At 40.9% G+C, this 141,691-nt stretch overlaps 13 protein-coding genes across 26 annotated transcripts in view; 7 read left to right on the forward strand and 6 right to left on the reverse strand.

The window, feature by feature from the left end:
• The window catches only part of LOC148896766 (uncharacterized), a 7,703-nt gene extending 7,539 nt beyond the window's left edge, over positions 1–164 (forward strand). For both annotated transcript variants that reach the window (XM_088999221.1, XM_088999220.1), the window contains one exon: positions 1–164. This exon is cut by the window's left edge and continues 1,002 nt beyond it. The gene's annotated coding sequence lies outside the window, so the exon portion shown is untranslated.
• A 200-nt stretch (positions 165–364) lies between these two features.
• On the forward strand, positions 365–10,360 carry aqp10a (aquaporin 10a). 6 transcript variants are annotated; one of them, XM_088998769.1, is made up of 7 exons: positions 365–752; positions 2,766–2,929; positions 3,360–3,499; positions 3,633–3,720; positions 5,600–5,718; positions 5,795–6,012; positions 9,909–10,360. In XM_088998769.1, exons 1-7 carry the CDS (start codon positions 700–702, stop codon positions 10,117–10,119), a joined length of 993 nt encoding a protein of 330 aa, XP_088854895.1. In that variant the 5' UTR covers positions 365–699; the 3' UTR covers positions 10,120–10,360. The 6 variants fall into 6 exon arrangements, with proteins under 6 accessions (XP_088854895.1, XP_088854896.1, XP_088854897.1 ...); XM_088998768.1 differs by having other exon boundaries at positions 374–752; positions 2,766–2,925; positions 3,360–3,486; positions 3,583–3,720; XM_088998770.1 differs by lacking the exon at positions 2,766–2,929 and having other exon boundaries at positions 367–752.
• An 8,176-nt stretch (positions 10,361–18,536) lies between these two features.
• On the forward strand, positions 18,537–37,951 carry atp8b2 (ATPase phospholipid transporting 8B2). The gene is made up of 27 exons (XM_088998866.1): positions 18,537–18,578; positions 18,811–18,924; positions 19,974–20,072; positions 20,182–20,243; positions 20,553–20,625; positions 20,844–20,914; positions 20,992–21,071; positions 21,151–21,309; positions 25,421–25,509; positions 25,610–25,806; positions 26,818–26,938; positions 27,079–27,166; positions 27,317–27,351; positions 27,442–27,601; positions 27,683–27,871; positions 27,963–28,078; positions 28,238–28,390; positions 29,332–29,443; positions 29,514–29,619; positions 29,690–29,879; positions 31,704–31,887; positions 32,934–33,157; positions 33,243–33,326; positions 33,401–33,646; positions 33,737–33,875; positions 35,055–35,185; positions 36,824–37,951. The coding sequence occupies exons 3-27, from the start codon at positions 20,061–20,063 to the stop codon at positions 37,307–37,309; spliced, it is 3,507 nt and encodes a 1,168-aa protein (XP_088854992.1). The 5' UTR covers positions 18,537–18,578; positions 18,811–18,924; positions 19,974–20,060; the 3' UTR covers positions 37,310–37,951.
• Positions 37,952–42,088: 4,137 nt separating this feature from the next.
• On the forward strand, positions 42,089–52,291 carry il6r (interleukin 6 receptor). Its single transcript, XM_088998110.1, is given in 11 exon segments — positions 42,089–42,265; positions 43,221–43,727; positions 46,116–46,239; positions 46,756–46,934; positions 47,037–47,206; positions 47,806–47,950; positions 50,689–50,747; positions 51,103–51,145; positions 51,336–51,441; positions 51,620–51,762; positions 51,765–52,291. Coding segments are annotated over 11 exon segments (1,662 nt in total). The 5' UTR covers positions 42,089–42,183; the 3' UTR covers positions 51,869–52,291.
• A 1,546-nt stretch (positions 52,292–53,837) lies between these two features.
• On the forward strand, positions 53,838–56,127 carry riiad1 (regulatory subunit of type II PKA R-subunit domain containing 1). The gene is made up of 4 exons (XM_088998118.1): positions 53,838–54,044; positions 54,115–54,191; positions 55,047–55,093; positions 55,457–56,127. The coding sequence occupies exons 1-4, from the start codon at positions 53,964–53,966 to the stop codon at positions 55,525–55,527; spliced, it is 276 nt and encodes a 91-aa protein (XP_088854244.1). The 5' UTR covers positions 53,838–53,963; the 3' UTR covers positions 55,528–56,127.
• An 864-nt stretch (positions 56,128–56,991) lies between these two features.
• Positions 56,992–69,372, reverse strand: znf687a (zinc finger protein 687a). 4 transcript variants are annotated; one of them, XM_088998107.1, is made up of 12 exons: positions 69,343–69,372; positions 66,861–68,458; positions 65,618–65,867; positions 64,152–64,318; positions 63,896–64,080; positions 61,647–61,823; positions 61,412–61,574; positions 61,119–61,340; positions 60,425–60,534; positions 59,436–59,529; positions 58,744–59,296; positions 56,992–58,350 (listed from the first exon to the last, which is right to left on the reverse strand). In XM_088998107.1, exons 2-12 carry the CDS (start codon positions 68,436–68,438, stop codon positions 58,286–58,288), a joined length of 3,564 nt encoding a protein of 1,187 aa, XP_088854233.1. In that variant the 5' UTR covers positions 68,439–68,458; positions 69,343–69,372; the 3' UTR covers positions 56,992–58,285. The 4 variants fall into 4 exon arrangements, with proteins under 4 accessions (XP_088854233.1, XP_088854232.1, XP_088854235.1 ...); XM_088998106.1 differs by having other exon boundaries at positions 59,436–59,538; XM_088998109.1 differs by having other exon boundaries at positions 56,992–59,296.
• Positions 69,373–70,400: 1,028 nt separating this feature from the next.
• LOC148896772 (26S proteasome non-ATPase regulatory subunit 4-like) lies at positions 70,401–75,178 on the reverse strand. The gene is made up of 10 exons (XM_088998462.1): positions 75,051–75,178; positions 74,294–74,434; positions 74,081–74,195; positions 73,736–73,822; positions 73,364–73,432; positions 73,070–73,285; positions 71,962–72,067; positions 71,402–71,539; positions 71,179–71,234; positions 70,401–71,099 (listed from the first exon to the last, which is right to left on the reverse strand). Exons 1-10 carry the CDS (start codon positions 75,119–75,121, stop codon positions 70,929–70,931), a joined length of 1,170 nt encoding a protein of 389 aa, XP_088854588.1. The 5' UTR covers positions 75,122–75,178; the 3' UTR covers positions 70,401–70,928.
• A 1,528-nt stretch (positions 75,179–76,706) lies between these two features.
• On the forward strand, positions 76,707–79,631 carry LOC148896773 (C-reactive protein-like). The gene is made up of 3 exons (XM_088998676.1): positions 76,707–76,764; positions 77,074–77,176; positions 79,013–79,631. The coding sequence occupies exons 1-3, from the start codon at positions 76,707–76,709 to the stop codon at positions 79,518–79,520; spliced, it is 669 nt and encodes a 222-aa protein (XP_088854802.1). The 3' UTR covers positions 79,521–79,631.
• Positions 79,632–81,773: 2,142 nt separating this feature from the next.
• On the forward strand, positions 81,774–85,105 carry LOC148896774 (C-reactive protein-like). Its single transcript, XM_088997970.1, has 4 exons — positions 81,774–81,855; positions 81,976–82,033; positions 83,671–83,773; positions 84,434–85,105. The coding sequence occupies exons 2-4, from the start codon at positions 81,976–81,978 to the stop codon at positions 84,948–84,950; spliced, it is 678 nt and encodes a 225-aa protein (XP_088854096.1). The 5' UTR covers positions 81,774–81,855; the 3' UTR covers positions 84,951–85,105.
• Positions 85,106–90,259: 5,154 nt separating this feature from the next.
• Positions 90,260–107,554, reverse strand: LOC148896775 (phosphatidylinositol 4-phosphate 5-kinase type-1 alpha-like). Of its 5 annotated transcripts, XR_016115207.1 has the most exons (18): positions 107,431–107,554; positions 103,338–103,372; positions 99,121–99,213; positions 98,872–99,002; positions 98,681–98,798; positions 98,403–98,555; positions 98,036–98,335; positions 95,717–95,946; positions 95,559–95,642; positions 95,435–95,483; positions 94,837–94,921; positions 94,556–94,726; positions 94,350–94,476; positions 94,110–94,172; positions 93,902–94,001; positions 92,548–92,747; positions 92,365–92,451; positions 90,260–92,249 (listed from the first exon to the last, which is right to left on the reverse strand). XR_016115207.1 is itself a non-coding variant. In XM_088997969.1 (16 exons), exons 1-15 carry the CDS (start codon positions 107,477–107,479, stop codon positions 93,943–93,945), a joined length of 1,734 nt encoding a protein of 577 aa, XP_088854095.1. In that variant the 5' UTR covers positions 107,480–107,554; the 3' UTR covers positions 90,260–92,747; positions 93,902–93,942. The 5 variants fall into 5 exon arrangements, 2 of the variants coding, with proteins under 2 accessions (XP_088854095.1, XP_088854094.1); XR_016115206.1 differs by having other exon boundaries at positions 90,260–92,451; XR_016115205.1 differs by having other exon boundaries at positions 92,365–92,747.
• A 3,736-nt stretch (positions 107,555–111,290) lies between these two features.
• Positions 111,291–113,023, reverse strand: LOC148896776 (uncharacterized). The gene is made up of 3 exons (XM_088998115.1): positions 112,811–113,023; positions 112,566–112,653; positions 111,291–111,841 (listed from the first exon to the last, which is right to left on the reverse strand). Exons 1-3 carry the CDS (start codon positions 112,873–112,875, stop codon positions 111,662–111,664), a joined length of 333 nt encoding a protein of 110 aa, XP_088854241.1. The 5' UTR covers positions 112,876–113,023; the 3' UTR covers positions 111,291–111,661.
• A 2,788-nt stretch (positions 113,024–115,811) lies between these two features.
• Positions 115,812–131,156, reverse strand: LOC148896777 (extracellular matrix protein 1-like). The gene is made up of 11 exons (XM_088998112.1): positions 130,932–131,156; positions 129,801–129,857; positions 129,440–129,508; positions 129,259–129,300; positions 129,133–129,165; positions 127,576–127,850; positions 124,497–124,702; positions 119,449–119,728; positions 117,381–117,577; positions 117,136–117,223; positions 115,812–116,364 (listed from the first exon to the last, which is right to left on the reverse strand). Exons 1-11 carry the CDS (start codon positions 131,002–131,004, stop codon positions 116,185–116,187), a joined length of 1,500 nt encoding a protein of 499 aa, XP_088854238.1. The 5' UTR covers positions 131,005–131,156; the 3' UTR covers positions 115,812–116,184.
• A 10,341-nt stretch (positions 131,157–141,497) lies between these two features.
• Positions 141,498–141,691, reverse strand: part of rorc (RAR-related orphan receptor C) — a 29,407-nt gene continuing 29,213 nt past the window's right edge. Inside the window, exon 13 of the mRNA XM_088998111.1 lies at positions 141,498–141,668. Coding sequence (XP_088854237.1) covers positions 141,498–141,668 — 171 coding nt within the window. The remainder of the gene's footprint in view (positions 141,669–141,691) is intronic.

A 141,691-nucleotide genomic window follows, 5' to 3' on the forward strand; every position in this document is an offset into this window, starting at 1 on the left:
TTTTGCTCTCTCTAGCTTGAGCTCAGAGTTCAACAGAACTGGACAAATGCTGTATATTCACTACCAGCAAGTCTGATTTGTTTATTTGTCGACTCGATTCCACACAAAATAAACACAACCAATTTCCACGAAACCCTGTGGAAACCTTTGCCCTTTCTGCCCTTAATAGCCTGAATGGCAACTTCAGAATTTTATTTATATATATATATATATATATATATATATATATATATATATATATATATATATATATATATATAATGTTCAGTAAAAAAATTATACATATTGGAAAACGGTCCAATGTTAAATACAACTGAACTACTAGGCCAGTTATTCTTTCATGAACCACGAGAGGGAGACTGATACAACTACCGCACTTTAAGAGTCACTGTCCTATATGCAATTAGCAATGCTGTTTTAAGTCATCACTGTCATCATAATGGATATAAAGGTAGTGGGGTCAGTCAGAGTGAAAGCAACATCTGTCCTCCTTTCTTCATGTTGATGCCATCAGTTACCAATAGTGTGAATGTGTGCGCTGTGACGAGCTGGTAAATGATTGTTCATGTTTGGATGAGCTGGGCTGAAAAAGGGAGGAAGAGGCCAGTTGGACAAGGAGATGCTGCTTGTGGAAGCAGCGCCTGCTGACGTCCAAGAACCTCGCAATCATGTTGAAGCGACGCGTCTTCCGGGTGAGGAATGCTCTCTTGCGAGAGTGCATGGCCGAGTTCTTGGGCACTTTTGTCTTGGTGGTGAGTAACTTGCTGCTGAGCTCATTTGGATTTAAAATTAACTGTCAAAGCTGCTATGATATTCCCAAATGTGTTGTTCCCTTGACAATGATGAATCGAGTCGAAATGTCGTGTATACAGTATTATTATATTCTTTCATTTTGAGACAAGCACTGAGATGACTCCAGAGCAATCACATTTCACAATTAATTAGTAAGTCCTTTGAGGCAACGTGATGTCATTATTTCTAAAAAGAAATTGCTTTATGACTACTATATGGATATCGTCGTCTTGTAAGTACAGTAATTCGGATTGCGTAATAATGAGAAGATATCGATACTTTCTTGCTACAATATTTTTATAACGGCTGTACATGTATTTTCTGGTGTGTAAGGCGCACCGGAGTATAAGGTGCACCCCCAATGTATGGTGCATTTTGTTTATTTTTTACATATACAGTGAGACCTCAACTTACAAACACCTGAACTTACAAACTTTTTGTCTTACAAACGTCAAATTTCTGAAAATTAAACCTTATAATAAGCACTATTGTCATAATACACACCCACCACGGCTGGCGGAGTGATCTTCGGCGGAAGCACACGACCGAACAGCACCAGAGGTTAAGTTACCAACAGTCCTAATGTAAATTTCTCCACTGTGAGACTAATAAAGGCATATCCAATCCAATCCAATCCGATGGAAGGTGACTCTCCTTCCATAAGCCATCAACGACCATCAAAAAGGTAAATAAAACGTTATTTTACAGCACAGTTTATTTCTTTAATTACAGTCCTCATGTAATGTGCCTCTCTTTCTAAACAGCAATTCCGTTTGACCTTCGACCTCCAACGCCATTCCATCAAGCCATCAATGACCATCACAAATGCAAAATAAAGTGACTTTATGATACAATGCAGTGTATTTATGTTGTGTGTAGTTTTAAGGCTTATTTAGTTGAAAAGTATATTTTATGGAAACCCGGGAATGGATTATTCCCATTTTAATGGTTTCCTATGGGATTTTTTTTTAGATACACACTTTTCGCCTTACACACTCTTTCTGGGAACCAATTAAGTTCGTAAGTTGAGGTCTCACTGTACATGTATTTTCTGGTGTATAAGGCGCACCGGAGTATAAGGTGCACCCCCAATGTATGGTGCATTTTGTTTATTTTTTACATATACAGTATAAGAACTATAAGGCGCACCTTCAATAAATCATACATGTTAAGCCCCACAATTTGGTCGGGCGACTCCCGATTTTGATCACAATACTGTACTCACTTTATAAAGCAACTATTGACACAAAACGGACAGTTCATTTGTAAGGTAAAACAAAAGAAAATGTAAACACATTTTTATACGATTGGACATATGAATAAACAATGAAAGCATTTTTTATGTTTTATTTACTTGTAATTAACACTTTTGTAACGCTCACATTATTTTAACACGCACCACAGAGTCGCGAGTATGAAAATCTCCCGATGTATGATTTCTGAAACTAAACGCGGTGCTACAGTAGAGGCTGGGGGTATGCACTACTTCTTCGATTGGGGGGGTGAAATGGAGTTGGTGGCTCCTGACAGTAGTTGCAAGACCTGTCTTGGCTCAATATTACTTAACATATAAGATGCAACTGTGTGTAAGGCGCAGGGTCATCTTTTGAAGAAAATTAAACATTTGGGGTGCGCCGTATGCACTGGAAAATCCGGTACTGGAATTGACAGCTGGGGCGGCGCTGCCGCTCGCGACACTTCAATTTCATTTCATTTCACGAGTCGCTGAAGCTTTACACTGTAAAGCTTTTAGGCGAAGGATGGTGGCAATGGTGGAGTAAATTACTCTCAGGGAAGTGACACACAGCGTGAGAGATGTATCAGGCTGAGATGAGTGTGCACATTTGACGCCACAAACGCACACCTCGTTCGTGTTTCTCAATGATCTCCTTCTCCTCGACGGTGATTTTATTTTTTGTGTCTTCTCCGGCTGAACACGAGCCTGTGGTGTTTTTTTTTCTGTCCCATAATAGTAAAATTATCTGCAAAAAGCTCCTCGGAGGCGATCGACATGTGAATTCAGAGAGAGGGGGCGTGAAAAGTAGCGCCGGCTGGAGCTCTGTTCGGTCGTGTGCTTCCGCCGAAGATCCGAAGATCACTCCGCCAGATCCGAAGAGCACTCCGCCAGCCGTGGTGGGTGTGTATCGCGAAAAGTAGTGCGTATTTCAAGGTTTAATTTTCATAAATTTGACGTTCGTAAGACGAAAAGTTCGTAAGATAAGGTGTTCGTAAGCTGAGGTCTCACTGTAACTAGCGATTACTTTACCTGCAGTTTTATTAAAAATACGTTGATATGATTTTTTGAAATGTTTTTGAAACAAATACTGTTTTTTTATAATAATGAACGTAAAAAAATGAACACAATACCCACTCCCTTTATAGAAACAATTAAATATTGGACTGTGCTCTGAAATTATGGCATGACCTCGAAAAGACGGATGTCATTTGATATGGTGACTTAATCTCCTATGGGCAGTTAGACTGAGTGACAGATTTTTATCTGCATTGTTTGTAGAACTGAGCTTCATCTTGTATATACTTTTTGTTTGCTTTTATGTGCCACCAAGCTTTTCGGCTGCTCAGCGGCCGCGCAGGTGAAGACCAGCAGGCAGACAAAAGGCCAGTTTTTATCCATCAACATGTCCTTCTCCGTGGGCGTAATGTCAGCCATGTACCTCACCAGAGGCATCACAGGTGCTCTACAAACGTTAGTCCTTTCTTTATATGAACATTTAAGACCCAGCATTAAAACTTCAATCTCTCTCCCGCTGTCACTTGTCGCTTCTGCAGGGGCCCATCTGAACCCGGCCGTAACGCTCAGTTTCTGTGTGTTGGGTCAGGTGCCGTGGAAAAGGATGCTTCCCTATTGGCTCTTTCAAGTTCTGGGAGCATATGTTGCATCGGCGGTTGTCTTCTTGGTCTACTTCGGTCTGTCCTTTTGCTCTTGTTCAATGTTTTTTTTTGTGTGTGTGTGGGGGGGGGGGGTGGATCTCTGATTTGCTTTAATGCATTAGTTGGAATTTAGTTGCAAAAAAGGTACAGGTTTGAGCAAAACTATTCCAAAATAATTTAAAGGACAACCGACACCATTTTTTTGTTAACTAACTGACATCAGGAAAACGTTAGATAGCATCTAAAATACCCAAAACACGCAGGCTGATATTTTTAGTCAAATGCAAAACACCAATAAAAATGAGTTAAAGTGTCCCAAAACTACTTCAAAATGACCCCGGAAATTGCGAGTTTCAGAAGGTCCCGCCCCCTTGTTCGTGACTTCACGCCAGGACATCTTGCCTTGCTCTAGAATCAAAACAATGGCTTCAGATTCGGAGAAGATGCTTTCTTGTTACTCATCCAGTTATGAATATGATTCAAATAGTTCTGAAGAGGAAAGCATAAATGTTTGCAATCGATTAAAGAAGTCCAATTCGAGCCGTCAGGCCTCCAATCTGGCGTCCCAGAAAATGCACAAGATGGCGCCTAAGCTCCGTTGGAAATTGGCTGATTTGTCTGCTGGGAATTTGTGTCAACTAGAATCAAATAGTAGTCTTGGTCCAACACACAACGATTCACCATCGCAATATTTGTTTTTTCCTTCTAATTTCGCCATCAACACAAAGTTTTCAGACCAAACAAAGTACCCAAAATTCATTGTGTGTCGCTTTCTTGGTTAGGGGCGTTCCAGACGTGACGTCATGTCAGGTATCGTCATCAACTCGAAAACAAGACTTCCTGAATATTCAGCGCGAGTCTTAAAACGTAAAATATAGCTATATGCCGTGGAATCTTTGTAAAATACGCTCAGTTGAATTCATTTGAAGCCATTTTACAAATTATGGACACAACTTGTCCGGAGGCGTCGGTTGTCCTGTAAGGTGACGGATAGTGTGTTATTTCTACTATATTTCAGCAACAAAATGCAACAATTAGAAGATAAAGATTCAGTAGCACAATAGTTGGAACGTTCACACAAGTTATGCAATAGCAAAGACCAAAGTATGAACACCTGATTGTCAGGATAATAAAATAATGTCTTTTTAAAAAGTCAAGATAAAGATAAAATCTAAACAAACTTTGAATCTTTAATTGTAAAACGGTTAGCTTTGTTTGCACAGAAGTATTATTGAAATATTTTTGTATTTGATATCAAAATAGCACTGAGACACAAATATGTCAAATCAATATGAGAGCAAAAATATTTGATCAATTTTGTCAGAGATGTTTGGTTGTGAACAAAGGCTTAAACACAGGAAGATTGTCTTTTACTGCCGGCAGGAGACGCAGCCATTCATGACCGACGCCCAACTTCTGCAGCCGTCTGCAAAGCTATTTATTGAAGTATACGCAAATTTACGTGACGCATTAGTAAAAAATAGTCTTCTTGATTTGAATACCACATCCCTGGACGTCCCAAGCACCAACATCCATAAACCAATAGAACGTATACATTTTAATAGGTTGTCCTTTCCATGAACTGATAGATTTGTAACCTGGCTAATGAGCTCTTCCTGTGAAGCAGTTTACCAAGTCGTAAATTAGTCCAAGGCCAGATCTCCTACATGAAGATGACAGTTTAACAGGCTGTGTCTGTTCACCTCAGATTGACCCCAGATCTTCTCTGTTTCTATTGTGGGCCTTGTGTTCGGCGGCATGAAAGCTTTAAATATGATAACCTCTTTTCTGTCTATTCTCTATCAAATTTAAATATTTATATCCGTAAACAATTACAATACTGTGCCTTTTACAAATGAGCAAGTTTTATTTTTCATGTTTCAACAAGGCAAATGTTTTTGTGTTGTTGCCTTAGATGCTATTATGGATTTTAGTGGCGGAATACTGACTGTGTATGGACCTAATGAGACAGCGTCCATATTTGCCACATATCCCTCCGAGTACGCCACCTTAAGCACAAGTTTCCTCGACCAGGTCAGTTTATAGCAATACTTTTCGACTGTATATTTATTCTAAGTATAATGATGTGACTGGTGTTTGTCATTATCAGGTGGTGGGCACCGCGATGCTCTTGTTATGCATTCTCGGTCTGGACGAGAAGAGGAACACCCCGGCACCTTCTGAGTTGATCCCGCCAATCGTGGCCATTGTCGTTTTGGGCATCTCCATGTCCATGTCTGGCAACTGCGGGGCGGCCATAAACCCTGCCCGCGATCTCGGACCTCGACTTCTTACACTGACTGCAGGGTGGGGCACGGAGGTCTTCACGTAAGTACACAAATCAGATTGGAAAAGATCACAGCCACTGTTAAGGAGTAAGGCCACATTTATGATTGCAGTTGTGGCATGCTCATGGTTCAAAGTCTGCTGAGCGCAGATTTGGAAAAACGTGCCATTGTCCGCACGTTTTGATTAGATCCGATTCGATTAGATTAGCCTTTATTAGTCTCACAGTTGAGAAATTCACATTTCACAGCCGCAAAGTTATGAAAGGAAGAAGAAGAAAACATCGGAGCTGCTGTACAGGTACCACTCAGGAAATTAGAATATTGTAAAAAAAATCATTTATTCAAGTAATTAAACCAAACTCATTCACTGCCAGACGATGTGCAAAAATGTGTCCACTCCAGTGCCAGGGTTTTTGTCATTGTCACTCAAATTCCGGGACCCACAGAATATTGAGTTTTGGGACTACATAAACATTCTATGCAGGGTAAGAAACCTTAGACTCTCTTCTTTCATCAGAAAAAAAAGAGTTCCTAAATTATTTTGGTCTGGAGTTGTATGAGCTTGAAATGAGAGCGGCTGTCCATGCTTATTGGTCCATAGTGCTTTAAAGGACAACCGACACCATTCAGAAAAACGTTTTATAGCATCTAAAATACCCAAAACATTCAGGCTGATATTTTTAGTAAAATGCAAAACACCAATAAAAATCACTTAAAGTGTGCTAACAAATTGAGCTGCGAATTGGGGATTTTCAGAAAGTCCCGGCACCAGTTCGTGACGTCACGCCAAGAATCAAAACAATGGCATTGAATGAGTTAAAAGGTATTATTTAGACTCATAACACTCATTGCAAGATATTTCAAGCTTTTATTTTTTTTTAATTGTGATTATTATGGCTTACAACTCTTGAAAACCACAAAATCAGGGTCTCCAAAAATTTTAATATCACATGAAATAAATAGAAAAAGGAGTTCAAAGAAATGAAATGTCGGCCAGCAGAAAGGTCTCATTTTTTTTTATTATTTATGTTTATTTCATGTGATATTTTTGAGACTCTAATTTTGAGCTTTTAATAAGCTGTAAGCAGTGATGTGCAGTCAGGGGAGGCAGGTGAGGCCGTGCCTCACCTGTCATCATGGAAATATCGAATGAAAAAATAAATTAAACAGTTATATTTATTTAACGATTCGTACTTTAAAGTTGTTTTCCACTTAACTTCACCATTTTTGGATTTCTTTTTCAAAATCGCTGAATTTTCACATTTACCGTTCAAATACTAAGTAGAGACGAGCGGTGAGGCACCAGCCGGCTTAGCCTCACCATGTATAGCGCAATGACTATGCTACCTGCGCTGGCATGCTCTGCAGTGAGACCGCATTGCTGTCACTCTGCATATCGCTATTAAAGTGTTCAAATGCTTTTAGTATATGAACTAAATGTCTCCAGCTGGTGTGTATCATGTACAGTCACTGTACATAATAAATAATGTACTACAATGTTTATTTTATTTTATTTTTATCAAAACTGTGTGCATTCGTGAGGCACACAGTCCTCCTGCCTCACGACAGGGGGCGCTGGTGATTACAGAGATACTTCTTGCGCCTCCTCGGCTGCAGAAAATTAGAATTAGTGAGAGCAAGCTACAGTAAACAGTTAGCAAGTTAAGTCCAACCATCCAGCCATTTTTTCGTGTTGCTTGGCCTTATTTTCAGAATGGAGGATTACATGGCTAAATTGAAAGAAATAGAGACACTTAAAGGACAGCCGACGTCCCCGGACAAGTTGTGTCCATAATTTGTAAAATGTCTTCAAATGACTTCTACTGAGCGTATTTTACAAAGATTCCACCGCATATAGCTATATTCTACGTTTTAAGACTCGTGCTGAATATTCCGGAAGTCTTGTTTTTGAGTTCGTGACGAGTCCGTACGTGACGTCACTAAAGGACCGCCCTTTACCATAAAAAAGACGCATTCTAGCAGTCCTTCCATCACGTCAATGTATTTTGCTGTACTTGTTTGGTCTGGTGACCTCGTGTTGCACCCAAAAGCCACCAAATGGCCAGAAGAGGGCACCCTCCATGAACCTCACCGCACGTCACTGGCTGTAAGCCATAATAATCAAAATTCTAACAAAAGCTTGAAATATCTTGCAATGCATGTTATGAGTCTAAATAATATATTCATTTTTAAGTTGAATTACTGAAATAAATGAACCTTTTCACAATATTCTAATTATTTGAGTCGTACCAGTATAAGCAGCAACTTTCGCGGCACCATCTTGAAGTAAAAAAATAATAATACGCAATAGAAAAGACACAAACAGAGAGAATAGTGAAAGAAGAAATAATTACTCGACAACATCGGGATCAAGGTAGCAAGCATCCGATTACGACAGTTGTGTCAACTGCAAACATTACCAAGTAGCCGCCCTTGTTACATAACTGAGTGTTATTGTTTGGGTGTAACGGATGTATTTTCCGCTGTATAAGGCGGACCCAAAAGCCTTGATTTTCTTCAAAAGATGATGCTGCGGCTTGTACGCCGGTGCGCCTTATATGTGAAGTCATATTAAGCCGTGACAGGTCTCGCAACTACTGTCACCAAGCCCCTTCCCTGTAGAAAAAGTAGTGCGTAACAGCCTCTATTGTAGCACCTTATAGTGTGGTATTCCTTATATTTGCAAAACTTTGATATGTTTAGTGATACCTCGGTTCACGAACCCCTTGACTTAGGAACTTTTTTGTTTATGAACGTTACATTTATGAAAAATTTACCTTGGCATACAAACTATTTTTCGGGATACACACGGAGCTGCCACAATGAGTAATGTGTCGTTCGCGAACAAGCCAGTTCTCCTAACAAGGAAATGGCAGCCGGCTTGTTTTGGTCCTCTATTCTCCGCCCCCAGTCTTCGGTTAAAGCCACGTGATTGGTCAAGAACGCAGCAGTGAGGGGGTGGGGCTTACAGACAGAGAGTGAGGCCATTCTCCCAAAAACAAAATGCCGTCTTCGGTTAAAGCCACGTGATTGGTCAAGAACGCAGCAGTGAGGGTGACGGGGGTGGGGGGTTAAACATTAAAGAGACAGGCAGACAACAGAGAGAGAGTGAGAAAACACACACGCACACGAAAACGACATGACAGAGCTTGAAACAAAAAAAAAAACAAAAGTGAAAAAAAAAAATGAAAAAATGGAGAGAAAACTTGTTTCAACTTTGATAGTTCAAAAGCAGAGTGTAGACTGGAAGGTTAAAATATCCCATCAATCAGCTCCACAAATAACCCGCACAAGGCATCTGTACACTTGATGCAAAAAGCTATCAACCCAGCTGAACAGAACACAATTGATGAGGAAAAAGGTAAAAATATCGCAGAGAAAGCACCTACAAGGTATCATTCCTCAAGATGGTGAAAGAAGGTTACGTTCCTCATCAAGTGTTTAAAGCTGAGGAAACCGGTCACTCCATTCCATCAAGCCATCAACGGACCAACACGAAGGTAAATAAAATGACTTTATTATACAGTAGTTTATTTCTTTAATTATAATACCATAGCACCTTTATTATACATAAAATAAGGTATATTTTGTGTAATTTTAAGGCTTAGAAAATTAGAAAGTAGAAAAGTATGTTTTATGGGGACCAGGGAACGGATTATTCTCATTTTAATGGTTTCCGATGGGAAATTAATTTTTGGGATACACACTTCTCGCCTTACACACTCTGTCTGGGAACCAATTAAGTTCATAAGCCAAGGTATCACTGTATTATATTTGGAAAACGTTTTTCATTCAGTGAATGTGCACCATATCGTCCGGTATGCCTTATATATGGAAAAAGTTTCAAAATACACCTTTCATTGGGGGTGCGCCTTATACTCCGGTGCGCCTTATACACTGGAAAATCCGGTTGTAATTGTCATGTTTGCTGTGCAGGTGTTACAACTACTGGTTCTGGGTGCCTTTGTTGGCCCCCCTTGTTGGAGGCGTTTCAGGTTCTTTAGTCTATTTAATCTTCATCCACTGGCACCTGCCCGACTCGGTTCCCCCGAAAGACACAGACACATGCTCCAATGCCGGCGACATCCATAAACAGGCCGCCAACACGGCGCTAATCGGGATTGAGTTAAAGACGACGTCATTCTGAGACGGTCTTCATAGACATTCTTATACGTATGTTGTTTCCGAGTTAGGGGGACATTTTGAGGATTTTTTTTTGTCTGTACAGTATTTTGTGCATGAATAAAGTGCGTTTCAACTTCATAGACAACATGGAGGAATCTTGTGTCATCATGTTGTTTATATTTTTTTAATTTGAATTTAAATAGTTGTATTTATTTGTATCTGTTTTTCTCAGCTGGACAATATTAAAATCTGTTCTTGTTTTAATGGAAGCTTCGAATGGACATTTATTGATTCACAGTGAATGATAATTCATCTTGTATTAACTCATTCACTGCCAGACGCTGTGTCCAGGGTGTTTGTCATTTTCACTGAAATTGCTCTCCTCACAGAATATTGAGTTTTAGCACTACATAAATATTCATCGCAGCGTAAGAAACCTCTCTTCTTTCATCAGAAAAAATGAGTTAATTCTTAAATTATATGGGGATGGAGTTATCTGAGCTTGAAATGGGGACGGCTGTACAAAATACAATACGCGCTTTAACAACAGCTGAAGATGGAACAAAGCGCCAACATGGACACAAGACAAATGCTGCCACCTTGTGGAAGGGAAAAACATTGCCAGAGGTCTGACCAGTGCTTTTTTGGCACCCCTCGCAAGAAAAACAAAAACCCAAACAAATTCGGAAATGCCGTTCCACGTCGCACTTTTCAATTCCCGAATAAATTCGGGAATGGCAGGGAATGATTTAATAATAGTTTTGAAAAAATAGAGTATACATGATTGTATGAAATTGTGAACTTGATTATTCTAAATATTTTAGATTTTTTTTAAATCCATTATAAAAGTATTTTATGTAATTAGATTTATCTAATAATCATAATAATTTATATTAATAGTAGTTATAAAAATAATTTCATTGAATAACACTAAAGGACAACCAACATCATTTTTTTTGTTTCCTAACTGACATCAGAAAAACGTTTTATCTAAAATACCCAAAACACTCAAGCTGATATTTTTAGTCAAATAAAAAAACACCAATAAAAATGACTTAAAGTGTCCAAAAACGACTTCAAAATGAAACCGGAAATGGCCAGTTGCAGAAGGTCCCGCCCCCTTGTTCGTTACGTCACGCCAAAGAAGTTCTTCCAGATCGATTCGAGCCGTCAGGACTCCAATATAGCGTCCCAGAAAATGCACAAGATGGCGCCCAAGCTCCGTTGGAAATGGGCTGATTTGTCTGCTGGGAATTTGTGTCAACTAGTATAAAATAGTAGTCTTGCTGCAACACACAACGATTCGCCATTGGGTTATTCATGTGTTTTCCTTCTAATTTCGCCATCAACACGGATCAACATGAAGTTTTCAGGCCAAACAAAGTACCCAAAATGCATTGTGTGTCGCTTTCTCTGTCAGGGGCGTTCCAGACGTAACGTCACGATAGGCATCGTCATCAACTCAAAAACAAGACTTCCTGAATATTCAGCGCGAGTCTTAAAACGTAAAATGTAGCCTATGCGGTGGAATCTTTATAAAATACGCTCAGTAGAAGTCATTTGAAGTGATTTTAAGAATTATGGACACAACTTGTCCGCAGGCGTCGGTTGTCCTTTAAATCAGTGGTCCCCAACCTTTTTTTTGCGCCACGGACCAATTTAATGTCAGACAATATTTTCACGGACCGGCGGATAAATACAACAAAATAAGAAGTTTGTTTTTTACTCATTTTGCTGGCTTGCGGTGGGCTAATTTCAGCGGTATGTATCACGTGACCTTGACAAGTGTTTTGACATGCGTCAAGAGTAAGTCATGGATGTAATCTGGTAATTTTTCATTTGTCATTTTATGTAAATTATTTATTCTTTCTGCGCGGCCCGGTACCAAATGACCCACGGACCGGTACCGGCCCGCGGCCAGGGGTTTGGGGACCTCTGCTTTCAATGATACATGATATCAACACAGAAGGAGCCCATGGAGTGGCGGGCACTGACTAGCCTGTGTGCTCATTGGAACATTGAATTCAGTTATTCTTTCACGGACCACGAGGACACCAGATGGACACATTAAAAAATCATCAGCGGTGTAAAAAAAAAAAAAGATAATAATCCCCCCCATCTCACATCTTTCTAAACGAAATTATATCACTGAACCGCTTTCATTTGTCACGTTGCGGTTGGCAACCAACGGGTGGCACTGTAGGGCCCGCCTGCAACTGCACAGGTGTTGGTCGTTTTAATCAGTGACAGTTAAAAGGACTTCCTGCACGTTCATTCAGTGTCGGGTCATTGTTTGAATCAACCTGTCAGGTTTTTTTTTTTTTCGTCTTGTCATGTTATAGTCATGGTTTTGTTTGCTACTTTGTTGTTTGAGATTTTGTTCGAGATTTTGTTCCTGCTAACTTTATTGAATAGTTTGTCAAATATACCCTCCCTCCTGCCTGCTTATTTGGGGTCCACCAACACCTCGCAAATCGTGACACCATTACGCTGATGGAACAACAGAGGGCGGTATTAAATGTGTCATTTCAAAAAGTGAAATAAAAAAACTCAAATCATATGTGGATAAACATGCACGAAGAATAAACAAAAATAAGTTTAGTCCAACCAAATTGAAGCAAAGCAACATCACGCATGGCTTTTTTCAAACAAGTAGGAACATGAAGAAGGATGCAGTTTCCCCCCACACCCTCTTCCCATTCTCCATTATCCTCATCCTCATCCGGCATCAACAACGACCAACCTCCTTGGTGAACCAAGACAGAGTGAGGAAACTCGTCGATGCCTCCGCTGGAAATATTTCACTCTTGCCAACTTTGAGGAGGTACGTTTGATTCAGGTACTCACATTTTCCCCTTCAGCCTTGAACTATTTTGCTTTTTATGTTGTGTGTTTGTGTGTGCGTGTGTGTGTGTGTGTGTGTGTGTGTGTGTGTGTGTGTGTGTGTGTGTGTGTGTGTGTGTGTGTGTGCGTGTGTGCGTGTGTGTGTGTGTGTGTGTGTGTGTGCGTGCGTGCGTGTGTGTGTGTGTGTGTGTGTGTGTGTGTGTGTGTGTGTGTGTGTGTGTGTGTGTGTGTGTGTGTGTGTGTGTGTGTGTGTGTGAGTGAGTGAGAGAGATTACTGCTGCATGATTTACTTATTAGTAATAATAATGAATAATTTGGTGGTTTGTTTTAATCACCATATTTTTTATTAATCTATTGTCATACAAATGACATTAAATTGGCACAATCATGTGACACATCAATGCAGATAATAGTAATACTAGTAATATTAATACTGTGCAGCCTTGAGTTAAAAGTGACCTGACTTTGTTTGATGTAGTTTGTCCAATTACATGCAAAAAAAAGTAAGATGTGAGCATTGTAAAGTGAAGACAAATTCCCAACAGTTGTGGATTTAAAACGGACGGAACGGATACGGATTGTTTTTCAGCATTTTTGCCATGACATTTATCATTCATGTTTGTTCAGCAGCACAAATATGCCAGCACTGTTTTTGATTTGGAAGGAATCTCTGTGCCATTTGATTGCTGGACAGCTCTGGGGTGAATGGCGACAAAGCCGTGTAAGGAATTAATCAGCCCGTTTCCACAGGCTGATTAATTCCTTACATGGAGCTTTGTCGCCCTCTTCTGCCTCTGGTCTTCGGTCCTACACGACGTTTTCAGACCAAAGTACAGCACGTGATGGAAGCACTGCTACAATGTGTCCTTTTTTTCGGTCTGGGGCGTCCCATCAGTGACGTAGGGTGAGGACTCGTCACCAACTCAAAAACAAGACCTCCGGAATATTCAGCGCGAGTCTTAAAACGTAAAATATAGCTATATGCGGTGGAATCTTTGTAAAATATGCTCAGTAGAAGTCATTTGAAGCCATTTTACAGATTATGGACACAACTTGTCCGGAGACGTCGGTTGTCCTTTAAGTTCTTTTTATTTCTTAGTTCTATCCTCTCTTGTATTCGTGAAGGAACTTCTGGTTTTTTTCCATGTCGCGAAAGTGAACAGAGAGGACATGGAGACAAACTGAGGAATGAAAAAGTGACATGGGGAAGAGGAGAAATTGGAGATGAAAATCTCTCTCTCTCTCTCTCTCTCTCTCTCTCTCTCTCTCTCTCTCTCTCTCTCTCTCTCTCTCTCTCTCTCTCTCTCTCTCTCTCCCTCTCTCCCTCAGCGGTATTGATTAAAGGCTCGTTTGCCACGTCATTAGTATATATTCGACAAGAAGAGCAGACAAAATGTCCTCCTGGGCTGTCCGGTGTCCTATTAGGGTTCTTCGGTTCTAGGTTTGAATCCCTGCAATGACCTTCCTTCCATGTTTTAAATGTTCTCCTCCTCCAACGTACTTGAGTCAAATGATCATCTCATCGCCAAGCTTTGTTTTTCTTTTGTAGACACTCTCATGGGCCATTGCAGAAGCAAGGAGGCAGCAGTGCGGAGATGTTTACAAAGAAACTTCCTCCAGGTAAGCCAGAGACAATCTATGTTGCTATATTCCATACCTCAATTTAATGCATTAATGAGAGGAAATGCTCTTAATTCTACTCTATCAAACTACCATTCTTTTTTTAGCTTAATAAGATGCACCCAAAATTGTTGCATTTTCTCAAAATTATGAGTCAATATTTTGATGACTTGGATGTATTATTTTAAAGTAGCAGAAGGCACCGTATAAATAAAATGGTGTTGTGTTGTATTGTATTCCCTTTGACATAGCTCCATCTAGTGGGTGCATAGTGTAACCGCAGCCGCTATTGTAGCTATGGTGCGCCTTCTAAATGATTGACAGGTAGATAACATTGAAGACTGTCTGTGTCTTTTGTGTTGTGTCATTATTTCTTATTTGGTTTTGTTGTTGTTGTTTTGACTTCAAGATGGGGCCACGAGAGTGGCTGCCTTTACAGAAGCTCCTGTATTTTGTTTCTCTACTTCTTTTCCTTTCCTTTCCTCTTACTCTCATCACTTTTCTGATGTGAAATGCAAATTTCTCCACTGCGAGACTAATAGAGGCGAATGCAATCCAATCCAAATCCAATAATGCGGTGCGTCCAATGTAGGAAAACAGTTTTAAAATAGGCCATTCATTGAAAATGTACTTTTTGTTTTTTTATGGCTTAAAGACATCCATTGCAACACAAAATTTCTTGTAATTACTGGAAATACTTTTCTAACTACCCTATTTTCCGGTGTATAAGGCACACTGGAGTATAAGGCGCACCTCCAATGAATGATGTATTTTCAAACTTTTTCCATATATAAGGTGCAACAGAGTATAAAGCACACCTTCAATGAATTAAAATGGTTTTCCAAATATATAATAACAATAATAATAATAATAATAATAATAATAATAATAATAATAATAATAATAATACTTTTTATTTGAAAGCGCTTTTTATCATACTCAAAGACACCTGAAGATAAGCATATATAATCGACATAAAAAAAAACATCTAAATGACGAAAAGGAAGCATGGGTAAAAGAGACAAAATGTTTTAAAAGCATTGGGGAACAGGTGAGTTTTATAAATATAATATATACATGTATAAAAGCTTTTCCAAATATAAGGCACACCACATTATAAGGCGCTACAGTAGAGACTGGGGTTACGCACCACTTCTTCTATAGGGGAAAATTGAGTCATTTGGTGGCTGCTGACAGTAGTTGCCAGACCTGTTGTGGCTCAATATTACTTTAACATATAAGGCGCACCTGCATGTGTAAGGTGCAGGTTCATCTTTTAGGTGCGCCTTATACACCGGAAAATGTGGTAAATGAATCTTAATTTTTAGTCGGATATCCAAACATCAAAATATCGAATATAACACTAAGCAAAAATAATTTAGGAGGTGCCATACGAGTTCCTCATGGTGCATCTCGGTGGCGCAAGGTTAAGCCATTGCTCAACTTGATCCCACCCCCTTCTCTGAGAGACCATCGGTTGCCTTGGTAATCTCCTTGCATAGGCGGACAATGTTGCAGCGACATCATGAACAGGCTGGAGTCAAGAAGTGACCCGATGATGATGGCTTTAGTCCGCTTTCTGTGCGATGTGTATGGCAGTGAGTATTCATGTCAGCGAGCGACCTTGCCTTTTGCCACTGCTGACTGATACGCTGATCAATCGGAGGGCGCCGGGTTTGCTTAGCTGTGACATCACTTGCCTCATCATCATCATCATTTTCATTTCTCAGCTTAAACACAAAATCAACAGCTAACATTTTGAACCCTTTCACGCACTTTGTAACCTGATTCCATGATACGCTTCCAATATAAAATTAATATTGAATACAAAGTCGTAATTCAAGGGATGAATGAGTGCTCTTTTGGAGTGGTTCACCTACACGTTTGTCTGACTGACTTCCTGAAATCGTTAGCATAGTTCACTTTTATTTTGGAGACCACTTCAGTAGTTTCACGAAACTATAAAAATGCCACTTGATTGCTATTCGGATGAAAATGTGTCATTCTCTGACATTTTAGGTATCGGGTCTTTCATCTTGAATATATACTCATAGACTCGTTTATGTCTCCCGAGTCCGCCGGCAGGTTTGTCTGTAATGGAACGTTATGGATTTCTACGCGTGTCTTTTCACATCGCAGTTGGCATCGGTGTTCCTAATGCCTTCGCTGCTGTCAGCTGCACAGTATTAAACACTTAATGGGGAGTTTGCTCAAGCATCACGTGGCTCTTTAACTAAGGTCATATACGAACAGCCATTTCCAAGTAAGTATATGCTATACGATCTGTCACATTTATTCATTCATTCATCAATCCATCCATCCACCCATCAACCTGTCATCACCGTCCATCCACCTGGTCATATAGTCAGCCAACCAGGTCTGCATCGAGCCACACATCTGTCAACTACCATCCATCCATTATTTTTTTTTCCACTTCATTCATTCATCCATCATTACTGTATGCCCATCATCCATCCATCCATTGTCCAGCCATCTATCACCAATCCATTTCACCCCATTGATACATCCATCCTTCCATCCTACCTCCTATCTGTCAGCTACCATCATCATTGCACCTTCATCATTATCAATCCTTTCTTCCACACATCCATCCATCCATCCAAAAGGAATTCATCCATCCATTGTCATCCATTCATCCACCCAACCAGACATTGTCATCCATCCACCCATGCATACATCCATGCAAAATGCAATCATCCATCCATTGTAATCCATCCATTTACCCATTCATCCATCCATCTATTCAGCCATCCATTCATCCACTCAACCAGCCATTGTTATCCATCCATCCATCCATCCATCCATCCATCCATCCATCCATCCATCCATCCATCCATCCATCCATCCATCCATCCAAAAGGCATTCATCCATCCATTGTCATCCATCCATCCATCCAAAATGCAATCATCCATCCATTGTTATCCATCCATACACCCATCCATCCATCCAAAATGCAATCATCCATCCATTTACCCATTCATCCATCCATCTATTTAGCCATCCATTCATCCACTCAACCAGCCATTGTTATCCATCCATCCACCCATTCGCCCAACCAGCCATTGTCATCCATCCACCCATTCACCCATCCAAGCATCCATCCCAAAGGCATTAATCCATCCATTGTCATCATCCATCCATTCATCCACCCAACCAGCCATTGTCATCCATTCACCCATCCATTCATCCAAAATGCAATCATCCATCCATTGTCATCCATCCATTCATCCATCCATCCATCTATTCACCCATCCAACCACACATCTGTCAAATAACATTAATTCCATCCATTCCTCCATCATCTACTCATCCATTTTTCCATCCATCCATGAACTCACCTCTCCATTCCACCATGCCACCCATTGCCCATCCATGTCTTCATCCATCCACTACATCCATCCACTCATCCAACAATCATCAATCCACAATTTGTCACTGTTGACACATCTAAATAATATTTCAGAACTGCTAAGACAAATCAATTCTTAGTTCCCTGGCGGGAAAATTACATCAGGTTATGAGTCAAGCCTGAATAGACGGCGAAAAACTGCAGTGGGTTGATTAACGTGTGCGCATGGGATTGCGAGTTTATCGCGTTAGTTGTGTCGACTGTTCCTGTGGCCTCCTCATTGGTTCTCATGTCGTCATCAGTCAAATCTGTGCTGAGAATTCTTTCCTATCCTCGGAGCAATACAGGCACAATACTTGCATCTCCGCTGCGCTCGGCAGAGTCATTTCAATTCAAAAGTGGTCTCATCAATATTTAAGGACGCTGATCTAAGCAATAAACATGTTATTCTATCTCAGCATCGTGAACATCACGGCACATTTTGGCTGAAATGCAAACAAATGTCCAGGATTATAAAATGTTCCTTTACTAAAACGGTTATGGTTGTTTGTCTACATGTGTTCTGCCAATTGTTTCTTTTCCCACAGAGGAGAAGAGAAGAGTCAGGGCCAATGACAGACAGTACAATGACAAGTTCCAATATGCTGTAAGATCTATCTCTCTCTCTCTCTCTCTCTCTCTCTCTCTCTCTCTCTCTCTCTCTCTCTCTCTCTCTCTCTCTCTCTCTCTCTCTCTCTCTCTCTCTCTCTCTCTCTCTCCCTCTGTTTCTCTCTCCCTCTCCCTTTCTCTCTCTCTCTCTTACTACTATGCAACATTATGCTATGCTATACGGAATTTTATCTGTATCTTTTCCATATGCCCTTTGAAAACACAACAAGAGTAACCGCATCACCACATCCAAGTACAACGTCCTCACCTTCCTGCCCATCAACCTGTTCGAGCAGTTCCAGGAAGTGGCCAACACCTACTTCCTCTTCCTGCTTATACTTCAGGTGAGCGGCAGTCAAGAAGGGGGGAGTGGGTCACATTTAAGACTAAACATCTGCTGATTGCTGCTCATTGCAAAAAAAAATGTGGATGTTTTCCCAGGCTACTACCATTAACGACATCATAGTATTTAATTACTCTCATATCCATGACTGAAATGCTCTCATACTCAATACTGAATTCTTTCAGTTTACAGATGAAAATGCACTAGTGCAATGTTAATGTAAATAAAAATAACATTAAATTTAAAAAAATCCTCATTTTACGTGACTGAACAACTACCCCACACATATGACAAAAACACCCTCACATTCTTGTGAAATTTCGTTTGTCTATGCATATTACTAAAACACATACTCTTAAAATGTTCTCACACATAACATATATGTGTATATATACATATAACAGATTGTTTTATTTGCTTTCCATTTACTTTTGAAATGCTCTCACATAAACTATGTAAATATACTACCGCGCAACTGAAACACTCCCAGGCAATTGAAATACCTTTACACACAAGATTTAAATACTCTCACCACATTTTCTCATTTTCACCACATAAAATGTCTGACAGCTAACTGTAATGCACACACACACACACACTTTTGAACTGATTTCACATATAGAAACACATAACTGTAATTTATTTTGATTTCACACACAACTGCAAAGCCGTCACACCACACTACCGGAACGCTCTCACACACATACACATGAATAAAATGCTAACACACGTTCCATTGATGTTTTTTTTCTCAAGTGACATACTCAAGTGAAACAAATGATTAAACAGGCACGACTTAAATGCTCTCATTCACAGTAGTGAACTGCTCTCATGCTACTGAATATTCCCAATCATACACAACTGAAGCACTGTCTCATAAATTAATGCCTTTTTTTTTTTTTGCTCAGACGCAATTGAAAACCTAGCTTTTTACACACATAACCCTCAAACAAACATTGTCACCACCATTTGAACGCTCTGTTCAAAGTTTGCCAACTTGCGGTTTCTTCATTCATTCTAACACAAAGGTGTCTGCTCTCTATGATCCAGTTGATCCCTGAGATCTCCTCCCTGTCGTGGTTCACCACCATCGTGCCTTTAACTCTGGTGCTGAGCATCACCGCCGTGAAGGACGCAATGGATGACTACGTGTGGACTACTCTTTCTTGCTTTATGTCATACTGAAAGACTTTTTGGGGGAAAACCCCGTTGGGGTGAAACGCTAACATTTGTCTTCTTCTTTGGTGTTGACTTTTAGTTTCGCCACAGGAGTGACAACCAAGTAAACAACCGCCAGTCTCGGGTACTCAGCCGTGGCTCGTAAGTTGTCAATATGGAGATTTTTTTGACATGTATAACCTACAATGGACACAGCAAACACATGCCATCATCTGAGTTGCTCAATTTTACTTCCCGTCTCGAAAAATGGCAGCTTTGAAAGTCTTAAATGTTTAATTTGTTGCTGTGTTTAAAATCATGGTGATGTGTAGAAGTAAATCATATAGTGCAGCATGAACAAGTCCAGACTTTGAGGAGCCCTTGTTTAGTCCTGTCAAAAACATATTAGCTGAAAGGTAATACACATTTCAACCCTTCTTTATTTTTAGTCATCCCATTTTGCTGTTTCAGACTTCAGAATGAAAGGTGGATGAATGTCCGAGTAGGTGACATCATCAAATTGGAGAACAATCAATTTGTGGCAGTAAGTAACGATATACAGTACATGTAATCTCATAAGATTCAAATGTCTATCTGTAGGTACTTTTTTGCAACATAAAAGGGACAAATTATTAGCATCTGTTCTCACTAATTCATTTAGTTCGATTGATACCTAGTTGAAAATGCAAATAAATACAATAAAATGAAAATGTAATTGATTGACATACTCTTTTGTATCTGTACAACCGCCTCTGTTGACAGGCTGACTTGCTCCTATTGTCCAGCAGTGAACCTCATGGTCTCTGTTACATCGAGACAGCCGAACTGGACGGGTCAGCGAGCACACTGCAACTTTTCAGTCAGCTCCGCATACAATAATTCATTTTATGAAGTCTCAAATATTTTCCAGAGAGACCAACATGAAGGTGCGGCAGTCTGTTTCTGTGACATCCGAACTGGGGGACCCCAACAACTTGGCGCAGTTCAATGGTCCGTTTTGAGATGAATTTTTAAGTATATATGTTTCCCTGTCCCCCTTCAAATATGAGGTTCATCTCTCTGTGTCAAGGTGAGGTGTTCTGTGAGCCCCCCAACAATAAACTGGATCGTTTTAGGGGAATATTGTACTGGCAGGAGAAAAAGTACATTTTGACCAACCAGAACATGCTTCTCCGAGGGTGTGTCGTCCGCAACACGGAGGTCTGCTACGGCTTGGTCATCTTTGCAGGTAGAAAAGTGTTGGTATGCGACGTACTCAATCTTTGTGTTCAGAGAACATTCAAAAGATAAATACAGAGTTCAAGCTTTACTATTGTGGTCCTACCCCCAACCATTTTATCACGGAAGTCTGCGTTTTTGTAGTGATATGATATGCATGACAAATGACATTTTGTGCAGTTATGCTTCATTAGTTATGCTACGTAATAATATAACAAGGCTACGTATGACTAAGTATTCAATAAGAATAAAATTGGTTAATCCCAGAAAACTATCTGAAATGCAAACTAGGTTTTGCTCATTCATGATGAACAACAAGCCTCCGGGCTAAAAAAACATGTTTTTTAATTAATGCAAAATCGCACTAGCACGAACCATCTATCGTATTTGCTAATGAACGAGCAGTTCCAATGTTTTTTGCACTCAAAGATTTAACTAAGCATAGTTAACTAACTAATGAGCTAAATAGTAATTTAAAGTCCTCACGTATGCATAAGAATACACTCAGTAGAATAGTTATTTAGCACTTTAGCGATTAAAAAATGCTAACTAATAAATGCCAAGCTAACGAGGTAACGGGTTGGTTTTGGACACTTTAAATAATAATACACTCAGTTGAATAGTTATTTTTCACTTTAGCGATAATAAACGCTAACTACTAAACGGCAAGATAACTAGGTAATGGGTTGGCTTGGGGCACTTTAATATTAAATCGGCAACTAAGTAACCACATGCTTAATCAGCATACCTGTCAACCTAGGCTAATAGCTGCCCTTATAAATGATTATGATTCCCGGATAAAATTTGTTGTCGTCACCTTACCGTGGTGGAGGGGTTTGTGTGTCCCAATGATCCTAGGAGCTAGGTTGTCTGGGGCTTTATGCCCCTGGCAGGGTTACCCATGGCAAACAGGAACTGGGTGAGGGACCAGACAAAGTACGACTCAGAAGACCCCATATGAAGAAAAACATAAATGGACTTGGTTTTGCCTTGCCGGGACGCGGGTCACCGGGGCCCCTCTCCGGAGCCAGGCATGGAGATGGGGCTCGTTGGCGAGTGCCTGGCGGCCGGGCCTACACCCTTGGGGCCCGGTCGGGCTCAGCCCGAAAAGGAAACGTGGGTCCCCCTTCTCAAGGGCTCATCACCCATGGGAGGGGCCAGAGGGGTCGGGTACATTGTGAGCTGGGCGGCAGCAAAAGGCGGGGACCCTGGCGGTCCGACCCTCGACTGCAGAAGCTAGCTCTTGGGACGTGGAACCTCTGTTACAGGTAAGGAGCCCGAGCTGGTGCACAAGGTCGAAAAGTTCCGACTAGACATAGTTGGGCTTGCCTCCACACACAGCCTGGGTTCCGGCACCAGCCCTCTCGAGAGGGGTTGGACTCTCTTACTTATTGACCCCGGCTCGCCGCCTGTACGTTGGGATTCACCCCGGTAGACGAAAGGGTTGCTTCCCTCTGCCTTCGGGTGGGGGGACGGGTTCTGACTGTTGTTCGTGCATATGCGCCAAACAGCAGTTCAGTGTACCCATCCTTTTTGGAGACCTTATGGGTGTGATGGAGAGCACTCTCCCCTGGGACTCCCTTGTTCTGCTGGGCAATTTCAATGCTCATGTGGGCAATGACAGTGAGACCTGGAGGGGCGTGATTGGGAGAAACGGCCCCCCCCCCCCCCCCCCCCCGATCAGAACAGGAGTGGTGTTTTGTTATTGGACTTCTGTGCTCGACATGGATTGTCTATAACAAACACTTTATTCAAACATAAGGGTATCCATATGTGCACGTGGCACCATGACACCTTTGGTCGCAGTTTGATGATTGACTTTATAGTTGTATCATCGGATTTGCGGCCTCATGTTTTGGACACTCGAGTGAAGAGAGGGGCGGAGCTGTCAACTGATCACCACCTGGTGGTGAGTAGGCTCCCTTGGTGGGGGAAGGTGCCAGTCCGACCTGGCAGATCCAAACGTGTTGTGAGGGTTTGTTGGGAACGTTTGGCGGAATCCCCTATCAGAAGGAGTTTCAACTCCCACCTCCGGCAGAACTTTACACATGTCCTGGGGTTGGTGGGGGACATTGAGTCCGAATGGACCATGGTCCGTACCTCCCTTGCTGAGGCGGCAAATCGGAGTTGTGGCCGTAAGGTGGTTGGACCCTGTCGTGGCGGCAACCCCCGTACTCGCTGGTGGACACCAGTAGTAAGGGATGCCGTAACGCTGAAGAAGGAGTCCTATCGGGCCTATATGGCCTGCAGGACCCCTGAAACAGCTGACAGGTATCGATTAGCCAAGCGGAATGCAGCCTCGGTGGTCGCCGAGGCAAAAATACGGGCATGGGAAGAGTTCGGTGAGGCCATGGAAGCCGACTTCCGGTCCGCTTCGGGGAAATTCTGGTCCACCATCCGGTGTCTCAGGAGGGGAAAGCAGTGCACCCCTAACACTGTGTACAGTGAGGATGTGGCGCTGCTGACCTTAACTCGAGACGTCATGAATCGGTGGGCAGAGTACTTCGAAGACCTCCTCAACTCCACCAACACGCCTTTCTTGGAGGAAGCAGTGTCTGGGGACTTCGAGGTGGGCTCTCCGATCTCTGTAGTTGAAGTCACCAAGGTGGTTAAAAAGCTCCTCGGTGCCAAGGCCCCGGGGGTGGATGAGATCCGACCGGAGTTCCTAAAGGCTCTGGATGTTGTGGGGCTGTCTTGGCTGACACGCCTCTGCAACATTGCGTAGTCATCGGGGAGAGTGCCTCTGGATTGGCGGTCCCCCTTTTTAAAAAGGGGAACCGGATGGTGTGTTCCAACTACAGAGGGATCACACTCCTCAGCCTCCCTGGAAAGGTCTATTCAGGGGTTCTAGAGGGGCGCGTCCGTCAGAAAGTCGAGCCTCAGATTGAGGAGGAACAGTGTGGTTTTCGTCCCGGCCGTGGAACAGTGGACCAGCTCTACACCCTTAGCAGGGTCCTCGAGGGTGCATGGGAATTCGCCCAACCAGTCTACATGTGCTTTGTGGACTAGGAGAAAGCGTTTGACCGTGTCCCTCGTGGAGTTCTGTGGAGGGTGCTTCGGGAGTACGGGGTACAGGAGCGCCTGACACGGGCCGTTCGGTCCCTATACGACCAATGTCAGCGTCTGGTTCGCATTGGCGGCAATAAGTTGGAATAGTTTCCAGTGAGGGTTGTGCTCCGCCGAGGCTGCCCTTTGTCACAGAGAGGTGCCACATCGAGGTGCCACATCGAGAGGAGCCAGATGAGGTGGCTCGGGCATCTGATTAGCTGGGTTGATAGCTTTTTGCATCAAGTATGCAGATGGCTCGTGCGGGTTATTTGTGGAGCCTGATTGATGGGATATTTTAACCTTGCAGTCTACACTCTGCCTTTGAACTATCAAAGTTGAAACAAGTCCAAATTTCACTGTTTTCCTCCATTTTGTCGCGCTCTCTCTGTCATCTGCCTGTCTCTTTAATGTTTAAACCACCTCCCCTTACTTCTACGTTCTTGACCAATCACGTGGCTTTACCCGAAGACTGGGGGCAGGGAATAGAGGACAAAAAAAAAGTCGGCTGCCATTTTCGTTTTGGAGAACAGCCTCACTCTCTCTCTGTCTGTTAACCCCCCACCCCCCTCCTCTCACTGCTACGTTCTTGACCAATGAGGTGGCTTTAACTGAAGACTGGGGGCGGGCAATAGAGGACAAAAATGAGTCGGCTGCCATTTTTCTTGTTAGGAGAACAGGCTCGTTCGCGAACGACACATCACTCATTGTGGCGCTCTGTGTGTATCCCAAAAAATAGTTTGTATGCCAAGGTTAAATTTTCATAAATTTAACATTCGTAAACTGAAAAGTTCCTAGGCCAAAGGTTTTGTAAACCGACGTATCACTGTAAAATATGGGCAAAACGTATAAATTGACAGGTGTGCTAACTAAACAGCTATTTCATTAGATAATAAATTGGTTATAGCTAAATAGCTTGCTAGTTAGCAAATTAAACAACTTTGTAGGGAGGATGGTGGTCATTATCTCTGTATTGAAATTATGTAGACCTGGTCTTCTCATAAGAATTTGTCATAAATTGTACAATACGATACTGATTTTTAGTTGCTCGTACAATATGTGTTTTTGCTTCCCAGGCCCAGACACCAAGCTAATGCAAAACAGCGGTCGCACCAAGTTCAAGCGGACCAGCATCGACCGTCTGATGAACACGTTGGTCCTCTGGGTGAGACACCTTCTCACTTTCATCGCGGGCAGCTATTTAAGGATATGATCTCAGTGGATTTAGTGTCATGTGTGAAGGAATTCATTTTTCTGCATGTCAGATCTTTGCTTTCCTGGTGTGCATGGGTCTCATTTTGGCTGTGGGCAATGCCGTTTGGGAGCGAGAGGTGGGCACGCTGTTTCAACAGTACCTACCTCTGGATCCTCCCATGGGTGGTTTCCTCTTCTCCGCTGTCCTCACTTTCTGGTCTTATGTGATCATCCTCAATACAGTGGTGCCCATCTCGCTGTATGTCAGGTGAATACAGGCCTACATGTAAGATAATGTCAATAATTTAACTCATTCACTGCCAGATGATGTGCAAAAATGTGTACACTCCAGTGCCAGGGTTTTTGTCATTTTGTCACAGAATATTGAATTTTAGGACTACATAAATATTCAATGCAGCGTAAGAAACCTTTGACTCTCTTCTTTCATCAGAAAAAAAAGAGTTAATTCCTAAGTTATATGGGTCTGGGCTCCAGTTATCTGAGCTTGAAATGGGGGCGGCTGTACAAAAGGCAAATTTTGCCCACTCGTGGGAGGGAAAAATATTGTCAGAGGTCTGACCAGCGCTTTATTGGCAACCCCGGCAAAAAAAAAAAAATCCCAAACAAATTCTGCAATGGCGCTCCACGTCATGCTTTTCAATTCCCAAATGAGTAAACATTTAAATAATAATGCTTAATTTTAAAATCAAAAAGTCATAATACTAAAGTAGGAAATTATATCAGCATTTTTCAAGAATCAAGTAAGAGTTTGACGAGGAGTAGCTCACGTACAAAAACAGAAAAAGACCATTTTGGGAGAATCAAATCATTACATTGAAAACATTGCAATTTCGCATGACTTAAGTTTTATTTTTTCATGCATAAAGTTTTCAAGAACACACAAAAACAATCAAAACAAGGGGTCTTCAAGTGTTCTCTCCATGACACGGATGTGTCTCCGCCATTTTGAGGCACTAATATTCCACAATCAAATGCAAAGAACTGAGCTACTTTGATAGGCCGTGATTGAAGTTGTTTGTGACCACACCCACAGTGGCGCAGCCCTCTTTTGCAGATGCCCCATTCACCATGCAGAAATCGATCATATTAGAAAAAAAATCTGTCAAGTATTAAGTGATTTTACTTAAAATATATTTTAAAAATAATGTAAACAAATTAAATTAATTACAAATTATTTTTTAAAGAAAGTAGAACGTTTACACGAGTCAAGCAAAATACAGTCAATCCGATTTGCATATTTTTAATGTGTGCATAACAGTGTAGAGGTGATCAGACTGGGCCACAGCTACTTCATCAACTGGGACCAGCTCATGTTCTGCTCCAAATGCAACACAGCGGCCGAGGCCCGCACCACCACACTGAGTGAGGAACTGGGGCAGGTGGGCTTCCACAGCAAAGCAAAATGTCGTACTAATGTAGAAGGAGACAATGTTTGACATTATTCTTTGATTGCTTTGGTGTTTGACCCAATTCACCTGCAATGTTTTAGTTGTTTTGAAAAAGAAATAATTTCATTCAGGTGGAGTACATCTTCAGTGACAAGACAGGGACACTCACGCAGAACATCATGAGCTTTAAAAAGTGTTCTATCAATGGACACAGTTATGGTGAGTTGTCGCAATTATGCAAAATGGATTCTATCAAATATGGTATATGACATTTTGCGGTCAAAATTGAACAGAACATTAAGCCAACAATTGTCCTTTGTACTATAATCTGAAAAAGAACGTTCTATCTGTGCGTTGTGTCACTTTTAGGGGAAGTAGCAAATCCATTGGGGCCACAGCCAAAGGTCTGTATCCCAAGCTAAAAATCTCCAGTACATAAAAAGTCCCGAAACGTAATAATGTACATCTGACTCTCATCTAATTTTCTCTTCCAGAGGCTGGACTTCAGTCCTTTCAATCTCCTAGCAGATCCAGACTTCTGTTTCTACGATGACACACTCCTGGAGTCAGTCAAAGTAGGAGATTCTCACACTCAAGAGTTTTTCCGTCTGCTGTCCCTCTGCCACACCGTCATGAGTGAGGAGAAGAGTGAAGGTGAGGAACAGGATAAAAACACGTTGAATCTGGCATCATTGATCCAGGACATTTTACCCTTTGAGTTTGTGTGTGTCCCAGGTGAGCTGGCCTACAAAGCCCAGTCTCCAGACGAGAGTGCTCTTGTGACAGCTGCAAGAAATTTTGGATTTGTGTTTCGCTCTCGAACACTGGGGACCATCACCACCACTGAGATGGGGCGAACCGTCACCTATACCCTCCTTGCCATCCTGGACTTTAACAACGCACGAAAGAGGATGTCTGTCATTGGTAGGATGGGTGGATGGATGGTCATGACATAGACATGCTGATCCCATACTGATGATCCTCACATGTTTTTGTTCGCGTGTTTGTTTGTCAGTCCGTAACCCCGAGGGCAGGATTCGTCTGTACTGCAAAGGTGCTGACACAGTGTTGTTGGAAAGGCTGCGCCCGTGTAAGCAGGACCTGATCAATATCACCTCAGACCACCTCAATGTGAGTCATCAACCTCTACGGGTAGACTCCAGCGTGTACCTGTGCTGCCATCTACAGTCACAATGGCAAAACTTGCTATGCAAACATAATTTTTCAAGTATCCATACCAGTTTGTTCCATATTTTACCTGATTTTTGGGGGGCTTGGGGTTGACCCCAGGAGTATGCTGCTGACGGGCTACGTACATTGGCTCTGGCCTACCGGGACCTGTCGGAGGAGCAATGGGAGATGTGGTCAGAGAGCCACCAATGTGCTGACAAAGAAGAAGAATTGTTGTCAGCTGCCTATGAGCAAATAGAACAAGACATGACGGTCAGTCCACTCGGTTTGACATTTATCCGATTTGAATCAAGGACGACTACACAGTGTTTGTCTCCTACATGGATACTTTCCAATTTTATTGAGCAACATAGTGAACCTTTCATTAACTCATTCACTGCCATTCACGAATTTATTCTGGAATTGAAAATATGACATAGAGCGCCATTCTTGAATTTGTTTGGGTTTTGGTTTTTCTTGTTTGAGTGCTGATAAAGCAATGGACATGGCCTCTGGCAATGTTTTTTTTCCCTTCCATAAGGGGTAACATTTCCTCTTTTCCCATGTCAGCACTTTGTTCTAGATTCAGCTGTTGTTAAAGTGCTATATAAAGCAATATGTATGTATGTACAGGTATTAAATTGTATTTTGGACAGCCGCCCTAATTTCAAGCTCATATAACTCCAGACCAATAAAATTTAGGAATTAACTCTGTTTTTAATTACAGAAGAGAGTCTAAGGTTTCTTACGCTGCATTGAATGTTTATGTAGTCCTAAAATTCAATATCCTGCAATTTGAGTGAAAATGACAAAAAACCTGGCACTGGAGCGGACACATTTTTGCACATCGTCTGGCAGTGAATGAGTTAATGTGGAGCATGTATGATGAATAATGGTTCACTCAGCCTCACTCAAGTTCTTTGGTAGGCCAGCTGTGGTGTAGTTTGCTCTTTGCCTCATTTATGCCTTGCTTTGCCACAGTTATGGCAGCAAACAGATGAGTTTATGCCGTAATTGCTCAAGGTACTAACTTCAACTTTGCACAAAAGTCAAAATGCCTCACTCCTGCAAGTAGACAGACACATTTTCATCTCTGTCACTTGACACCGCTCACTTTCACTCACGCAAATTGACAAATGGCAAAGCAATTGCCCCAACAGGCAACCAGGATTGGATAAAACTCAAAATGTGTATATCTGCATGTGTGTGTTTAGCTTCTGGGAGGTACAGCTATAGAGGACAAGCTGCAGGAAGGTGTCCCAGAGACCATCGCTCTCCTCTCCCTAGCCAACATCAAGACATGGATTGTTACAGGAGACAAGCAAGGTGAGACGAAAGCGATGTTGTCTGTCAAAGTTCCAGGATCCACTCAAGTTCCTGTTTTTACCGTACACAGAGACGGCTGTCAATATTGGCTACTCGTGTAAGATGCTGACAGATGATATGACTGAGATTTTTATCATCAGTGGACACAGCGTCCAGAGAGTGAAGCAGGAACTCAGGTCAGACTTTAGAATTTACATTTCTGACGTTCTATGACACAGAAAAGTCAATGTTTTCTTTCCTCAAAAGGAGAGCAAGGGAACAGATGATTGCATTGTCGCAAACGAAAGATGGCGACAGACAAGAGGTGGTCGAGGGATGTGGAGACGTCTGCTTCATGACGTCCAGAGAAGCAAGAAAGCAGTCACAATGTCCTCCTTTCAATCGCATGGACAATATCGCTGGAGATTTCGCCCTCGTCATCAATGGCCACAGCTTGGTAGGCAATTAAAAGCCATATCATTAGGTACACCGGTACACTCCATATCAATGGTGTCATACTCACTTTTTGTCGCGGGCTACATTTTCCTTACGAAACAAACATTTTCCAATACATAACTGTATATATATTACAGTATCTTGTAATATATTGTGTTCAATGTCATTTCCCCATATATGTATTTTAAATTCATGTATTATATATTGCAATATATAACAATGTATTAAATAATAATAATAATAATAATAATAATAATAATAATAATACATTTAATTTACAAGCGCCTTTCAAAACTCTCAGGGTCACTTTACAGTCACAGGATAAGTTTTGCAGTGGATGAGCAGCGGCAGCCACACGCGCCAGCGTTCACTCAACCCGGAAATAACTCAAATTGATAGAAAGCTAGCTAGCTAGCTAGCTAATACATAACTAATAATAATAATAATACATGTCATTTATAAGCGCCTTTCAAAACTCTCAATGTCACTTTACAGGATAAGTTAGATAGCTATCTAGCTATATAGCCGTTAGATAGCAAGCTAGCTATATAACCAATAGATAGATAGCCAGCTAGATAGCTAATAGATAGCAAATAAATCAATTCATGCGTGCTTGAAAACACGGATAAAAGATAAAAGCCACCTTTTTTTCTTCAAACAAAGCTGGTCTTGTAATATATTGTTATACAGTAAAGTCTCGTTATATCGATATTCAAGGGAGTCCGAAAAAATATCGATATAACCGGGACTATCGATATATCCGATCCTGCGCCGAACTGCATTAAACAAAAGCCGTCAAAAGAGGGCAGCCAAGCGCCATATAAGAAACGGAGCTGGCCATTAGCTCCCTTTTTTTTGGGTGAGAGATGTTCCCCCAATGTTGCCTCAAAATGGCACATATAATTCTTTAATGATTGTAAACATGTATGCTTTAATCTTCAGAACTACAGTGTATTTGAAACATATTCATAACTGGATGTGTAACAAGAAAGCATATTATCCGAATCTCAAGCCATTGTTTGGATTCACAAGCAATACAAGACGTCTTGGCGTGAAGTCATTTTTATTTGCATTTGAATAAAAAGTGACATCGTCTGTCCTTTAATACACAGTATGGAATGTTAATAATTTTCAAAATCATCGCGCTTCAGCAGACAAAACAAGAAACATTGTTGCAAAAAACGATTGCATTCATATACAGTACAGTGGGCATGTACATAACACAACAGGGAAACTGCAACGCTTACATCTATTTTTGTATTGTATTATGTATACAATTTAAAAAAGTCATCAATCTTCTTCTGCTTCCCATTTTTACCTTTTAACACAAACACTTCAATCTCGTCTGCTACACACGAGCTAGCGTCTGAAAATGAAAATGGCTCTGCTACACGGGTGCTGGGCACGTAACCAAGTCACCTGACCAAGTCGACCAATGGCGCGACTGATGGCGTGAAACGTGACAAAGTCACACGGCCAAGTCGACCAATAGCGCGACCGATGGCGGCTCATGTGACCAAGTCGACCAATGGCGCGACCGATGGCGGCTCACGTAACAAGACACGTGACCAAGTTGACCAATGGCGCGACGGATATATCGATATAAACAACAAAAATGGCCGGCGGGGGATGAAAAGGAGCACCGTAATAACCGGATTATCGTCATAACCGGGTATCGTACTAAACGGTACTAATTATACATAAAAAGACTAGAAATGTGCAAGGGAAATGAAAATAGTATCGTAATAAGCGGTACTATCGATATAACCGATATCGATATAACGAGACTTTAGTGTATATTGCTTCTCTCCTGTCACCCAACAAGGCCCATGCGCTGGAAGCTGACCTGGAGGAGGAGTTTATCACGACGGCGTGCGCATGCAAAGCGGTGATTTGTTGTCGCGTTACGCCGCTGCAAAAGGCTCAGGTGGTGGAACTGGTCAAGAAATACAAGAGAGCCGTCACCTTGGCCATTGGGGACGGAGCCAATGACGTGAGCATGATCAAGAGTAAGTAGGACGGAAGAGTGATAACAAGAAATCAGGGAACAAGAAGGAAAAGAGAAGTTTAGGTGCAGGCGTCCGTTTTTTGCCAACGGTGTGCTCAAAAGAAGCTCAGTAACGCTTATGTGTTTTTCGACCTGGCTGTTACGAAAAGCCACATTGTTTTGCAATGCATGTTGCGGTGTATCTTATGTCCTCATCGTACTGGAAACTTGTTTCTTTGACCATCTTAAAGCTCCCTTGACAAAACAATTCATGCTCCTTCAATGTTGAGATAAACTAGTAATCTGCTATGCTTTTTGTCTTGTGTTCTTGCACTCGATTTTGTTTTGGAAGTCTTACATCATTCTGTTTTGTTTTGTTTTGTGAGCATGTACACTGTGAACAAAGGCTCGAACACAGGAAGATTGTCTTTTACTGCCGGCAAGGGCTGCAATTTTCATGAAGCCACTTCTTGTGCACTTCTTCGAGCGACGCCCAACCTCTTCCAAACTATTTTTTCAGAGTATATGCAAATTTAAGTGATACATTAATAAAACACAGTCTTCTTGATTTGAATACCACACCCTTGGATGTCCCATGATACAAGCACCAACATCCATAAACCAACAGAAAGTACACATTTTAGTGGGTTGTCTTTCCATGAACTGATAGATTTGTAACCTGGCTAATGAGCTCTCCCTGTGACGCAGTTTACCAAATCCTAAATTCTGCCCAAGGCCAGATCTCATACCCGAGGATAACAGTATAACAGGCTGTGTCTGTTCACCTCAGATTGGCCCCACATTTTCTGTGCTTCCATTGCGGGCCTTGTGCTCGGATAACTAAGCATACAATAGCATGAAAATTTTAAATATGACAACTTCTATTCTGTCTATTCTCTATCAGTATGTAATCGTACTTGGCAGTAAATAAAGCATAAAATAATTTGACAGTCCATTCCATTGATAACGATTTAAAGTTGTGTTGTCTTAATGAACTGTGACAAGTGGCCTCTCTTAAAAACTGATGCAAGAAAAAAAATTAGGCTCATGCAAAATCTCTTCCTCCAGGTGCTCATATCGGCGTTGGTATCTCAGGACAAGAGGGCATCCAGGCCGTACTGGCCAGTGACTACTCCTTCTCCCAGTTTCGTTTCTTGCAGCGTCTTCTTCTAGTACATGGCCGTTGGTCCTACCTACGCATGTGCCGCTTTCTGTGCTATTTCTTCTACAAGAACTTTGCCTTCACCATGGTGCATTTTTGGTTCGGATTCTTCTGCGGGTTTTCCGCTCAGGTCAGAGCGGAAATATTATGTTTTGCAGACAAATTTGGACTTGTGGAACTAGAACAATCGTCGGGTATCCATCTATGTCTTACAGACGGTATATGATCAGTTCTTCATCACGCTCTACAACATTGTTTTCACTTCTCTGCCTGTACTCGCAATGGGCATATTTGACCAGGTATTAATACATTAACCCTTTCATGCACCCTGTAACCTGATGACATGCTAAGCGATCCCCTCTGTGTATTTTAGGACGTGCCTGATCAAATGAGTCTGGAGTATCCAAAGCTCTATGAACCCGGTCAATTCAATCTACTCTTCAATAAGAAAGAGTTCTTCATCTGCATCGCCCAGGGCATCTACACATCACTTGTTTTGTTTTTCGTCCCCTACGCCATCCTAGTCGACGCCTCGCAGAGCAACGGAGAGCCTCTCAACGACTACCAGACCTTTGCTGTTACCACGGCGACAGCACTGGTCATTGTGGTGAGTGTACAGGTAAGCCGATGGTGTGATTTCGAACACGTCATCATCAAGTGTGTTATAATCATCCTTGTCTTGTTTTTTTTTATTTTTGGGATTGTGTAGATCTCACTGGACACTGGCTTCTGGACCATTTTCAACCATGTGTTTGTGTGGGGCTCGTTAGGCTGCTACTTCTCCATCATGTTTGCTGTGCACAGTCAGACACTCTTCAGTAGCTTTCCCAATCATTTTCATTTTGTAGGTTGGTCCATATTTCTGTTCCATCCATAAAAACAGTAGAAATAAATCATAATCTCACCCCCCCCACCCCAATTTCTTTTTCATTAGTATCTGTAAAGTAAGTGTTGAATGTTTTTGCACCTGGAGTACACGGTCAAAAGGTTCAACATTATTCACTGCATTCACAAATGTATTCGGGAATTGAAAAGATGACTTAGAATGCCATTCCTGAATTTGTTCAGGTTTTTTTATGCCTGGGTGCAGATACAGCGCTGGCCATGGCCTCTGTTTTTTTTTCTTTTCCACAAGGGGCAGCATTTCACCTTTTTCCATCTGAGCGCTTTGTTCCAGCTTCAGCGGTTGTTAGAGCGCTATACTGTACTGTATAAACTAATATGTATGTATTGCATTGTATTTGGGACAGCCACCCTCATTTCAAGCTCATGTAACTCCAGACCCGTATAATTTAGGAATTAACTCTTTTTTTCCTGATAAAAGAAGAGAGTCCAAGGATTTTTACGCTTGATTGAATGTTTATGTGGTCCTAAAACTCATTATTCTGTGGGTCCTGCAATTTGAGTGGAAATGACAAAAACCCTGGCACTGGAGTGGACACATATTTTGCACGTTGTCTGGCAGTGAATGAGTTAATAACATTTATTTAGGGAGACTTAACTCTTTTTTTTCCTCAAAAGTTTGAGCCAAGGTTGAACTTTTTTTTGCCAAAATTCATCCGTGATAGCTAAATACGACACTGATCATCATCAAAACAATTCCACACCGACAGTGAAGCGTTGTGGTGCCAGTGTCATGCTTTGGGGTTATTGCTTTCCTCAGTCAGATTGGAGAAAATTGAGAAAGGTTCGACATTTCGTCAACGTTAGCGGTTGGAAATATGTATTTTTTAAATGTTCTGAAAAGTCTTATTGAAGGACTGGAATATATTATGGCTTTATCTGAGGCACTTGATATGGTGGCCAGGATGTGCTGACTCAGTGAACATGAGTTTAAATATAATTGCTTCATTTTGTCCACAGCCACATAAAACATTATAAATCCATGTGCAAATTGGGGGGGGGGGATAAAAAAATGGACTTAGAAGAGAGCCATGTGGAATGCCGCTTTGTAATATGTGTTTTCTCCAGTACATATTTACCATTTAAGACTGACCATTTGTTTGTTTGTGTGTTTATGAGTACAGGCAGTGCTCAGAGAACACTATTGCAGCCAGTCGTGTGGTTGACGATTGCACTGGCAACAGCAATTTGTATAGTTCCAGTTTTGGCATTCCGCTTCCTCAAGTTGGACCTCAAACATCAACTCTCAGACACGGTGAGGAAAAACAAGAACGTTAACGTCAGTAAAGAGGCTTCACGCATTTATCTAAAAATTTCTCAACTCGTGATTAACTGCAGAACATAGGTGATTTTTTAACTCACCCAGACGTGCAAAAATGTGTCCACCCTAAGTGCCAGGGTTTTTGTCATTATCACTCAAATTCCAGGACTCACAAAATAGAGTTTTAGGACTACATAAACATTCAATACAGCGTAGGAAACCTTAGACTCTCTTCTTTCATCAAAAAAGAGTTAATTCCTAAATTATATGGGTCTGCAGTTATATGAGCTTGAAATGAGGGTGGACTCACAGAATATTGAGTTTTAGGATTACATAAACATTCAATACAGGGTAGGAAACCTTAGACTGTCTTCTTTCATCAAAGAAAGAATTAATTCCTAAATTATATGGGTCTGGAGATATATGAGTTTGAAATGAGGGTGGCTGTCCAAAATACAATGCAATGCATACATAATGGTTTAGATAGTGCTAATAAAATGCCAACATGGAAAAAAAGGGAAATGTTGCCCCCTGGCGGAAGGGAAAAAACATTGCAAGAGGCCTGGCCAGCGCTTTATCAGCACCCAAGCAAGAAAATACAAAAACGTAACATATTCGGAAATGGCGCCCCACGTCATATTCTCAAATCCCGAATAAATTTGTGAATGGCAGTGAATGAGTTAATGGGTGAGCAAAGCTTTGACTGATGTCACATATTGTAAAAAGACACCAAATTCACATTGTAGTTGTTTTGAATTTGGAAGAATGTCATCTTTTAGTTACGTTTTCCACATCTCGTTGTCCTTTGAGATCATTTAAAACAGACTGAGATTACAGATTGACTAACATGTAGAACCCAAGAGAACAAAACAGTAGTGTGAGATAAATTCCCCAGTGACCGAAAGAAAAACATTGAAATATCAGCAGCCCGATGTCCCTTGAGAGGTGAAAATGAAATGGGAAAACGGGTAAAGGAATGCGTATAGACATTTCAAGTAAGAAAAATTGTCATCACATACATTTAGTGGAAACAATCTGCAGAGCACCGATGCGAATGTGGAACTGTTGCGGCTTGGAATTGAAGCGGATTTACGTCGGACAGGAGATGTGAGACAGTCTCTTTTTGTCAATGGATGCTACAGCCTCGTGTTTGCTTTCAACATTTAGCTTGTAGCAGATGTGCACATTTCACCATGATGTCCCTCATCCACTGGTGAAAAGGAGGCTTTGATCCTCTCCTTTTTCATCTAGAGCTGCTTCATATAGCAAAGAGGGTGCGCAAAAAGTGCTTAAAATTGAATGACTGTTTACCGGTATGTCTTTTGTGTTGTGTCAATTATTTGTTATTTAGCTTTTTTGTTGTTGTTTTGACTATAAGATGGCGCCGCGAGAGTAGCTGCCTTTACAGCAGCTCCTGTATTTTGTTTGTCTACTTTTTCCTTTCCTTTCCTCCTACTTTCATCACTTTGTTGCTGTGAAATGAAAATGTCACCACTGCGAGACTAGTTAAGGCTAATCCAATCCATCCATGGAAAGTTGAAGAGTGATTGTGAACAATAATCAAAAGTCAGTTTTTTACCTCAATAATCTAATTAGAATTTTTACAAAATACCTTTTGTTTCCTCTCTCTAGGGCCGCCACACTCAATTGATGTGTCAAAAGAAGCGCAGGCCAGCAGGTGGTCGCCTAGCATCTACATGGCGCAGTACGGGCAGCGTCTCAGAGGGCCGCCTGGGCGCCAGGGGCGGTTCCCGGCGGTCTGGCTACGCTTTCGCTCACCAGGAGGGATTCGGGGAACTCATCACCTCTGGGAAAAACATGCGGTTGTCATCTCGAGCTCTGGCTAGTTTCACCTGCAGACATAGTTCCAGTTGGATCGACACCTTGCGGAGAAAGAAGCACACTCACATACCCCCCGGTACATCGGGGGAGGGCACTCCTGCGCTTTCCCACTCCTCTTCTGTCTTGGGGTGCTCGCAGGAGGCACCCAGTGACGCGGAAACTATACAAGACTTTCAGATGATTCCCATGACTTCTACTTCAGCGGAAGCTTCTGAGGAAGGGGCCTTCAGCACTGGCTCAGCCTGTGTTGCCGAGAAAACAAATCAAAAAGAATGAAAAGAAAGAAAAAAATATGACAAAAGTGGACTCAAACAAACAGGAAGTAGAAATGTGTGAAATACGTATTGTAATTGTTAATGGTTATTTATCTACTAACTGGACAAAAGGCTTTAAAACTGTCAAATACGTCCACACCATAGTCACCAGAGATGCTCCTTGTTAAATGTATTATAAGGTACAGATCACTGGAGTGAGGTTGTATGAGATGAAAAACCAGTAGGAGGATGACAACATGCTGATGGTATTGTGGCTTGGTGGCCCATAGAGGTCAAAGGTGAAATCTGATTGGTTATTATTGTCACGTTTCGGTTTGCGACCTACGGGTGTCACTGTAGGGCCCCGCCTGCAGCTGCACAGGCGGCAGTTAAATTGACTTTGTTTCACCCCGTCAGGTTTGTTTCGGCCTGTCATGGTTTACTCTCGGTTTTGTTTGCTACTTTGGATGTTTTTTTTTTTTCAAATGACTTTGTTTTGAAAGGCGTTTAGAAATTAAATGTATTATTATTTGTTGTTTGAGATTTTGTTCCTGCTGATTTTATTTAATCCAATTTGTAAAATACACCCTGCTCCTACCTCCTGCCTGCGTTTTTGGGGTCCACCACATCACCACACGCAAAATTGTGACAATTATACTGTAGTTTCAATTGCATTGGGGGAGATTACATTGACATGGCAACAAATGGAAATGGACACCCCTCCCAACAAATATTTTCAGTTTTCTGCAACTGAATTTTCAATGTATTTTAAAGGACAACCGACACCACTTTTTGTTTCCTAACTGACATCAGAAAAACATTTTATAGCATGTAAAATACCCAAACACGCAGTACGATATTTTTAGTCAATGCAAAACACCAATAAAAATGACAAAGTGTCTAAAAACTACTTCAAATTGAAACCGGAAGTATCAGAATCAGAATCAGAATCAGAATACCTTTATTCGTCCCGCAATGGGGAAATTTGCAGTCCACAGCAGCAATTGAAGAGGGATGGGGTTGGGGTGGGAGTGAAAGGATAGAAAACAAGATATTCTAAGCATAACAAAATAAAAATGTCAACTGTATACTGTGCAAATTTAGATGTGCAAAAACCGTTCTATAAACAAGACTGTACATAGTGCAGAATCAAGAAATGCATTTAGATATATTGCAACAACCCATATTTACAGGTGTCCAGTTTTTTTTTTTTGTTTTTTTTTTCACATGTGATCATTGGGAATTGTGAAGCCTGACAGCAGTCGGTAGGAACGAGCGGCGGTACCTCTCCTTCTTGCAGCGCGGGTGTAATAGTCTCTGGCTAAAGGAGCTACCCAGTGCTGTCAGGGTGGGCAGGAGGGGGTGGGAGGGGCTGTCCGTCATAGCTTTTAGTTTAGCTAGCGTCCGTCTGTTGCCCACCTCCTCAAGAGAGTCCAGCGAGCAGCCCACGACAGAACTGGCCCGCTTGACAAAGCGCTCCAGTCTTTTTCTGTCCCGGGTGGTGATGCTGCCTGACCAGCAGACAATGCCATAGTGGATGGCTGATGCCACCACAGAGTCATAGAAAGTCTTTAGGAGTGACCCCTGAACTCCAAAAGACCTCAGTTTCCTGAGGAGGAAGAGGCGACTCTGTCCCTTTTTGATTAGGGCATCCGTGTTTGTTGTCCAGTCCAGTTTATTGTTTAGAGTAACACCCAGGTACTTGTAGGAGGTCACCCTCTCAATGTCCGAACCCTGGATGTTCAATTGTGCAGGTGACGATTGTTTCCTGCAGAAATCCACCACCAGCTCCTTGGTTTTGCCGGTGTTGATCTGGAGGTGATTCTGCTGGCACCAGTCCACAAAGTCCTTTGTCAGTCCCCTGTACTCCCTATCGTCTCCCTCTGTAATGAGGCCGACAATAGCTGAGTCGTCAGAGAACTTCTGAAGGTGGCAGGTTGGGGTGTTGTAGTTGAAGTCCGAGGTGTAGAGGGTGAAGAGGAATGGAGCCAGGACTGTTCCCTGCGGCGCTCCGGTGCTGCAGAGAAGCCTGTCCGACTCACAGTTCTTTACCCTCACGTACTGTGGCCTGTTTGTGAGGTAGTCTGTAATCCAGGATGTGAGGTGATGGTCGACTCCGGCATGCAGCAGTTTGTCCCCCAGTAGACTTGGCTGGATGGTGTTGAAGGCACTGGAGAAATCGAAGAATGTGATCCTCACCGTGCTCCCAGCATTCTCCAGGTGCAGCAACGCCGTATGGAGGAGGTAGATGATGGCATCCTCCACACCGATGCTGGGCTGGTAGGCAAACTGCAGCGGGTCCAGCGATGAGCTTGCCAGCGGTCGCAGGTGGGCGAGGACGAGTCTCTCCAGCGTAGTAGCCAGTTTCACAAGGTCCCGCCCCCTTGTTCGTGGTGTCACGCCAAGACGTCTTGCCTTGCTCGAGAATCAAAACAATGGCTTCAGATTCGGAGAGGATGCTTTCTTGTTACTCATCCAGTTATGAATATCATTTAAATAGTTCTGAAGAGGAAAGCATACATGTTTGCAATCGATTAAAGAATTTATCCCGTGTCATTTTGAGGCATCTGGGGGAGAGGAATGGAGCACCCAAAAAAGGTAGAAGATGGCGACAAAGCTTATTTGTCTCCTGGGAATTTTTGTCAGCGAATATCAAATAGTTGCTCGGTGCAACACACAACGATTGACCATCGCATTATTTCTGTTTTCCTTCTAATTTCGCCATCAACGCGGATCAACACGTAATTTTCAGACCAAACAACGTACCGCAAAATGCATTGACGTGATGAAAGAACTGCTACAATGTGTCCTTTCTCGGTCAGGGGCGTTCCTTCAGTGACGTGACGTGAGGGCTCGTCACCAACTCAAAAACAAGACTTCCGGAATATTCAGCGCGAGTCTTAAAACGTAAAATATAGCTCTATGCGGTGGAATCTTTGTAAAATACGCTGAGTAGTAGTTATTTGAAGCGATTTTACAAATTATGGACACAACTTTTCCGGCGGCGGCGGTTTTCCTTTAAACTTTTCAATGTTTTTAAACATTTTTCAAGCCAGCATACACGTATTAAGCCAACAGAAAAATGCAGCTCTTTAGTTCTCAATAACAACAGCGCAAGTGATCATCACTCATTAGTTCAGGTTTTCTTCTTTTTTTTAAATATTTGTTTTGTTTGGTTGGCTGCATCATATTGATGTGTTTAAAGCAGCGTGATCTAAATTTCCTGACTTCCTTGGCTGGTAATGGAAAGCCATGTAGAAACTCAAACAGACTAATGGATGTTGGAGCTCATTTTTGTGTACTCATGACAAACGCTCTGAAAAGTACTTTAGTCATTTGCTATCAGTGTAACGTGTTCAGGCGTTAATCATGCCTCGATTGCTGTGTGTTGAGTTGCTCTAGTGGTCTAAATATATACATATCTTAAGCATTAAGCTAGATAGGATATTAATAACAAAACAGAATGCTATGGAGATCTATTTATTCAACAGGAAGCGTGCGCGTTTGATTTCTAAGTTGCAAAGAGAAGCTGACAACAGTTGATTTATGTGTACATTTCCGTTCTTTCATCAAGAGGAGAGTTTATAATTTTTGGTTAGACACGTAGACACTTCCTATCAGGGATACAGCATTTTCCAGTGTATAAGGCGCACCAAAGTATAGGGCGCACACCCAAAGAATGATGTATTTTCACACTTTTTTCCATATATAAAGCACACTGGATTATAAGGCAATGAATGACAAAGGTTTTCCAAATATAATATAGGCTCCAGCACCCCCCGCAACCCTAATGAGGAATAAATGGTACGGAAAATGGATGGATATATAAATACAGTAAAGTCTCGTTATATCGATATTCAAGGGTGTCCGAAAAAATATCAATATAACCGGGACTATCGATATATCCGACCCTGTTTGCATGTAATTTTCTCCGTGCGTGCATAGAAATAGTATCGATATAACCGGGACTATCGATATATATGATATCGATATAACGAGACTTTACTGTATATCAACGTTTTCCAAATATAAGGCACACCACATTATAAGGCGCGACAGTAGAGGCTGGGTGACGCATGATTTCTACAGGGGAAAATGGAGTCGATAGCTGCAATAGTTGCGAGACCTGTTTTGGCTATATATTACGTCACATATAAGGCGCACCTGCGTATAAGGCGCAGGGTCATTTTTTGAAGAAAATGAAGGCCTTTTCCACTGGAAAATATGGTAAAATATCATCAGATCAAATAATCCTCTCGAAAACAGAAAAATTCTGTAACTCAGGAAGACACGTGCCATGAATTGGACAAGCGGTGATATGAAACAAATTATGACTGTACTTATGACGTACTGTACAATATATTTAGAAGACAAATAATGACACATTAAATCAAAGCGAATGTTGATACATAGACCCCTCGCTACTTCCCGGTTTCAATGCATCGCAGATTTTATTTGAATGGGAAAAAACATTCAGAAAACGTTCAGTGACGGCACGCAATGACAGCACGATATCTCATGGTTTATTATTATAATACACCTCTACTTCACGGATTTTCGTCTATAGCAGGTGGTCCTGGTCCCAGTTAATGGCGGAAAACGGGGAATGACTGTATATTACAGGACGTTGTCATTTGCTCGAATCGTGATAAATATCCATGAAGTGTTTCACCGAGAAGCTCCTAAAATGTATCGTGTTGTTTTAACACGTTGTGCGTGTATGCGTGTGCGTGTATGTGTGCGTATGTGTGGAAAAGGGGTTGGCGGCGGATGGGTTTCACAATAACGTGTCTCAGAGGAAGTTTGTACACTCACGATACAAATTGGACTGCAAGTCGGGTCCACAAGCATTTTCCTGGAGACGATGTGAACTACTTTGGATTTTCGGCATTGAGAATGTGCCGTTTTCACTCACTGTTTTGGATTCTGTGTGTCGCAAAGGTCGGCAGCATTTTCCAAGGAACTTGTCCTAAAAAAGGTACATTTAAACTAAGTTTTTATTATCTCTTATTAAGCAAGGCATTTTAAGTCAAACGAGTGAAAGGATTTTACCGTCGAATAGACTGAATGGAATACATGGCGTCGATACATGCCGATATTTTCTTCTTCTAGTCGAGAGTTTAGTTAAACTAATATAATAATATATATTCTTTCAAATGAGCTATTTTTAATTTAGCTCGATGAAACCGCAAATGGCAAGTGAAAGGTCATTGAATCACGATTCTGAAGAATGTATTTTACATTTTGTCTCCGGTTATTCTCATGGAATTTTTTTTCAGCCACTCCAGCTGTTGGGCCTTTTTCTGTAAGAAAGTATGTTTACCCTTCAAAAATGGCTAAAGGTCATTTCGTGTCAACATCTACCCCCTCAAACTCTCCAACATGAACTAACAAGGGTCAGGGTTGTTGGTTATTCAAATAAAAGAGAGTGCATTTTAAATATGGTACACCGAAGAAACAGGTTGAGAATTTAAAGAGGAAGTCCACATATTTGGTCGTCCTGGTGCGGAAGGGAACAAAATATGTCCAGAAACTAGATAAACTTATGTAACAATGATTTTGCAATGTACGCCTAATGTATTCAAAACGGAAATCTGTCAATCTTAGCCCAGATTTACTCTCACACAAACATAAATCTTGTAGTAACCTAATGCTAATTTTCAGACCGCCACAATGTTACACTTAATGAGAATTTACGGCAAAAGGTATGAATAATTCTGTAGAACTTTCGTAGCCATTAAGGAATTCTTGAGCCTGACAAACTCAGTCTTATTTGACAAACAAATATCACATGAGCAGACATGGCACTTTTTTTCCTCGGTATGTGGCCTTGTAAACTTTGCTTTGCACCAATCAGTATAAATTAAAACAATATTCTTTACATACAGTATAAAAATATATAATAATTGATTCCATTGCCTTGCTCTCATCAGAGCCTCCTCCCGGCGTGTTGGTGTTGTCCCCAGGCAGCAACCTGGTTCTGTCCTGTGAGGGTGATGTTAGGGTGGACGGAACAAAAGTCAAAGCAGCTAAAGCTAAACGGAGCGCCGATGAGACATACATCAGCAATGGAGATTCAAGAAAAACAAATATCAACGTAACGAAGGAAATAATTCACAAGGAAGGAGTCCAGACTGATGGACAAACATTGTTATCGTCATCATCATCCTTTCCCACACATCAGGTAGCCCGGACCACCGTGGCACCCGTTAAGGGTGCAAATGCAAACGGCAAAAGGGGAACGAAGATCGTCAAAGGGAAATCCAAATGGAAGTGGAACGGGAAGACATTGGGGAGAGGAAACCGAGAGTTGGAGAACTTTGCTTTGGGAATGAGTGGGACGCAGCTGTCCGTGATTTCGGTGCGACTGAGGGATTCTGGGAATTTTACTTGTCATTACAGAGGTCGAGTGATGTTCTCCCTAAAGGTCATTGTGGCAGGTGAGTCAACATGATGTTGAAAGGATTTGTGTTTTTTTTTTTTTTTTTTTTTTTTTTTTGTGATTGCGATGCACAGTTGCGGACAACCTCATGAATTCAGTTTGTCACACTATACGCTGACCAACTGGATGATCAACTTTAAAAAATAATAATGTTTTCAGCATTTGGTCCTGAAATTTTTTGGTGGGGGGGACCAAAAATTCCAATTACCTCATGACGCTGGGAAGTGAAGTAAAAGTAAATAAATAAACAAACACATGAATAAATGACCAAATAAATAAACGAGTAAATGAACAAACAATAAATCGATATAAACATCAAAAAAAGATAAATACATAAATAAATGAAAACAAAGAGGTAAATAACATCCTAACAATAAATAGATAAATAAATAAAAATATATGTAAATAAATATATTAAATTGATAAAGAAATACAAAATAAATAAATAAATAAATACATATAATAAAAACAAATAAATAACTGAAAATAATAGATACATAAATGAAAATAAATAGATAAATGAATAAATAGATAAATAAATAATAAAAATAAATAAATGAACAAATAAATAAATGCGTAAATAAACAAATAAATAGATAAATAAATAGGTAAATACATAAATAAATAAAGTCAATACATAAATAAATAAGAATAAATAGGTAAATAAGTAAATAAATAAACATAAGTCGATACATCAATAAATATAGATACATAGATAAATAAATAAATGAACACATCAATAAATGACCAAATAAATAAATGAGTAAATCAATAAATAAATAAATAGAAATATACTTAAAAAGATAGATAAATAAATAAATGAAAACAACTAGATAAATAAATACATAAGTATATAAATAATTTAAATAAATACATTTAAATAAATAAATAAATAAATAAATAGATAGGTAATTAAATAAACAAACAAAAATACATCACTAAATAAACAAATAAAATCAGATACCGTTTACTGAACAGGACACAGTCCCACAAAATGTGAACAAGCAGCTGCTGTAGACCACAACTCGCACGCCGACACTCACAACTACGGACTTCAGCTCATGTCACGGACAGAGATTATATTTTTATAAAACCATTTTTGTTCTTTAAATTCTCTTTGTTGTGTTTTATGATTTTTGGGACTGCATTGCTTTAAAAAAACTGCAAAAATAATGAATAACTGACAGTATTTTTTGACAAAACCATGATTGACATTTCAATTTCCTTACAAATTGATATATTAATCCCCCATGTTTGAGTTGAACTGAGATCTCCGACAACAACCCTTATTGCACATGAATCATCACGTTTATCTTTCAGAATTGGTGAGGTAGCCAAGAATTTTGTCCGGGCTTGTTTGCACAATCTCTAAGAACATCATTTTTTGTAACACGTGTCCACAAATGTTCTTCTCTGCGCAATGCCTTTGGGAGATAAATGCCGACATTTATCATGCTATAAATTAGCATTAAAGGACAACCGACGTCTCCGGACAAGTTGTGTCCATAATTTGTAAAACGGCTTCAAATGACTTCTACTGAGTGTATTTTACAATGATTCCATCGCATATAGCTGTATTTTACGTATCGCGCTGAACATTCAGGAAGTCTTGTTTTTGAGTTAGTGACGAGTCCTCACGTTACGTCATGAAAGGACCCCCCCTCCCCCGACCGACAAAAAGACACATTGTAGCAGTCCTTCATCACGTCAATGTATTTTGCTGTACTGTTTATCTGAAAACCTTGATGTTACATCCAAAAGCCGCCAGCAGCGGGAGTCCAAGCTCCATGAAAGGAATCTATCAGCCTGTGGGAACGGGCTGATTCATTCCTCACGGGAGCTGGTCGCCATTTTTGGGTGCGACATTCCCCCCTGCCCGTTTGCCTCAAAATGACACGGAATAAATTCTTTAATCGATTGCAAATATATATGCTTTCCTCTTCAAAACTATTTGAATCATATTCATAACTGGATGTGTAACAAGAAAGCAAAATTCTCTGAATCTGAAGCCATTGTTTTTATTCTCCAGCAATGCAAGATGTCTTGATGTGACGTCACGAACTGGGGGCGGGACTTTCTGAAAATGCCCAATTCGCAGCTCAATTTTTTGCAGATTTTGGACACTTTAAGTCATTTTTATTGGTGTTTTGCATTTTAATAAAAATATCATACTGCTGTTTTAGGTATTTTAGATGCTATAAAACGTTTTTCTGTCAGTTAAGAAACAAAAAAAGTGACGTCGGTTGTCTTTTAAATATGTCCGCACGATGGCACGTTTGTTATGAAGCAATTAGGACATTTCTATAGTGATTGTTTCCATATAAACATGAGAACGATAACAATTCCGCAAATGAAACACTAGCAATGGAGGGTTCATGTTCTGTAGATCCTCCAGAAGTTCCCAGACTGTCCTGTTCCAAAAAGTCACCCAGCAGTAAGATCCGCTGTGATTGGACGCCTCAGAAGCCATTGCTGTTACGCCCAAATTGCTCTCTGTTCATCAATAAAAGGTAAGCGTTAAAGTTTAACGCACGTCAGGATGATGTAACATGATCGGCAACTGGTGTCGCCACTTTAGAGTGTCTCATTATTGCGGTGTGCAAATGGAGCCATTGGGTGTTTTAAGCAAATATTGTTGTTTTCATAGTTGTATGGGCATAAGAAAGACTGATTCATTATCACATTCATTTTGACAGCAGACCTTTCCACAAGATTTTTGACTCGGAAGCCCTTAGAATATTTAATCTCGTCCACATATTATATATAGAATGCACAACAAATGAATGAAGAACTAGTTTTCAATTGTGAAGTAAATAATAATGACTGTTTTTGTAATTTGGATAGGACAATTTGAAATCTTGGTTCGCACTTCATGGAATTTCACAAGTTTAATTTCCTTTAGCGGGCCGAACAAAATGATGTAGCCGGCCAGATTTGGCCCGCGGGCCTTAACTTTGACACCAATGTTTTACTATGTCTATTTTTCTCCCGTCCAAACAAACGTCTCCTTTTTTCTTGTGGCTCAGGCCCAGTGACAGATTCCAGCGTATTCAGTGCTCCTTCTCCTCCCAGTGGTCCCGCTGCTGGTGCGTTCTGGAGCACAACGAGGACGAGCTCAGGACACTTCACATGGCCTACTTGTGTGTCACAAATATGGCGGGAAATACCACTAGTGCCATTTTGTCCTTTTTCCCTTTGGACATTTGTAAGTCTACACCGTTCTGACCACCTTGCTGTAGAATGTTTATGTATTTATTTATTTGTTTGGGTGGGAGGAGGTTTAAAAAGGAATTCTCTTCTTTTCTAGTGAAGCCTGACCCTCCGTCAGCTGTGTCAGTTCAACAGGAAGTGGGACATCAGACCAGGATGAGAGTGAACTGGACTTTCCCTTCTTCCTGGAAGTCGCAAGATAGCTATTATGAGCTTATTTATGAACTCAAATATCAGCCTGTCGACTCGTCGCCCTCGAGCGTGCAGGTACACAAAAACAACAACAACATCCTCGACATCTCGCGAAACGTAACTCATTCACTGCCATTCACAAATTTATTTGGGAATTGAAAAGCGTGACGTGGAGCGTCAATTTTCCTTGGGTTTTGGTTTTTCTTCCAGGGTGCCGATAAAGCGCTGGTCAGACCTCTGGCCCTGTATTTTCCCTTCGACGAGGGGGCAACATTTGCCTTTTGTTAGTGATTTGTTACAGCTTCAGCTGTTGTTAAAGCGCTCTATAAATCAATATGTATTATATTGTATTTTGTACAGCCCCCCCAATTTCAAGATCAGATAACTCCAGACCCATATAATTTAGGAATTAACTGAGATTATTAAGATTATTTTTGATTTTTTTAAGAGTCTAAAGGTCCTTACGTTGAAATTAATGTTTATGTAATTCTAAAACCCAATATTTTGTGGGTCCTGAAATTTGAGTGAAAATGACAAAAACCCTGGCACTGAAGTGAACACATTTTTGCACATCGTCTGGCAGTGAATGAGTTAAAAAAAATAATTGACTAAATGGGAACATGAACTTTGTGCTTATTTCCAACAATTCTCGTGCGTGCGTATATGTGTGTTAGCCGAAGCTAATCAAGGAACGTCGCTCATTCACGATCACCGACGCGATTCCAGGCGTGGAGTACGCGATCCAGATCAGAACTCAGGATGAATTTGACGGTCTCTGGAGTGACTGGAGCGCACCCGTCTATGGAAGCAGCTGGCTAGGTAACTTACAAAAAGAAATGCTTTTTTTTTTAAATGTATAAAAATCCATATACAGTGATACCTTGGTTTACGAACGCTTTAGCTCATGAACTTTTCGCCTTACGAACATTAAATTCGCGAGAATCTAGTCTTGGCAGACAAACTAGTTTTCGTGAAACACACGGAGCACCACAGCCAAAGAGGACACAAGAGAAAATTACGGTCAGCAGAAGAAGGAGATCATCGAAAAACACAAATGAGGTGTGCGTTTGTGTGCCTTAGAGTCCCAGTACCAGTATACTAAGTCGACCATTGCTACGTGTGGCAAAGGGTGTTTCTGTGTTGCTTAAAGGACAACCGACGTCTCCGGACAAGTTGTGTCCATAATTTGTAAAATGGCTTCAAATGACTTCTACTGGGCGTATTCTAATAAGATTCCACCACATATAGCTATATTTTACGTTTTAAGACTTGCGCTGAACATTCAGGAAGTCTTCTTTTTGAGTTGGTGACGAGTCCGTACGTGACATCAGAAAAGGACCGCCTCCTCACCGTAAAAAAGACGCATTGTAGCGTGTTTCCATCACGTCAATGTATTTTGCTGTACTGTTATACAGTGAGTCCTCAACTTACGAACTTAATTGGTTCCCCGACAGAGTGTGTAAGGCAAAAAGTGTGTATCTCAAAAAAAAATCCCATAGGAAACCATTAAAATGGGAATAATCCGTTCCCGGGTTTCCATAAAATATACTTTTCAACTAAATAAGCGTTAAAGCTACACACAACATACCTTATTCTATGTATAATAAATGTGCTATTGTATTGTAATGAAAGAAATACACCGCATTGTATCATAAAGTCACTTTATTTACATTTGTGATGGTCATTTATGGCTTGATGGAATGGTGTTGGAGGTCAAAGGTCAAAGGAAATTGCTATTTGGAAAGAGAGGCGCATTACATGACGACTGTAATTAAAGAAATAAACTGTGCTGTAAAATGAAGTTTTAGTCACCTTTTTGATGGTCGTTGATGGCTTATGGAAGGAGAGTCTCCTTCCATAAGGACTGTTGGTAACTTAACCTCTGGTGCTGTTCGGTCGTGTGCTTCCGCCGAAGATCACTCCGCCAGCCGTGGTGGGTGTGTATTATGAAAATAGTGCTTATTATAAGGTTTAATTTTCATAAATTTGACGTTTGTAAGACAAAAAGTTTGTAAGTTGAGGTCTCACTGTATTTTAAAACCACGTCTTACACCCAAAAGCCGCCAGCAGAGGGAGGCAAACTCCATAGAAGGAATAGATCAACCTGTGGAAACGGGCTGATTCATTCTTCACCGGAGCTGGTCGCCATTTTGTGCCTCTTTTTTTTGTGAGAGATTGTCCGCCAATGTTGCCTCAAAATGGCCGAAATAAATTCTTTAATCGATTGCAAACATGTATGCTTTGCTCTTCATAGCTATTTGAATCATATTCATAACTGGATGTGTAACAAGAAAGCATATTCTCTGAATCTGAAGCCATTGTTTTGATTCTCCAGCAATGCAAGACGTCTTGGCGTGATTTTCTGAAAATGCCCAATTCGCAGCTCTTTTTTTTTGCAGATTTTGGACACTTTGTCATTTTTATTGGTGTTTTGCATTTGACTAAAAATATCATACTGCGTGTTTTGGGTATTTTAGATGCTATAAAACGTTTTTCTGGTGTCAGTTAAAAGACAAAAAAGTGACGTCGGTTGTCCTTTAAGCAACGGTCTAAGGCAATAGAAGAGGCTGAAAAACTTCTGTTGATTTGGATTAACGAAAAGCAGCTAGCAGGGGACAGCGTGTGAGGGTATAATCGCAGAGAAAGCACGGCAACTTCACTCGGATATCATCAAGAAGCAACTACATCAAAGACCATCACAAAGGTAAATAAAACGACTTTATTATACTGTACAGTTTATTTCTTTAATTACAATACAATAGCACATTTGTTATACATGAAATAAGGTATATTTTGTATAGTTTTAAGGCTTATTTAGTTGAGAATTATGTTTTATGGGGACGTGGAAACGGATCATTCTCATTTTTAATGGTTTCCTATGGGAAATTAAGTGACAAAAACATCCAAATGGATGTGCGGTTATGATTTTGGCATCGCGTCAGAATCAAGCACATCTTGTTCCATCCAGGACATAAACGTTGTCACGGCAACAGCAAACGTGGCGCTTGTGTTTCCTTCCTGCATATTTGAGTTTTCCGACGAGCATTCCAAAGAAAGCAGAGTTGCAAACATGTCTCAGCGCACCTACTTTGATTCCTAATTGCTCTTCTTCTGCTCTTTGTTTCTTTGAAATATGGATTAAAAAAACATAATAAATATTTTGAATGTCATCCAACCTCTGTGCTTTTATGCAATTACTATAGTTGCAAATAATTACTTTTGTATATTCTGAGCCACTATTCTTGTACTTGCGTGTGATCAAAATGTTGATTTTGTGGATATTTGATGTAGGGATTTCTTTATTGTCAGAGTTAAATTGAAAAATGACATACTTTGTTTAAAAAATACATGATACAAATTTGTGAAAGAGAATCCAATTCCGATTGCTGCCCCTTCATTTTCTGTACCGTTTATACAAGTTTTGTTTTCATTTTTTTCCAAATCTTCTGTTTTGATCGTCAAATTTCTTGACATGGTAATTTTGCCTTTTGTTAAAGGCTAAACTCTAATCATTAACCAAAAAAATCACATTTTCCAACCTTTATCTTTTATTTCAGATTCTAGAACAGAAGAGCCAATTTCATTTCTAAATGAAGAAGACCTGATGAATGTCACGGTAAACAATTTTCCTTTGATTGGGCACTGACTACTTATCGGATATTTTTAAAAATACCTCTGAAAAACACATCTTAAATTTTTTCATATAAATGGTTATAATACATTAAAGATTAATTCCCAAATCTATCTATCTATCTATCTATCTATCTATCTATCTATCTATCTATCTATCTATCTATCTATCTATCTATCTATCTATCTATCTATCTATCTATCTATCTATCTATCTATCTATCTATCTATCGACCTACCAACCAACCTACTTACTTACCTACCAACCTACCTACTCACCCATCCATCCATCTAGCTATTTCTTTATAACTTTTTTTGGTGACTTTTTTTTCATCTTGTAGTTTCCCGAGTATGAAGGTTCGGGGACCGACGATCCATCTGAAGGTGAGTCAGCCTGCAGTCAAACATTAGGTTACTGAATGTGAGGCACAGGAAGACGAGTGTTGATGTTGAAAAGTTCCTTCTGGTTCAAACAGGTAGTTAAGCCACAAAACATGCCTCGACCTTCCTTTTGCATACAACGCACACCCTAAAATGGACTTTTGGCAGTCATTGGCTCTCATGTCTTTTGCAGCACTTCCTGAAGCCAGCGTCAGCCCCACAAGCGTGTCGCGTCATATCGTGTGGATCTCCTGTTTGTTTGCCATCCTCGCCGTTATTTTGTCTGCCTACGTGTTCAGGTAAACCTTAAATGACTGACTTGGGATATGTTGAAGAGTGAACTGTGATCGGTGACAATGTACTGTCGAGAGGATTGTGCTTCCCTCAAGCTTTGACACTTCCAGAGGCTATATAATCAATCATGTTTTCATGGCAACCCACTGGACAAACTTTTGACCCCATTTTTTTCCATTACAGACACAAAGACAAATTCTTTGCCAAACTCCACAGTTTGAGTTTCAGGAGCCAAAACAAAGGAGCCGCCCAGCCCAAAACGGCCGCCCCAATAGCACCAGAAGGTCGCGCCTTGATGACATTTAACCCCCCGATTACCAAGGATGAGGCCCCGTGTCCGAAGAGCAAGAGGAGGCGCTCGAAAATGATGCCGAGAGGACAGAAGCAATTCACTTCAACAATACAGCCTATTTCTTCACACAGAACGAATGACAACAGAAAATCTAACTGTGAATGTTTATAACAACACCAGCAAAAGCTTTGTACATTATATGAGGTGTGATAATAAGTTCCTGCTGAAGGGGAACTTATGACCACTATACTGCTGTAATATTTCGTGTTTATTCCTCTTACCATTTTTGTCAGCTTTTTCAAAACACACACACACGATGAAAATGCACACACCCTCTCACAGGTTAGGAAAAATGAACGATTCAGTCTAATTTTGGCCTTTTTACTTTTTTAAAATGTCAACCATACACCCTCTAAGCTACCGTGTATTTAAAACGCACCGCCATATTATATAGTGGATCGATGGATTTTGTATCCTGTGCTGTGTGTATAGCGCAGTCAATATCGCATTTGTCAATTAATTTTTCTGAAGTTTGTAAAATATCACATTGTGGAATGGATGTATGAAGCGCAATCTGTATTTGTTACTTTTAATGTAATTTTTTTTTCTACCCTTAAAAAAAAGCGGTTTCTACACTGTGAGCTTGTAATTTAAACAGTGGTGGGCCGTCAGCGCCAACAAGGCGATTCCCTAAGTGACGTCACGGAGGGAACGCCCGTGACCGAGAAAGCGACACACAATGCATATTGCGGTACTTTGTTTGGTCTGAAAACTTCGTGTTGATGGCGAAATTAGAAGGAAAACACATACATAACGCGATGGTGAATCGTTTTGTGTCACAGCCAATTGCGGTAACACGCATAAAGAAGATGTAAGTTTACACCAATTCCCAGCGAACAAATCAGCCCATTTCCAACTGAGCTTGTGCGCCATCTTGTGCATTTTCTGGGCGCTACATTGGAGTACAGAATTGATACGGAAGGACTTCTTCAATCGATTGCAAACATGTATGCTTTCCTCTTCAGAACTATTTGAATCATATTCATAACTGTATGAGTAACAAGAAAGCATCTTCTCCAAATCTGAAGCCATTGGTTTGATTCTGGAGCAAGGCAGTTTGTGAAGGAGTATCCTGGCGTGACGTCACAAATAAGGGGGCGGGACTTTCTGAATATCCCCAGTTCCAAGCTCATTATGTGGCAGTTTTGGGACACTTTGTTATTTTTATTGGTGTTTTTTTGCATTTGACTAAAATTATCAGCCTGCGTGTTTTGGGTATTTTAGATGCGATAAAATGTTTTTTTTTCTGGTGTCAGGAAACAAAAAAAATGGTGTCGGTTGTCCTTGAGCAATGCAGTGTTATTGGGCAAATGAGGTCGCAAATATATGATGTCAACATTATTTAAAGCTCTGGAAAGAAACGTAGGGATTGTTACAACGTCATTAGTTTCTCAGATTTTGTTTTTCATAGGTATACCATATTTTCCGGTGCACTGGAGTATAAGGCGCTTATTTTCAAACTTTTTCAATATATATGGCACACCGGGTGTACCTTCAATGAAGGAAAAACGTTTTTCAAACATAATATATAAACGTTTTCCAAATATAAGGCAACCACATTATATGCCGCTACAGTAGAGGCTAGGCTTACGCTCGACTTCTACTGGGGAAATGGAGTCGGTGACTTCTAACGGGTAGTCGTGAGACCTATTGTGGCTCAATATTAATTCACGTATAAGGTGCACCGGCGTATAAGGCGCAGGGGAATCCTTTGAAGAAAATAAAGGCTTTTGGGTACGCCTTATACACCGGAAATATGAATTGAATGTGGTTGGGAGATTTTATGACAGGTTGTACCAACTTTGTACTTTTTGGCCATAATTATCTATTCACTCCCCTCTAAAAGTTGTTTAAAGTCAACTGGAACAAGGTCCCAAGACAAGATGGAGAGAATGATCATAGTCAGAAAAAGCAGTTAGTCTTAGCGAAAAACGTTCAGGCTTCTGCTTGAGAGCAAGATAAATTCTCAGGAAACAGCCGCAATGAAGTAATATCCGATATTTTGCCGCCCTCTAGTGGACATAACGCGCAATGCCGGACGAGGGTTTCCATAGCAACTGCTTTTTGTGTCACGAGCCGGTGACCGACAATGGTTTTTGTTCTTGAAGCGACGCGGCAGTAAGTTATAACCTTGATTCGGCACTTTCAGTGTCCCACCACCTCCGAAGAACACAAATGTCTGCCCAAGGCGGCTCGGGCAAACTGGACGCGGGAGTCCTGAACGCCGAACAGTTGGAGACGCTGCGCCAGTTCAAAGTAAGACGCACGACAAACAGTGCACCTCGTAAGCAGATGTCGGATTTGAACGCCTTCCTTTCGACGCCAGATTCAGACCAGGATCGATAATGAGAAGTACCTGATGGCGCATCCCGAAGTGGAGGTCATGGTTGAAGATTTTCTCAGGTCTGATCATTTTATGAATCGATTTTCCTCATTTGACATCAGTCTAAATTGTCTATTTTCCAAATTCTGCTGTTGTCCATCTTAAAAGGTGAAGACAGATTTAAATTAAAGTTAAAAAACCCAAGAGGACATGCTGTGTAAGCATAAATAACAACAATATCGTTGTTATCTAATCATTCTGGCAGACGTTATTTGCATGTCAAAAACGGCATAATTATGGGTGGGGGGGGGTTACGTTACATAAATATTGACATATTAGTACCTCAGCTCGCGAACTTAATTGGTTCCCAGAAAGTGTGTGTAAGGTGAAAAGTTCATCTGCTGAACATTTATTTCCCATAAGAAACCATTAAAAATGAGAATAATCCATTCCCAGGTCCCCATAAAGCGTAATTTTCTACTAAATAAGCTTTGAAACTACACAAAACATATCTTTTTTTTGTAAATAATAAATGTGCTATATGTATATAAATGTATCATTTATGTTCAATATTACTGTTATAATTTTGTGGTAGTAGTATATGTAATTATAATAAGTGCATATTTATTGGTAAAATATATTGTGATTTAGCAAAATCATTTCACAAAACCAAATTAAAGTCTTGTTTTTCAATGCAGAAATAAAAATTAAAATGTGACGGACAGAATTTTTTTCATAATGCAAAGGATTTTTTTTGGGGGGGTGACATAGATATATATACACAATATTATGTTGCATAGAATTGAGACATTGTGTCTGTCACTTTTAATATTTTCTATAGGCACATATGATTGATGAGACAGTTATATTTCTACTGTATGTATTTACAGTACCAGTATCTGCTCAATAACTACTTCTTTTGTTTTGTTTTGTAGAGATGTGCTTCTTAAAAGGCCAACTCACATTCGTGAATTTGCTGCAGGTGAGCGACACATACAAATTGTCATCATAGAAAATTAATTGCACAAAGAAATGAATCAATCAACTGTGATGATAATATGGCTGCATAAATATGCACAACCTCCGGCCAAAAGTGGGAGTCATCCACCATCGCTTACTGCAAGAACAGACGTTTTGGGCGGAAATCAAAGACATGAAAAATGCTGCCGAGTTTGTATCCCATTGTGCCACTATTAAAGGCTTTCTGATTGTGATTTGATGGGAGAAAATTTGACTCTAGTTATCATTTTGTCCCAGGAAGACATTGGTTTCTATCAAAAACTGTTTTCTTTTACACATTAGGAGTTCCTCACTACTAATCAATATGTTCAATCGTGTGTTTCAGATCATTTCACCAATCCTGACCTTCACATTGTTATTAACGCTAAAATGGCAACCATCAATATGGATGCATAAAAAGCTTAGGAACCACTTTTTGTCGTCGTGGGCTGGCACACAAAATGGCTTCTTGTACAAAAAAAAAAAAAAAAACATGTATTTCCTGTATTGTATTTAAAATGGTGTCACTGGAGCTTTGAAGCCGTGTTTGTGGACGTGATTAAATTAAATTTACATTTTATGCCATTGTGTCACTGATAGGTCATTCTTCAAGATTTACAGTAGTTGGCTGATAAGAGGGGAGAAAAACAATAAAAGATTATGTTCAACTACTGAATTTTTGGTCCTTATTTGCTTGATGGTACACTGATGGATGGACGGACTGACAGACAAGACACTTTTTTGCTGCCCTCATTTCAAGCTCAGATAACTCCAGACCCACATAATTTAGGAATTCTCTCTTTTTTCTGATGAAATAAGACTGCATAAATATATACATTTTTCAAATATAAGGTGTTGTCAAAGCGCTATGTAAATCAATATGTACAGCTGCCCCCATTTCAAGCTCAGATAACTCCAGACCCATATAACTTAGGAATTAACTTTTTTTCTGATGAAAGCAGAGAGAGTCCAATGCCCCTTAACATTGAAGTGAATGTTTATGTAGTCCTAAAACTCAATATTCTGTGGATCCTGGAATTAGAGTGACAATGACACAAACCCTGGCACTGGAGTGGACACATTTTTTTGCACATCATCTGGCAGTGAATCAGGCAGCTTCTACTCATGCAAACACCAACTGGGCCGGCGCTGAAACATTGGCTGCTGGTATGTCACGTTTATTTCATTTTCTCCATAAACATTTGGGCGCAATTTGCTTCCCAAACAATTCCAGCACATTGCTGTAAGCGTCTCAAACAAATACATAAAAACAAGCTCTGCTGATGACCACCGAACGACTGACCGATTATACGATCCCCTGAACTCTTCTGCCGGAAGAAAGATACGCACGTACATGTCGCTATTTTAAACCAATTGGCATGAGATAGTGAACTTTTTTAAACATCCTAATCCACAAGTCAGGTTGTCTTTTTCAAAAGGCTTTGAGATGTCATTGCTTTTCAACTAAGGCGGAACACAAGTGGTAACTGATGGTAACTCAAATGGTACTAATTCAAATGAAGCTTCACAGGAACAGTGCGGTGATTCCCAAATAACGGTGTGACGACCTGGGAAATGATCACATTTTACAGGCTGAAAAAATTATAATGATAAAAATAAATAAAATATTTAAAAAAATGTGTCTTTGTTCATCTATCCATGATAGTGGCGTGTAGTGACAGGCTGAACCAGCTGTACTGCAAAAAGCAACCCTACATTCAGATGTTACAAAGGAAGGCCATATTTGTTATTCCGGTCATAATCATGATCAGTTATTTTGATTTGGGAGGAATGTCAGTTCCATTTAAATGTCATCGCTGGACAGCTCAGGGGCGATTGTGCTTTTTTTGCTAGCTATTAGTTACCTATTAGCTAGCTATCTTTCTATCTATGTGAGTTGCTTCAGAGTTGAGTTATTATCTGGTTTGCTATTTATTAGCTATATAGCTAGCTAGTTGGCTATCTATTGGCTATTAATTAGCTGGTTCGTTAACTTTCTATCGGACCTCAACCGCGCCCGTCTGGCAATTTTTTAGTGAGTGAAGTCTGCCGCGTGTGGCTGCCGCTGCTCACCCAGAAAAACTGATTCATGACTGTAAGGTGACCTTGAGAGTCTTGAAAGGCGCTTATAGATCAAATTATTATTATTATTATAGATAGTTAGCTGGCTGGTTGGCTATATATCCAGCTAGTTAGCTATCTATTAGCTAGCTAGCTGGTTGGCTGGGTATCTATTAGCTGTCTATTGGGTATCTAATAGCTAGCCGGCTCGCTTTCTATCTATTGGAGTTACTTCTGGGTTGAGTGAACGCTGGAGCGTGTGGCGGCCGCTGCTCGCCCACAGAAAAACTGATCCAGTGACTGTAAAGTGACCTTGAGGGTTTTGAAAGGCACTTATAAATCAAATGTATTATTATTATTATTATTATTATTATTATTATTATTATTATTATTATTATTATTATCTATTTCAGTTACTGAGTGAGTTGCTTGTTCTGTAGCCACAAAGGGACATAAGTCTTCTTGTGCCGGTCCCAAGCCTGGATAAATACAGAGGGTTGTGTCAGGAAGGGCATCCGACGTAAAAGCTTGGCCAAAACAAACCTGCGGATCAAACCTCTAAAGATGGAGGACACTGATTTGCTGTGGCGACCCCGTCAAGGGAAAAGCCAAAAGGAAAAGAAGAAGTTACTTCCGGGTTGAGTGAACGCTGGCGCGTGTGGCCGCCACTGCTCACCCACAGAAAAACTTATCCTGTGACTGTCAAGTGACCTTGAGAGTTTTGAAAGGCGCTTAGAAACTAAATTTATTATTATTATTATTTTGCGCATGTAATGGCCCATCACAGAGAGTAATTAGCCTACTTTGGTGGGTTAAAATGTTGTGCTTTTAGGCCTGTTTTTGATTGAGGAGGAATGTCGGTGCCATTTGACTGTCATCACTGGACATCTCTGGGGCGATTGTGCTTTTTTTTGCGCCTGTAATGGGCACACAGCCCCGCTTGAGGAGCCCGCGATGACATGAAAGGAGCGTTGATGGGTATGTGGAACTGTCGCGGCTTGGAATTGAAGCGGATTTGCGTGGCACGGGAGATGTGAGACAATTTCTTTTTGTCAATGGATGCTTCAGCTTTGTGTTTGCTTCCTACGTTTGGCTTGTAGCACACGTGCAGATTTCACCATGACGTCCTTGATCCACTGGTTAAAAGGACGCTTTGATCCTCTCCTGTTTCATCGAGAACTGTTTAATGCAACAAAGAGGGTGCAGAAAGTGCTTCAGATTGTCTGTGTCTTTTGTGTTGTGTCACATTATTTGCTATTTCGTTTTTTGTTGTTGTTTTGACTTCAAGATGGTGCCGCAAGAGTGGCTGCCTTTACAGCATGTCACGTATTTTGTTTTTCTACTTCTTCCTTTCCTTTTCTCTTACGTTCATCACTTGGGACTATTAAAGGCTTTCTGATTGTGATTCTTTGCTGATGTGAAATGTAAATTTCTCCACTGCCAGACTAATAAAGGCTAATCCAATCCAATCCAAAAATCCTCAACATAATAATAATAATAAGGCACGTAGTGACGTTCTACTCACAGCCTAGCTTGTTTTCCCCGTGTTTCTTGCATTGATAAAAGCCATACCGTGAGTTCGGAAGTGCGTGTTGAGATCCGCAGCCTTGTCAAAGTGTTTGCCGCACACTTTACAGTTCAGGGCGTCGTCGTCGTCTTCCTGGCCGTGAGTTTGCGAGGAGGGCGATGCGGGGCAACCGAGAGAATTCTCATCGGGCTTTTTGCCGCTAGCAGGAGACGATGACGCTCCCACGATCAGAGCTTGATGGTGATCGGTGAAGGCATCTCGGACCTTGTGGCTGATAAAAAGATGGCGCGCCAGCGACTTGGTGGAAGTGAAGCAGGCACCGCACTGAACGCATTGGTGCCCGCCGCCGTCCACCCCGACTCGATGCTGGCTTATGTGCGTCTGGAACGTGGCCTGGTCTTCCGTGGCGAAGCCGCAGGGAGCGCAGCGGAAACCAGATTCGGGAGGAGAATTGGAGGCCGGCGCAAGGGATGATCTTAACTTTTTTAAGGGAGAAGACTCTTCATTGCGTTCCATCTTGGCAGCCGCGCGGCGTCTATGACGAGTCAGCGAAGCGCCGTCGTGTTCCGAAGAGCTGTCAGCTTCGTCTGTGCCTCCCTGCTCAGAAGATGCCATTTTGACAAACTCTTTACTAACCTTATGTTTCATTGATTCACAAAGAGCCCAAGGCTGGGATGGGGAAAATGTGCGCTCATTTGATTTTTTTTAATGAAAGAGACAGATTGGTCAGGTTTACCTCCGGGTTCGTGGCTTCAGCTCGGTGTCGAATGTGGACGTGCTTGTCTAACATCGCTTGGCTGCTGAATGATTTCTTGCTGCCCGTACAGAACCTACAAACACTCAAAAAATGTTCAACGTCTTAATAGATTGGAGGTAAACAAAAACAAAATATATATTTCAATACCTGTAAAAATAAAGTACAGTGATACCTCAGTTTACGAACCCCTTGGCTTACGAACGTTTCAGTTTACGAACATTACATTTATGAAAATTTTACCTTGGCATACTATATTTTTCGGGACACACACGGAGCGCCACAATGAGTGATATGTCATTCGCGAACGAGCCTGTTCTCCTCACAAGAAAATGGCAGCCAACTGTTTTTGTCCTCTATTCCCCAGTTTCCTATGGGAAATTAATTTTTGGGATACACACTTTTCACCTTACGCAGTGTCTGGGAACCAATTAAGTTCGTAAACCAAGGTATCACTGTACTATATTTTCCGGTGTGTAAAGCGCACCAGTGTATAAGGCGCACCCACAAAGAATGGGTATTTTCAATTTTTTTTCCATCCGTAAGGCGCACCGGACTATAAGGCACCACTTCAATGAATGAAACAAAGTTTTCCAAATTAAATATATAAATATATAAAAGTTTTCCAAATATAAAGCACACCACATTGTAAAGCGCTACAGTAGAGGCAAGGGCTACGCACTAGTTCTTCTACAGGGGGAAATGAAGTCGTGGCATATAAAAATTTTGAGGAAAAAGAGGCAAATTAAACCTCAAATTTGAGCTTTGAATTACCGTATTTTCTGCACAGCAAGGCGCACTAGATTATAAGGCCCAGATTCATCTTTTGAAGAAAATGAAGGCTTTTGGATATACCTTATACATGGGAAAATACAGTACTTTTGCCACATGCATTTTTTTCGAACCTCCAGGAAAGCCCTGACATAAATGATAGCTTCTATGTGTCCTGCGTTAAGCACAGCGTGACTCACTGGCAGTGGAAGCGACTTGAAACCTTGTGTTTGTCGCGGACGTGGCGTCTCAGGCTGGATGCGGACGAGAAGGAGCTTTCGCATTTGGTACAAGGAAAGTTCTTTAAGATCTAAAAGCGCACACACACAAAAGTGACATGAACAACAACTCAAACTGGAATCCACTTTTAGATGATTTTCTCTGTCTCACTTTCTTTGTTTCTCTCTCTTTTTTCCTCTCTCTTTGTGTGTGTGTGTCTGTCTCCCCTTCTCTTTGTCTGTTCTCTCTTCTTTCTGTCTCTTTCTCACCTTTTCTGTCTCTCTCTTTCTCCCTCTCTACTTCTCCCTCTGTGTCTCTCCCCCTTTTTCTCTCTCTTTCTCCTTCTTTCTTTTTCTCCCTCTTGCTCTCTCGCTCCATCTTTCGTTCTCTCCTCTTTTTTTCTCTCTCCTCTCATTCTTCCTCTCTCTCGCTCTTTTTTCTCTCTTTCTCTCACTTTCCTCTCTCTCCTCTTTCTCTCTCTTTGTCTCTTTCTCCCCTCTCTCCTCTATCGCTTTCCTTTCTTTCTCTCTCTCTCTCTCCTCTCCTCTCTGTCTCTGTTTCTCCCTACCTCTCTCTTTATTTCGCTCTTTGTCTCTCCCCCATATCTTTCTCTGTCTCTCTCTCTCCATATCTCCATCCATATCTCTCACTAGCTCACTCGCTCAGCTTTACAACCTTGCCATGTTGTTTCGCCATATGGCTAATGAACTCTTCAGAGTCACTGTAGCCTTCATGGCAGTGAACGCACTTCCACCCCGGGGTAGTGACGGTGGTCTCTGCGTGCATTTCCTTGTCGCCGTCTTCCCCGTCTGAACTTTCTAGCTTGATCGCAGGCTGAGGGCACAAAGTAGCAGCAGCCGGGGCGGAGCTTAATTCTGCCGTGGATGAATTGTGGCTCTGAAGAATAAGAAAAATGAAATCAGAGTCAACAAGTGAGCAGTGATGAATATGTCCGATAATAAGCTCACCTTGAAATGTTCCATGAGTACACTTCTCTGAGGATACATCTTGGTGCATCCTGGACATTTATAAAGGTGAACTTTTTGAGTGGCTAAATGTGTATCGAAATGGACGTACAGCATTGACTTGTGCGTGAAAACTGTATCGCACATCACGCATTTGTAGATCAACCTGTGAGAAATGATAAATATCGTGTTGTTAGAGGCGGAATGGTAACGTTTAATCTGTCTGCGTGCGTCATACATGGCCTGGCCTTCAGTTAACGCGGGATGCTGGGTGCTAATGTGGCTTTGGACACTGGGTGCCGATTTGAAGGCCATAGGACAGCTGGGGCACTTGTGGAAAATGTCACAGTGGGCTTGTTGTATGTGCGCCTTGACAGAATTCAGCCCTCCAAAAACCACCAGACAACTGGAGCATCTGTCCAGACAAAAAAAAAAGAGCGCTCAAATCAAAGGATGACTCAAAGTCAAGGTCAAACAATAATGCCGGTGGATAGTGGAAAATATCTCCCTCTTCCTTGCTCAGCAGCCAGAGGTCAGAGTGTTCGATTTATAAAAAGCAGGCTGAGGCTTCACCCATAAAAACACCGTATGAGCATGTTAGGGTGAGTTTAGTTTAATTTTAGTTCTACATCTACTCTGCCAGCTTCTCTATTGGAGGCGCTTGTGCCATGGCCCAGCAATGCCGTTCAAAGATAGATACAATATTTATTTAAACTAAGTCGGACCACTAAGCAACCTTACATGCTGCACACTGCTAAGTTCAGTGTGAAACGATCTTTTAGGAAAACGACTTTGAAATGTTTTGGGATCATTGTGGAAATAAAAATAATAATACATTTAATTTCAAGCGCCTATCAAAACACCCAAGGACACTTTACAATAAAAACAAAGCACACAACAATAAAACCATAAGTAAAATGATAAATAATAAAATAGCAGATTGAACTAGACATTGAAAGCAATTTTAAACAGATGGGTTTGGAGGTGGGACTTGAAAATAGGGAGGGAGTCAATATTACGGATGTTGGGTGGAAGTGAATTCCAGAGTTTGGGAGCAGAGCGGCTGAAAGCTCTGCATCCCATCGTGGTGAGACGGGCTGAGGGCACATAGAGGTGAAGGGAGGATGAGGATCTGCGGGAACGAGACGGAACGGAGATTTGATATTTTTGGGTGAGGGACATCAATTGTTCCATTTTTTTTCACTTCTGTACATAACGAAGACTATGGTCTGATGATATACCCAAGGATCCATCTGGGAAATGTAAAAAGGGGGCCTTGTGTCAGAAAAGGGGGCCAAATTAAAAAAATGCTGAGGCCTGATTGAACTGAATTGCCAAGTATACAAAACTGATCGAAATAAACCAAAACACATTCATTGAAGCATGTTATTTCTAAATTGCAAATGAAAAAAAATGAGTAAAATCTAAGTTTCTAATATATAAACAATTTTAATTCAAATCAATTTTCTTGAGTGACTACACAATCAATTCTGTGATATTTTGATTTTCAACAGTATAACAGGGAAGACAAAGAGAACAGACTTAGCACAATATTTTTATACTAATAATTTTATATCTTGACCACTCCCCAACTTACGAACGAGATACGTTCTGAACGGTTGTTCGCAAGTTGAATTTGTTCATATGTTGCTTCAGTGGTATATTTTGTATGGAATTAATGTTCAAGGCCTTTATAAGTATGTTCAAGGTTTATATAAATATGTTTAAGGCTTGTATAAGTAACTTGTATTGGTTAGTCCTGAAAAATAAACTTTTAATAAAATACATGCTGAACAAAGATATGTACATGCACAACTGGAGAAAATACTATATATGCGACTACAAAAATGTTCGTATGTACCGTTGTTCGTAACTCAAATGTTTGTAAGTAGGGGAGTGTCTCTGCTCTGAAATCATTCTCATTATCAACTAAATTCGAATCATGAACAGCATTTTGCTGCAATGAATTGTCACTTCCCTCTGCAGACCTATTCGATTGTTTCTTAAAAAATGAAAATATGCTTGTTTGCTGCCTGTTTTTAATGTCTTTTAGAGTTTTATTCCCGTTCTCACGCTGCATACTGGAACCATCCGCCATGTAAACACTGCAATGCACCATGGGTAAATGCCTCTTCGATTATGTCTTTCGCAATTTCCGGCAGATCGCTGAAAAAGCATAAGATATCTTCTACCACGACTGTGTAACGCACTGAAAGAAATGCAGGGTGATTATGGCTCAATATCGGTAAGGCAAGATGGCAGACCATGAAAGTTAAAACCTTTGAAGGAAAACAAACAGTTTTCAATTGCTGTTTCACTAAATTTGTTTCTTTCGCTATTTTAACTGAAGTATGTCATATGTGGCACGGATCATGTAGCAATATGCACTAATCTTAGTAGACTTGAGTCGGTGCTGGCGCAGTGGAGTTCCAAAGTTGCGCCAGTGACTGGCAAAATGCATCAATGGCGCATGGGCTGATGACATACCTGTACCCGATGCATCGGGAAAAGTGCAAACAAACGTGTTCCAAATGTGACTGAAAAACTTCGTGCTTGGAGGTGCCGCCGCATTCGGGACAGACGCACGGTGGACTGCCTTGATGGATGCGCTGATGAGCTGCCGCGCTGCAGGTGTTGAGCAGCAACATCGGAGGGGAGCATTCTGTGCATTGCTGGAAAGGAAGAAAAAAAAGTAGTTAGAGGTAGAATTTGAGAGCAAACAAAATGTAGACAAATAACTCACTGTGGTTTCAGGTTGTTTGATTTCTTGGAAATGTTGGATCACCTCCTTTTTGCTGCTGAATTGAGTCTGACATTCTGGACATTTATGACCAATGTGCTGCAATGCGTCGGATTTCTTGTTCGCAGACGCTTGCTGTGGTTTCCCTTTGACCTGGAACGTGGAGTGCCCTAAAACATTTGATGTAAGGGTACCTGTCATTTTAAATATAACGCATTATAATGGTCAACATGCTAAATTTTACAATCCATTATTCCCTCAGGAAATCGTGGAAAGTGAATTCATGGTTTCTTAGGTCAAGTTGTTGCCATTAGAAAACTATTGTACAGTATCATACCTGTCAACCAGCTGTATTTTGCCATATTCTGTACGATTTTTGCACATTTTTAGATGTGTACGGCATACAAGTAAGTTTGTACGGGAAACACAAAAATTATTAAATACGTATCGCTACTCATAAAAAGCAAAGTCGACCATTGAGAAAACAAGTCTGTACGAAAAGTTTTGAGACGAAGCAAAAGTTCAGAGAAGACAAATTCCCGTCAAGTGGCATTTAATTTTGCAATCAGTTAAATTAAACATTTTACCGTGTTTTTTTCCCACCGTAATACGTATTATTCATATTTTTATAAATATTATACATTGTAAGAAATACATAAATCCCCTTAGAAACCAGCTTGTCAAGTGTTCCGATTGACCACTGTTAAAAAAGTGGAAACATATATACAGTAAAGTCTCGTTATATCGATATCGGATATATCGATAGTCCCGGTTATATCGATACTATTTCTATGCACGCACGGAGAAAATTACATGCAAACAGGGTCGGATATATCGATAGTCCCTGTTATATCGATATTTTTCGGACTCCCTTGAATATCGATATAACGAGACTTTACTGTGTATATATATATATATATATATATATATATATATATATCTCACATATCCTATGAATAGTGTGACTTAGAGTATATATGCCTGCCTCACAGCAATGCAGAGAGCAAAAGAGCATATTCACTTGTTAGTTTATTATTTGGAGTCAAAAATGAATTATGATGGGGAATGCTATCAACTGAAACCATCAAATGAATTGTCGTCCACAGCAAAAAAAGCCACAATGATCTACAACAAAGAACATACTTGATTATTGCTAGAAATATGTTGTAACTTGTTAAAAGTATTAATATCTACATGTGACATTTTGTTAATAAAATTGTGCAATGGAATATTACACACGCGTATGTTTTTTTTTCTTCTCAGTAATGAAAAATTGAGCCGTTACTAAGGTCACAGTATCTCGCGGGTAGACAGGTATGCAGTGGGTTCATTTTTATTTAAATAAAATACCCCTACACCCCCCCCCCCCCCCCCCAAAAAAAAAAAAGTCTGAGGATTATTTGTGGTTCTGGCACAATATCAAAAGCAAACATATTCCAGACAACAAACTGTACAGAAAAGCTACTGACCACCGAGTTCAATCTGGGTTATCATCTGCTCCAAGGACACGGGTTTCATGACAAGGTGAGAGCACTGCATGATCAGGCCTCGCTCTTTATGCTCCCGGGCGTGTAAAAGAAGGCTGCACTTGTTGTAGAAGGCCAGCCGCTTGGCGCAATGGTTGCAAGTCACCTCGATGCGTAGCGAACGCCGGTTGTAGTGACGGGCCAGACTCTGCTCCAGGGCGAAAACGTCGCCACACTCCAAACAGCGGTAACCCTGTAAAGCACAGGTGTCAAAGTCACGGCCCCGGGGGCCGAATCTGGCCCGCCACATCATTTCATTCGGCCCGCAAAAGCAAATGAAACTTGTGAAATTCTATGATGCTTGCTGAAGTCAAACCAAAATTTCAAATTGTCGTATGTAAACCACGATAACAGTCATTATGTTTTACTTTAGATTTTAAAATGACATATTCAATCATTTGTTGGCCGCTCTAAATGTAGTATGAGGCAAATTCCCGAGAAGAAACCGTAACCACAGTGTGGCCTGTGGCAAAAAAAAACTCCTTATAGGTTGAAGACTGGCCAGCGTGAGTTTAATTAAATCCAGTGGTTAACAAGTGGTTATCTATCTATCTATCTATCTATCTATCTATCTATCTATCTATCTATCTATCTATCTATCTATCTATCTATCTATCTATCTATCTATCTATCTATCTATCTATCGATCTATCTATCTATCTATCTATCTATCTATCTATCTATCTATCTATCTATCATCCATCCATCTATTGTTTATCTGTCTATCATTGTCTATCTGTCTATCATTGTTTGTCTGTCTATCATTGTCTACCTGTCTATCATTGTTTGTCTGTCTGTCTATCAGTGTCTACCATTGTCTATAATAATAATAATAATAATAATAATAATAATAATAATAATAATAATAATAATATACATTTAATCACTAAGCGCCTTTCAAAACTCTCAAGGACACTTTACAGTCACAGGATAAGATTTTTTTTTTTTGTGTGGGTGAGCAGCGGCAGCCATTCGCGCCGGCGTTCACTCTACCCGGAAGTAACATAGCAGCAATGTTATGAAAGGAAGAGGAAAGGAAAGAAAGTAGGAAAAACAAAATACAGGAGCTGCTGGAAAGGCAGCCACTCTCGCGGTCTATCTGTCTATCATTGTCTATCAATCTACCTATCCATCCATCTATCCATCTACACTGTTGTCGCCAAGCTATGGATTTTGTGAGACTTACCTGAGCAGGCAAAGGAAGGCCCCACTCAGGAGGAGGCGGGGAGCTCAGGTCAGGTTTGTAGCTGGGCAGCAGGTTCTTGTTGGTGAGAATCTTATTAAAGATTTCCACCAGGTTGGTCTGGCTTTTGGATACGATGGTCCCGCCGCTGGTGACGATGGAGGCAGGTCGGCTACTACACTGCGGGGAAGTCTGCAGAGTCTTCTGACCCAGGCAGTGCAGGTTAATGCCAGCGGATGCAGACGTTGAGTCAGTCATGGCGGGAAGAGGTGTCATTTTGGCGACATTGACAACCATGGCGGAGGGTTTAGGTTTGACGCGCACAGAACGTTTTTCTTTGACTGTCAGTTTCAGATGAGACTGCTGGGAACCTCCCTTCTTCGATGTCGGATTATACGGCTTTGGTGTCAGTTTGGAAGAATCCACGCCTTTAAAATTAGCTTTTGGACCCCTTTTAAGCGTCGTCTTTATTAAGCTTCCTGTGGGCACTTTAATTTTAACTTTGAGGGGCAGCAATTCTGATGGTTCTGTTTTTGGAGATACAGTGTCAAAAAATGACTCTTCATTTACAATTTGATCATCTCTTGCGGTCCTTTTGGTGTCATGAGTTCTGTCCTCTTGGTTAGGTTCGCTGTCCATAAGCTCCTTGTGGTTGTCCAACTCAGGGGTCGTACTGGGGAACGGAAGCCCAGTTTCGCTAGGCGGTGGACTCTCAGGTGAGTCCCTCTCATCAATCACATGCTCTGGATATTTCTCGTCTTGTACAGGTGCCAAATGACAGTTGTGAGGGCCCGCTGACAGTTGTGGCGATGCGAGGGAAATAGATTTCTCTTCATGCTTCGTCAACGCTTCAAGGGTGGCCTCAGGGGAGACGCACAACTCAGGTTGATGTCTGACGCTGTGTTTCAATTTCGGAGGCGACGGCATGACAAATTCTGGGCTTTCGTGGATCACGAGTGGGCTTCCCAAATCTGGTTCAGAGTCATCCTCATCCAAGTGAGAGGCTGTATTTTTGCAAATGCTCCCATTGTGAGATAAAGGGGATGGCGGTGCATGAGGGAGGAGGTGCTCTTGAGGCAGGCCAGAATGTGGAGAGGAAAGAACAGGCAATTGAGTGGACTCCAGCTGCGGTTGAGGCTTCAAAGCGGTCACATCCTCAATCAAGTTCTTGACCGAGTCGACCTCCATCGCATTCTCTTCTTCGTCATCGGTCAACTTCAGGGGCGAATGATGTTGCCATGGTCCTGCGTTGGATCCTTCTTGGTCATTCGCGGCAGACCCATTAAATATGTGTGCAGTTTGGGCTGCAGTGAGATTTATCTTAACACAAGAGTCTAAAGGAGTGATTGAAGTCTTGTCTTTTTTTCCAACATCATCTTCACAAGGTCGCACAGTGTTCATCACGATAACACTGACAGGAGGAGGGTCAGTGTGTGAGGCAAGAGAGGCTGGGTGGGATGAATTTCTTCGGTCATTGGTCGACACATCGTCCCCTTCTGGACTCGACTGGATAGCATCAATATCGGGAATATCAAACGCTGCAAGCAAATCATCAAAGTCTGGGGTCTTCACGTCCCCCATTGCCGCGTTCAGCTTAAAACCTACCAAAGCAAAACAAGAGTTATGCAAAAGTCAACTGTGAAAGAGCTTTGTTAAATTTCCATACACGTCATAGTATGTATGTCATGAATATCATAACCGCCTATATCGAAGTTAATTTACTGTGGCGGCAGTCGAAATGTGCATAAAGCAGACTTCACGCCAGTTACCTTCTAACCTCTGGCAAACATTGAGTCCTTGTGTATGTATCAATCGTATGCAGTTTTAATCAGTCATTATTATCATGTCTAGTTTAACACTTCAAAAGTGAACACCATTTTCCTTTATTCAACACTCACTGGAAAATCCTTTTAAGTCGTGTCAACTCTGAAAATGAAAACATTGCATCTGTCGATACACACTTTAAAGTACCTGTACAAAAGAATGGCATTACAATCAACATGGTTTCACTCTACTTTTGTCAATAAGCTTCGTGACATCAATAATGCATTTTGGGATATTTTCCTTGTAGTAAAATACAAAACAGTAACCTTTTGACCCATGGCGGATATAAGGGGTAACAAAACATACTGTCACCAATGCAGTTGGCGACACAGAACATTATGTTGTGTGTTGTGAGTTTCAATGTTGAAACTGGTAGTTATCAGTTTTAATAAAACTAGTAATTTATAACGGAGTTGATGAGAGATGCGTTCGGCTTCAAGTGATGATTCAACAAGTGGTAGCTTCGCCTCAATGCTAAACTTTAGCACGTCACGGCTAGCTGGCCACGCTAACATCGGTCCTATAAAAGTCGAAAAACACGTTTTGAGCGAGACAAATATGTATTGTATCGACGTGTTTGGTTTAATTATGTTGTGTATGACTTATTTGATCGTATAATTCGTACAAAATCCACATGGACAAAATCCACACAGTTGCCTACCATTGAGCAAAGTCAATCCTTACTTTCCACGTTGTCGCTCAAATAATACGTCATCACATCGCGCGACTGAAATTATCGAACTCGTGCATTTTGGTCAATTTTTAACTTAAAGGACAACCGACATCACTTTTTTTGTTTCCAAACTGACATCAGAAAAACGTTTTATAGCATTAAAATACCCAAAACACGCAGTATGATATTTTAGTCAAATGCAAAACACCAATAAAAATGACTTAAAGTGTCCAAAATCTACAAAAAATTAACCCGGAAGTGTCCAGTTTCAGAAGGTCCCGCCCCCTTGTTCGTGGTGTCACCCCAAGACCTCTTGCCTTGCTGGAGAATCAAAACAATGGCTTCGGATTCTGAGAATATGATTTGTTGTTACTCATCTAGTTATGAATATGATTCAAATAGTTCTGAAGAGGAAAGCATACATGTTTGCAATCAATTAAATAATTTATTTTGAGGCAATAGGTGGCGGGGAAATGTATCACCAAAAAAGAGGCAGAAAATGGCGACAAAGCTCCGTGTATGGAATTAATCAGCCCGTTTCCACAGGCTGATTAATTCCTTACACGGAACTCTGTCGCCCTCTTCTGCCTCTTTTTGGTGCAACATGAAGTTTTCAGACCAAACAAGTACAGCAAAATGCATTGACGCGATGGAAGGACTGCTACAATGCGTCCTTTTTTCGGTCAGGGGTGTTCCTTCAGTGACTAGGGTGAGGACTCGTCACCAACTCAAAAACAAGACTTCCAGAATATTCAGCGCGAGTCTTAAAACGTAAAATATAGCTATATGCGGTGGAATATTTGTAAAATACGCTCAGTAGAAGTCATTTGAAGCCATTTTAAAAATTAGGGACACAACTTGTCCGGAGACGTCGGTTGTCCTTTAAATATACACTTGAGTGTAGTCGTGTTCGTAGCTTTTCTAGATTAAACTATTGAAATTTATCAGCTATTTGCTGATTATATAGTGGTGGGAAGCATCAAATGTTTTATTATTGTACTTTAGATTTTTCGACAGATTCTACGAATAAATTGTCTCAACTCCGCTTGAGGATAGCATTAAATTTATTAACCTTTTTTCCGCCTTATGTTTGAAACAGACAGCTGTGGGCTCTATACTTTGTCAAAGCAGGCCGTTACTATGGCAAGGCCACAAACGTTTGACATACAGTACATTGCAAATCAGTTTGAACTTGTTAAAAAAATAATTTTTGTCATTGCTGATCCAGCTTCAGATATGCGTCATGTAAACAACGTACCCATACTTCAGTTTCCGATCTGCACAATCTGAACAACATATCTTCAACGGAATTGTAGATATGCAAACAAGTTACAGATTATACAACGTGTCATTTTGGGTTGTGTAAATTTATTAAGCATTTGAATTGAGATGTATTCACAAAAGATTTAAACAAATTGGTTTGAAATCTGGGTGGAGAAAAGGAGGGGTAAGAATTTACGGAACCGTAAGGTAAAAAGTCATTGAGACAGCAACATGAAAATGGTCTAACAAAAGCAAAACATGATCACAGTGGTGTGAACGGATACTATAAACTCCTCCCTTGATGTGCTTTATCATTTCTTTTTCTCCTCATCCTTTTTGGAATCGGGTTTAGGACCAGTCTGCGATGCCAGGGAGCCCATAGCGTTACGGATGGCCTCATTGTTCGGGTCAACGCCTGGAAGGTTCTCCAGGACGCTCTGAAGGAACTCTGGATCCTGCATTACGTCATAGTCTTCTTCATCCTGAAGGCAGATGAGATAGCAGGAGTGGGTTTTTTTTATGAAATGCAACACAACATTTTTTAAAAGAGGAAAAAAATACCTTGGTCTCAGCTGAGTCCATGTCAGCACCAGTGTCCATATCCTCTGCACCAAACTCTACAACCAAATACAAATATGCTGACTGTGGATAAAATTTAGATACATTTCAATACAACCGATGTTGAATGGCTCCTGATTAATTTTACAGCAGAGGTTCTTATCCCAGCTTCGATGATCTTAGTTAAATGTCTGAAAATGATATATGAAGATTTGGAAGTGTTCACCTGCTGCTGATCCTTGCATGGACATCTGTAGAGCATACGCTATCTGCTCGTCCTCTGTCATGCGGCTGAAATCTGGCAACACGGGTACTGCTGAGTCAGTACTTGGAACTGACATCTTTAACAGGGCATCATCGGATTCTATGACAGAAAGAAGACACTTGAATATAAAACATTTGAGTCTGGTTCGCTTTACATTAGAGGCAAAATATTACTCGTGTACAGCTTCTTCCCCCAAGCCATTAACTCTTTGAACTCTTTCAACAGTAGCCAAAATGGAACTGTATAGTGCCACTTAGCAGTTTTTTTTGACAACGATACTAGTGCAGCGTGTTCTACCGGAAACAAATTCCTTGTGTGTTCTACATACTTGGCAATAAAGATGATTCTGATTCTGATTCTGATCAAAAGAAGATTGGTGGGCTTAACTTTCAAGTTTAAAACAAGCTCATAGCGCCACGGGCAAAGGGAATTTCAATTAAATATTCTAACACTGAACACTCTAATCAAATTCAAGCCCCCCCCCAATCCCCCACCTCGAGTTTCTGGATTTTATATTTTACCGTCAATGGGAGAGGGAATGCCTCCTTCAGCAGCAGATGTCACAGTGGCTCTGCGAGCTTCATCCTCTTGTCTTTGTCTTTGCTCCTCCATCGACACCCTGAGAGCCTATGAGACCAAAATGATAAACCGGGGGTGACTTTAAATCAATTCAGTGGGATTTCTGATATTGTCATGCATTTTGAATCGGGAGTAAAATATCTTAACTCATTCAGTGCCAAACAATGTGCAAAAATGTGTCCATTCCAGTGCTGGGCTTTTTGTCATTTTCACACTCAATTTGCAGGACCAACAGAATATTGAGTTTTAGGACTACATAAACATTCAATGCAGCATAAGAAACCCTACACTCTCTTCTTTCATGAGAAAAAAACGAGTTGCCATATTTTCCGGTGTATAAGGCACACCGGAGTCCAATGAATAGTGTATTATCAAACTTTTTCCATACATAAGGCGCCCCGGACTATGAAGCGCACCCCCAATGAATGAAAATAGTTTTTTAAAATATATTATACAAATATATAAAAGTTTTCCAAATATAAGGCACACCACATTATAAGGTGCTACAGTAGAGGCTGCGGTTACGCACTCCTTCTACAGGGGAAAAATGGAGTCGGTGGCTGCTGACAGTCCTTGGAAGACCTGTTGTGGCTCAATCTTACTTCACATATAAGGTGTGCCTGCGTATAAGGCGCAGGGTTATTTTTTTGAAGAAAATCAAGGCTTTTGGGTGCGCCTTATAAACTGGAAAATACGGTAATTCCTAAATTATATGGGTCTTGAGTTATCTGAGCTTGAAATGGGGGCAGCTGTACAAAATACAATATATACACATTGATTTATATAGCGCTGAACTGTAACAAAGCGCTAACGTGGACAAAAGGCAAATGCTGCCTCCTCATGGAAGGGAAAAACATTTCCAGAGGTCTGACCTACGCTTTATTGGCACCCCTGCAATAAAAACCAAAACCCAAACAAAATCGTCAATGGCGGTCCATGTCACACTTTTCAATTCCTGAATAAATTCGGGAATGGTAGCGAATGAGTTTGGCGAAACTCGCCAAAATCAGACCGCAAATTGCCAAAAACGCATTTGTGCTGATCTCTTACCAGGGCCAGCTCTGGGTCTGCACTGGGATCCACTCCAAATTCAAAGTCACTGGCACCCAAACCCAGCGCGGCACCGCCTTCTCCGGCGAGGATGGGCGAAGATAACAGAGCGTCCGCCAGACTGGGTCCTGGAGGCACCGTGACCAGATGGGAGCCACTGCCCTCTTTCCCATTCAGAGTGTTAATGAAGGTCGTCAGCTTCTCTGTGTTCATTTCCTGTCAAGAAGAATCACGGTGAGCTTGGTTGGTATCACAAACGGGGTCAACGTTTGACGGCAATAAGTTTGTAAATACCTCTTCTCCAAAGTTGATGATGTCCACGTTCACTTTTTCTTTCTTCAGGCGTTTTGCCATTTTGACCAGCTTGGAGGGGAAAAAAAAACTCAGCTTGTTATTTAGAGCATGAAGCCAAACAGAACATATCAAGACATAAGGACTGCTGTATTTGAACTTTTATCAATATAAAAAAATAATTATTTATTTAGAAAAGGATACAACAGAAAAGTTACACATTAATATAATGTTTAATGTAATAGATGGGGAGGGGGAACTCTTGGGATTGCAAAAACAGTCATTGAACAAAATACATTCCCCTGTTATGCTGCATTGTGGTGATTTCTATTTGGAGTTGGAAAAGAAAGCAACTGAATAAAGAAAACAGCTCACCTCTTTCTCATTATCTTCTACCGGGCTGCCAACGAAGGCAATGATACGCATCTTGTGGTTTTTGCCCTGTCTGTGTTTTAATGCCAACTGCAATGATAAGAACCAAAATATTAAGATCGCAAAGAAAAAATTAGCTGCATTAGCTGACAGATTGATTATTTCTATGGCATACGGGAAATAAACGTAATGTGACTTTTGTCAGTTCGGATTGCTGTTAGTTGTTTTTCAGAGGATGAAGAATATATGCCCATCAGTACTCTTAGATACGCATGCTGCCCACGGGAACCAATTGGCAGAGCAGTGTTTATATACCACTAGGTGAATGCTACAAAATGAAAAACTCACATGTGCTACTCTGATACCAGTACAGAAGCTGATGTTTCCACGAGGCTGCACGGCATGCAGTTTTGACAATATCCTTCCTGTGTCTGGAGTCAGTGTTGTCAGTACTTCACAATTACTGCGCAAGACACAATCACCAAACACTTGTTTCATTGGTACTGTCATCAGTTTGAAATAAAAAAAAAACATATTCAGTGAACTGAAATGTTGCTTTACTTTGCCATTGTGATGAGGCCAACGTTGTTTTCCGGGTTGCTGCGAGTCTTGGAGTGACAAACGATATTAACTGCATCTTGTTGAGCTTGCAGTCTGGTGGGTAGAAAATCTCCATTGCGCATGTATTCACTGTTGTCCACACTGCAAGCAAACAAAGGGGGACATGCACATGAACATTTTAATTCATGATTAATTTTCACCATTTCTTTTTCATATTTATTTGGTATTTGAATGTGCCGAAACTACTGTATATGATACAAAATAGTAAATTAATATCAATGCATTAACTATATCGATTATTTATGGTCTGGCTATGAGAATGGTGTTTATAACTGAGATAACAGATGCTCTAAAATTAATCTGGTGACAACAGACGCTTTGACAATGGAACTACAATCTCCCTCGTAGCTAATACTAGCGTTTTGAAATTCTCTTTTTGTTGCACAAACTCAAATAAATACGAAAAACAAAGTCTCACGGTTATCCTAAATAAATAAATACGAAGGTTGCCATCGCTAATTACATAAAATACAAAGCCAATCACAGAAATGACAGCACATCTTTGTCATCTTGCTATGCTTCCGTTAGCATTGGAAGAGTGACTCAGGAAAAAAAGTCCAACATATAATGCGTCTCAAGCGAACACGTTTAGTATTGAAATAAGACTGAAACAGGTTTAATAAAATACCAAATATCGTTTTATCGTTTCATAAAACATTCATAATCGTTCAATTCAAACTCGTTTTGCCATCCTTACCAAACCATAGTACTTTCCAGCACCATCTTGAAGTCGGCCGCTGTAAAAAAAAAAAAAACGTTGTGGTGCATGGTGGGTAATGTAGTTTTTAAGTTTCAGCCATATGCCGGTTGGTAGCGACAAAATCATTACTTTTGATGAGACATCCCAAACGGCAGTTTTGAAATCTGTTCAAAATAAATTCGCCACAGCGAATCAGTGTCCTCCATCTAACCCGGTTTTGTACATCCTCTTTTCTCAAAATAAATTACAACAAAAATCGACCCTTGTTTTTTTGATCCTCTCCTCTTTCATCTAGAACTGTTTCATGTAACAAAGAGGATACAGAAAGTGCTTAAGATGCATGCTGTACTATCATCCTGAACTCTATTTTTTGTTCTGTCTCGTTTTTTTCTGCAAGACCTCACTTTCAACCCTTTTTGTTGTTTGTTTTTGCATTACTACATTACGTCACTTCATATATGTCACTACCTCACTTTACATCCGTCACTACCTCATTTTACATACAGCACTACCTCACTTTACATTCAGAAATTACATGTATTCTCTGTTGTCAATTGTATGTCTTCTTTTAGCCACGTTAAAGTGCCTTGCACGCTGGGTCCGAGAGGACATTAATTTCATCTGTGCTGTATGTCATGCATATTAGCATATTTGACAATAAAGCTGACTTTGACTTAAGAATGAATGACTGCCTGTGTCTTTGTATTGTAATATTACTTGTTATTTTTATTTTTTTTGTTCTTTTGACTTCAAGATGGCGCAGCGAGAGTGGCTGCCTTTCCAGCAGCTCCTGTATGTTGTTTTTCTACTTACATTTATTACTTTCATCTTCTTTTCATAACTTTGCTGCTGTGAAATGTAAATTTCTCCACTACGAGACGAATAAAGGAAAATCCAATCCAAAACAACAACAACAAAAAACACTTCACACTTCATACAGGCATGTTTCTCAACTTTTGAAAATCCCTTCTGAAAAAATAGAATGCTTGATGTTTTCTCATAATACACATACCCATTTCAAACGTTTCCTTCTGGACCAAGAACGTCAAGAATATGGATTTTAATCAACTCAGAAAAATCTGAAACCCATTTTTGAATAAATGTAAATGAATTCCAATTCGGACAGAAACAGTACTGGTGTCATTTATTTCTTAATTCGTTGTGTGAAGTATATTGAGTTGCCTTGTGCATAAATTGTGCAAGACAACATTGTAAAACTACAAATAAATTATGACATGAGAGGTTTTGGCCCAACCTCAGGGAAATGCTTTTCTATGAGATGGCAGAAATTCAGACAACTTTAAGTTTCCCAATTTGTGATCTATATTTGCCATTTCTTTTTCCTGTGTCTCTTGTGTCTCCCAATTATGTCGTTGTCAACCAATCAATTCTCTTGAACGCTTCACGTCCTATCCAGGTGTGCCTCATTGTCTCATCACTGTGTTTGTATTTAGTTCAGTCTTCCATGCCGTATCTTTGTGACTCCAGGTAATCATCACTTGTGGCCTGTCGTGGTGAGTTCCTCATGTTCAGTTTATGACTTGGTAAAGAACAGATAGTTAAATCCAATCTGTAGTGCATTAAAAATGGTTATTAAATTGCAAATGCTTTATGCTCAATGGTGTGGTCCGGGTGACCTTCTTTTAATTTCAGATGGAGAAAGTATTGGTGCTTATGGTGATGCTTGCATCATGTTGTGCAAATACCAAAGGTAAGAATCAATGTGGTCACTGTCACCTCAGAAAAACGCTTAAGAGTAAAAGTGTGGTTGAGACGCTTGTATTGTAAGTAATACAACAAGTGGTTTTTTTTTTTTTTTTTTTAAGTAAAAAAATATTTTCCAACAAATGCATTATTGAACTCAAGGTGTGACATTTGCTATCGTTAGTGACAATGACTTGTGACTGAAGCTCAAGTGTACAAAAAGCTTCTGATATCAGCATGTTTGATTATAAAATGGAAATTTTTGTCTTACTAAATCCACTGTCATGATTCCTCTAAATCCTTTTTGTTTGTGCAGATCTTTCTGGTAAAGTCTTTGTATTCCCCAAGGGGACTAACAATGATCATGTGACCTTAATGACACCCAAAACATCCTTCAATGCAGTGACTGTCTGCCTCAGGTAAATGCAAATCGGCTTTGATATTATTTCTTTCAGTCCTCGCCTTTAGCGACAAAAGTGATTACTGGAAACAATTTTATAGTGAAGTCAATTAACTCATTCAATGCCAGCTTATGTGCAAAAATGTGTCCACTCCAGTGCCAAGGTTTTTGTCAATTTTACTCGAATTCCAGGACCCACAGAATATTGAATTTTAGGACTACATAAACATTCAATTCCGCGTAAGAACCCATATGTGCCTATTTCCATTCTGAATGAAAGTTTAAATATCACAAAGATTGTGTTGGGTATTTAACCAAACCATATTTTAGGAAAGTTTAGTTGCTACACACACAAAGCAAACAATGTCATAGTCTAGTTTTGCCATAGGAAAGTCCAGTTGGCTTAAAGCTAACACACAATGGAAAAACGCCATTAATAGACCAACATAAATTGCAAACTATGTAGTTGTAGCCTTAATAATAATCATTTACTGCCAGACAGTGTGCAAAAACGTATCTACTCAAGTGCCAGGGTTTTTGTCATTTTCACTCAAATTGCAAAACCTTCAGAATATTGAGTTTTAGGACTACGTAAACATTCAATGCAGCACAAGAAACCTGAGACACTCTTCTTTCATCAGAAAAAAAAAACTCAATTCCGAAGTTATATAAGTTTGGAGTTATCTGAGCTTCAAATGGGGGTGGCTGTACAATATACAATATATATTGATTTATATAGCACTGTAACAGCTGAAGCTGAAATAAAGTGTAACATGGACAAAAGGCAAATGCTGCCCTCTAAAGGAAGGAAAAATCATTGCCAGAGGTCTGACCAGCGCTTTTTTGGCATCCCCGCAAGAAAAAAAAAACAAATTTGGGAATGGCACTCCACGTCAGTTTTCAATTCCCGAATTAGTTAAAAAAAATAAACTTGACAATATACAGTCAAGTCTCGTTATATCTATATCTGTTATATCGATAGTACTGCTTATTACGATACTATTTCTATGAACGCAAGGAGAAAATTTACATGCCGCAGGATCGGATATATCGATAGTCCGATTATATCGATATTTTTTCCCGACTCCTGAGAATATCGCTAAAACGAGACTAGTCCAGACAAGGAATAATAATAACAACAACAATAATAATAATAATACATTTACAAGCGACTTTCAAATCGCCCAAGGACACTTGACAATTAAAAGAACAAGCTAAAAATAATTGTGGGTGAGCAGCGGCAGCCAAAACGCACTAGTATACACTCGACCTTGAAGATAAATTTAGGATGGCCTTTGTGGAATTTGACTAAAGTGGAAAAACTTGCAATAAAATGTTATTTATTTAGTAATTTTTGTAGGGAGGACAACACCGAATGACGATGAGAAACCATGGTTACTTGGATAACACTGATTACAACACCTGTTTTGCATTTGGTCATGTTCGCAAGCTGAGCTGTGATTGGTCAATGTTATATGGTCATCCCTCTAGAGGGCAGTGATGTGGAGTGAAGGGAGTTAGTTAATTCTTGTTCAGAATCAGAATACCTTTATTCGTTCCACAATGGGGAAATTTGCAGTCCACAGCAGCAATTGAAAAGGGATGGAGTTGGGGTGGTTCTCCCCCTCCCCCACATTTTGGAGCACACATGATCCTGCTAATTGCAGATGAGACGTACCTGTTACAGCATGGCAGAGGACACCAGTCAATAAAAAATGACAAAAGTAGAATTATAACAATGGTACAATTCCAGACTTTAAAATGAAATTATACTGTCACAGTTGTGTCTCAAGTATTTGTGCTTATTGACTTACCTTTGGTGTGTGTGTGTGTGTGTGTGTGTGTGTGTGCTCAGATTCATCACAGATCTCAACAGGAACTATGTCCTCTTTTCTCTGGCCACACCGGTGCTCAGCAACGATTTAGTCATTTTCAAGCTTCCAACAGGCAACGTGAGAGTTAACGTTCGGCACGGCGGTACCGACTTCCTGTCGCTGTCTTTTCCTCCCAACTTCTGGCATACCATGTGCACCACTTGGGACTCTCAAAATGGAATTGCCCAGTTGTGGATGGACGGCAAGGCTAGCGTCAAAAGGTATATCCACTCTGGGCAACCAATCATGGGAAAGCCCAGCATCATCCTCGGTCAAGAGCAGGATAAATATGGAGGAGGTTTTGATGTCTCGCAATCCTTCGTTGGCATGATCTCACGGCTTCACATGTGGGACTACGTCCTCTCGCCAAGGGAGATTCAACGCTACACGTGGAACTCCAACTTCACCCCTGGCAATGTGCTCAACTGGAGAGCGTTAGATTATGAAATCACTGGCAAAGTCTTGGTGGAAGATGAGCTTACTTTGTAGAAGTTTGAAATTACACTTGTGTATTATTAAACTTGACTTTGAATATCATGTCTTAACTTTTGAGTATTTCTTATTGGAGCGCAAGATGGCTTGCTCCAAATTTTATTTATTTTTAATCACTGGCCTTCCTTGGTCGAGTAAGTGCGAGGTGCCAGCACTGGTGGTTTGCATATTGACTAAAACACACAAACTATTTTCTGAAATGAGGAATTGTTTAAATTCATTAACCCATTCACAAATGTATTCTGGAAGTGAAAATGTGACGTAGACTGCTGATAGATTAGACATAAGTTATCATATTTAAAGGACAACCGACATCTCCGGACAAGTTGTGTCCATAAGTTGTAAAATATGTTACAAAGATTCCACCACATATAGCTATATTTTACGTTTTAAGACTCGCGCTGAATATTCCGTAAGTCTTGTTTTTGAGTTGGTGACAAGTCCTCACCCTACGTCACTGAAGGAACGTCCTTGACTGAAAAAAGGACACATTGTAGCAGTCCTTCCATCATGTCAATGCATTTTGCTGTACTTTGTTTGGTCTGAAAACTTGCTGTTAAAGCGCTATATAAACCAATATGTATTGCATTGTATTTTGGACAGCCACCCTATTTTTAAGCTCCGATAAATCCAGACCCATATAATTTAGGAATTCACTGATTTTTTTTTTTTTTTCTGATGAAATAAGACGAGGGTTTCTAATGCTGCATTGCATGTCTATATATTCTGAGGGTCCTGGAATTCAAGTGACAATGACAAAAACGGTGCCATTGGAGTGGACACATTTTTTTTTCCCACATCGTCTGGCAGTGAATGAGTTAACATGGCTTCCTTTTTTTTTTACCATTTTATTTTGGTATAACATTTGGTACTTTGGTACTAGCTATGCAACAGTTAAAGGACAACCGACGTCACTTTTTTGTTTCCTAACTGACATCAGAAAAACGTTTTATAGCATCTAAAATATCCAAAACACGCAGGCTGATATTTTTATTCAAATGCAAAACACCAATAAAAATGACTTAGTCTCCAAAATCTGCAAAAAATTGAGCTGCGAATTGGGCATTTTCAGAAAGTCCCGCCCCCAGTTCGTGACGTCACCCCAAAACGTCTTGCCTTGTTGGAGAATCAAAACAATGGCTTCATATTCGGCGAATATGCTTTCTTGTTATGCATCCAGTTATGATTATGATTCAAATACAGTAAAGTCTTGTTATATCGATATCGGATATATCGATAGTCCCGGTTATATCGATACTATTTCTATGCACGCACGGAGAAAATTACATGCAAACAGGGTCGGATATATCGATAGTCCCGGTTATATCGATATTTTTTCGGACTCCCTTGAATATCGATATAACGAGACTTTACTGTAGTTCTGAAGAGGAAAGTATAAATGTTTGCAATCGATTAAAGGTTTTCTGGGTCGTTTTGAATGCCCAAGACTGATGTGTAGTGTCACAGAAAATGCAGAAGATGGCGGCAGAGCTCTGTTGGAAATAGTTTTGTTTTGCAGTTTGGATTTTTTTTCAACAAATATCAGAGTTGTCTCGGTGTAATGTACAATGATTCACCATTGCGTTATGTGTTTTCCTTCTAATTTCGCCATCAAAACGGATCAACACTAAGTTTTCAGACCAAACAAAGTACCGCAAAATTCATTGAGGTGATGCAAGGTATGTCCTTTCTCAGTTAGGGGTGTTCCTTCAGTGACGTACGGTGAGGACTCGTCATCAACTCAAAAACAAGACTTATGGAATATTTAGCGCGAGTCTTAAAACGTAAAATATAGGTAGTATATGCGGTGGAATCTTTGTAAAATACCTTCAGTAGAAGTCATTTGAAGCCATTTTACAAATTATGGACACAACTTGTCCGGAGACGTCGGTTGTCCTTTAACAATTGTACTTCAGGAGAAAACTTAACTCCATTTTAAAATCTATAAAATAAAAAAATGGAAGCCCCAGTTAACAATGCAGATGTCCTTTTTCCTTGTCCAACACTTGTATTTGAGATTTCACTACAGGATTGACTCTACAGGAGTGCGTGAACAAATGAGCAGCCTTACTGATGTCTGAGTTCAACAGTCAGTCAAAAGGGGGAAAAAATCCATGTCAATGTTTCACTGGGGTGTGGAGGTCATGATGGGACATGTGTCCATTTTCTGTATATCTTGGCCACATTGCGCCTGTGACATTGCACAATGAAAAACATTTGACTCAAAAGTCCAAGAGTACAGAATCCTTATCAATTAAATAAACAAATTTCCCTTTAAATACTGTTAAAAGGCTGCTCAGATTTCTACTCAAAACTGGGCAGTCAAGACAAGGTAAGGAAAATTAATTGCGCTTCAAGAAAAAGAAACAGGATATTACTTTTGTACAATGACAATATGTAGAAATATTTTGTTTTTCAGTAGTACAGTGATGCAAAACTGATTGCATTTCAGATGGAGAAACTCTTGTTTTTCATGGTGATGCTTGCATCGTGCTATGCAGAAACCAAAGGTAGGAAACCGCGTGCGTCACACATACAAAAAAAATGCGTGCCAAGCAAGAAAGATGGAAAAGGTTGAGTTCACTCGTGTTCACAGATTGGTTTGTACAATGGGTAATCAGGAATTTGCAACGAACAAAAGTAGTTTTTTTTTTAAAATATGATGGGTGTTAGGACCATTATTAAGTCTAAGTCAGCTTTATTGTCAAATTTGCTAGAATGCATGAGCATGACATACAGCACAGATGAAATTACTGTCCTCTCGGACCCAGCATGCAAGGCACTTATGATTTTAATGAAGCAGGGATCAAAAGTAAGAATAAAAAAGATTCTTTAATCTTTGGGATGGCACATAATGGAGCTCATGCAGATGGTCGAGGCACGAGGGGAAAGAAGAGAGAGAGAGAGAGAGGGAGAGACCTGTTTGGGAGAGGTTTTGTAATGAGCAGCAGGATGTTACGTTGACCAGATGTACAAAAACAGATGTCTGAGAAAATAAAATGTTAAGAAAATAAAACAATGTTTAAAATGTGTTAGTGTGGCAAATTGCCTTACAGGACAACCGACGGCTCCGGACAAGTTGTGTCCATAATTTGTAAAATGGCTTCAAATGACTTCCACTGAGCGTATTTTACAAAGATTTCACGGCATATAGCTATATTTTACGTTTTCAGACTCGCGCTGAATATTCAGGAAGTCTTGTTTTCGAGTTGGTGACGATTCCTGACGTGACGTCACGGAGGGAACGCCCCTGACTGAAAAAGCGACACACAATGCATTTTGGGTACTTTGTTTGGTCTGAAAACTTCGTGTTAATCCGTGTTGATGGTGAAATTAGAAGGAAAAAACATAACGCGATGGTGAATCGTGTGTTGCACCAAGACTACTATTTGATACTAGTTGACACAAATTCCCAGCAGACAAATCAGCCCATTTCCAAAGGAGCTTGGGCGCCATCTTGTGCATTTTTTGGGACGTTACATTGGAGTCCAGATGCCTCAAAATGAGACGGAAGGACTTCTTTAATCGATTGCAAACATGTATGCTTTCCTCTTCAGAACTATTTGAATCATATTCATAACTGGATGAGTAACAAGAAAGCATCTTCTTCAAATCTGAAGCAATTGTTTTGATTCTCGAGCAATGCAAGACATCTTGGCGTGACGTCACGAACAAGGGGGCGGGACCTTCTGAAACTCGGCATCTCCTAGGTCATTTTGGAGTAGTTTTGGGACACTTAAAGTCATTTTTATTGGTGTTTTGCATTTGACTAAAAATGTCAGCCTGCGTGTTTTGGGTATTTTAGATGCTCTAAAACGTTTTTCTGATGTCAGTTAGTTAACAAAAAAAAATGTTGTCGGTTGTCCTTTAACAATAGGGGTCAAAGGACAATATTAAACTGTTCAGTAGACATGAGAAAGGTTATAATCTCCCTCATGGCAACTGGCACGGCAGTGTAAAAGCATCTTGAATTGCCACACAGCAAAGTGATCATACAATACAATACTTATTGATTTATCATACAAAATAGAAGTCAAAAAGGAACATGGTCCGCTTTCTTTCTTTCTGACTGCACGTCACTGATAAAAATACATCTTACATGTCTAATTCCAATCACGTCGTCTTCATCCTTTATTAATGTTTGCAGATCTTTCTGGCAAAGTCTTTGTCTTCCCAAGGGAGACTTCCAAAGATCACGTGAAACTGCTAACAAGCAAAACATCCTTCAGTGCAGTCACCGTCTGTCTCAGGTAACCAGGGCATTACCAGCGACCTCTGGATTGCTTTTATTCACTAGTTTGAGAATAAGAATCAAGAATTAAATCAAATATGAGCTAAAAGTGACGGTCCGGTAGTCAAGTGGTTAGCACGCCGGCAGAGGTCGTGAGTTCAAGATCTGGTTCGGCCTCCCTGTGCATGTTCCCCCGGGTCCGCGTGGGTTTTCTCCGGGTACTCCGGTTCCCTCCCACATTCCAAACTCATGTATGCCAGGCTGATTGAACACTGTCAATTGTCCCTAGGGGTGGAAGTGACTGATTTTTTGTTCCTATGTGTGCCCTGCAATTGGTTGGCAACCGGTTCAAGGTGTCCCCTGCCTAGTGCCCGAAGATGATTGGGATAGGCTCCAGCACCCCCTGCGACCCTACTCAGGATAAAATGGACTGATGAGCTAAATGTTTATAGGATATGTATCTAGCCAATTTAAAAAAACATGTTACCTGTAATGATTATTTATTGCAGAGGATAAAGAATACATGCATATGTGTATTGTTCTAATATGTCTGTTTCTCTTGCCATTTAGTTTAGCAGAAAAATGTTCACTGTGATGCGCAAGAAATTGCTTTTAGGCTATTTAAAAAAATAAGGTAAAAATATTTCCACAACCACTAAGCAGTTGCGTGTTTTCTTAGATTCATGACAGATCTCACCAGGAACTACGCTCTCTTCTCTCTGGCCACGCCGGCGATCAGCAACGACTTTGTGCTCTTCAAGATCAACAACGCAGATGTTATCAGGGCGCATGCCCGAGATGGTGGCACAGACTTCCTGTCTCTGTCATTTCCTCCCAACACCTGGCACACCATGTGCTCCACCTGGGACTCTCAAAACGGCAACGCCCAGTTATGGGTGGATGGGAAACCCTCCATCAAGAGGTTTATCCATTCAGGACAACCGATTAGCGGCAAGCCAAGCACCATCCTGGGCCAAGAGCAAGATACTTACGGGGGAGGTTTTGAAGCCATTCAGTCGTTTATAGGCATGATGTCACAACTCCACATGTGGGACTATGTCCTCTCTCCAGAGGAGATCCAACGCTACACGGAAAAATCAATTTTCACCCCTGGGAATGTGTTCAACTGGAGAGCACTTGACTATGAAATTGTTGGCAATATTTTGGTAGAGGATGAGGTCATGGAGAATAAATAGGGGGGAAAGGTGCCTGTTTTCAAGAAAACTTGAAATGCTGCAATAAAGATTTGTAGAGGACGCGTCCTCCCCATGGAAAATGTTCAAAGAATAAAAGATATATTTCATCCAGACAAAACGTGTAGTCTTTCAATAAAGTTGTTTTTTCCCCTCCATCCATTTTCTGATCTGCTTATCTTCATAAGGATAATCAGAATCAGAATCAAAAGCCTTCATTTTCTTCAAAAGATGACACCGCGCTTTAAAGGACAACCGATACCATTTTTTGTTTCCTAACTGACATCAGAAAAACGTTTTATAGCATCTAAAATACCCAAAACACGCAGTATGATATTTTTAGTCAAATGCAAAACACCAATACAAATGACGTAAAGTGTCAAAAAACTGCCACAAAATGACTTCGGAACTGGGGTTTTTCAGAAAGTGCCGCCCCCAGTTCGTTACGTCACGCCAGGAAGTCTTACCATGCTCAAGAATCAAAACAATGTCTTCAGATTCGGAGAAGATGCTTTCTTGTTACTCATCCAGTTATGAATATGATTCAAATAGTTCTGAAGAGGAAAGCATACATGTTTGCAATCGATTAAAGAAGTCCTTCTGTATCAATTCGAGCCGTCAGGACTCCAATGTAGCGTCCCAGAAAATGCACAAGATGGCGCACAAGCTCCATTGGAAATGGGCTGATTTGTCTGCTGGGAATTTGTGTCCACTTCTATATGGTGTTACCACAATTGGTAGTCTTGATGCGACACAACGATTCACCTTTGCGATATTTATGTGTTTTCTTTCTAATTCCGCCATCAACATGGATCAACACGAAGTTTTCAGACCAAACAAAGTACCCAAAATGCATTGTGTGTCGCTTTCTTGGTCAGGGGCGTTCCTGACGTGACGTCACGCATCGTCATCAATTCAAAAACAAGACTTCCTGAATATTCAGCAGGAGTCTTAAAACGTAAAATATAGCTATATGCCGTGGAATCTTTATAAAATGCGCTCATTAGAAGTCATTAGAAGTGATTTTACAAATTATGGACACAACTTCTCCAGGGGTGTCGGTTGTCCTTTAATACCATTGGCTGCGATGGACGAGTGGTTAAGGTGCTGGACTTGAAATCCAATGGGATCTTCCTGCGCAGGTTGGAACCCTTCTTGCAGCGACTGAGTGTTGAAGTATATTTTGGGCATTACCATATTTATGGCAGAGAAACAAGTACCGTGGGATAAGCTTTTAGAAACGTGACGATAATGCTCTTTAGTCCAGTATGAATAAAACAGTAATAGCATATTTTCCGGTGTATAAGGCGCACCAAAAAGCCTTTATTTTCTTCAAAAGAGGACCCTGCGCCTTATACGCAGGTGCACCTTATATGCAAGGTAATATTGAGCCACAACAGATCTCGCAACTACTGCCAGAAGCCGCCCGTAACCCCAGCCTCTACTGTAGTGCCTTACTATGTAGTATGCCTTATATTCGGAAAACTTATATACTTATATTCGCAAGTTATATGGGTCTGGACTTATCTGATCTAGAAATGGAGGCAGCTGTACAAAACACAATACAAATTAATTTATATAGCGCTTTAACAACACCTGAAGCTGTACCAAAGCGCTAACATGGACAAAAAGCAAATGCTGCCCGCTCATGGAAGGGAAAAACATTGCCAGAGGTCAGACCAGCGCTTTATCGGCACCCACGGCCCCGCAATACAAATGAAAACCCGAACAAATTCGAATGAGTTAAGTGCCAAAAAGCTAATGTCGAGTGAAGTGATTGGTTTTTGGCACAGTTGTCCATGAATGCATGAAAAGAAATAGAATATAAAATATAATTCATATAATTTTGCGGACCCCTCGAAAAATAAATGATAAAAAAATTACATAAAATAGACACAAAATTATGTCTGTTTACAATTAATGCCACTAGACAAATTTGTTTTTACGGATCTCATCCACATCTGCTTATTTTAAAACAGTTCATTCTTCTCAGGCCGGTAATGTCTTCACTTGATAATTCGATTGCTCCAGAGGTAGTAGTAAAGGGACACCAGACATGAAATGGACGCATATAGCGGGATTTTTTTTTTAACAAAAGTCTAGTTTAATCCCTTGAATGCATGAAAACGTGACTACCACATGAGTGAAACGTGGCAGGAGGAACAGGCAGCACACATTGCATGAGAAGGCATTTGAGTGACTTCTATGTACATTATACACATTTTGTTTGCACACACATTTTGTAGAAATATAGTCATTGAAGCATATTGGACAACCAGCATTATTGGCTCATGAGGAAACATTCATGTAAATAAGGAGAGAGAGAGAGAGAAAATAAAGCAAGTGAGATTGACAACCCAAATCTGTTATGGAGAAAAATACAATTCTACTTATCGTATCACAATCAGAAATAGAAAAAGTGAAGTAGTCACTTACTCCCTCTTCATGAACATAATAGTTAAAGAGATTTAGAAATCCTTCAGGACAGTACAATCATCACACATCATCTTTCATTTCAAACCAAGTCTTTCAAATAAATATAATTCTCTGTGTTGTGAGAGGCGGCGAATTGTGGTTCAAAAAGCATCCATGTTGAATAAAATGCAGTGTCGCCACATTAAATCACCAGAGGAGATTTCACTTTGTGCGGCAGTCATGCGGAGAGGGGAAAATGGACAATCAAAATACAATGCAAATACAGTAAAGTCTCGTTATATCGATATCGGATATATCGATAGTCCCGGTTATATCGATACTATTTCTATGCACGCACGGAGAAAATTACATGCAAACAGGGTCGGATATATCGATAGTCCCGGTTATATCGATATTTTTTCGGACTCCCTTGAATATCGATATAACGAGACTTTACTGTAAAAGTAACCTAAAGAGCTTTGAAAAATGAAAATGGAGATTTTTGCATTCTTGCTTTAACACTACAAATAGCCCGTGACTTAAAAGACAGATCTACACGCTATCAGAAATGTCGTAAATTACATTACAATATCACAGGAATGCGGTGATGAGCAAAACATCCTGAGTCTGAAGGTGATACAGAATAGAAGTTATCATATTTAAAAGTTTCATGATGAGAAGGCCCACAATGGAAGCACAGAAAATCTGGGGTCAACCTGAGGTGAACGGACACAACCTGCTAAACTGTCATCTTCCTGTCGGAGATCTGGCCTTGGACTAATTTACGACTTGGTGAACTCCTTCACAGGAAGAGGTCATTAGCCAGGTTACAAATCTATCGGTTCTTAGAAAGGAAAACCAATTAAAAGAAGACTATGTTTTACGAATGTATCACTTACATTTCAATATATAGTGATACCTCGGTTCACGAACCCCTTGGCTTACTCTTCGGTTTACGAACGTTAAGTTTATGAAAATTTTACCTTGGCATACGAACTATTTTTCGGGATACACACGGAGCAACGAGTGATGTGTCGTTCGCGAACAAGCCCGTTCTAACAAGAAAATGGCACTTGACTCATTTTTGTCCTCTATTCCCCGCCCCCAGTCTTCCGTTAGAGCCACGTGATTGGTAAAGAACGCAGCAGTGAGGGGTGGTGGTTTAAACATTAAAGAGACAGGCAGACAACAGAGAGAGTGAGAAAACTGAGAGAGAAAAAAAAAATTTGGACTTGTTTCAACTTTGATAGTTCAAAGGCGGAGTGTGGACTGCAAGGTTAAAATTCCATCAATCAGGCTCCACAAATAACCCGCATAAGCCATCTGTACACTTGATGCAAAAAAACTATCAACCCAGCTAAACAAAACACAATTGATGAGGAACTAGGTAAAATGATCGCAGAGAAAGCACCTCCAAGGTATCATTCCTCAAGATGGTGAAAGAAGAAGGCTACGTTCTTCATCAAGTGTTTAATGCTGATGAAACCGGCCACTCTATTCCATAAAGCCATCAATGACCATCACAAAGGTAAATAAAACCGCTTTATTATACAGTTCATTTCATTATAATTAATTATAATTATTATACCAGAGCACATTTATTATACATAAAATAATTAGAAAGTAGAAAATTATGTTTTATGGGGACCTGGGAACGGATTATTCTCATTTTAATGGTTTCCTATGGGAAATTAATTTTGGGGATACACACTTTTCGCCTTACACACTATGTCTGTGAACCAATTAAGTTCGGAAGCCAAGGTATCAATGTCCGCTCAATAAATAGCTTGGCAGAGTGCTGCAGAAGTTGGACGTCGGTCATGAATGGCTCCATCCCCTGCCAGCAGTTCAAGACAATCTTCCTGTGTTCGAGCCTTTGTTCACAGTGTCCGACCGAACATCTCTGACAGAAGGTTAATTTGGGTGATAGACAAAAGATTTTGCTTTTCACATATGTGACTAATCTGGAACAATGAACAAAACAGTTTCAAAATGATCAAACCAGTGTCATCACCATTACCAAAAGCTGAACTCCTGAACTTTTGCAAAACTTATCTGCCTCGTTCCCCTCTTTGGAGCACAGGGTGGCTTCGAAAACACACTTAACACTTTTTTTAACCCTCATCAGTCCATAATAATTACAGCCTCTCCCTTTCTGCTGCATAGACCACATGTGTTTTAAGATTACAGTAGATGAGATGTTTTACTCGAGTCATCTGGCTATATTGTGACTGCATGAGAAATTTCTCACTGCTGTAAAAAGTAATTAGGGACGAGAGGTCGTGACCCTGCCTGTCACATGAATGTGTCGTTTTCAATAGCAACAAGGACAAACACGAAACACCATAAAAGCAAGAACAATAACAGAAAAAGCGAATGTTTTATACATACAGTACAAGACAATAAAATAGTTAATTTTTGGCCCAGGAGTGGTTTCAGGTAGGTTGTCATTTCTGTAACCAGCAGAAATGATCAACAACAGTCATTTATCATTTTTGCCTGTAGACGCATTCAAGTCAACTACTGAGCCTGGCAAGGTCAGTATATGAAGTTTTTGGACATTTTTTCACATTCAAGTCCAATTTGCCAACACGTGCTCCTGAATTTAAAAAACTGAAATAACCAAAAATGTACAAAGGGAGTATTAAAGCCACACTAATTCAGGAAAAGAAAGTCAGACATTGAAGTTGTGCTAAAAAAATTAATTTTAGGAGAAAAGGTGTATTCTGGAATGTTGGAATTTCAAGGGGAAAAAGTGATTCCGACCACTTTTAGGAGCATTAAGTTTGATTTTAAACGTCCATTTACACACTAATAAAGCGCATTAATGACAGGTTATTTCTTTTACAGAAAACTAACGTTTTCAATTTTATGCATTTTGATGAGGGCTTTTTGTACGCTAAAGGAACATTTTTACAAAAAAAAAAGCTGTTGATCATGAGATTGTGACTTTCCAAATGTGGGAAAAAAGTGGACTCTTCAAAATTAAGTCACATTTTTCCTCATGAGTAAACACCTTTTCAATTTCTTGCAATCTGAGGAATAAAACAATCGAGCGAACTACATATTACTTTGAAGTCCTAATGTCATAGGAATTAAGTTGTCATTTTAAGCTATACGAATGACTGAGAATTAACGCGAATCGTTCACTTGGTTAATTAATATGACAACTTTGTTCACTTCTAGTTACGTTTATTTTCAGTTCGGCCATGAGGGGGTCCTCTAGCTTCCAAAAAAATTAAGGTTGTATTGTTTACATGGAAAAATCAGACAAATGACACGCAAATGGTAACCCATTGCTTTGCACTCTAGTGATAAGGCAAATTTGTGTTCACTGTTATTAAAAGAGAAAAAAAGGTCAGTTGTGCATCACATAGATGTGGGGATAAAAATGCATTCCAAAAAAGAAAGAAGGCACAGACAAAATGACCACCCCTTGCAAAATGGTTGTCACCGTTAATACTTAATGGAAGATGTTTAGCACATGTGGTCACATGACAGATACGGATGAGGATTAGGGCCACTGAAGAAAAAAATGAGGTTGGAAAGATTCTCACTTTATTCTCAGAATTCTTACTTCCAGTTGGAATTCTGACTTGAAAGTGAGAATTCTCACTGTAAAGTGAGAATTCTGACTTTATTCTCAGAATTTTGACATTAAAGTAAAGATTCTGACTTTATTCTCAGAATTCTGACTTTAAAGTGAGATGAGAATAAAGTCAGAATTCTCACTTTTAGAATTTTGACTTTAAAGGACAACCAATTCTCCGGACAAGTTGTGTCCATAATTTGTAAAATGGCTTCAAATGACTTCTGAGCGTATTTTACAAAGATTCCATCGCATATAGCTATATTTTACGTTTTAATACTCGCGCAGAATATTCCGGAAGTTTTTGAGTTGGTGACGAGTCCGTATGTGACGTCACTGAAGGAACGCCCCTGACCGAAAAAAAGACACATAGTAGCAGTCCTTCCATCACGTCAATATATTTTGCTGTACTTGTTTGGTCTGAAAACCTCGTGTTGCACCAAAAAGCCGCCAGAAGAGGGCGACCAAGCTCCATCGAAGGAATTTATCAGCCTGTGGAAACGGGCTGATTAATTCCTCACAGGAGCTTGGACGCCATTTTCTGCCTCTTTTTGGGTGAGACATTTCCCCCAATGTTGCCTCAAAATGGCACAGAATAAATTCTTTAATCGATTGCAAACATGTATGCTTTCCTCTTCAGAACTATTTGAATCATATTTATAACTGGATGTGTAACAAGAAAGCATATTCTCCTAATCTGAAGCCATTGTTTTGATTCTCCAGCAATGTGAGACGTCCTGGCGTGACGTCACGAACTGGGGTTGGGACTTTCTGAAAATGCCCAATTCGCAGCTCAATTTTTTTGCAGATTTTAGACACTTTAAGTCATTTTTATTGGTGTTTTGCATTTGAATAAAAATATCATACTGCGTGTTTTGGGTATTTTAGGTGCTATAAAACGTTTTTCTGATGTCAGGTAACAAAAAAGTGATGTCGGTTGTCCTTTAAAGTAAAAATTCTGACTTCATCCTCAGAATTCTGACTTTAAAGTGAGCTGAGAATAAAGTCAGAATCTTGCCAACCTCATTCTTATTTCTTCAGTAGCCCTAGTCCTCTTCCATACAAAGACATTAAACACATTATTTTATTATAATAAGACACATTCTCTGATTGGGGGTGGAAGTGGACGTGTACATTCTGCACCACAACAACGTCTTACGGCACAATTCATTAGCGTGAACACCTGATCGTCTAGCACTGGTTCAAACCATCCATCTAACGATGATTTCAACAAAACCCTCAACGATTTTAAGACAATGTGATGGCAGTCGGAGAGCAGACAGGATACCTTTCATTCGCTGATGAGGGACGACAAAAAAAAACGGGGCAGATTAGAGCAAGTGTGCTTGGAAGGAACGTACTGAGTGTGTTGTGAGAGGAAGATGAAAAATAAACGACCGCACTCAGACGCACCTCAGTGTGCATCGCTCCCGTCTGTGACTTCTCACCATTTTGTGACTCCAGATGAAACGGCAAACAGGGAAAAAGAGAAATCTAATTCTACAATACAAAAGAAATAATTGTGGCAATAACCCTCATTTGTGGTGTTTTTGAGGACATGTGTGACAGTGTTGATGGCTGTGAAAGACTACGTACACGTACACACAGCAGCATGGAGCCCGTCCGTCTCTGCGTTTCCTCCACCATGCAACTTCCACCAACAACGGCGGTGTGTTTCAAATGGGAGCGCTTAGGAAACTGGTGCCGGGGATTCTGACTTAGATGGCCTGCTTTGGCCTTATCCTTCACTCTGGCCAGTTCATATTTCTTCTTGGGTCATTTCGTTCAAATGTTTACTGTGAGGATTAAAAAAAAATAACATAAAATAAATAAAGACTAGAACACATGAAGCAGAAGGGCATTGAATTATAATTCATATGCAGTACATCTGAAAGAAGTTTAGACATATATAAACATATAGGCCCCTCCCTGATCCACCTGACTTGTCATCAAACTAAACATTTTTCCTTTTTTTTCTAGGTCATTAGACACCAAAATGATTGGCGTTATCTAAATGTGGCAGATATTTTTAGTACTTTTTTTGCAAGTCAGATGTTTACATAGAATTCGTATGTGGAACTTCCTCCAATCCAATAAGTATGTTTAAGGCTTGTATAAGTAACCTGTATTGGTTTGTACTGAAAAATAAACATTTCATAAAATATATGCTCACAACTCGCGAGAATACTACATTTTGTGCTTATTATGTTTGTCAAAGTCATTATAAGTGCCTTGCACGCTGGGTCCGAGAGGACAGTAATTTAGCATATTTGACAATAAAGCTGACTTTGACTTTGATATGTTCCTACAAAAATGTTCGTATGTACCGTTGTTCGTAACTGTTCGTAAGTAGGGGAGCGTCTGTAACAGACAAATTACACAAATCTACAAATAGCTTTCCAATTTAGGAATTACAAACTACAAATAGTCAGCGGTCCAATGTAATGTATTAATTAAAAATTTAACAACATCCAGAAACAAAATTAGCACTGATTTAAGAAAGAGTGACAATTTGACTAATTACTTCCTAAATACTAGACTTACGACACTACGAAATGATGTTGAATTATTAGAAAACCTTGTATTATGTAATGGTCTTGGGACAGGGGTGTCAAACTCATTTTTTTTTGCCAAGGGCCACATTGTAGGAATGGTTTCCTCTAGAGCGAGCACCGTTATGAAATTGAGGAAACCATTAAAATGTTTCATTTCCACATATTACATACAGAACGCACAACAACTATTTTCTCATCTGACGTCAAGAATAATGACTGGTATTGTGGTTTACATATGATAATTTGAAATTTTGGTTTGGACTTGAGCAAGTATCATGGAATTTCAGAACTTTAATTTGCTTTCGGAGCCGAATTAAATCATGAGACAGGCCAGATTTGGTCCCCGGGCCTTGACTTTGACACCTGTGTCTTAAGAGGACAGTGGTCAGACATACAAAATTGATGTTGGTCTCAGGGATGATGTCCGACAATGAAACTACGTCTTCACTTCCGGACGGGTGGCCTGAATGGTCTCCGCTGCCCTCAATCTCGAAGCTGGAACACAAACAAGTCAAATTGAAGAAGTCATCTATAATGTATCGATATAAATTTCTACTGAATCTACGAAAGGTGTGTTAAAACTTGCTTGTGTGTCGCTGCTACCTGTGAAAAGCACCTTGTTCATTGTCTGTGTGAGCTGATTTGTGCACCTCCACCCCAACAGACCTATAGATTAGGGCAAGATAATATTGCAAACACCGATTGAGTACGAGGACTAGACCAGGACATTGTCTCACAAACTCTATGTAGACGTAAAATGGTTGTCTCGCCACACATTAGTAGAAGTGAATGACAATCACCAAACTAGGAAGAGTAAGAGCAATTACTTTGGTGATGCTTTACCTGAGAGGAGGAGAAGAACCAAGTTCTAAGCTGCCTACAGACGAAGTGGAGAGGTTGGCCTCGCACTCAGCGGGGTTGTCGTGCAGTGGCGGGGTCCTGGGAACCAAATCCGGCCTACCTGGCTGAACTATGAAAAAGCAAAATCTGAATTAGGGACCGGCTGTAAATACCAGTTTGAGCATCTATTACGTTGCTTCAGTTCTTACCACTGTCTGCTTCTGACTCTGTGCTTTTAAAATGTGCGCGGTAAACCAGTTTGGGGTCCATGGTTGAATGCACCGTTGTGTGAGACAGTGGGGTGGGAGCTCCGAAAGTGGGAGCCCTCCTAAGACCTCCTTGACCTCCACCACGGCTTTTCTTCGATGGGGAAGGCTTTACTACAGAAGACATAGGATGTAGAATTGACAAGCACCGCTTTTCCTGTGCTAATAAATCACCATGATATCCCTCATTGCAAGTAACTTTAAAAAGCAAGATGTGTACTTACGTGGAATTTTCTTGAACACTGTACTGCACATGAACTGCTGGAAGCGGTCTGCGTAGAAGCCAGGTCTATGAACTGAAACCGTGTCCTACAATACAATACAAATTGATTTATATAGTGCTTTAAAAACAGCGGAAGCTGTAACAAAGCGCTTAACATGGACAACTATCATATACAGGATATACAGTATACAATTGAACAACAAAAACAGGGCTGCAACTATAGAATATTCGGCTAATTTATTCTAACAATTATCCATCAAGAAATCGGACACAATTGACTCTGCACGATTAAACGACAATACCAACAGAAAAACATTTACTTATTTCTTAGATGTGCTGTTGTGGTACGCTAGCTCCCCTTTGGAGGTGACATAATGCACTTTATCTTGGTTTTGGGCGTGAGATTATTGTAAGGACCCCACCCATTGGATTTTATCTATCTTTAGGCACTCTTTCAGACGAGAAGAAAAATGTTCACTGGGAAGACGAAATGGAGGGATTTTCCATCAACTGTTTTCATACTCAAATAATTTTAACCTTTTGATTTATTGCTGAAAATATTTGTCCTGTTATTTTTGGACTATTGAGCAAGATCTTACCCCATCATGCACCAATGCCTTCCAAGAGTGTTCCAACCTCTTAACAAATCTACAAGTAAGATGAAGAAAATGTTACACAAACAGCACAATGCACGTGGAAGGGGGTGGGGGGATTTTCAGATACCTGTAGGACTGAAGAATGTCTATGATGCCAATATAGATGAGTAACCGCTCTCCTTTTCCATTACGAGCTGGAATGCCTCCCATGCTGCAAAGCCAAAATACAAGTGCTGATGTTGCAGATTCTCAAATAACATATCGAGGGTCCAAAATTCAACTCACTGATCTTCAGAATCCAAAGCGCCCTTTCCACGAGCCTCACCCTGGATGGACTCCATGGCTGTACAGTACAGACTTTTCTGGACTTGAGGTCGCCGCTGATCTGGCGTCACCGCACCCTCTGACCCACCACTGTCGCCCGAATAGCCCCCCGCTCGCTCCCGATTGGCCTGATCCATGTTGTGAATGCCCATCAGGAGACTGTAATCCATGATCTTGAAACTCTGCAAGAGCTTTATGATGTAAACACATGACATTTAAATGATCGGCATTTTCATGTGAGGACCGACACTAAAAGTAAACACTGGAGTATTTTGCTGCAACATTGGAATGCTTCTGTCTGCATTTGCAAAAGACCATGGCGTTACACCCTCCCCCAAGGTATTTAGCACATTCGGTTACAGCGCTAAAGGGGCGATCATATCGCATGCAAATTCAGATAATTTTTTGTTACTAATTACTACTCACTTAATTTTTAATAAGATGGCGAAAAGCATTGAGAGTACAAGAAAACAACTCTAAAATGTTTTTTTTTCTGACTCATTCTTGACTCATTCTGACTATGAGAGCGCCTGGCATTTAAGATTCAAAACAAGGCAGCTACATCAAGGCTCATTCACACCTACCTGACACGATCACAAGAGTGTCTTGATGGGATATTTTTTTTCATGCATCAACAAGTAAGACTGCAATAGGCAATTTTGCAGGTCCACAGCAGATAAGTGCAATGCTTACCGGTCATCATTTCTATTGCTCTTCTCCAAAGTATGATTAGTTGCTAATACAACATGTGAGATGCCTTAAGGCATTTCCATTCTTTGAAAACAAAGGTAGCATCCCACAAAGTAAGCAAAGGATTAGTATTTAGTTTTGTACAAAAACAAGTTCTCTTTTAAGCAGTTGAGTCATCGGCCTCTTTTGATAACATCATTGTTGAATACAAAAAAATCATTTCATTAAAAATATGTTTGGGTTTCAAGAAAAAAAAGCTTTGCTGTATGAAGTGTGGAGTGGGGACTTCCATTGGCATTAAAACAGGCTTATGTAAGACCAAGGCTCAAAATAAGAGGGCACAAATCACAATTTTCAAGCTAAATTGAACAAGAAAAAAAACCAAAGGATAATCAAATATTAAAACATTGCTCTCAGAAGATGTGCAAAAATGTGTCCACTTCAGTGTCACGATTCTTTTCATTTTCACTGAAATTGCACGACGCACAGAATATTGAGACTTAGGACAAAATAAACATTAAATTCAGCGTAAGAAACCTAATACTCTCTTCTTTCATTAGAAAAAAAGTTATCCCAGCTTGAAATCGAGGCGGCTGTACAAAAGACAAATGCTGCCCCGCTTGTTTATCGGCGCCCTCTTCCCCGCAAGAAGAACCAAAACCCGATCAAATTTGGGAATGGCACTCCATGTCAGACTTTTCAATTCCCAGATAAATTTGGGAATGGCAGGGAATGAGCGTGTTTTAATTTTTTTAATAGAAACCTTGATTCAGGTCACTGGGAGTCAAATTCAGTTAAGTAAAAATGCCCTTCAAAGAAAAAAAAAAATCGGGCCTTGTAACAACAGCGGTATAGATTCTTTTTAACAATGAGCGGAAAATAATTAGTGATTGGGGGAAAATAATTTGACATGCTACTGTAACTATGCCATCCCCCCATACCGCCTCTCCAAAAAAAAATCCCATAACATCCACTAAAAACTCATACCAAACTTCACTTCATTGGAGTTGTACAACTTTAACATACCTTAGTTTCCGGTATATAAGGCGCATTCAAAAGCCTCGGTTTTCATAAAAAGATGACCCCGCGTCTTATATGCAGGTGTGCCTTATATGTGAAGTAATATTGAGCCACAACAGATCTTGCAACTGTTGTCAGCAGCCACTGACTCCATTTCCCCCTTGTAGAAGAAGTAGGGTGTAACCCCAGCTCCTACTGTAGTGCCTTATGGTGTGCCTTATATATGGAAAACCTTTATATATTTATATAAAATATTTGCAAACTTTTTCATTCATTGAACGTGCACCTTATATCTGGAAAAAGATTGAAAATACGCAATTCCTGGGGGTGCACCTTATACACCAAAAAATACGGTACTTCTTTAGATGCTCCAACTACGTATATTCTTTTTTGGTTGGGCTATGAAGCAACAACTCTAAGATATCGGATGAGGAAATATTTGATAGTATTTATTACGGTTGTATATTAGTAAATTTATATGAATGTTTTGAGTCAATTCCATATGAGGAGAGTTATTTCACTGCATTACAGTTCAATACGAAAACCAAAGCAAACCATTTTATGACTCACCAGACAGTCCCTCTGTATTGTCTTGCTGAGAGCGTTGTAATTATCTGCTTCCAACTGCAGGCCATCGGGCAAATCCTGGATAAAGTCTAGGTCTTTGTACGTGGGAACAGCTTTCTCTCTCTCCTTAGGCGACGCCCGTCTCTTATAAGTGGATCCTTTCATGTCGTATTTGAGGTGCATGGGGATTATCCGGGGTAGGAGATTGTTCATAACAACTATGCGAATATTCTTGCCCCCTGCCTGGACGCAGTACAGTCCGTAGAACTTGGGCAGCAGTGTGCGCTTGTTTTGGTTTATGTTCTAGAGGGAAAATGAGTTGTGTGAAAAAACTGACTGAATTGAATGACTAAAAATGCATCAGGCTTGCCATGAAGTATCCAGGAAGTAGCTTCTGGAGAAACTCTGCCTCTTTGTGCTGAACAGTTTTAATGATGAACTCGTCATCGCCGGAGACGTAGAAGAGCGATCCACTGGCTCCGGGGTTGGATAGCTCAATCAGTGGCTCGTTACACAGAGAATACTGGAAGAAAATAAAAGGAATCTTCTCTAATAGGGATCAGTCAAGAGAGATTCATGGATTGTCCCTTCATGATTCTTTTAAAAAAAGAAATAAAAAAACTATGAAAAGTAATGTCAAGTACTAACCAGGTAGTCATCGGGCCGAATGCCAAACAGCTCTCTGAAATAACGAAAGGCAATGGGAGCGTAGGTCTTAAAACGAAAATCGCTGTAGTGATGAGCCGGAGTCAGGTTACTGCCTTCACTGGAGACAAACCAAGAAGCAGTGAGACAATTGAAAAGGGTAAGTAGATACAAACCTCCTATGTGCTACCAACCTGGGGAAAAAGATGCTTTCAACGACCACAAAATCTTGCATGAGAACATCCCTCTCGGCTTTTTGACTCAAGCTGCCGACCGTGTGAGTAATGCCCAATTGAATGGCACCTTTGAGGGCGGAGGAAGTCGTCTGCACCAGTCAGAGAAGAATCGAGGTATACCAAATCGAATACATGAACCCCCACGTCGTCGATGGTGTTAGCTAACAAGTGTCAATGACCCACCCCCCATACCAACCCGCCTCTAACCTTTTTGTAGGTAGTCTCTCCGGTGGTGGTCTCAACGCCCCGGTGGCCGATGGTCTTCTTCATACTCTGAGTGGTGCCTGATGAGCCGGGCATCTGAAATGATGGGGGGAAGCGTTTAAAAAAGCGGTAGGTGAAAGCTACATGTGTGCAAGTTGTGTTTTTTGGTTTACAATACAATACATATTGGTTTATATCAAAGTCAAAGTCAGCTCTATTGTCAAATATGCTAATATGCATGACATACAGCACAGATGAAATTACTGTCCTCTCAGACCCAGCATGCAAGGCACTTATAATGACATTAACAAACAAAATAAACATGAAAACGCCAATTTGCCGGGAGAGGGGAGCCGCTGCGTGTGTTATATAGCGCTTTAACAACTGCTGAAGCTGTAACAAAGCGCTTAACATCGACAACTATCATATTCAGGAAATAAAGCCGTCACAAAGATAGAAGAAAGCACCAGGGAGTAAAACCAAGATCAAGTTGAAATCATGCCGAGTTGAACGCCAAAGAGTGTAAGTGAGTTTTGAGGCGGGTTTTAAAGATGGGCAGCGAGGAGGCTTGCTCAATGTTCAGTGGCAAGTCATTCCAGAATGGGACCAGCAACGGAAAAGGCTCCCTCCCCCCTGAGCTACTGTAATGTGCTTTACTTTGGAGTTAGCCAATCCTCCATGAAGCGTCTCCAGCTGGTTCAGAATGATGCTGCTCACTTCTTGACTGATACTCGTAAGAGGGAGCACATCACTCCTACACTGGCATCTCTTCACATTTTAGAGTTCTTTTCAAGATCTTATTTTTGTCAAATCTTTTAATGGCCAATATGACAATTCAACCCTTTCTTCCTTGGTAATTTTAACCCTTTATTCTGCTATTTGCTGTCGTCATTAGGCTTCCACCACCAACCGTTCTCTCAACCAATCCCCACATTCCTACATACATGCTTAGGCTATGTCAAGTGATTGGGATTGGATTGGATATGCCTTTATTAGTCTCACAGTGGAGAAATTTACATTTCACAGCAGCAAAGTGATGAAAGGAATGAAAGTAGTAAATAAAATACATGAGCTGCTGGAAAGGCAGCCACTCTCGCGGCGCCGTATTGAAGTCAAAAGAACAAAAAAAAACTAAATAACAAATAATATGACAGCATAGAGACAATATGACAAAACAAAGACACAGAGAGACATTCATGATGAGAGACAAACACGCTTAGCATTTTGAAATACAACAACAATTGCTGACAAACACATCCAGTCAAACCATATCAGAAACATGGACGAAACCTTACACTGTAGAGAAAAAACAGATCAGCACGGTAGCAATACGCTTAACGAGGCATGCATAGTCGGGTTTTACTGTTGTGCTTGATTGCCATTGTAAGACAGAAACAGACAAAGTTATGAGCAGCGTGGGAGCGATGGCGAACAGAAATTTATGGAGACTGAGAGGCAGTTATGCCACAAGTTGTGAATGGATTGTGGATGGTAGGGCGAACATGTCGATTCGAGCTTTCGCAAAAAACAGCATTCACGTCTATGGGAGTCGCGCGTCAACAAAAATTGACTGACAATGACGCAAGGGAACATGCCATGTTTGATTGTGAACTGCCCGAGCAGCTTCATTTCTAAAATAGAAAATTAGGACTTTGATTCAAAGATTGATGAAAAAAATATTGAGTACACTGTTAAACACTTCGCTTAAGTACAAACAAATTCAGTTATGCTACCATTGCCTTTTCAAAAACCATCCACTTGTAAGCATTCATTATACCATGCCTGCGTCCAATGATACGACGCGACTTGTGTATGTGTTAAAAACAAAAATAGGACCCTTAACTGACATTACACCTTTTAACTCATTCACTTAATTTATTTAGGAACTGAAAAGTGTGACATGGAACACCAATCCCAAATGTGTTTGGGGTTTGTTTTTTTCTTGCGCAGGGTGCCGATAAAGCGCTGGTCAGACCTCCGGCAATGTTTTTCCCTTCCATAAGGGGCAGCATTTGCCTTTTGTCCATGTTAGTGCTTTGTTACACATTTTTTGCACATCGTCTGGCAGTGAATGAGTTAATACCGTGTACTGTATGGTTGTGAAAATACAACATAAACTATTTCTTGGTCTCTATGTAGCGCTAAGAGAAATACCCATCTCAAAATGACATGAAATCTAGGCATTAGGGCAGCATGTCAAACCACTGAACACTGAGGACTATTTTTTTTCTATTCACCAAATGGTTCCAGCGTGCCATGGGCTGCATCAGCTGGTTTGGACTGCATCGCAACCAATGTTTCCCTCTAAGCTGCGCGCGTGCGCAATCGCGCGCCGCTTGCACATACTCAGCGCACAAGAACATCTATGCAGCGCATATTTTGCAATGTAACCCAATGAGTGACAGGTGTCCAGTCAATAAGGCTGGACAGTTCGCGTACGCTACGCAGCCAATCGGAGCAGAACAGCGCGAATGTGCCCTGCCCATATGCGCCGTGATACTGGTGTGTGGCCACAGCGTACACATCTGATGTTGCTCACAGTGGTCCTCAGTGTGCTCAGGGAGCTTGTGTGTCTGCTCAGACACATGAAAAATTAGAGGGAACATTGATCGCAACACTTGCTCAATCACTCGAACAGACGAGTCAAACAGGAACCAGTTATATTTCTGATATGATGAAGGACTTTGTATTAATGGTTATCTGATGGCTGCGGGGTAACAATCGCCATTTGCATGAACAGACGAAAAACAAAATGGTGGCTGGAAACTCTTCATGTGTGTTTGTTCACTACCTTTAAATAAATATTTTTTATTTTATTGACCTATACATATTCACCCAGGAATCAGATCACACAGCGGTAAAAATAGTGTGTGGTGCTAGTGGCTGGGCGCAGTCTTTTTCTGTCAGATTAAAATCACATTGTAACACAAACCCAAACCAAAACAAACAAACAAAAAAAAGAAAGTGACCAAGCGCAGTAAACATAATATGCACTGTGACATACAACGAGGTGATTTTCTTGACGCAGAGTCAAATGTGCAATGTGGTTTCCTGTATGGTGTCAACATCTGAACTGAGGACTGAAATACAAAAAAGGAGATTGCCTCAACACCGGACGGTACATATCTTGCGACAGACTAATGAACAGGAAAATAATTTCAGCTATCAAAGACTTCAATGAGTACCACAACAAACACTGTTAGACCCATTGCAAGCGTGATGTATTAATGTTAATTCAATGTAGCTTATCAGGGTGAGTTAAAATTCACCGCAATTCTCCAACAACTGCTTAAAGGAAGACCGACACCATTTTTCTGTTTCCTAACTGACATCAGAAAATGGTTTTATAGCATCGAAAATACCCAAAACACGCAGGCTGATATTTTTAGTCAAATGCAAAACACCAATAAAAATGACTTAAAGTGTCTCAAAACTGCCACAAAATGAGCTCAGAAATGGTGAGATTCAGAAAGTCCCGCCCCCTTTTCGTGACGTCACACCATGATACACCGTCACAAACTGCTCTGCTCGAGAATCAAAACAATGGCTTTAGAGAGTTCAGATTCAGAGAAGATGCTTTCTTGTTACTCATCCAGTTATGAATATGATTCAAATAGTTCTGAAGATGAAAGCTTAAATGTTTGCAATCGATTAAAGAAGTCCTTCCGTATCAATTCGAGCTGTCTGGACTCCAATGTAGCATCCCAGAAAATGCACAAGATGGCGCACAAGCTCCATTGCAAATGGGCTGATTTGTCTGCTGGGAATTTGTGTCAATTTAACACCTTCTTTATGCGTTTTATCGCAATTGGTAGTCTTGGTGCGACACACAACCATTCACCATCGTGTTATTTATGTAGTTTTCCTTCTAATTTCGCGATCAACACTGTGTTTTCAGACGAAATAAAGTGCCCAAAATGCATTGGGTGTCGGTTTGTCGGTGAGGGGCATTCCCTACTTGACGTCATTCAGGGAATGATCATCAACTCAAAAACAAGACTTCCTGAATATTCATATAAATGGAATATCACATAAATGGAACCAATGAAAATCCATTGTACTTTAGTCAGATGTGAAATGATGCCTTCTGATTGCACTTTTTTTGGGTTCCGCCAACATTTCTAAATTCCATATGTGCGCACTGGTGAGTTTTATGCCATGAAGAAATGCAAATGCCGTTCCAAAGTGTCAGTATTGTGATTGGTGGGTTTTGTCCTTACCTCCGAAGGGCCTCCTTTGAAGATGCCACTTGTCCCTAAAAAACAAAGCAAATTTTGATTTACAACATAAGAAACTTGGTTTCACCTTTCTCTCTACTTGAGGAAAATCTGTTGGTTAATGATAATCTATTTCCAGCACTGCTGTTGGTGGACGAATGAGGTCAATAATGAGCCCAGACCTAAATGTGGCGACATTTACCAGCAACTGTTTCTGATACCAGCAGCTCGGTGCAAACTGGAACTACTTTTCCCCTGAGCTACTTGCTCCAGATTCAGGATACCCCTAAGGTGTTTTCTGCAATTACTACCTTCATTAACAAAATGCAGCTTCTACTGCAGACTAGAGGTTGACTCGATCTGTTAGTAAAGAACTCTACTGGATAGATTTTTTTTAATGATCAGTTACACATTACTGTCATCCATGCTATTGACCACAGCAAGCACACGCTATTAGTGACACACGGAAGACATAGCTCCATCGTTTTCCATGCCACTAGGCAGTCCGTGATGACAAAGTAACTACAGCCTTATTTTATGCGCGTTTGCAAAGTTTAGAACAGGTTTGACTTTGGCAAGGCAATTAAGCCAATCCACGATTACACAGACTTTTCAAAAAAGGCAGATAGATTAACATTTAGTCGTTGGTGAATTTGACACCTCTATTGCTTGAAGGTCAAAAAGTCAACTGTCCATGTTCCCTCGTGTACAGTTAACACTGGATGTAAAACTACCCCAGAATCATGAAAGTACAGTGAGGCCTCAACTTACAAACACCTTAACTTACAAACTTTTCGTCTTACAAACGTCAAATTTATGAAAATTAAACCTTATAATAAGCACTATTTTCGTAATACACACCCACCACGGCTGGCGGAGTGATCTTCGGCGGAAGCACACGACCGAACAGCACCAACAGTCCTTATGGAAGGTGACTCTTCTTCCATAAGCCATCAACGACCATCAAAAAGGTAAATAAAGCTTTATTTTACAGCGCAGTTTATTTCTTTAATTACAGTCCTCATGCAATTCCCTTTGACCTTCGACCTTCAACGCCATTCCATCAAGCCATAAACGAACATCACAAATGTAAATAAAGTGACTTTATGATACAATGCAGTGTATTTCTTTAATTGCAATACAATAGCACATTTATTATACATTGAATAAGGTATGTTGTGTGTAGTTTTAAGGCTTATTTAGTTGAAAAGTATATTTTATGGAAACCCGGGAACGGATTATTCCCATTTTAATGGTTTCGTATGGGAAAATTGTTTTTGAGATACACACTTTTCGCCTTACACACTCTGTCTGGGAACCAATTAAGTTCGTAAGTTGAGGTCTCACTGTACCCGAAAAGTTTCCAAACCCAAAATGTTGTTCTTGTGCACGTTTTTGTGAGATTTTAGCTCAGTGAGAATCTAAATATAATATATGTTGCCACGACAGAAATACACCTATTATGACAAAGGCAAAAAATGGCAACAATAACATAACTGAAAATGGAAACAGCAGCAGCAATAAGAGTCCATTATGTTTGAAACACTATGATTTTGCATCTTTTGGGGAGCCTCAACCTCTCTGAAAAAGGCTTTTTTTGGAAATGCAAATATGTTGAATCACAATAATAAAAGTAACAAAAATTAGTGAAAATAATTCTATTTTGGTGGTCCCTAAAAACAATGAGACTGGAAAACTGAAGAAAAAAAGGATGTCTCAAATTGTTTTCCATGGCACTATAATCAGGGTTGAACCAGACTTTTTGTACTGACTGACAATTTGCTGAAAGTCAAGTCAAAGTTGACAGTAGAATGGTACCGGTCAGTTACACCAAAATTAACTCATTCACTGCCAGACGATGTGCAAATACAGTATGTGTTCACTCCAGTGCCAGGGTTTTTTTGTGTCATTTTTAATCAAATTGCAGGACCCAGAGAATTTTGAGTTTTAAACATTATGCATATTTTGTGTAGTTTTAAGGGTTATTTAGTAGAAAAATATGTTTTATGGGGACCTGGGAAGAGATTATTCTCATTTTGAATGGGTTTTTATGGGAAATAAATGTTTGGCAGACAAACTGTTCGCCTTACACACACTTTCCGGGAACCAATTAAGTTAGTAATCTGAGGTACCACTGTATAAGACGTCACCTTGTTGGCCGGACCAAACATGGTTCCATAGAGTGATCTCGCTCAGTTACATCAGCTGACAAGACAGCCAAAAAAAAATCCCTTGTCAATTGGCTGATTTGGAAGTCACTCAACTGAGTTTTAAATTTCAATATGGAAAAATCCTGCAAGTTCAGGGTGTAGTCTGACATAGGCTCCAATGTGTCCCGTGTGAGGATAAGCGGGCCAGAATTTATTAACCTGGATTGAAGTCTTCCAATAATCAATTCCAAAACCAATATAATTATACAACAATAATTTACTGATCAGAACGTACACAGTGAGTTGTGAATTCAAAAGAACTACATTCAATGTAATTTCTTGACATAAACATTGCATTGAACACTCGAGTGCTTTCTCGCCCACTCTTAGAGCACCTCTCGCCTGTAACCAGTGGCAACAGCTACGGCACTTCAATGCAGCAGTACCACGGGTCAACAAATGCAAAAGGATGCCTAGATGATTGGACATCTGTAGGAACACTCACGACGACATTCAAAGAAAGAGAGGGCACTCCAAGCAAAAGAAGACTGTTAGTTAATAAAGGCAGAGTCACCTGCTTCTGATTAGCCTGGCCACACTCACATTTATTCCACTGAGTAAACAATGAGCATCATTCTGCTAACAGTGTTGTTACATAAAAGGACATCGCCTGCCATGCTGTTCACACTTTTAAGACACACGCCTAGGCCAGTACCTCGCTGCAAGGCTCTTCTCCAGAAATGAGTCCTAATATCTGGAAAGCAGGACATGGCTAAAAAATGATATTTGCTAAAAGAAAGGGGAAATCCTAATTGACATTTCCTCCTTAACATGTATCCTTTTTTTACAAAATGACACCACATAAGGGCCCCTGCATTGGGAAATGAGCAATGATGACAGAACCTGAAATCTTGAGAAGAAAAGCATAGTTGCCAAAGTTGGAGTTGCACATTTTACGAAAAAAAAAAAAAAAAAAAACATTTAACAACCTAAAGTAACTGAGAATTTACACAAATGAAAACTAAACAAAAACATGTTTTATTGATGTTGTGACCCCAAGTTAACAATGACTTCAGAAATTGTCTCGTTGCAAATTACTATTTTCTCATTAGGTTTTCATATTGTTAGTAGGCGCCCTTTTTCTAGAAACAGCAGCGTCAATCGCGGAATCAAATAAACCTGTCAAGCAAAAGCAAAATGGGGAGGAGAGAAACCCCCAAAGCAAGATATTTTGAATAAAATTCATTGTCAATTGTTTTTTTCCATAAGCAAAAGAATTGGGACAAAAATCAATTGAATAGGCAGTTAGGGGGGGAAAATAAACAAGACTTGGAACACATTTCTATCGAACGAAATACTCATAAACATCACAATAATGCGTAAAAAGAAAACGACGTGGAAGGTGGTTTGTCATAGAAGTTATTTGTTTCCAATTTGTGGTTGTAATGAAACTCCATAAAACTGAGGCGGGGTGTGGAGCTTCTTGTCGTTAGTTAACTTAGTTGGAACACAAACAAAACATATATATAAATTGAAAAATAATGACACGGGAGTCCACAAGCTCAATGTAAAGGATCATTGGATCCATCTTACTCCACATTACATCACGACAAAAGTGACCGGTTTGACAATAATATACAAACAACCACGGGACTATGGTGTTCTTTACTATTTAGCATTACGAGACTGAATATTTAAATGTCCCGTGAAGTGAAAACGAGCTTCACCACAACTAAAGGACTACACAAAGACTGCTAACTAACTAACAAGGTAACTAAGCACCGGTTCATTTATTTCCTCGGGGCTAGCTTAGCAATTTAGCCCCCGGGGTTTTCATATTCATAGGCACATCATCCATTGTTGTTCGTCCCTACAAAAAGCCACACCGCTGGCTTCCGTAGACTGGTTTATAGGTACCGAAGTATAAACACGTGTTGGCCAGATACCTGTCGGAGCTGTTGATCCAGGGTCTGCTGTTCCACCAGCAGTCGCCATTATGGTACAGTACGTTAGTTCCACTGCACCGTTCACATTTCAGACTGCCCAGCTGCATACTGCGGGATTAATGGTCGACACAGGGCACCACACCGCCCCTAGTGAAAGGAAGTGGCAATGTTTGGCGTTATCATAACAATAATATACAGTGAGACCTCAACTTACGAACTTAATTGGTTCCCAGACAGAGTGAGTAAGGCGAAAAGTGTGTATCTCGAAAAAAGAATTCCCATAGGAAACCATTAAAATGGGAATAATCCGTTCCCGGGTTGCTTTTCAACTAAATAAGCCTTAAAACTACACACAACATACCTTATTCTATGTATAATAAATGTGCAATTGTATTGTAATGAAAGAAATACACTGCATTGTATCATAAAGTCACTTTATTTACATTTGTGATGGTCATTTATGGCTTGATGGAATGCCATCGGAGGTCAAAGGGAATTGCAGTTTGGAAAGAGAGGCGCATTACATGAGGACTGTAATTAAAGAAATAAAGTGTGCTGTAAAATGAAATTTTATTGACCTTTTTGATGGTCGTTGATGGCTTATGGAAGGAGAGTCACCTTCCATAAGGACTGTTGGTAACTTAACGTCTGGTGCTGTTCGGTCGTGTGCTTCCTCCAAATATCACTCCGCCAGCCGTGGTGGGTGTGTATTATGAAAATAGTGCTTATTATAAGGTTTAATTTTCCTAAATTTGACGTTTGTAAGATGAAAAGTTTGTAAGTTGAGGTCTCACTGTACTGTACTTTTAATTTACAAGTGCCTTTCAAAGCACCCAAGGACACTTTACAGTTAAACGAACAATAAACAACAGAACAATAAAACCATAAATAAATGATAAATAATAAAAGAGCCGATTAAAATAAACTGTGAATGCAATTTTAAACAGTGAACTTAGTGGATGGTATGTCTGCCATACAGGTCCGAAGTGCTCATACATTCCAAAAACATGTACAGGTACAGGTTAATAAAAAGACTGAAATGTCCAAGGTTATGAATGTGAGATATACATGGTTGTCTAATTATCAATCCATGAAATCTAATAGAAACATTTTGTCTTTGTGTTGTCATATTATTTGTTATTTAGGTTTTTTTTGTTTTTTTTTTTTTTACTTCAAGATGGCGCCGCGAGATGGCTGCCTTTCCAGCAGCTCCTGTATTTTGTTTTTCTACTTCTTTCTTTCCTTTCCTCTTCCTTCCATAACTTTGCTGCTGTTAAATGTAAATGTCTCCACTGCGAGACGAATAAAGGTATACGCAATCCAATCCAATTTTCTTGCACAACACTCAATATTTGGATATTATTGGCAAATTAATAACGCTAAGTACAAGTAAATAAAATAGTTTTCTTGAGACAGTGGCATTTGATAACATGAATCTATGTATCCTTATGAGTATCACCGGTACTGACCAGATGACCAAAATGATTTTTCATTCCAACACATTTAATCCCTTTTTTGCGGTTAATGGGGACCAGGACCACCCGCAATAGACGAAAATCCGCGAAGTAGAGTAATATACAGGTAACATCCGATTGACGACCGGCGCGAGTTACGGCCACCCGTACTTACGACCACGACCGCCAGACTTTTTTTTTTGTTCTACGGCTGCCACCGCTACAGCCAGCAGCGCGAGAGACAGAGGTCAGTGCAGGGTGATTTATTAATTAAACTACAAAACAAAGCACTTGACGCATTTGTCGGAACGGAACCCGGTCGTAACTCGGATGTTACCTGTAATAGTAATCTACGTGATAAGACAGTTGGGGGTGCTGGGCGGGGCTGAGAATCCACATGGCATACATCAGTGACGTACAGTCAGGGGAGGCAGGTGAAGCCGTGCCTCACCTGTCATCATGGAAATATCCAATGAAAAAAATTAATTAAACAGTTATATTTATTTCGTGATTTGTTCTTTTCCATTTAACGTCACCATTTTGTATTTTTTTTTTCAACATCGCTGAATTTTCAGATTTACCGTTCAAATACTAAGTGGAGACGAGCGGTGAGGCAAGCCTCACTATGGATTGCACAATGACTATGCTAACTGTGCTGGCTTGCTCTGCAGTGAGACCGCATTGCTGTCACGCTGCAAATCGTGATTGAAGTGTTCAAAAACGTTTAGTATATGAACTAAATTTCTACAGTTTAGCTGGTGTATATAATGTACAGTACATTATAAATACTGTACTACAGTGTTTATTTTATTTTTATCAAAACTGTGCATAGGTGAGGCACGCAGTTCTCCTGCCTCATGACAGTGGGCGCTGGTGATTCCAGAGATTCTTCTTGCGACTCCTCGGCAGCAGAATAATAAAATTAGTAACAGCAAGCTACTGTAAACAATTAGCGAGTTAAGTGCAACCATCCAGTCATTTTTTTTTTTCGTGTTGCTTGGCCTTATTTTCAGAATGGAGGATTACATATCTAAATTGAAAGAATTTTCTAAACTTGACTTTCAATCAAAGCAGAAGATAATAATTAAAGGAAGACCAACACCGGACTGTATAGCTCACAAACGGTGAGGGATGAATGTAAATCTCCTGGACAGCTTCTCAGCTTTTTGACTCAGAAGGATCTCATCGAAACTATTCCTGAGGCGACAAAGTTGCTCCAGCTCGTGCTCACTGTCCCAGCCTCTACAGCATCAGTGGAGCGGTCATTCTCAGCACTGAAAAGACTGAAAACATACAGTCGGAACAGGACTGATCAAGGACGACTTTCTTCACTGGCAGTGATCTCCATTGAGACCGAGAGACTTTTAAAACTGAAGAAAGATAAGGAAGGCTTCTACAAAGAAGTTATCGATGCCTTTCTTTAGAAGGAGCGGCGCATGGACTTCATTTATAAGTAAAGGTAACACGATAATAACTTTTTTAAATTCTTTTTTTCCATGCTAAAGTTTGTATATATAAAGAAGCTGACATGACATTTTAAACAAAACACGTTAACTGTTGCCAATCAAATGGTGAATAAGCTACTCAGTAGAGTTCATGTTTGTAAATCTGACTGTGATGACGTCAGTGCCTCACCAGCCATGAACCTCACCGCACGTCACTGGCATACATGTTAAGTCTCACGATTTGATCGGGAGACTCCTGATTTTGACCACAAGACTACTCACTTCATAAAGCAACTATTGACACAATACAGACAGTTCATTTGTAAGGAGAAACAAGAAAATGTACAAAACAAAATACATTTTTTATACTAATTGAATGTACTGTATAAATAAACAATGAAAGCATTTTTGTGTTTTATTTACACTTTTGTAACGCTGACATTATTTTAACACACACCACAGGGTCGCAAGTACGAAAGTCACCCCATTTATTATTTCTGAAACTTGTATGACGTGGCTGTAAACCATGATATTGTGGCTGTAAACCATGATATTGTCTTTGAGTGACACCAGCGCTGGGAACCAATCAAGCTACAGCCATGCACAAAACCTCTGAGCAATTGGGCGTTTTTTTTTATTTATTTGAAACTTTTTTTTTTCGATGAAAAAAAAATCTGTGATGCACTGAAACAGCGAGAAGTGGACCGCGAAGTAGCAAGGGATCACTGTAATCATATTTTTTTAATTTTAAAACAGCATGGATTTAATTATATTTATATGAATGTTTTCATCTTGGACGGTGCAGACATTATTTTTACTTCTCATGACTAATTACATCTTTTCATTTGTCCAATGAATTTTAACTGGCTTTTTATTTGTTGAAATGACTGATTACAGTTCTGACATACCAAATCTTAATGGTTTACTGTGATGGAAAACGGATCGAACTCAGACTACAGTCTATTTCGAAAAAAACTTTATTGGAGCAGTTTTACATGTAATCTTGTCAATAAACCAATCTGAACAGAAGAAAAGTTTATAGTTTCAAAAGAAATAACCAACGCACATAAATCTATATATAGATCATTGTTTAAAAAATAGTGGTACAGCAACACGCAGAAAATAATCTGGCTCATAAAGGAAGTATAAAAAGCATTCAGGATAGGGTTTTTCCAGGATCTTTAGAATGAACGATACAAATAATACTGGCAGTAGATGAGGCACACATTTGGTCAACGTGTTAAGAAGTGGCAATTGTGCAAGACGAGTACTTGTATTCAGTGATCATATGTCACAGCTGGTGGCAGTGCCTCATTCATCCGGTTTGACTTTTTAAAGGGGGCATCTTTTCTTCTTCTTCTGGTTGGAGACCTTGGTTGCCTTGGTGATGGCATCCATGACAAAGCTGGTGACGCATTTTGGTTGCTCTTCAGGAGACATGCGGCAACAGCGACGGGCGACAGGTGGGGATGACTTCTTTGACATACACATACGGACAGATGTTTCCTCAACCTACAAACAAACATGACAAAGTGTGAAAACGTGGAGGCTACTCATTCATTAACTCATTCACTGCCATTCACTAATTTATTCGGGAATTGAAAATATGACATACAGCGCCATTCCCGAATTTGTTTTTTTCAAGCCTGGCTGCCAAAAAAGCGCTGGCCATGGCCGATGGCAATGTTTTTTTCCCTTCCACAAGAGGCAGCATTTCCCCTTTTTCCGTGTTAGTGCTTTGTTCCAGCTTCAAATGTTCAAGCGCTATATAAACCAATATATACGTATTGCATTATACAGTAAAGTCTCGTTATATCGATATTCTCGGGAGTCCGAAAAAATATCGATATAACCGGACTATTGATATATCCGATCCTGCGGCATGTAAATTTTCTCCTTGGGTTCATAGAAATAGTATCGTAATAAGCAGTACTATCGATATAACATTTCAAGCTCAGATAACTCTAGACCCATATTATTTAGGAATTACATCTTTTTTTCTGATGAAAGAAGAGTGTCTAAGATTTCTTACACTGCATTGGATGTTTATGTCGTCCTTCAACTGAATATTCTGTAGGTTTTGCAATTTGAGTGAAAATGACAATACCCTGGCACTGGAGTGGACACATTTTTGAACATCATCTGGCAGTGAATGAGTTAATAGATTTGACTGGGTTTAAATGCATGTATGTGGGGTAATCAAACTTTTTTTGGTTCATAAAACAGGATAACTCACCTTTTGGGTAAAGCAAGAGGTATGGTCTTGTGGTGAACGGGCACAGCATTCGTTCAAAATGCTCTTGGAATTAAAGTCCTTAGGCAACCTAAAAGGCAGTCAAAATGCAGATTAGACTTTAGCACTTTCACTGCTTTTGAATTGACACGCAATACAAACTGTAATTTGTTAGTTTGAGATCCAAGTGCATCCGTTTTGGAGATTGTCCAAGAAAGCAATCAAAACAACCCAAAAAACAAACATACACTTTCTTGATGACCTTGCGGGACTGACAGATTTTAGGAGACAACTCTTCCTGGGAGAAGGTCATGTTGTAATGCGGGTCAGGAGATGTGGACTGGAAACAGTCAAGCTTATCAGCATCTGTGCTGCCCAAACAACACTCGTAGTCAACCTTGCCCTCCTTCTTAATGGAACAAAACCTTCCGAGTGCATCGCGCCACTGAAAGACAAGCAAATTTTCACTGATTAGTGATGGATGGGGAGGAATGTTTTGCATATGAACTCATTCACTGCCAGACGATGTGCAAAAACGTGTCCACGGCATTGCCAGGGTTTTTGTCATTTTCACTCAAATTGCAGGACCCACAGAATATTGACTTTTAGAACTACATAAACATTCAATTTAGCATAAAAAAACCATAGACTCTTTTTTAATCAGAAAAAAATAATTAATTCCTAAGTTATATGGGTCTGGAGTTATCTGAGCTTGAAATGGGGGGAGCTGCACAAAATACAATACAATACAATACATACATATTAATTTATATAGCGCTTTAACATGGACAAAAGGCAAATGCTGCCCCCTTGTGGAAGGGAAAAGCATTGCCAGAGGTCTGACCAGCGCTTTATCGGCACCCCTCCACGCAAGAAAAAACAAATTCGGGAATGGTGCTCCATGTCACACTTCAATTTACAAATAAATTCGGGAATGGCAGCGAATGAGTTAAAATTCATATTATCTTAAAAAAAAAAAAATACCATATTTTCTGGAATGTAAGGCCCACTTTCAATGATATTTCAAAACGTTTTCCATACAAAAGGTGCACCACATTATATGGGCACCTTCAATGAATGACATTTTTAAAACGTTTTCCATGCATAAGGCAAACCGCATTATGAGGCGCATGTTTTTTTTGAAAAAACATTTTCTTTTAGGTGTGCCTTATAGTGCACAAAATACAGTAAATAAAATCAAATTGAAATACACAAATAGAAAATGAATATAATCGGCTTAAAAGAACAGATTATACTCAATTACTTAAACACTAATATTATATTTTACCTTCAATGCCTGCGCCTTCACCATAACACAGCAAGACAATCAAAGTTATTTGCCCATCTATGGCATTTTGCATGTTAGGATTAAGGTGGGTGCACTTTGCTGATTGTTTCAAATACATCATGTGCAATTATTTTTGTTTTATATTTATGTATGTATGTTTATGTATGTCAACAGCAACTCTATCCTGAAAAAGGCCCAACAGAGAATGTACTTCCTGAGGCTGCTAAAGAAGCATGGCCTGCCACAGGAGGTGCCGCAACATTTCTCCACGGCTGTCATCGAATCCATCCTGACTAAATTTCTACAGTTTAGCTGGTGTATATAATGTACAGTACATTATAAATACTGTACTAGAGTGTTTATTTTATTTTTATCAAAACTGTGCATAGGTGAGGCACGCAGTTCTCCTGCCTCATGACAGTGGGCGCTGGTGATTCCAGAGATTCTTCTTGCGACTCCTCGGCAGCAGAATAATAAAATTAGTAACAGCAAGCTACTGTAAACAATTAGCGAGTTAAGTGCAACCATCCAGTCATTTTTTTTTCGTGTTGCTTGGCCTTATTTTCAGAATGGAGGATTATATATCTAAATTGAAAGAATTTTCTAAACTTGACTTTCAATCAAAGCAGAAGATAATAATTAAAGGAAGACCAACACCGGAATGTATAGCTCACAAACGGTGAGGGATGAATGTAAATCTCCTGGACAGCTTCTCAGCTTTTTGACTCAGAAGAATCTCATTGAAACTATTCCTGAGGCGACAAAGTTGCTCCAGCTCGTGCTCACTGTCCCAGCTACTACAGCATCAGTGGAGCGGTCATTCTCAGCACTGAAAAGACTGAAAACATACAGTCGGAACAGGACTGATCAAGGACGACTTTCTTCACTGGCAGTGATCTCCATTGAGACCGAGAGACTTTTAAAACTGAAGAAAGATAAGGAAGGCTTCTACAAAGAAGTTATCGATGCCTTTCTTTAGAAGGAGCGGCGCATGGACTTCATTTATAAGTAAAGGTAACACGATAATAACTTTTTTAAAATCTTTTTTTCCATGCTAAAGTTTGTATATATAAAGAATGCTGACATGACATTTTAAACAAAACACGTTAACTGTTGCCAATCAAATGGTGAATAAGCTACTCAGTAGAGTTCATGTTTGTAAATCTGACTGTGATGACGTCAGTGCCTCACCAGCCATGAAACTCACCGCACGTCACTGGCATACATGTTAAGTCTCACGATTTAATCGGGAGACTCCTGATTTTGACCACAAGACTACTCACTTCATACAGCAACTATTGACACAATACAGACAGTTCATTTTTTAAGGAGAAACAAGAAAATGTACAAAACAAAATACCTTTTTTATACTAATTGAATGTACTGTATAAATAAACAATGAAAGCATTTTTGTGTTTTATTTACACTTTTGTAACGCTGACATTATTTTAACACACACCACAGGGTCGCAAGTACGAAAGTCACCCCATTTATTATTTCTGAAACTTGTATGACGTGGCTGTAAACCATGATATTGTGGCTGTAAACCATGATATTGTCTTTGAGTGACACCAGCGCTGGGAACCAATCAAGCTACAGCCATGCACAAAACCTCTGAGCAATTGGGCGTTTTTTTTTATTTATTTGAAAGTTTTTTTTTTCGATGAAAAAAAAATCTGTGATGCACTGAAACAGCGAGAAGTGGACCGCGAAGTAGCAAGGGATCACTGTAATCATATTTTTTTAATTTTAAAACAGCATGGATTTAATTATATTTATATGAATGTTTTCATCTTGGACGGTGCAGACATTATTTTTACTTCTCATGACTAATTACATCTTTTCATTTGTCCAATGAATTTTAACTGGCTTTTTATTTGTTGAAATGACTGATTACAGTTCTGACATACCAAATCTTAATGGTTTACTGTGATGGAAAACGGATCCAACTCAGACTACAGTCTATTTCGAAAAAAACTTTATTGGAGCAGTTTTACATGTAATCTTGTCAATAAACCAATCTGAACAGAAGAAAAGTTTATAGTTTCAAAAGAAATAACCAACGCACATAAATCTATATATAGATCATTGTTTAAAAAATAGTGGTACAGCAACACGCAGAAAATAATCTGGTTCATAAAGGAAGTATAAAAAGCATTCAGGATAGGGTTTTTCCAGGATCTTTAGAATGAACGATACAAATAATACTGGCAGTAGATGAGGCACACATTTGGTCAACGTGTTAAGAAGTGGCAATTGTGCAAGACGAGTACTTGTATTCAGTGATCATATGTCACAGCTGGTGGCAGTGCCTCATTCATCCGGTTTGACTTTTTAAAGGGGGCATCTTTTCTTCTTCTTCTGGTTGGAGACCTTGGTTGCCTTGGTGATGGCATCCATGACAAAGCTGGTGACGCATTTTGGTTGCTCTTCAGGAGACATGCGGCAACAGCGACGGGCGACAGGTGGGGATGACTTCTTTGACATACACATACGGACAGATGTTTCCTCAACCTACAAACAAACATGACAAAGTGTGAAAACGTGGAGGCTACTCATTCATTAACTCATTCACTGCCATTCACTAATTTATTCGGGAATTGAAAATATGACATACAGCGCCATTCCCGAATTTGTTTTTTTCAAGCCTGGCTGCCAAAAAAGCGCTGGCCATGGCCGATGGCAATGTTTTTTTCCCTTCCACAAGAGGCAGCATTTCCCCTTTTTCCGTGTTAGTGCTTTGTTCCAGCTTCAAATGTTCAAGCGCTATATAAACCAATATATACGTATTGCATTATACAGTAAAGTCTCGTTATATCGATATTCTCGGGAGTCCGAAAAAATATCGATATAACCGGACTATTGATATATCCGATCCTGCGGCATGTAAATTTTCTCCTTGGGTTCATAGAAATAGTATCGTAATAAGCAGTACTATCGATATAACCGATATCGATATAACGAGACTTTACTGTATTTTGGACAGCCACCCTCATTTCAAGCTCAGATAACTCTAGACCCATATTATTTAGGAATTACATCTTTTTTTCTGATGAAAGAAGAGTGTCTAAGATTTCTTACACTGCATTGGATGTTTATGTCGTCCTTCAACTGAATATTCTGTAGGTTTTGCAATTTGAGTGAAAATGACAAAACCCTGGCACTGGAGTGGACACATTTTTGAACATCATCTGGCAGTGAATGAGTTAATAGATTTGACTGGGTTTAAATGCATGTATGTGGGGTAATCAAACTTTTTTTGGTTCATAAAACAGGATAACTCACCTTTTGGGTAAAGCAAGAGGTATGGTCTTGTGGTGAACGGGCACAGCATTCGTTCAAAATGCTCTTGGAATTAAAGTCCTTAGGCAACCTAAAAGGCAGTCAAAATGCAGATTAGACTTTAGCACTTTCACTGCTTTTGAATTGACACGCAATACAAACTGTAATTTGTTAGTTTGAGATCCAAGTGCATCCGTTTTGGAGATTGTCCAAGAAAGCAATCAAAACAACCCAAAAAACAAACATACACTTTCTTGATGACCTTGCGGGACTGACAGATTTTAGGAGACAACTCTTCCTGGGAGAAGGTCATGTTGTAATGCGGGTCAGGAGATGTGGACTGAAAACAGTCAAGCTTATCAGCATCTGTGCTGCCCAAACAACACTCGTAGTCAACCTTGCCCTCCTTCTTAATGGAACAAAACCTTCCGAGTGCATCGCGCCACTGAAAGACAAGCAAATTTTCACTGATTAGTGATGGATGGGGAGGAATGTTTTGCATATGAACTCATTCACTGCCAGACGATGTGCAAAAACGTGTCCACAGCATTGCCAGGGTTTTTGTCATTTGCACTCAAATTGCAGGACCCACAGAATATTGACTTTTAGAACTACATAAACATTCAATTTAGCATAAAAAAACCATAGACTCTTTTTTAATCAGAAAAAAATAATTAATTCCTAAGTTATATGGGTCTGGAGTTATCTGAGCTTGAAATGGGGGGAGCTGCACAAAATACAATACAATACAATACAATACATACATATTAATTTATATAGCGCTTTAACATGGACAAAAGGCAAATGCTGCCCCCTTGTGGAAGGGAAAAGCATTGCCAGAGGTCTGACCAGCGCTTTATCGGCACCCCTCCACGCAAGAAAAAACTAATTCGGGAATGGTGCTCCATGTCACACTTCAATTTACAAATAAATTCGGGAATGGCAGCGAATGAGTTAAAATTCATATTATCTTAAAAAAAAATAATTACCATATTTTCTGGAATGTAAGGCCCACCTTCAATGATATTTCAAAACGTTTTCCATACAAAAGGTGCACCACATTATATGGGCACCTTCAATGAATGACATTTTTAAAACGTTTTCCATGCATAAGGCAAACCGCATTATGAGGCGCATGTTTTTTTTGAAAAAACATTTTCTTTTAGGTGTGCCTTATAGTGCACAAAATACAGTAAATAAAATCAAATTGAAATACACAAATAGAAAATGAATATAATCGGCTTAAAAGAACAGATTATACTCAATTACTTAAACACTAATATTATATTTTACCTTCAATGCCTGCGCCTTCACCATAACACAGCAAGACAATCAAAGTTATTTGCCCATCTATGGCATTTTGCATGTTAGGATTAAGGTGGGTGCACTTTGCTGATTGTTTCAAATACATCATGTGCAATTATTTTTGTTTTATGTTTATGTATGTATGTTTATGTATGTCAACAGCAACTCTATCCTGAAAAAGGCCCAACAGAGAATGTACTTCCTGAGGCTGCTAAAGAAGCATGGCCTGCCACAGGAGGTGCCGCAACATTTCTCCACGGCTGTCATCGAATCCATCCTGTGTTCTTCCATCACTGTTTGGTTCGGGGCCGCCACAAAAATGGACAAAATCCGACTTCAACGGACAGTTAGGACGGCAGAAAAAAATCATTGGCACCGCCCTACCCACTCTCGAGGACTTGCACACTGCAAAAATCCAAACTAGGGCGCGGAAAATCCTACTGGACCCTCCGCACCCTGCCCACCACCTTTTCCAGCTACTCCCCTCAGGCAGGCGCTACCGATCCATGCGCACCAAATCCAGCAGACATTTAAACAGCTTCTTCTTTCCCCCAAGCCATTAACTCTTTGAACAGTAGCCCAAATGGAATTGTATAGTGCCTCTTTGCAATTTTTTGATGATGATACTAGTGCAGCGTGTTCGACCGGAAACAAATTCCTTGTGTGTTCTACATATTTGGCAATAAAGACGATTCTGATTTAAATTGAGGGCAAACTTCACCTGGGAGGGCAAAAGAATGCTTGCCTTTTTTTTTGTCTGTAGGGAAGAATGTCTACATTTGTGATTGACCCAGTACGAGGCTACATACATTTTCCTCCAGGTTTCCAACAACATTCCAAAAACATGAATATGGATTAATCTACATTTATAGACCCTAAATTGTCCATAGGTGTAAACATAACAATTAATTGTTTCTCCATATGTGACTGGATATTATTTGGGTGATAAAACTCTAGTTAAAGGATGACTATAAACATGATTAATGGGAAAAAAGCTGTCTGATGCGCTACCTTTTGCTCAGCACACACAAGCACGTTCTGGTTCTTCTTGCAACACTGTTTATATCCCTTCTCCATCCGATTAATGATCTTGGCCTGACGAGCCAGCAGCTCGTAGCCGGTGCTTGGCAGGCACTTGGTGCTGTAAAGGGGTCGCTGCTTCTGGTTGCGACACAGCGCTTCCACGTTATGCACGCTGGGTCGACCGGGGGGGAAGTTGATTTCACTTTTCTGGGAATCAGAATGTTGCATCCTTCTGCTGTCACTGACGTCTGGTTGACTCATTTTTGTCCTGTTGAGCACAGATCATGCCAAAATATTGACTGGGGTGTCCTGGATGTATTAGAAATACATGTGCAGACTTAAAAAAAAGAAAAATTAATTACAAATGATAAATTAACATACCTGTCAACCTGCGAGACACTTTGACCCTACGTACAGCTCAATTCTTCCTTACTTATTGAGAAAAAAAAACATACGCGTGTGTAATATTTCATTGCACAATTTTATGAACAACATTTTCACATAACGTTAACAAGTTACAACATATTTCTAGCAATAATCAAGTACGTTCTGTGTTGTAGAGCATTGTGGCTTGTTTTCATTTGATGGGTTGAGTTGATAGTATTCCCCACGATAATTCATTTTCACCTGCCAATAAGAAACGAGATTGTCCTCTGCCATGCTTTTTCTGTACTCAGTGTTTAACAAGTGAAAATGCTCTTTCACTGTCTGCATCGCTGTGAGGCAGGCATATAGGCTATTAGTCACACTATCCGTTTCACAGTTTCAGTCACACTATAAGTACAAAGGATGTGAAAAAAAAAAAAAAAAAAATATATATATATATATATATATATATATATATATATATATATATATATATATATATATATATATATATATGTTATACTTTTTTTAACAGTGGTCAACCGCAACACTTTTGACGAGCAGGTTTCTAAAGGGATTTATGTATTTTTTACGATGTATAACGTTTATAAAAAACATGGAGGCGGCTGAGGCACGCATTTCCGCTCTCACGATCAAGTCTTCCCCGCCCGTGAGTAGGCACGCTCCTCAATTTCCCCTTCCCTCCCGCTACGCAGGCGAGACCGGGCGTTGCGCTCAGTTTTTAATGCAGTGCACGCTCGTGTTTGAGCAACATCCATACGCCTGCGTTAGCGATGAGGCGAAGGTAGCCTTCATCACCAGCCTGCTCACGGGAGAAGCCGAGACGTGGGTGCTGGCCATCCGAGAATCCCGACCGGAGCTGCGCACCTCGTATCCGGACTTCGTCGCCGAGTTACGCCGGGTTTTCCATCACCCGGTGACGGAGTCCGAAGCGGAGGGGAGATTACTGGACTGCGTCCAAGGGGCCCGTTCAGCCGCGGAATACTCCGTCGACTTCCGCATCCGGGCCGCTGGCAGCGGCTATGGCGACCGAGCGTTGAGGGGGGTGTTTCGTCGCGGATTGAACACCGACCTCAAGGACGAGTTGGCTACCCGCGACGCGGGCACCACCTTCGACGACCTGGTCGCCATCGTCATCGGCCTGGATCACCGCCTTCGGGAGCGACAGAGGGAGCAGCGCGGCCGACGGCCCAGACAGCCACGCAGCCGGTCCAGATCTCCCACACCCGGCAGCGAGCGTGTGCGGCGCCTGGAGGAATCCCCCGAACCCATGATCGTAGGGGGGGGGAACGACCACACCACCCCCGGGGCTCGTCGCACCCAAGGCCCCCAGGCGAAGACCTCAGGTCCACGCAAGTCCCCGGCAAGACGGCGACCTCTGGAGGTCAAATCCACTACCCCCGTTACGCGGTTGGAGCTGGACAGCGAATTAATCGGCCCGTCCAGCTCCCAAACCGTGCGGGCCCTAGTGGACTCTGGGGCCGACGGGTGCATCATTGACCCCCAGCTGGCGGACTCGTTGGGCTGCCAGCTGATCAATCTCCACCCCCCTAAGGAGATGGTCGACCTGGACGGCAGACTGTTGGCCCGAGTCACCCACCTCACGGCCCCGCTCAAACTCCGGGTGGCGGGGAACCACGTCGAGCACCGCCAATTTTTAGTTATGCCCTCCCGGAATGCGCCGTTGGTATTGGGTCTCCCCTGGCTCAATACCCACGACCCGTCAATCTCCTGGGAGGGCCCCACCATTCAGGGCTGGAGCCCCTACTGCTACGCCAACTGCCTACGGTCGGCTACGGCAGGGCGAGACGCCTCCCGCGGTGGACCGCCGGAGGCCATCTGCCTCAAGGGCGTGCCACACTGCTACCACGACCTGCGGGAGGTGTTCAGCAAGGACAACGCCCAATCCCTGCCGCCCCACCGACCGTATGACTGTGCTATTGACTTGCAGCCAGGGGCTCCATTACCGGACTCCAGACTTTTCCACATCTCACAACCGGAACGGGAAGCCCTGAGCACTTACATAGACTCCTCCCTCGCGGCGGGACTCATTAGGCCGTCTCGGTCTCCGCTGGGCGCAGGGTTCTTCTTTATTGACAAGAAGGACGGAACCCTGCGTCCATGTGTCGATTATCGGAATCTGAACGACATCACCATCCGTAACAAATACCCCCTCCCCCTCATGGACTCAGCCTTCACGCCCCTTCAGTCCGCAACCATTTTTTCTAAATTAGACCTCCGCAGTGCGTACCACTTGGTCCGCATCCGGGAGGGGGACGAATGGAAAACTGCATTTAAAACACCATTAGGACATTTTGAATATCTGGTGATGCCGTTCGGACTCACGAACGCTCCCGCCGTATTCCAAAATCTGATCAACGATGTGCTCAGGGACTTCCTCAATGTTTTTGTTTTCGTTTATCTGGATGACATTCTTATTTTCTCTCGTTCTGCAGAGGAGCACCGGCAACACGTCCGACGGGTCCTGGCGCGGCTCCTGCAAAACCGGCTCTACGTGAAGGCAGAGAAGTGCGAGTTCCATGTCCGCTCTCTGTCCTTCCTAGGGTTTGTCGTGGAGCGGGGGCAGCTCAGGGCCGACCCTACTAAGACTAAAGCGGTGGTGGAATGGCCGATCCCGAAGACGCGCAAACAGCTTCAGCGGTTTTTGGGGTTTGCCAACTTCTACCGCCGCTTCATCCGCGGGTATAGTCAGAAGGCACTCCCCCTCACTAACCTCACGTCCTCTAAGATCCCCTTCAGGTGGACGCCCGACGCAGAGGGGGCATTCAACCGCCTCCGTCTTGCCTTCACTAACCCCCCAGTTCTGCGTCATCCCGACCCGGATCTCCCGTTCACGGTCGAGGTTGACGCATCCGAATCCGGAGTAGGGGCCGTCCTATCCCAGCGCTCTCCCATGGACCAGAAGCTACGCCCATGCGCCTTCTTCTCCCGCCGGCTCAGCCCCGCCGAGGCCAACTATGACGTCGGCAACCGGGAACTGCTGGCGGTCGTCCTGGCCCTTCAGGAATGGAGACACTGGCTTGAGGGAGCGAAACACCCCTTCACCGTCTTCACGGACCATAAAAACCTGGCGGCCATCCGGTCGGCCAAGAGACTAAACTCAAGACAGGCCCGATGGTCACTCTTCCTCACCCGGTTTAACTTTTCTCTCACCTACTGCCCAGGGTCACAGAACACCAAGCCCGATGCCCTATCCCGCATCCATGAGCCGGCAGAAAGGGAGGAGACCACCACCAACATCCTGCCGGCCCAACGCATCCTGGGTGCCCTGAGGTGGGAGGTTGAGAGAAAAGTACAGCAAGCCCAGGGGACGACCCCCATCCCCAGGGGCTGTCCTAAGGATCGCCTGTTCGTCCCCCCCCCTCTTCGCACGGAGGTGCTCGTCTGGGGGCACACCTCCAAGATAGCTTGTCACCCGGGGGTCAACAGGACGATCCAACTCATCGCCCAACGGTTCTGGTGGCCGGGGTTCCGGAGGGACATCACCCTCTTCGTGAAGGCCTGCCCGACCTGTGCCTGTGGGAAAGCCTCCCATCAGCCCCCGGCAGGACTCCTCCGGCCGCTACCGGTACCGTCCAGACCCTGGTCCCACATCTCCGTTGACTTCGTGACAGGCCTCCCCCCCTCCCGTGGCAAGACGGTCGTCCTTACCGTTGTGGACCGATTCTCCAAGTCGGCCCACTTCGTCCCGTTAACCAGGTTGCCGTCCGCCATCGAGACGGCTCAACTCCTGGTTAACCACGTCGTCCGTCTCCACGGGATTCCGACGGACATCGTGTCGGACCGGGGACCGCAGTTCGTGTCCAAGGTATGGAAACGTTTCTGTCGGTCCCTAGGGGCGTCGGCGAGCCTGTCGTCTGGATACCATCCCCAGACCAACGGACAGACGGAGAGGAAGAACCAGGACCTGGAGGCGGCCCTCCGGTGCGTGTGCCTCCACAACCCGGCGTCGTGGGCCCTGCACCTACCCTGGGTGGAGTACGCCCACAACTCCCTGGTCTCCGCAGCCACAGGTCGGTCCCCATTTATGTCCGCCTGTGGCTATCAGCCGCCCTTGTTTCCCACTCAGGAGGGCCAAATGATATTACTTCGAAGAAAACCACAGTAAAATGTTTAATTGAACTGATTTCAAAATAAAATTCTCTTCTCTGAACCTTTGTTTCTTCTCGAGACTTTTCGCACGGACATGTTTTCTTGGTGGTCAATTTTGCTTTTTACGAGTTGTTATAATTAACATCGACGAAAAGGTTTCTTCAGCCGTCATCTGTACTTCTTTGAAGGTGTCGGACGTTTTGCTTCTCATCCGAGAAGCTTCATCAGCGAACGAAAATATGCTGGTAGCTATATATATTAGTTAGCTGACGAAGCTTCTCGTATGAGAAGCGAAACGTCCGACACCTTCAAAGAAGTACAGATGACGGCTGAAGAAACCTTTTCATCGATGGACCATTCCTGTCCGACTGAGAGCTGACACAGACGTTACAATTAACATTACTGCAAATATTTAATGACAAAAACGGAATCGAAAATATCTCAAAATTATATTCAACAATTTTTGGCAAAATATGGCCGGTTGGCAGGTATGATTTAAAAAAAAAATCCAAAAATGTTATGAACCCGCTCCATACCTGTGACATGTGTTTTTGTCAAAGTTGAAGTCGACTGTCGTGGGGAGGGGGACCACGGGTAAAGCCTCGGTCGGCTCGTAGCGTGGATTGGGAGAGTCGTTTTGGAAACAGTCAGACCTCTGGCGGCCGGCCTTTCTGCAGCAGTGATAAAGTCGGTCTTTGACAGATGAATCCTCCTCGCAGAAGTTTTCCACAGATAACTCCCACTAGGCAGCGGGACGTCATGTAAAACATATCATTGAAAGTCAGGATGTGCGCAGAGCTGAGATTACAAAGCAGAAAGCAGCCACACATTTTTTTGAAAAACCACCCAATTAAAAGGAGCGTTGAGAGAAATATTGTTTGCCCTCCAGCTGCTTCCCTGTGGTGGGCATGCCAAGGCGTGTTTTGCTGCGTCTGCGTGGGTGGTGGATAATAAGATAATCAACACAAAGCCTTTCATTATGATTGAAAACAGCCAATTTTCATCAAGTCTGCACCGTAAAAAACGTCTGCTGCTTTTTAGATGCTATAGGGCAGGGGTGTCAAAGCCATTTTTTTGCAGCGGGCCACATTGTAGTTACGGTTTTGTCTCGAGGGTCGTTATGAATTTGGAGGAGCTATTAGAATGCTTCATCTCCTCCACATATTACATACAGAACACACAAAAAGATTAACAAACAACTAGTTTTCAAATCTGAAGTCAAGAACAATGACTGGTATTGTGGTTTGCATACAACAATTTGAAAATTTGTATCGGGCTTTAGCAAGCATCATGGCACTTGAGATGCTTGATTTGCTTTCGCGGCCCGAATAAAATGATGTGGCAGGCCGGATTTCGCCCCCGGCCTTAACTTTGACACCTGTGCTATAGGTGAAACTAATATCGAAATTTCATATTGAAGAAACATGGTGCAGCAACAAACGTAGACGGATAATTTGAAGAACGACTATTACCGCGGGGGAGTTGCTATGGTCCTCGTCTGGATTTTATTATTAGATTTGTGTAATACTTTATGTTTTATCGTGTTACTGTCTCCTGGTAGCCGAGGCCTGCACACATACAATGACCATTGAAATCAGCCATTTTATTATGATGCGAATACTGTATGTTTTTCTCAAGTTCAATATTGAAGAATCCTATTTTCTTCTTAAAGATATATTTAAAGGTTTTGCTGGTGATTATGGGGAGATCTGCAACTGATTAGAATCAGAATCAGAAACCCTTTAATAGTCCCACAATGGGAAAATCTGCAGGAAATTTGCATTAACGGCACTTCCATTCATTTAACTCACTCATTGCCATTCCCGAATGTATTCGGGAATTGAAAAGCATGACGTGGAGCGCCATTCACGAATTTGTTCGGGTTTTGGTTTTTTTGTCTTGTAGAGGGGTGCCGATATAGCGCTGGTCAGACCTCTGGCAATGTTTTTCCTTCCACGACGGGGCAGCATTTGCCTTTTGTATAGCCACCCCTATTTCAAGCTCAGATAACTCCAGACCTATATAACTTGTGAATTAACATTTTTTCTGATGAAAGAAGAGAGTCTAAGGTTTCTTTCGCTGCATTGAATGTTTATGTAGTCCTAAACCTCAACATTCTTTGGGTCCTGCAATTTGAGTGAAAATGACCTAAACCCTGGCACTGGAGTGGACACATTTTTGCACTTTGTCTGGCAGTGAATGGGGTAAAAAAAACTAAATCAAAAAAAAACAAAATCAAGCTCCAGGCATTATTTTTTGGTTGCTTGTCTGTTAGTAGCACGCTACCACCACCTGTGCTATGGATGGATAACAATAAACAGATGGGACTAGTTAATGTTTTACAATGTCAAAATGGCTTTTCTAGAATATGGTACAGACGCTACCCAATTTACGAATGAGATATGGTCCGAACAATCGTTCGTCAGGTGAATTCGTTCGTAAGCTGATTCAGTGCTATATTTTCTATGGAATGTATGTTTAAGGCTTACATAAGTATGTTTTAGGTTTATATAAGTAAGTTTAAAGGACAACCGACGTCTCCGGACAAGTTGTGTCCATAATTTGTAAAATGGCTTCAAATGACTTCTACTGAGCGTATTTTAATAAGATTCCACCGCATATAGAATATATATTTTAAGTTTTAAGACTCGCTCTGAATATTCAGGAAGTCTTCTTTTTGAGTTGGTGACGAGTCCGTACGTGGCGTCATGAAAGGACCGCACCCTGACTGTAAAAAAAGACGCATTGTAGCGTCCTTCCATCACGTCAATGTATTTTACTGTACATGTTTGGTCTGAGAACCGTGTTGCACCCAAAACCCGCCAGAAGAGGGAGTCCAAGCTCCATATAAGTAATTTATCAGCCTGTGGAAGCGGAGGTGGCCACTCGAGATCGCCATTTTGTGCCTCTTTTCTGATGATCCATTGTTGCCTCATAATGGCATGGAATAAATTCTTTAATCGATTGCAAACATGTATGCTTTCCTCTTCAGAACTATTTGAATCATATTCATAACTGGATGTGTAACAAGAAAGCATATTCTCTGAATCTGAAGCCATTGTTTGGATTCTCCAGCAATGCAAGACGTCTTGGCGTGACGTCACGAACAGGGGGCGGGACTTTCTGAAAATGCCCAATTCGCAACTCATTTTTTTTGCAGATTTTGGACACTTTAAGTCATTTTTATTGGTGTTTTGCATTTGACTAAAAATATCATACTGCCTGCGTGTTTTGGGTATTTTAGATGCTATCAAACGTTTTTCTGATGTCAGTTAAAAAACAAAAAAGTGACGTCGGTTGTCCTTTAAGGCTTGTATAAGTGTATTGGTTTGTACTGAAAAATAATAATGTAATAAAATATATGCTCTATAAAGATACATACATGTACAACTGGAGAGATTACATGTTTCCACAAAAATGTTCGTATGTACCATTGTGCGTAACGCGAATGTTCGTAAGTAGGCGCGCATCTGTACGCAGTTTTTCCTCAAATGGCGGCCGCCCTTGAAATGGACATTGTGCCCTTTAGTCAATGTATGTCAGCCAAAACATTTTGGATTTGTTGAAGTGTATCCTTTGAAAAAAATAAAAATAAATGAAACTGTAAAGCCTCACCGCTTGCATGGCGCAGCAAAGCGTCACATCCGTCCCCCACGTCTGGTTCCCTGAACAGCACACGCTTAACCACGACTCGGCATTATTGATGGCGCTGGCCTTACGCCGTAGTTGGCCAAACCCGGAACGAGGGAAATAGGACTCAGGGTAGCGAGGGCGAAGATCTCCATGATGACAGACAGCTTGGAGATTTTCGGGAGTGGGTCGTCCAAGTGGGAACTGAACGGGATAGTCCAGGATTGGGATCTCGGAGCGGGATCCAACAATTGGACGGCCTTTGGGGAAAGAAAATGAATCGTAAGATTATCAGTGGTTTTAGATCAGGGCAAGGCTAACGTCTGTGCTCAACGATCACAGTTGATTTTTAAAACCGATAAATGGGCCTGATCATGGAAAAACAAAAATATCAATATTATTGAGTGTTTTATCGTTTTGCTCTCATAGTGTTTTGTGTCAAGCATCGTTTGTGTGCTTGACTGGCAGGAAAAAAAATTACACTGCTTATATCGTCAAAAAAAATATGAATCAAACTAATGTGAATTATATTTTGTCCATGAATTCTTACTAAATCAAACATTCCAGCAGGCGCTGGAAACGTCAGACTTTTCGCAAACGATGATTGGCTAGACACATGATTGGCTAGCCAATCATAGTATCATTAGACGCTAGTGATGAGAGCCTATTGGCCATAGCTAGCACACTGCATCTGTAGCGAGCTGCAGAAGAAAATACATTTATGTGTTGATTTAAAAGTGGTTTTGTCAACCCACAATGGCTGAAGGAGGAGAAGAAATGGATTTGGTTGCAGATATACTGTTAAAGCCATTTTCAAGATGGACTTTTCAAGAATAGATGGACATCATTCACAAAGATTGGACAGCTCCGAAGCTGGCAAAAAATAGCAAATAATATGACAATGTTATGAGGTTATCATAAATCCACACGTTCATAGTAAACATTCAAACAGTTTAATGACAGTATTTCACAGTACAGTAAAGTCTCGTTATATCGATATTCAAGGGAGTCCGAAAAAATATCGATATAACCGGGACTATCGATATATCCGACCCTGTTTGCATGTAATTTTCTCCGTGCGTGCATAGAAATAGTATCGATATAACCGGGACTATCAATATATCCGATATCGATATAACGACACTTTACTGTATTTTTAAGTCACAAGTTATTTCGAGACCAATGGCACCCTCTAGTGGACGTGGAGTAAATCACACCACACTCTCAGCTGTGGAGTGATTCAGACGTAGCACTACTGAAGACCAAGGAGTGACATGCACGGCCCGCCACTGGATTTTATGAGTGCCAAAATTTGACCCTAGTACAGATTATTGTTGTTATTTCCTATTTTACGGTTTTAAAAATATGAATAAATTGGATGTCAGTCTCCGGAACAGATGGTTTTGTACCTTAGTATTCATGCTGTAATCAAACCTGCTCAGAGGGAAATAATAATAATAATACATTTCATTTATAAGCGCCTTTCAAAACTCTCAAGGACACTTTACAGTCATGTTTTTCTGTGGGAAAATAAACACCTACGTCCTCTAGGTGAAAAGGATGCTGGTCTGGAACCTGTGAAAAGAAAAAAAAGCAAACATTAAAAAAAAAAAAATCTCCCTTAAAATATTTAAATCAATATATTGGTATATGGTTAAGACAGCCCACCTCTTCCTCTTGGAGTGTCCAATATTTCCGGGACGTCAAAGTCTATAAATAAAAAAAGAACAAGACATGTAATGATATAATCAGTACTGTAAAATTGTTGTTTTCTTTTGTTTAAATCATGTGAATAATTCACAAATATTGCATATTTTATATTTATTATGGATAAAAGACACAACAATACCTCTTGTGTCAACCAGATCTGACAAATCTGCTTCTTGCTGCATCACAAATGATTCCGGTAATTGCCTCTCTGGAAGAAAAAAACATTTTTATTGTCAATACCTCTACCGAGTGCAAAAGATAAGAAGAACATGTTACAATTCAACTTTCATTTGATTTGATTATTTGTTCATAGTCTGCTTCCCATGTAATTTTCTTTCACAAACACAAGCAATAAATGAACCTGTTTGTACAATCCAGAATTGTGCCCAAAAGCCCCAAAAACGGTTTAATGCACACTTGCCAAAAATCCCATACGTCTCCTAATTATATCTGTCAAACATTCTGCACTCGCATATAATCCACAAGCCCACACAACTCACCTTGCATGATGGCGCCAATGTCAAAAGTGATCTCGCGCTGCTCCATGTTGCGCTCATCTGGAAAATTGTAATCACAAAGGGAGAGAGAGTGAGTAATAGGGAGAGCAAAAAGTCAGACGGTTATGCAACGGTCAATGTTTAGTTTTGTTGTCAAAATATGAGAACAGGCCAGACAGCCAGCAAGTATTTAACTCTTTTATTAAACACACTGTACCATTTGAACCTTGTTGATTCCAGAGAATTTTTTTAAGAACCCAATTTCATTAGTCCCAACTTCTCATTAATGTTATATTTTATTGTGAATAGAAGCATAAGTCTACACAGTCGTGTTTAAATGCCAGACCTGTGATAAGAAAAAAAATGAGATAAAACATTTCTTTTTCCATCCTTAATGTCATCCACAACTCAAAATTGGATTTAAAAAAAGAGATTTCATGGTAAAACCCCTCCTTCCGGTATTACCCGACATAGTTTGGGAAAAGAAAATTGGGCCAATGCAACATCACTCATTATATTGTTCCCCAAAGGGACACATTAAACACGTTGAGGTTTTATTATTGCACATTGGGTTATTTTACACAACCATATAATTTTCCTTATATTCAACTTTGTTACTTGGGGCCAATATTACTATTTTTTTCCAAATAGGTAGTACACAATATATTATCTATTTTCCTTTATCCATGCCAGCGACGTATATTGACCCTTGGAAACAATAAATGTGATTCCATCCACTTTGGCACCGCAGTATCATCCCAAGTGTCGCAGGGCATTTAGAGTGTGCCATTAACCTATGGTGCATGTTTTTGGAATGTCGGCGTACCCAGAGAAAACCCACACAGATCAAAATAAAGTGGGAAAACTGGTTCATAGCACAATATAGTTAGATTTTGTTTTCATTACTATTTCTTTGCTATGTCCACGATAAGCACAAGCAACACATTTAACGTATAATAAAGTAATAAAAAATAGAAATGATAACTATGTCATGTTAATATGGCATCTTGGTCGTGCCGAGTAGAAAATTACAGTATATGTACAGAGAAAGCGTCCAATGGCTAACCCCAAATGGAATTTGGTCAAGAATAACAAGTAGCTAACAGACAGCGTAGCAACTTCGTATTTATTTACCATGGTCTGCCGAACCCAGGAGAACCAGGAGAGCGCCGATAGTCGCGTGAAGTACAAGCCAAGACGAGCCCATAGTCGCCGGTATTCGTCCTGCCCGGGGGTGGGGACGTCGAGTGAAGCGGGAGCAGCGAGCTCACAAACCGGACTGCAAACTCACTCGGCGGGGAAGCGCGTGCACTCAGCCCCGACGTGTGATTCCACAGATTCTGCGGTGCCGTCCTTAACGTGAGCTCGTCCAAGACCGGATGATCCGTTTTATGCATTGGGGTGGGTGTAGATGGGTGGACGGAGGGGGAGTCACGGTGGGAGGGAAAAGTTTTTGGACATGACTCATCCTCAAAGATCAAATCTGACATGGCTACTGGTATGTAAACTACTTAGGTGGACTAAGTTATCTATGAAGAACATGCATGGACATGGCTTCTTCCTACTCAAATGTGTACTTACTTGTACAAAATGTCATTAAGTTACCCCTCTCGCTAATTAGTTTTCCAAGTATAATAAGTCTTTTTTTATGAGTACAGTAATTCATACTACTGTAGACAATACTGCATTGCAGCTGCTTACACGGTAGCTCAAGATCAATATTGCATTGGATTTGCCTTTATTAGTCTCGCAGTGGAGAAATTTACATTTACATTACATCTTGAAGTCAAAAGAAGAAAAAAACTAAATAACAAATAATATGACAACACAAAGACACCAAGAGTCATTCATTCTTAAGCACTCTTTGTTACATGAAGCAGTTCTAGATAAAGAGGAGAGGATCAAGGTGTCGTTCCACCAGTGGATCAATATACAGTGATGCCTCAGCTTACGAACTTAATTGGTTCTCAGAAAGTGTGTGTAAGGCAAAAAGTTCATCTGCAAAACATTCATTTCCCATAAGAAACCATTACAATGAGAGTAATCCGTTTCCAGGTCCTCATAAAACATAATTTTCTACTAAATAAGCCTTAAAACTACTCAAAATATACCTTTTTATGTAGAATAAATGTGCTAATGTATTGTAATCAAAGAAATAAACTGTACTGTATAATAAAGTCGTATGTATTTACCTTTGTGATGGTCGTTGATGTAGTTGCCTTGCTTCTCAGCGATAATACCCTCACTCACAATGTTCCCGTATAGCTGCTTTTCGTTAATCCAAATCAAGTTTTTCAACCTCTTCTATTGCCCGAGACCGTTGCTTACACAACACAGAAACACCATTTGCCACACGTAGCAATGGTCGACTTAGCATACTGGTACTGGGACGCTAAGTCACACAAACACATACCTGATACGTGTTTTTCGATGATCTTCTTCTGCTCGACCATAATTTTGTTTTGTGTCCTCTTCGGCTCACTAGCTTGTTGTGGGGTCTTTTTCGGTCCCAAAAAAGCAAACACTCGATAACAAACCACATCTGCAGTGAGTGCACTCAAAGAAAGTGAGTGTGGAAAACTAGTCCGCCAGCCACCGTGGCGCTGTTTGACCGTGTGATTTGGTGTTCGTCCGCCGAAAACTAGTCCGCCAGCTATTGTGGCGCTCTGTGTGTTCCCCGAAAACTAGTTCGTATGCCATGATTATATTCTCGCAAATTTAATGTTCGGAAGGCGAAAAGTTCATAAGCTAGAATGTTCGTAAGCTGATCTATCACTGTACAACAAAGTATGGAATTTGGGGCGATTTGCTCACAGACAACAAACAGTACACTTACTAGCATGTCGGAATTGATTGAAGTGGAAAAAAAAAACAGTACAATGTCAGTTTCGTGTCTTTTTTCGTAGTTTTGTCAAACTACAGTAATCCGTGGTTAATGGGCACCAGGACTACATGCGATAGACGAAAATCAGCAAAGTAGAATGATATAATAATAACCCATGCGAGAAGACAGAGGAGCAGAGAAGATGCACAGCAAATCCACATGACTGTAAACCATGAGATATGCTGTCATTGGGTGACGTCAGTGCTGCGAATCTATCAAGCTACAGCCATGTACAAAACCTCTGAGTCATTCGGCGAACGCTTTTTTTCCCTGAAAAAAAAAAAAAAATCCGCTATGGACTTAAACTGCGATAAGTGAACCACGAAGTAGCAAGGGACCACTGTCCTGTATATGACTTGGTATTCCTGTAAGACAAATTAAGGGATTTGAATTGTTTTTAAATATGAAACCTACCGGGCAGCCTTCGTGATTTCGCACTCAAATATTTGTTTTTGTTTTTCCATTTATCTCAATGCGAGAGCACACTTTTTGACTGTATCTTTCAACACCAAGTGCTTCTTCTCGATAGAATGTCTGCATGGAGGCCAAGGCCTCACAATTTCTAAAGCACATTTGTTTCCATAAAAGTACACTTTTAACCAGTGACTCATCTTCAATTCTAATGATAAGTATTTATCATTAGAATTGGAGTCTCCTCCACGTAAATTGACATTTGTCAGTCATACTCTTTTGGCTTGCTGTTACAGCACAGGTGTCAAAGTCAGGGCTCGGGGGCCAGATCTGGTCCACCACATCAATTTATCTGGCCCGCGAAAGCAAATCAAGCATGTCAAGTTCCATGATGCTTGCTAATATCGGAACCAACATTTCAAGTTGTCATACGGAATCCACAATAATAATAATAATGATAATAATAATAATAATAATAATAATAATAATAATAATAATAATAATAATAATAATAATAATACATTACATTTTAAGATCCTTTCAAAGCTCTGAAGGACACGCCACAGTCGCAGACAAGCATAGGTACTAGAATAAATAAAATACAATCACAAATAGAATGCAATAAATAAAATACAATTATAAATACAAACAAGAGATAGAGCTACACAGAAAAGGCAATTATAAATAGGTGGGTTTTGAGATGGGACTTGAATAAGTTGAATAAAACTAGCTATTCTTGACTTCTGATTTTAAAACTAGTTATTCATCATTATTCTATGCTGTGTATATACTATGTGGAAGTGATCAAACATTTATATGGTTCCTAAAAATTCATAACAACACTATTAATTTTCATTTTTATTTTCATTATTATTATTAAGTCTAGTGAGGTAAAAATTAAAACGGCGGAAAATCTTTTGTCATGATTTATTTTAGGTCTGTTTTTACATGTCACAAACATGGCTTTTGAACACGTCTTCGTCCACTTTTTATCCCCCCTCGATTCAAGACATTTTTTTTCAAGGCCTTTAAATTCCTTCTTATCGTGAGCCCAGGGTTAATGTGGCCTCCCGGATTCCACTCTGAGGAATAAATATGACCTCCGCATGATCCCTCGTTCTGACCATGTCTTAACAAAAAACAAACAAGAGCAGCTCTGAGTCGTGCGCTGTTGTTTGTTGACTGCAACTTTTATAAAATGTTGAATTACCGAATTAATTACTGTATTTTCTGCACTACAAGGCGCACCTAAAAGAAAAGATGTTTTCAAAAGATGACCATGTGCCTCATAATCCTCCATAAGATTTGTGTGGAAAACATTTTGAAATATGTCATTCATTGAAAGTGCCCCTTATAATCCGGTGCAACTTGTGCATGGAAAAGGTTTATACGTGTCATTTGTTAAATGCGCACCTTATATTCCAGAAAATACGGTAATGTACATGAAATTGTCATGGATTGTGCTCAACTGGAGATACGAGGACAAATACATCCAAATCAGAGCCAGAGAGAAACACATGGTATGCAGTATCAGTTTGCACAAAACTTTCAGGCTTTTCAGAGCAAAAAAAAAAAAACAAACAAAAACAAAAGAAAAACAAGAAAACCTACAAGAAAAGCTGAACTTCATTTGGAGTTAATTATAGGCACTTAAAATGGTGGCCGGTGTTTGTTGACTCCTATTTAATGTGTGTGAATCTGATTGGTTAATTTTGAAAACAGCCATATTCCACTTAGGAGGGTGCGGACACTGCTGCAACTACATTGTATCAATTTTTGTTTATAGTTCCGTTCTCGAAAAGATGTATTCAAAATTCCTTTGTGTGAACCACGTAGGTCATATTAACATTTTTCCATCAACATTTTGGTTTCACAGAAATTTGCATTTGTCCAGGTGTGTGTAGATGTTTTATATCTATTACAAATACAGATCCACAAACATTTCCCTTGTGCAACTGAGTAAATTGCTTCTTACTCCAAAAAGTTGCTCAACTTTTATTGAATTTGATTGTAAGAATTTATTCACACTATTCGTTATAACACATATTTGCAACAAAAATATTTCCAGAGAAGGAGCATTAAAAAAGTAAATTTTAAAAGAGAATTCCTCTGTTATGTGTGCTAAACGGTACATGTTGCCAAAGTAACGCCACAAAAAAAAATGCTTATTGCAGATAAAAAGCAGCTGTGCTGTGTGTCAGGCTTTTCTTAATCATATCCTCTTGACGCTCTGTTTTGTCTACATGACAACATTTGAGGAGACCACTTCCAGTATAGCTTTTGTTCAACGCAAACGGCAAGTTTGTGATAGTCTGAGCTAATGATACAGTGTAGATGTTTTCAAATGCCGTAGGAGCACAGAGTCGCACTTGGATCAACATTTCCAACATTTTTATGACTAAACTTTCAAAATAGAGAAGTGCTTGACACATTTCCTTGCACTTGCAGTGTCAGCGTTTTACTCATTTCATGTTGACAGATTTTAACCTTAAAGGACAACCGACACAGTTTGTTTGTTTCCTAACTGACATCAGAAAAACGTTTTATAGCATCTAAAATACCCAAAACTCACAGGCTGATATTTTTAGTCAAATGCAAAACACCAATAAAAATGAGTTAAAGTGTCCCAAAACTACTTCAAAATGACCTCGGATATGCCGAGTTGAAGAAGGTCCCACCCACTTGTTCGTGACGTCACGCCAGGACGTCTTGCCTTGCTCTAGAATCAAAACAATGACTTCAGATTCGGAGAAGATGCTTTCTTGTTACTCATCCAGTTCTGAACACAATTCAAATAGTTCTGAAGAGGAAAGCATAAATGTTTGCAATCGATTAAAGAAGTCCTCCCGTATCAATTCAAGCCATTAGGACTCCAATGTAGCGTCCCAGAAAATGCACAAGATGGCACCCAAGCTCCGTTGGAAATGGGCTGATTTGTCTGCTGGAAATTTGTGTCAACTAGTATCAAATAGTAGTCTTAGGGCAACACACAACGATTCACCATCGCGTTATGTGTTTTCCTTCTAATTTCGCCATCAACACGCATCAACAAGAAGTTTTCAGACTAAACAAAGTACCCAAAATGCATTGTGTGTCGCTTTCTCGGTCAGGGGCGTTCCAGACGTAACGTCACGATAGGCATCGTCATCAACTCGAAAACAAGACTTCCTGAAAACAGTAAAGTCTCATTATATCGATATTCTCGGGAGTCGGAAAAAATATCGATATAACCGGACTATCGATATATCCGATCCTGCGGCATGTAAATTTTCTCCTTGCGTTCATAGAAATAGTATCGTAATAAGCAGTACTATCGATATAACCAATATCGATATAACGAGACTTTACTGTATTTGTAAAATACGCTCAGTAGAAGTCATTTGAAGTGATTTTACAGGTTATGGACAACTTGTTCGGAGGTGTCGGTTGTCCTTTAACCCTGATGTATCATGAAAATGAAAATTCTACAATAAATGCCAAAAGCAATATAAACCAACGCTTTGGTTCCAACACAAACATTCAGTTCAAGTTCACATGACACATTTGTGCACAGCATTCTGAGCACCCTGTTGAATACGCCAGGTGAATGTGAAGGACGTTCTGTAGGCTGTAAGATACTAACTAGCATCGAGTCAAGTTTTTCAAAGCCCTGCAGCGAGGAAAACAAAAAGAGTTGCCACTGGATCACGTCACACTGCAAGCTGACGTAGTTTTATAGCATAATGTACATTTCAGAAATAACATTCGCAAGAAAAAAATTCGTGAATAATTCAAAAATAGATTTTTTTTTATCGAAATAACTATCTGAGTGATGTGTTCTTTCAAGTTGTTACGACTCCTATGATTTTAATAATATAAAAATAGATTGTCAAATAATATACACACAGACATACGTATGGGAACCAATACATTTCACACCTTTTGCCTGAATCAAAATAATAGTAATGCTGAGATTTTATCTATGTTTTTTTTTATTTTTTTTACCAGGCATGTATATATAACCAGTGTCTGAAACTCATGACAAAAAGTTAGCGGACACCAGGGCAGACAACTCTGAAAAGTTGCCTGCCCGGCCACAATGTGGCCTACCCTATTTTTCACAACTTGAAACACAATAAGACGACTAATCGCAAAAAAAAAAAAAAAAACATTGTTGCAAAGTATAAAGGATTTTTTTAAATTAAGGAAGTACCTACCAAAAATGCTCCCTTGCCTAATTTAAATATCCCTTGCTGATGATTTTGCTCCAGTTGTCGTTTGTCCATACACTGTTCGGCATGTTGCACAATGCAATGCTTGCGTTGTGTCGTCGACTACGAGCCACGTGAACTCTTCTTCCCACGATGTTTTTAATAATAATAATAATAATAATAAATGTAATTTCTGAGCGCCTTTCAAAACTCTCAAGGACACTTCACAGTCACGGGATAATGTACGTTTAAGTTTTGTAGCGTCATAAATTTTGTTAGCTTCTTTTGAAACTTTCTTCTGGGGCTGAGGTTCTGTGCATCTACTTTGGAAAATGATACACATTTACACAACCTTATAACAATAATATAAAGTCCGGAAGTACGAAGCAGGCTTCTGATTGGCTGCCGTGCCGAGTATGCAAATTGCCAAACGAACCGAAATTCCGACATTTCCAAACCAAACGAAGATTTCGAAATCGGGATAATTTATTCCGATTTCGAAGTTGTCGGCCACCCGGGTGGAGACGTTTTGTAAGGGTAGGCGTTATTTCAGACACTGCTGTAACATAAACAAATGGCAAAAATATCAGATTTTATTTTGTGAGTCGTAAAGTTGAAACAGGAACAGATGTTTTGGACATGATTGGTTCCCAGTGCTGATGTCACAAAATGACAGCACGATATCCCATGATTTACAGCCATGAGGATTGGCTGTGCAACTTCTCAGCCCAGCCCAGCACCCTTTACTGTCTTATCACGTATTATTATATAACTCTACAGAGTTTCATCTATCTCGGGTGGTCCTGGTCACCATTAACCAAGAATAATGAATACTGTAGTTGCCCTGATATTGACCCAACCCAGGTTGTAGCCTGTGCCACATAAAATGTTCTTATCCCTCGACGATAAAGTGTCCTTGAAAGTTTTGAAAGGTGCTTATAAATACAATTTATGATGATGATGATGATGATGATGATGATGATGATGATGATGATGATGATGATGATTATTATTATTATTATTATTATTATTATTATTATAATAGCCCTTCTCAAGGGCTCACCACCCATGGGAGGGGCCAGAGGGGTCGGGTGCAATGTGAGCTGGGCAGCAGCCAAAGGCGGGGACCCTGGCGGTCCGACCCTCGACTGCAGAAGCTAGCTCTGGGGACGTGGAATGTCACCTCTCTTACAGGGAAGGAGCCTGAGCTGGTGCACGAGGTTGAAAAGTTCCGACTAGACATAGTTGGGCTTGCCTCCACACACAGCCTGGGTTCCGGCACCAGCCCTCTCGAGAGGGGTTGGACTCTCTTCCACTCTGGAGTTGCCCACGGTGAGAGGCGTAGAGCAGGTGTCGGCATACTTATTGCCCCCCGACTCGCCGCCTGTACATTGGGATTCACCCCAGTAGACGAAAGGGTTGCTTCCCTCCGCCTTCAGGTGGGGGGACGGGTTCTGACTGTTGTCTGTGCATATGCACCAAACAGCAGTTCAGTGTACCCATCCTTTTTGGAGACCTTAGGGGGTGTGCTGGAGAGCGCTCCCCCTGGGGACTCCCTTGTTCTGCTGGGCGATTTCAATGCTCATGTGGGCAATGACAGTGGGACCTGGAAGGGCGTGATTGGGAGGAATGGCCCCCCCGATCAGAACAGGAGTGGTGTCTTGTTATTAGACTTCTGTGCTCAACACGGATTGTCTATAACAAACACTTTATTCAAACATAAGGGTATCCATATGTGCACGTGGCACCAGGACACCCTTGGTCGCAGTTCGATGATTGACTTTATAGTTGTATCATCGGATTTGCGGCCTCATGTTTTGGACACTCGAGTGAAGAGAGGGGCGGAGCTGTCAACTGATCACCACCTGGTGGTGAGTAGGCTCCGTTGGTGGGGGAAGATGCCGGTCCGACCTGGAAGACCCAAACGTGTTGTGAGGGTTTGTTGGGAACGTCTGGCAGAATCCCCTGTCAGAAGGAGTTTCAACTCTCACCTCCGGCAGAACTATACACATGTCCCGGGGGAGGTGGGGGACATTGAGTCCGAATGGACCATGTTCCGTACCTCCCTTGCTGAGGCGGCAAATCAGAGATGCGGCCGTAAGGTGGTTGGTGCCTGTCGTGGAGGCAATCCCCGTACTCGCTGGTGGACACCAGTAGTAAGGGATGCCGTAAAGCTGAAGAAGGAGTCCTACCGGGCTTATATAGCCTGTGGGACTCCTGAGACAGCTGACACGTATCGACTAGCCAAGCGGAATGCAGCCTCTGTGGTCGCCGAGGCAAAAACACGGGCATGGGAAGAGTTCGGTGAGGCCATGGAAGCCGACTTCCGGACCGCTTCGAGGAAATTCTGGTCCACCATCCGACATCTCGGGAGGGGAAAGCAGTGCACCACTAACACTGTGTCCAGTGAGGGTGGGGCGCTGCTGACTTCGACTCGAGACGTCGTGAACCGGTGGGCAGAGTACTTCGAAGACCTCCTCAACTCCACCAACACGCCTTCCTTGGAGGAAGCAATGTCTGGGGACTCCGAGGTGGGCCCTCCGATCCTTGTGACTGAAGTCACCGAGGTGGTTAAAAAGCTCCTCGGTGGCAAGGCCCCGGGGGTGGATGAGATCCGACCGGAGTTCCGAAAGGCTCTGGATGTTGTGGGGCTGTCCTGGCTGACACGCCTCTGCAACATTGCGTGGTCATCGGGGAGAGTGCCTCTGGATTGGCAGACCGGGGTGGTGGTCCCCCTTTTTAAAAAGGGGGACCGGAGGGTGTGTTCCAACTACAGAGGGATCACACTCCTCAGCCTCCCTGGAAAGGTCTATTCAGGGGTCCTAGAGGGGCGGGTCCGTCGGAAAGTCGAGCCTCAGATTGAGGAGGAACAGTGTGGTTTTCGTCCCAGCCGCGGAACAGTGGACCAGCTCTACACCCTTAGCAGGGTCCTCGAGGGCGCATGGGAATTCGCCCAACCACTCTACATGTTTTGTGGACTTGGAGAAAGCGTTTGACCGTGTCCCTCGTGGAGTTCTGTGGAGGGTACTTCGGGAGTATGGGGTACAGGAGCGGCTGATACGGGCCGTTCGGTCCCTATATGACCGATGTCAGACTCTGGTTCGCATTGCCGGCAGTAAGTCGGAATCGTTTCCAGTGAGGGTTGGGCTCCGCCAAGGCTGCCCTTTGTCACCGATTCTGTTCATAACCTTTATGGACAGAATTTCTAGGCGCAGCCGAAGCGTTGAAGGTTTCCGTTTTGGTAGCCTCAGTATAGCATCTCTGCTTTTTGCAGATGATGTTGTACTGTTGGGGCCTTCAAGTGGAGCTCTCCAACTCTCGCTGGAGCGTTTCGCAGCCGAATGTGAAGCGGCTGGGATGAGAATCAGCACCTCCAAATCTGAGACAATGGTTCTCAGTCGGAAAAGGGTGGAGTGCTCTCTCCGGGTCGGGGAGGAGTTTTTGCCTCAAGTGGAGGAGTTTAAGTATCTGGGTGTCTTGTTCACGAGTGAGGGTGAAAGGGATCGAGAGGTCGACAGGCGGATCGGTGCGGCGTCTGCCGTGATGCGGACTTTGTACCGATCTGTCGTGGTGAAGAAGGAGCTGAGCCAAAAAGCAAAGCTCTCAATCTACCGGTCGATCTACGTCCCAACCCTCATCTATGGTCACGAGCTATGGGTTGTGTCCGAAAGAACGAGATCCCGGATGCAAGCGACCGAAATGAGCTTTCTCCGTCGGGTGTCCGGGCTCTCCCTTAGAGATAAGGTGAGAAGCTCGGTCATCCGGGAGGGGCTCAAAGTCGAGCCGCTTCTCCTCCACATCGAGAGGAGCCAGATGAGGTGGCTCGGGCATCTGATTAGGATGCCCCCGGGACGTCTCCCTCGCGAGATGTTCCGGGCATGCCCCACTGGCAGGAGACCCGGGGACGACCCAGAACACGCTGGAGAGACTATGTCTCCCAGCTGGCATGGGAACGCCTCGGGATCCGCCAGGACGAGCTGGAAGAAGTGGCTGGGGAGAGGGAAGTCTGGGCTTCCCTACTGAAGCTGCTGCCCCCGCGACCCGACCCCGGATAAGCGGCAGAAGATGGATGGATGGATGGATGGATGGATGGATGGATTATTATTATTATTATTATTACATTTGCATAGTTCGTAATACAGTGGATCTCATTAGATGTGTATGCATATATGTGTGTGTGTTTGTGTGTGTACCGGCGCACTTCCTTGAGTGGCATCAGTGCGTGGTTCCCGGCAGCAACATCAATTCTGCCTCGGAAGCAAACAACTCTTTGTAGAGAGGTGGGAAAAGAGAGTTGGCAGTGGGTGAGTATCGTTGACTGAACCAGCGCAGCTTCTCCATATGCAGACTGCAGAGAGAACGTAACTCGGACATCCTCTGGTACAGCTGTAATAAATACAGAAATTAAT

This window comes from Hippocampus bargibanti, linkage group LG06 (genome assembly GCF_051943395.1).
Source record: "Hippocampus bargibanti isolate YZ-2025 linkage group LG06, ASM5194339v1, whole genome shotgun sequence".
Lineage (NCBI taxonomy): Eukaryota > Metazoa > Chordata > Actinopteri > Syngnathiformes > Syngnathidae > Hippocampus > Hippocampus bargibanti.

Excerpts from the sequence above, each read along its gene's own strand:
- LOC148896774 (XM_088997970.1), top strand. The coding sequence starts at position 81,976 with ATGGAGAAACTCTTGTTTTTCATGGTGATGCTTGCATCGTGCTATGCA. Across the intron at positions 82,034-83,670 it reads GTGCTATGCAGAAACCAAAG|ATCTTTCTGGCAAAGTCTTT; the intron begins GTAGGAAACCGC and ends TAATGTTTGCAG. Across the intron at positions 83,774-84,433 it reads GCAGTCACCGTCTGTCTCAG|ATTCATGACAGATCTCACCA; the intron begins GTAACCAGGGCA and ends GTGTTTTCTTAG.
- LOC148896773 (XM_088998676.1), top strand. The coding sequence starts at position 76,707 with ATGGAGAAAGTATTGGTGCTTATGGTGATGCTTGCATCATGTTGTGCA. Across the intron at positions 76,765-77,073 it reads ATGTTGTGCAAATACCAAAG|ATCTTTCTGGTAAAGTCTTT; the intron begins GTAAGAATCAAT and ends TTGTTTGTGCAG. Across the intron at positions 77,177-79,012 it reads GCAGTGACTGTCTGCCTCAG|ATTCATCACAGATCTCAACA; the intron begins GTAAATGCAAAT and ends GTGTGTGCTCAG.
- LOC148896777 (XM_088998112.1), bottom strand. The coding sequence starts at position 131,004 with ATGGGCTCGTCTTGGCTTGTACTTCACGCGACTATCGGCGCTCTCCTG. Across the intron at positions 127,851-129,132 it reads ATCCTTTTCACCTAGAGGAC|GCCGTCCAATTGTTGGATCC; the intron begins GTAGGTGTTTAT and ends CTTTCCCCAAAG. Across the intron at positions 116,365-117,135 it reads CCTCTTGCTTTACCCAAAAG|GTTGAGGAAACATCTGTCCG; the intron begins GTGAGTTATCCT and ends GTTTGTTTGTAG.
- atp8b2 (XM_088998866.1), top strand. Across the intron at positions 20,915-20,991 it reads GAGACAGCCGAACTGGACGG|AGAGACCAACATGAAGGTGC; the intron begins GTCAGCGAGCAC and ends AATATTTTCCAG. Across the intron at positions 21,072-21,150 it reads CAACTTGGCGCAGTTCAATG|GTGAGGTGTTCTGTGAGCCC; the intron begins GTCCGTTTTGAG and ends CTCTGTGTCAAG.
- riiad1 (XM_088998118.1), top strand. The coding sequence starts at position 53,964 with ATGTCTGCCCAAGGCGGCTCGGGCAAACTGGACGCGGGAGTCCTGAAC. Across the intron at positions 54,045-54,114 it reads AGACGCTGCGCCAGTTCAAA|ATTCAGACCAGGATCGATAA; the intron begins GTAAGACGCACG and ends TTTCGACGCCAG. Across the intron at positions 54,192-55,046 it reads ATGGTTGAAGATTTTCTCAG|AGATGTGCTTCTTAAAAGGC; the intron begins GTCTGATCATTT and ends TTTGTTTTGTAG.
- LOC148896775 (XM_088997968.1), bottom strand. The coding sequence starts at position 107,479 with ATGGCGACTGCTGGTGGAACAGCAGACCCTGGATCAACAGCTCCGACA. Across the intron at positions 99,214-103,337 it reads TCAAAGGAGGCCCTTCGGAG|ATGCCCGGCTCATCAGGCAC; the intron begins GTAAGGACAAAA and ends CCATCATTTCAG. Across the intron at positions 98,556-98,680 it reads TTCGGCCCGATGACTACCTG|TATTCTCTGTGTAACGAGCC; the intron begins GTTAGTACTTGA and ends ATTTTCTTCCAG.
- LOC148896772 (XM_088998462.1), bottom strand. The coding sequence starts at position 75,121 with ATGCACCACAACGTTTTTTTTTTTTTTACAGCGGCCGACTTCAAGATG. Across the intron at positions 74,435-75,050 it reads CTGGAAAGTACTATGGTTTG|TGTGGACAACAGTGAATACA; the intron begins GTAAGGATGGCA and ends GTTTGCTTGCAG. Across the intron at positions 71,100-71,178 it reads TGGACTCAGCTGAGACCAAG|GATGAAGAAGACTATGACGT; the intron begins GTATTTTTTTCC and ends ATCTGCCTTCAG.
- LOC148896776 (XM_088998115.1), bottom strand. The coding sequence starts at position 112,875 with ATGACCTTCTCCCAGGAAGAGTTGTCTCCTAAAATCTGTCAGTCCCGC. Across the intron at positions 112,654-112,810 it reads CGCAAGGTCATCAAGAAAGT|GTTGCCTAAGGACTTTAATT; the intron begins GTATGTTTGTTT and ends ACTGCCTTTTAG. Across the intron at positions 111,842-112,565 it reads CCTCTTGCTTTACCCAAAAG|GTTGAGGAAACATCTGTCCG; the intron begins GTGAGTTATCCT and ends GTTTGTTTGTAG.
- aqp10a (XM_088998768.1), top strand. The coding sequence starts at position 700 with ATGCTCTCTTGCGAGAGTGCATGGCCGAGTTCTTGGGCACTTTTGTCT. Across the intron at positions 753-2,765 it reads TGGGCACTTTTGTCTTGGTG|TAAAATTATCTGCAAAAAGC; the intron begins GTGAGTAACTTG and ends GTCCCATAATAG. Across the intron at positions 3,721-5,599 it reads TGTCTTCTTGGTCTACTTCG|ATGCTATTATGGATTTTAGT; the intron begins GTCTGTCCTTTT and ends TTGTTGCCTTAG.
- znf687a (XM_088998106.1), bottom strand. The coding sequence starts at position 68,438 with ATGGGGGACGTGAAGACCCCAGACTTTGATGATTTGCTTGCAGCGTTT. Across the intron at positions 60,535-61,118 it reads TGGCGAAACAACATGGCAAG|ATCTTAAAGAACTTTCCTTG; the intron begins GTTGTAAAGCTG and ends GTGCGCTTTTAG. Across the intron at positions 58,351-58,743 it reads CACGCACTTCCGAACTCACG|TTCTCGATGAAACAGGAGAG; the intron begins GTATGGCTTTTA and ends TGCATTAAACAG.